At 43.7% G+C, this 144,179-nt stretch overlaps 2 protein-coding genes across 3 annotated transcripts in view; one reads left to right on the top strand and one right to left on the bottom strand.

Annotated features, from left to right (window-relative positions):
• Window positions 1–26,212: 26,212 nt before the first annotated feature.
• Window positions 26,213–80,491, top strand: rflna (refilin A). Of its 2 annotated transcripts, XM_034169639.1 has the most exons (4): window positions 26,213–26,393; window positions 26,471–26,793; window positions 79,007–79,116; window positions 79,211–80,491. In XM_034169639.1, the coding sequence occupies exons 2-4, from the start codon at window positions 26,596–26,598 to the stop codon at window positions 79,542–79,544; spliced, it is 642 nt and encodes a 213-aa protein (XP_034025530.1). In that variant the 5' UTR covers window positions 26,213–26,393; window positions 26,471–26,595; the 3' UTR covers window positions 79,545–80,491. The 2 variants fall into 2 exon arrangements, with proteins under 2 accessions (XP_034025530.1, XP_034025529.1); XM_034169638.1 differs by having other exon boundaries at window positions 26,213–26,793.
• Window positions 80,492–110,486: 29,995 nt separating this feature from the next.
• Window positions 110,487–144,179, bottom strand: part of LOC117509704 (nuclear receptor corepressor 2-like) — a 217,439-nt gene continuing 183,746 nt past the window's right edge. Inside the window, exons 22-35 of the mRNA XM_034169424.1 lie at window positions 141,039–141,254; window positions 140,521–140,769; window positions 137,672–137,824; window positions 137,381–137,581; window positions 137,092–137,272; window positions 136,632–137,011; window positions 132,296–132,435; window positions 129,846–130,018; window positions 129,424–129,558; window positions 117,640–117,782; window positions 117,501–117,554; window positions 116,823–117,011; window positions 116,021–116,200; window positions 110,487–111,104 (exon numbers count right to left, since the gene is read on the bottom strand). Of these exons, the coding sequence (XP_034025315.1) occupies window positions 110,926–111,104; window positions 116,021–116,200; window positions 116,823–117,011; window positions 117,501–117,554; window positions 117,640–117,782; window positions 129,424–129,558; window positions 129,846–130,018; window positions 132,296–132,435; window positions 136,632–137,011; window positions 137,092–137,272; window positions 137,381–137,581; window positions 137,672–137,824; window positions 140,521–140,769; window positions 141,039–141,254 (2,573 nt within the window). The 3' untranslated portion in view covers window positions 110,487–110,925. The remainder of the gene's footprint in view (window positions 111,105–116,020; window positions 116,201–116,822; window positions 117,012–117,500; window positions 117,555–117,639; window positions 117,783–129,423; window positions 129,559–129,845; window positions 130,019–132,295; window positions 132,436–136,631; window positions 137,012–137,091; window positions 137,273–137,380; window positions 137,582–137,671; window positions 137,825–140,520; window positions 140,770–141,038; window positions 141,255–144,179) is intronic.

Genomic DNA, 144,179 nt, shown 5'->3' with positions numbered 1-144,179 from the left:
GTCTGTCTCCCTGATCTGAATTGGGAGCTGGTTCCACAGGAGAGGAGCCTGAAAGCTGAAGGCTCTGCCTCCCATTCTACTCCTACAAACCCTAGGAACTACAAGTAAGCCTGCAGTCTGAGAGCGAAGCGCTCTATTGGGGTGATATGGTACTACGAGGTCCCTAAGATAAGATGGGACCTGATTATTCAAAACCTTATAAGTAAGAAGAAGAATTTTAAATTCTATTCTAGAATTAACAGGAAGCCAATGAAGAGAGGCCAATATGGGTGAGATATGCTCTCTCCTTCTAGTCCCCGTCAGTACTCTAGCTGCAGCATTTTGAATTAACTGAAGGCTTTTTAGGGAACTTTTAGGACAACCTGATAATAATGAATTACAATAGTCCAGCCTAGAGGAAATAAATGCATGAATTAGTTTTTCAGCATCACTCTGAGACAAGACCTTTCTAATTTTAGAGATATTGTGTAAATGCAAAAAAGCAGTCCTACATATTTGTTTAATATGCGCTTTGAATGACATATCCTGATCAAAAATGACTCCAAGATTTCTCACAGTATTACTAGAGGTCAGGGTAATGCCATCCAGCGTAAGGATCTGGTTAGACACCATGTTTCTAAGATTTGTGGGGCCAAGTACAATAACTTCAGTTTTATCTGAGTTTAAAAGCAGGAAATTAGAGGTCATCCATGTCTTTATGTCTGTAAGACAATCCTGCAGTTTAGCTAATTGGTGTGTGTCCTCTGGCTTCATGGATAGATAAAGCTGGGTATCATCTGCGTAACAATGAAAATTTAAGCAATACCGTCTAATAATACTGCCTAAGGGAAGCATGTATAAAGTGAATAAAATTGGTCCTAGCACAGAACCTTGTGGAACTCCATAATTAACTTTAGTCTGTGAAGAAGATTCCCCATTTACATGAACAAATTGTAATCTATTAGACAAATATGATTCAAACCACCGCAGCGCAGTGCCTTTAATACCTATGGCATGCTCTAATCTCTGTAATAAAATTTTATGGTCAACAGTATCAAAAGCAGCACTGAGGTCTAACAGAACAAGCACAGAGATGAGTCCACTGTCCGAGGCCATAAGAAGATCATTTGTAACCTTCACTAATGCTGTTTCTGTACTATGATGAATTCTAAAACCTGACTGAAACTCTTCAAATAGACCATTCCTCTGCAGATGATCAGTTAGCTGTTTTACAACTACCCTTTCAAGAATTTTTGAGAGAAAAGGAAGGTTGGAGATTGGCCTATAATTAACTAAGATAGCTGGGTCAAGTGATGGCTTTTTAAGTAATGGTTTAATTACTGCCACCTTAAAAGCCTGTGGTACATAGCCAACTAACAAAGATAGATTGATCATATTTAAGATCGAAGCATTAAATAATGGTAGGGCTTCCTTGAGCAGCCTGGTAGGAATGGGGTCTAATAAACATGTTGATGGTTTGGATGAAGTAACTAATGAAAATAACTCAGACAGAACAATCGGAGAGAAAGAGTCTAACCAAATACCGGCATCACTGAAAGCAGCCAAAGATAACGATACGTCTTTGGGATGGTTATGAGTAATTTTTTCTCTAATAGTTAAAATTTTGTTAGCAAAGAAAGGTGGGCCGGGCGCTTGACGCCAGAAGCGAGAGCCCGCTCGGGGCTCGCCTCCCCGCCTCACCGGGTAAGTGAAAAAACGATAAGATAAGACGTCCTTCCATCCATCCATCATCTACAGTATCTATCATCCATCCATCCATCCATCCATCCATCTACAGTATCTATCCATCCATCCATCCATCTACAGTATCTATCCATCCATCCATCCATCTACAGCAGGGGTGGGCAATCATGTGCCATAAAGGGCCGAGACACTGCAGGTTTTCCGTGCAACCAGTCACCTCAGCAGGTGATTTCATTGACAACCAGGTGTTTATGTTCAGAGGAGAAGCTCATCAGCAACCCACCTGCTGAGGTGAATGGTTGCATGGAAAACCTGCAGTGTCCCGGCCCTCGATGCCCACCCCTGATCTACAGTATCTATCTACCCATCCATCCATCCATCATGTTCTGCCTTTCCTTTCAGTTACCCCCCCAGCTGTTCTTCACGTCTTTCTCATTTGTCGTTCAGTCAGTGTTCAGTGTCGGCAGTCTCCTCTTACTATACGTCCTATTCACTTCTACTTCCCTTCTTTCAATATGTTCACTAATTACATCCTCCAAGGACGTAATAAAATCATCTGCATTTATTTGTCTGTCTGTCTGTCTGTCTGTCTGTTTGTTAGCAGGATTACATCAAAATTACTGCACAGATTCTCATGTTCTTTTCACCACAGATGGCTATTAGGCCATGGAAGAAACCATTAAATTTGGGAGGTGATCCAAATTTACGTGACAAATGTCCGGTTGCACTTGTTCTCTTTATTATAATAATAATACTAGAAATATTTTTATTTATGAAGCACTTTAAATGAAAAAAATCAAAGTGTTGTTGTTGAACAATAAAGTAAAAACATTTAAAATCATAAAAAGAGTTTTGTACAAGCAAGATTAAAAATAAGATAAAACTAATGAAAAGCAGGTGACGGGCCACACTAAGGGCAGTTCAAAAGCTTCCATGACCGACACAAAATCAAGGACCGAGACGTCGCCCGGTATGGCGGAGCCGGGGCCCCACCCTGGAGCCAGGCCTGGGGTTGGGGCTCGCACACGAGCGCCTGGTGGTCGGGCCTTAGCCCACGGGGCCCGGCCGGGCTCAGCCTGAAAGAGCGATGTGGGCCCGCCCTCCTGTGGGTTAACTACCTGCAGAGGGGGCCATGGGGGTTGGGTGCAGAGAGGACTGGGTGGCAGCGAGGTCTTCAACTCCCACCTCCGGGAGAGCTTCTCCCAGATCCCGGGGGAGGTTGGAGACATTGAGTCCAAGTGGACCATGTTCTCCACCTCCATTGTCGATGCGGCCGCCTGCAGCTGTGGTCGCAAGGTCTCTGGTGCCTGTTGCGGCGGCAATCCCCGAACCCGGTGGTGGACGCCGGAACTAAGGGATGCCGTCAAGCTGAAGAAGGAGTCCTACTTGTCTTTGTTGGTAGGTGGGACCCCGGAGGCAGCTAACAGGTACCGGCAGGCCAAGCGTGCTGCAGCCTGTGCAGTCGCAAAGGCAAAAACTTGGGTCTGGGAGGAGTTCGGAGAAGCCATGGAGCAGGATTATCGGTCAGCCTCAAAGAAATTCTGGCCAATCATCCGACGCCTCAGGAGGTGGAAGCAGCTCTCCGCCAACACTGTCTATAGTGTGGGTGGGGAGCTGCTGACCCTGACTGGGGATGTTGTTGGGCGGTGAAAGGAATACTTCGAGGATCTCCTCAATCCCATCGTCACATCTTCCGAAGAGGAAGCAGAGACTGGGGACACAGAGGTGGACTCGTCCATCACCCAGGCCAAAGTCACCGAGGTGGTCAGAAAGCTCCTTGGTGGCAAGGTTCCTGGGGTGGATGAAATCTGTCCTGAGTACCTTAAGTCTCTGGATGTTGTGGGACTGTCCTGGTTGACACGTCTCTGCAACATCGCGTGGCGGTCGGGGACAGTACCCCTGGATTGGCAGACCGGGGTGGTGGTCCCTCTGTTTAAGAAGGGGGACCGGAGGGTGTGTTCCAACTACAGGGGGATCACACTCCTCAGCCTCCCCGGTAAGGTCTGTTCCAGGGTGCTGGAGAGGAGAATCGACCGATAGTTGAACCTCGGATTCAGGAGGAGCAGTGTGGTTTTCGTTCTTGCCGCGGCACACTGGACCAGCTCTACACCCTCCATCGGGTGCGCGAGGGTTCATGGGAGTTCACCCAACCAGTCCACATGTGCTTTGTGGATCTGGAGAAGGCGTTTGACCGTGTCCCTCGAGGCGCCCTGTGGGGGGTGCTCCGGGAGTACGCGGTGCGGCGTCCTTTGCTAAGGGCTATCCGGTTCCTGTACGACCGCAGCAGGAGCTTGGTTCACATTGCCGGTAGTAAGTCAAGCCTGTTTGCAGTGTACGTTGGCCTCCGCCAGGGCTGCCCTTTGTCACCGGTTCTGTTCATTAGTTTTATGGACAGAATTTCTAGGCACAGCCAGGGTGTAGAGGGGGTCTGGTTTGGGAACCACAGAATCTTGTCTCTGCTGTTTGCGGACGATGTGGTCTTGTTGGCTTCGTCAAACCAGGACCTTCAGCATGCACTGGGGCGGTTTGCAGCCGAATGTGAAGCGTCTGGGATGAAGATCAGCACCTCCAAATCCGAGGCCATGGTTCTCGACCGGAAAAAGGTGCTTTGCCCTGTTCAGGTCAGTAGGGTGTCCTTGCCTCAGGTGGAGGAGTTTAAGTATCTCAGGGTCTTGTTCACAAGTGAGGGACGGATGGAGCGTGAGATTGATAGACGGATCCGTGCAGCATCTGCAGTGATGCGGTCGCTGTATCGGACTGTCGTGGTGAAGAGAGAGCTGAGTACGGGGGCAAAGCTCTCGATTTACCAATCAATCTACGTTCCGACCCTCACCTATGGTCATCAGACTCATGGCTCATGACCGAAAGAACAAGATCGCGACTACAAGTGGCCGAGATGAGTTTCCTCCGCAGGGTGGCTGGGCATTCCCTTAGAGATAGGGTGAGGAGCTCTGTCACTCGAGAGGAGCTTGAAGTCGAGCCGCTGCTCCTCCATGTCAAAAGGAGCCAGCTGAGGTGGCTCGGGCATCTTTTCTGGATGCCCCCTGGATGCCTCGCTGGAGAGGTGTTCCGGGCACATCCCATCGGGAGGAGGCCCTGGGGAAGACCCAGATCACGCTGGAGGGACTACGTCTCTCAGCGGGCTTGGGAACGCCTCGGGCTTCCCCCGGAGGAGCTGGGGGAGGTGTGTGTGGATCGGGAGGTCTCAGCGGCTTTGCTTGAGCTGCTGCCCCCGCGACCCGACCTAGGATAAGCGGAACAAAATGGATGGATGGATCGATGGATAATGAAAAGTAATAGAAAATAAATGTTTTTAAATTAGTCTTAAAACAATCAGTGGAAGTTGCCTTTTGAATCCCAACAGGCAGACTGGAGCACGGTAGGAAAAGGCTCAAAAACCTGCAAACTGCTTTTTAACCCTTGGGACACAGAGCAGGTCCACATACAGCAACCGCAGGGTACGAGGAGGCACATAAGGCTCAACAAGTTCAGCAAGATAACTGCATGCATGTCAGTTTAGAGCCTTATAATCAGTAATAAAACCTTGACATCTGCTTTTAGAGTCACAGAGAGCCAGTGAAGGGAAGTCAGGATGGGCATGATGTGATCGAATCTCCTGTTTTTTGTTAAAACTCTAGCAGTAGTGCTTTGTACCATCTGTAGACATCTCTTACTCTTATGTAGCAATCCAGAAAATAAGACATAACAATAGTCAACTTTGGAAGACACAAAGGTGTGAATCAAAATTTCTGTATTTACCATAGAGAGAGTAGGTGTGATCACTGCAATGTTACGCAAATGAAAATGAGCCGTCTTTACAACCTCTCTAGTGTGCAAACAATAAAAACAATGACAAATCTAAAGCCACACCAAGGTTTATGATTATTTCACTTTTGATGAATCACACAGGCACCAAGTGACAATGTTAATTTTTCAGAGAGATGTCTTGGTCTGGAAGGGCCAACAACGATCATCTCGGTCTTCTGTTCATTCAAAAGCAGGAAATTTGCAGACATCCAGCTTTTTACTGCCACCACACAAAAGACTCTAGTTTTGCAATCTGGGATGTTGCCTACAGAGACCGGCAGATACAACTGGAGGTCATCAGCATAAACAGTAGAGTTCAATACCGTGTCTCTGAATAATCTGGCCCAGAGGTGCAACATACAGGGAGAACAACAAAGGGACCAAAACTGAGCCCTGGGATACCCAAAATTTCATACCTGAGAATTCAGATGTTGTGCCATTATGAGGGCGCCTTCACACATAGCGTTAATTTGGGTGAATTACGGCGCAACAGTTCGAATTTGCGAACCACAAAAACATTGCACCAACGGGCAAGCATGTACAATCCTGCTGTGAAGGTGCATGAACACAGTACGAGCAACTGCAGCATGTGTAACCACATCGCACCGCTACTGTGGAATAAATAAAAAAATTAAAAAACAGCTGGTATGTATGGAAACACATCGCGCCGCAGCTGTGGAAAAAAGAAAAATACATTCCACCCATGGGATTCAAACCTGCACTTTACTGATTGCCAGCCAGAAACCTTTCCACTGCGCTACCATCTCTGGCTGGAAAATGTGTGGGAAAATGCCTGAAATCAACAATGAGATGGACGTATCCCCTCTTACCAAGTATGAACCGTCTGTTCCTCTGTAGATGACCCATGGTCATCTACATAGAGCATGCCATAGGTATTAAAGGCACTGCGCTGCGGTGGTTTGAATCATATTTATCTAATAGATTACAATTTGTTCATGTAAATGGGGAATCTTCTTCACAGACTAAGGTTAAATATGGAGTTCCACAAGGTTCTGTGCTAGGACCAATTTTATTCACTTTATACATGCTTCCCTTAGGCAGTATTATTAGACGGCATTGCTTAAATTTTCATTGTTACGCAGATGATACCCAGCTTTATCTATCCATGAAGCCAGAGGACACACGCCAATTAGCTAAACTGCAGGATTGTCTTACAGACATAAAGACATGGATGACCTCTAATTTCCTGCTTTTAAACTCAGATAAAACTGAAGTTATTGTACTTGGCCCCACAAATCTTAGAAACATGGTGTCTAACCAGATCCTTACTCTGGATGGCATTACCCTGACCTCTAGTAATACTGTGAGAAATCTTGGAGTCATTTTTGATCAGGATGTCATTCAATGCACATATTAAACAAATATGTAGGACTGCTTTTTTGCATTTACGCAATATCTCTAAAATTAGAAAGGTCTTGTCTCAGAGTGATGCTGAAAAACTAATTCATGCATTTATTTCCTCTAGGCTGGACTATTGTAATTCATTATTATCAGGTTGTCCTAAAAGTTCCCTGAAAAGCCTTCAGTTAATTCAAAATGCTGCAGCTAGAGTACTGACAGGGACTAGAAGGGGAGAGCATATTTCACCCATATTGGCCTCTCTTCATTGGCTTCCTGTTAATTCTAGAATAGAATTTAAAATTCTTCTCCTTACTTATAAGGCTTTGAATAATCAGGTCTCATCTTATCTTAGGGACCTCGTAGTACCATATCACCCCAATAGAGTGCTTCGCTCTCAGACTGCAGGCTTACTTGTAGTTCCTAGGGTTTGTAAGAGTAGAATGGGAGGCAGAGCCTTCGACTTTCAGGCTCCTCTCCTCTGGAACCAGCTCCCAATTCGGATCAGGGAGACAGACACCCTATCTACTTGTAAGATTAGGCTTAAAACTTTCCTTTTTGCTAAAGCTTATAGTTACTTATAGTTTTTCCTTCCCACTGTAGCCAAGTGCTTGCTCACAGGGGGTAGTTTTGACCGTTGGGGTTTTTCCGTAATTATTGTATGGCTTTTGCCTTACAATATAAAGCGCCTTGGGGCAACTGTTTGTTGTGATTTGGCGCTATATAAATAAAATTGATTTGATTTGATTTGAGACCAGACTCAAAGGGGTGACCCTCTACTTCGGCCATGATACAAACATAAATTACAGAACAATTCACAGAACAATTCAGGGACAAATATAAAAGAAATTCTGTTGGTGCACAGGACAGGAGGGTCGCCAACACAAACACAACTCCCATCTCTGGATGGAGCTGTACCTTAAAAAGAGAGAAAAAACAGAATCAGGCATCAGAAAGACAAGAAATACTGTATAATTTGTCAGCATTAAACAACAAGAAAAACAGAAGAAATACTAAGGTGACCACCGGCCACTAGCCCTAAACTTCACTAAAAGACCCAGAATTTAGGTAAAGTTGAGGCCGCAGCCTGCTCCAATTACTAATAAATGTATTAAAAGAGTAAAAAGCGTAAAACAAATGTTGTACCAGTATGCTAGCCATATGAAAGTGAAAATAAGTGCGTCTTAAGTCTGGACTTGAAAGTCTCCACAGGATCTGACTGTTTTATTGAAGCAGGGAGATCATTCCACAGAACAGGGGCATGATAAGAGAAAGTTCTGTGACCAGCAGACTTCTTATTCACGCTAGGGACACAAAGTAGTCCTGCACCCTGAGAACGTAAAGCCCGGGCCGGTACGTAAGGTTTAATTAGGTCAGCTAGGTAGGGAGGTGCCAGTCCATGAATAATTTTATAGGTTAGTAGCAGAACCTTAAAATCTGATCTCACTGGGACAGGAAGCCAGTGAAGAGACGCCAAAATGGGTGTAATGTGGTCAAACTTTCTGCATCGTGTCAAAAGTCTGGCTGCAGCATTTTGAACTAATTGGAGAGCTCTAATGCTAGACTGCGGTAAATTAGAACATTGCAGTAGTCCAATCTAGATGAGATGAACGCATGGATCAGGGTCTCAGCATCAGCCAAAGACAGGATGGGACAAATCTTCGCTATATTTCGCAGGTGGAAGAAAGCAGTCCTAGTAATATTTATAATGTGGAGGCCAAAGGACAACAAAGGATTAAAAATTATCCCAAGGTTCCTCACTTTGTCAGTGTGATGTATGACACACGAGCCTAGGCTGAGTGTTAACTGGTCAAATTGATGCCGATGTCTCACTGGACCAAGAACCATCATTTCAGTCTTTTCAGAGTTTAAAAGTAGGAAGTTTCTAGACATCCAGCTTCTCACTGATATAAGGCAATCTTCTAAGGATTTTATGCGAATGAGATTACCAGCAGTTATCGGCATATATAATTGAGTATCATCTGCATAGCAGTGAAAGGTAATCCCAAAACGCCGCAATATGTGCCCAAGGGGTGCTGTATAAAGGGAGAAAAGCAGAGGGCCTAAGACAGACCCCTGAGGAACCCCAAATTTCATGTCACTAAGGTTAGAGGTAGTGTTACTGTACAAAACACAGTGAGAACAACTGGTCAAGTATGATGTCAGCCATGCAAGGGCACTCCCAGTAATCCCAAAATGATTTTCCAGCCTATCAAGTAGAATATGATGATCCACTGTATCAAATGCAGCACTGAGATCTAACAGCACCAGAACCGTAGTGGTGTCTGAATCCATTGTAAGCAGAAGATCATTCACCACTTTAGTGAGAGCCGTCTCTGTGGAATGATATTTTCTAAAAGCAGACTGCAGTGGCTCAAAGAGATTATTCTCAGTAAGATAGTCTACGAGCTGCCGTGACACCACTTTTTCCAGAATTTTAGAGCAAAATGATAGATTTGATATCAGCCGATAGTTTGTCAATACAATAGGGTCAAGATTAGGTTTCGTAAGTAATGGTTTAATCACTGCAGATTTGAAACATTTAGGAACAGATCCAGAAGTTAAAGAAAGATGAATAATTTCCAGCACAGTCGGCCCAAGAGTGGACCACAGGTCCTTAAACAGTTTTGTTGGTATAGGATCAAATAAACAGGCTGTGCTTTTTGTTGATGTTACGAGTTTTGTCAGCATGCCAAGTGAGATACTATCAAATTCTGTAAATCTAGGTAATACCTCAGTAGTGGTGCCCACCTCAATAACAGGGTGTAGTGGCTGGGTTAAGGCATACCGGGATATGTTTAACTTGACGTCATCTGATATCTCTAAAATCAGAAAGGTCTTACTTGTAGTTCCTAGGGTTTGTAAGAGTAGAATGGGAGGCAGAGCCTTCAGCTTTCAGGCTCCTCTCCTGTGGAACCAGCTCCCAATTCAGATCAGGGAGACAGACACCCTCTCTACTTTTAAGATTAGGCTTAAAACTTTCCTTTTTGCTAAAGCTTATAGTTAGGGCTGGATCAGGTGACCCTGAACCATCCCTTAGTTATGCTGCTATAGACGTAGACTGCTGGGGGGTTCCCACGATGCACTGTTTCTTTCTCTTTTTGCTCTGTATGCACCACTCTGCATTTAATCATTAGTGATCGATCTCTGCTCCCCTCCACAGCATGTCTTTTTCCCGGTTTTCTCCCTCAGCCCCAACCAGTCCCAGCAGAAGACTGCCCCTCCCTGAGCCTGGTTCTGCTGGAGGTTTCTTCCTGTTAAAAGGGAGTTTTTCCTTCCCACTGTAGCCAAGTGCTTGCTCACAGGGGGTCGTTTTGACCGTTGGGGTTTTACATAATTATTGTATGGCCTTGCCTTACAATATAAAGCGCCTTGGGGCAACTGTTTGTTGTGATTTGGCGCTATATAAAAAAATTGATTGATTGATTGATTTGGTTATATTCAGTGGTGGGCACAGATAACCAAAAAATTAACTTCGATAACAGATAATCAGATAACTCAAAAGTTATAAACCGATAAACCACCCAAAAATGTATCAGAAGTTACAGATAACCGATAAATTCCAGTATTGTCTCTGGTACACTTGCAACTACTAACAAGCTGATTTTGAGTTTTAACACCACAATCGCTGGAAGCACTAAAGGTGACAAGAGACCCAAACAATGAGTCAGCACTTCTGTCTTTGAGCATCCTGCCCCCTGCTGGAAGCCCCTGTTTACTACATGGCTTCCAGCACAGACGCAAACTGAGAAGAGCTATGAAGCTCAACTCTCTGCTCAATCACAATGCCGTGAGGCGGGGAGAAGGTCTTGGAAAATAAAGCAATGCTGAGTTATGGTTTGGTGTATAAATAAAATGAATACTGATAGAATAACTGTCAAGTCTGTCATTTGTACAAAGTTAAAATATATCTTTTAATGTTGCATAATGCACTAATTCTGAAGTAACAAACACAGACAGATCACAAAGGATTCTGGGTAAAATGTGCCTCCGCTAACACCGATTGGTTTGACTCATACATTATGTAAACCATTACGTTAATGTGAGGTGTGTCATGTGTTGGTGTTTACAGATGTGCTTTTGTAAAACTACATTTTTTTATTTGTAAAAAAAGGCATTTTCAAAAAAAAAGAAAAGCCAAGTTGTAATTAGATAACCGTCTGATATAACCTGTGTCAAAAATAAATAATAGAACACTGTCATGCTCTACTGGTGTCAGATGTTCAGTCCCAGCAGAAGACTGCCCCTCCCTGAGCCTGGTTCTGCTAGAGGTTTCTTCCTGTTAAAAGGGAGTTTTTCCTTCCCACTGTAGCCAAGTGCTTGCTCACAGGGGGTCGTTTTGACCGTTGGGGTTTTACATAATTATTGTATGGCCTTGCCTTACAATATAAAGCGCCTTGGGGCAACTGTTTGTTGTGATTTGGCACTATATAAAAAAATTGATTGATTGATTGATTGATCTATTTTCTTCTCCAAGTAATCTAGGAAATCTTGTGCTGTAAAAGGAGAGCGAACTACAGGTGGTTGTCCATAAATAAGTGTTGCCACCGTGTCGAACAAGAACTTTGAGTTATGCTTGTTTTTGTTGATCAAATCAGAGTAGTAAGTCTGCTTTGTAGCCAATAATGCATGCTTATAGTCTAAGATAGCATCACGCCACGCAAGGTGAAATACTTCTAATTTTGAACGACGCCATTTCCGTTCTAGACCTCTTGCTTTATGCTTGAGGTCACGCAGGTAATCATTGAACCAAGGTGACTGTGATTTGGGGGAGCGTGGTTTCAACACAGGTGGTGCAATCATGTTGAGTGTCCTTTTTGAGCAGTTTAAACTATCCACAAGTCTGTCTACTAGGCGTTAAGGGGTTAAGTTTGCAAAGCATATCCCTCTATGATTTTTATGAACATGTCTACGGGAGCAGGCCACAGTCTTAACTTGTTGAATTTCCCTCCCTGGCAGATAAACTGCACTATCATCATAGTGGATTTTCTGCACTAATTTCCCCACTAAGCTAATGGATTCCACAACCACATTTGTCATAAGCCTTGCAGGGTCTCTAATCACCTGCTCCGTGGCCTGCTGTAGATTCCTAATTACAGGAATGCCTAATGCCAGGGATGTCACCAGGATGGGGAAAATTCATGGCAACCACTGTGGACAACCTTGGAATGCATCCGAAGCCTGTGCCATCCCCCTGCATTGTAACTGCATGAAGTCCTGCACAGGAAATTCAAGAAGTCTGGGCCCGTCTGGGCACTCATCAGAAATTGAAAAAGTATGATATGGAGGATGAGCGGGCCAAATATGTTTGGTTCAGATTCTTCCAAAAGCACCAAGCCCTAAGGGCTTCGACTACTAACAGATGGGCGAAGAAGCTGCTTTGCAACCAGCCTTTCCAGCACTTTGGAGAAAAATGATCGATTGGAAATAGACGTATAATTCTCCAATCACCCAGAATACAAACTAGGCTTCTTTAGCAGGAGCCACTTTACAGCCAGATGGAACCAATGGTGACCGATAAGTTTACAATAATCAACAAGATAGGCCCAAACAATGACCAGAACTCCTCAACCAGCCTGGCAAGTAGTGGATGATGAATCCAGGCTGCACACTGAGTTGCCATCACAATTTGGGAAAACTTCTCCAAAGGACAACTGTTAAAATCTAATAAACTGGTCTTGAATCATGGATCACATTTGCTAAACGAGTATTTGATACATCTGGAGAGATCAGCAGAATGTTCCCTCTCGTGTCCCCACTTCATGATTTAAGAAATCTATCAAGCTCATGCACAGACAGACCGCGCACAGACAGGTCATGCACAGGCAGGTCGTGCACAGACAGGCCACGCACAGACAGGTCGTGCACAGACAGGTTGTGCACAGACAGGTCATGCACAGACAGGTCGTGCACAGACAGGTCGTGCACAGACAGGTCGTGCACAGACAGGTCGTGCACAGACAGGTTGTGCACAGACAGGTCGTGCACAGACAGGCCGTGCACAGACAGGTCGTGCACAGACAGGTTGTGCACAGACAGGTCATGCACAGACAGGTCGTGCACAGACAGGTCGTGCACAGACAGGTCGTGCACAGACAGGTCGTGCACAGACAAGCCGTGCACAGACAAACCGCACACAGACAGGTCGTGCGCAGACAGGTCGTGCACAGACAGGCCGCGCACAGAGAGATCACGCACAGACAGACCGCGCACAGACAGACCACACACAGAGAGGTTACGCACAGACAGACCGCGCACAGACAGGCTGCACACAGACAGGCCACGCACAGAGAGGTCACGCACAGACAGACCGCGCACAGAGAGGTCACGTACAGACAGACCGCGCACAGACAGACCGCACACAGACAGGTCATGCACAGACAGGTCGTGCACAGACAGGCCACGCACAGGCAGGTCGTGCACAGACAGGCCATGCACAGACAGGTCGTGCACAGACAGGCCACGCACAGACAGGTCGTGCACAGACAAGCCGTGCACAGACAAACCGCACACAGACAGGTCGTGCGCAGACAGGTCCTGCACAGACAGGCCGCGCACAGAGAGATCACGCACAGACAGGCCGCGCACAGACAGACCACACACAGAGAGGTCACGCACAGACAGACCGCGCACAGACAGGCTGCACACAGACAGGCCACGCACAGAGAGGTCATGCACAGACAAACCGCACACAGACAGGCTGCACACAGACAGGCCACGCACAGAGAGATCACGCACAGACAGGCCGCGCACAGACAGACCACACACAGAGAGGTCACGCACAGACAGACCGCGACAGACAGGCTGCACACAGACAGGCCACGCACAGAGAGGTCACGCACAGACAGACCGCGCACAGACAGGCTGCACACAGACAGGCCACGCACAGAGAGGTCACGCACAGACAGACCGCGCACAGACAGGCTGCACACAGACAGGCCACGCACAGAGAGATCACGCACAGACAGACCGCACACAGAGAGGTCACGCACAGACAGACCGCACACAGAGAGGTCACGCACAGACAGGCCGCACACAGAGAGGTCACGCACAGACAGACTGCGCACAGACAGGCTGCACACAGATAGGCCACGCACAGACAGGCCACGCACAGACAGGCTGCACACAGACAGGCTGCACACAGACAGACCGCGCACAGAGAGGTCACGCACAGACAGACTGCGCACAGACAGGTCACGCACAGACAGACCACGCACAGAGAGGTCACGCACAGACAGACCGCGCACAGAGAGGTCACGCACAGACAGACCGCGCACAGAGAGGTCACGCACAGACAGACCACGCACAGACAGACCGCACACAGACAGACCGCGCACAGAGAGGTCACGCACAGACAGACCACGCACAGAGAGGTCACGCACAGACAGACCGTGTGCAGACAGGCTGTGCACAGACAGATCATCCTTTAAATGTGAAATCCAGAAACAGTGTGACCCCAGTGTTTGAATGTTTCATAGTGTTTGTTTCAGATCAGTTGGTGACTTATTGAGCTCGAGGTCTGTCTCCAGAACAGGTTTGGAAATATTCTGGAACCGTATCTCCTTCCACTCTGTTCTACATTTCATCAAGAATTTGTCCATCTAGTTGCCATCACGTTGCTTCCCGTAGTTGCTAGGTTGTTAGCTGGGTTGTCACATTGCTTCCCTGTGGTTGCTAGGTTGCTGTAAAAGTGATGATTTAATTATTTAAATATTTTCAAGTCTTGGTTAAAAAGTCATTTGTTTGCTCTGGCTTTTGACTCAAGCTAGCCGATTCCTGATTTGGTTGTGATTATCATTTTAGCCATTTTGTTCCTGCTGTTTTTTTATTATCATTATTATTATTATTTTTTGGGTGTGTCCAGCACTTTGGGCAGTTTTTCTGTATTAAATATGCTATATAAATAAATTTTGACATTGACATTAACATTGGCAATTCTTATATTTATAATAAACTGCCCCTGTCTCAACATTTTTTGGGATGTTATTTCTGACCCTAAATGCAGGAATGGATGAACAAGTTGACCAGAATGGATGCCTCAACCCAGCCACTACACACTGCTATTGAGGCGGGTGCCATTACTGAGGTATTACCTAGATTTACAGAAATTGATAGGACTAGTGCACAAAGGAGGAATTGCATGCCATTTGTGAAAAATCGAAGCTGCCTCTAATGCCTCATACACCTGTCTTTACAACTCTTTGTGCACACCAGCAGCTGAAAGACAGAGAGTGTCTTGTGAGAGCCCATTCGATCCCTCTCACAGCAGGTGTCGGCCACATTCCAGGTGACACACGAACATCCAACACCACTCGCTCGACTCTTTGAAAATGTGTGGGCATTCACGCTGTCAGTACAAAAATAGTGAGCAGGCGACCACTTTCGAGCTGGATGAGCATGAGTGTGGCATTGAAAAGCCACACTCATGCCATGTGGCATGTGGCATGCCAGTGTGACGGCTCCCACCTACACATGTGGCATGCGTGTGTTTTGCGCGCCCCCCCCCCCCCAAAACACATGTGGCATGCCAGGGGGTGCACACTTGCATGAAATGCTGATATGCATGTACAAATGGGGAGTGGCCAGCCATGTCTGAGCGCACAGAGCACAGCGAGCCGCCTCCCAGCTGATCATCCACCACAGACTCACTGACAGCTGCACACGATGTGTCACATTAAAAGCACAGAGACCACCATCAGAACAGGTATATTAATAAGTGCTACAATAACTACATACACAATTACATAATAAATAACTAAAACAAATGATCACATAACACAGAAACAGAAAGTGACACTTTGGTGTGTGCGCTGAACTGACAGGGGGCGTGGGTGGCCGCTGAGAGCAGCAGTTGTTGAGTTCTCTGGTTCTGGATGTCACAGCTAGGAAACACGTACCGCGTTTAGACGTGACATGACCTTACAACTGTCCACTGTGACGTGCGGTGTCTGCTTGCTGTCCTCACATGGAAATACATAACACATATATGGCTTTTGCAATGGGTTGCAGAAAGCGAGCGCACGGCGTGCACATTGACAGACTTTCCCAGGTGAAATGGACCATCAGATCATGTGAACAGGTCATGCACAGACAGGTGCTCTGAATGTCACGTCATCCACATGAGCTCTATTCCACATGACGCGGTGTCTGTCCTGCGGTACGCTCCCCATAGGACACGCGTGTTGGACCGGACACGCGCGCGAGGCCAGCTGGACATGCCGGGCCAGCAGATGTGGACATGATAAGAGAGCACCACTTCATTCATGTCATGTCATGTCATGACTGAACGTTTGTGACCATGAGTCATCTACAGAGGAACAGATGGTTCATACTTGGATTGTCTGCTTGATAAGAGGGATTCAACAAATTGCGGTGTTAGTTTATGGCGTGTGTTTTTTTTCAATACACCATCACCGGTGTGTTGTGCACGCCTGTGCGTCCGTGCGTCCCTCACGACAGCAGGTGGAATGTTTCCACCATTTCATGTTTGGTTTGTGGATTTTCTTCCAGTTTCTGCATCTTTTGTGTTCTGTGTGAAAGGACCCTTCTGTTTGTTCTTCTCAACAAGGGTCAGACAAAAGTCAGACTACCAGAGCAGGAATTTTAGCTGAGGAAGCTTCTGTGATTTGAAGCGAAATGTTCTCGTGTCAAGCAACCCAGTTCAGTTGAAGATTCAAGCTTCTCTAGTATAGTACAAAGAGAATAAAGATAAAGATTGAAAGATTGGCAACTGTTTGTTGTGATTTGGCGCTATATAAAAAAATTGATTGATTGATTGATTGATTGAAAGATTGTGTAACTTTTTCTTTCTCTCAATTTAAAACAAAAGAAAATGGAGATCTTATGGGAATTCATTGCACAGTCGACACTGAAACAGGAAATTCTAAATGCCGACACTGAATCTGGGAAAGCTAAAGTGAGAGGCAGTGTGCACCTTGACAGCACACAAGGTCAGTCAGTGACTACTCAGTGTGTAAATTACAGGAAGGATTTAGCCATGCTAATGGTGCCCAGAAGCAATTACTGAAAAAAAAGTCTGAAGGACCTAAATGAGATGGTGAAATACTGAAGTCCTTCACTCATTCATGTCTGTGACATATACATATTAATAATGGGTATTTATAGAGGGAAACAGTTCACATGGACTCGTGTTTTTATTGCAGTTTTTCCAGTGCTTTGGGCAATCTGTGTTCATGTGGGTCACATCACATCCAATATGTTATTCAGTAAATGTGTTTTGTTCATCATGATTATTTTTGGAACTTAAAAGTCCTTCCATTAAGTAACTGCAACTCTGTGGTGTGCACATGGGGCACACCGAGTGCCTGTCCACTGCTAAAGTCACCACAAGGGAAACGCTGAGTTAAAAAGTGTAGCTGATTATAGTCTATCTTATACTCTGGTGCAGAAAATCTGATGTACTTTCCTCATCAAGAGGCATTTTTACAGGTGCGACATCTGCTCTGGAAAACACGTCTATAAAACACCAAAATAATGTCCAAACTCAGTGACCGTCTGGGTTCTCCTTCTGTGAGGCAGGAACGAAGAAACTTGTCCATCACCCACAAACATACTTATCTTCTGCGTTCCACAGTCTTACAGCTGGTCTGCAAATCAAAAATCAAATCAAATCAATTTTTTTATATAGCACCAAATCACAACAAACAGTTGCCCCAAGGCGCTTTATATTGTAAGGCAAAGCCATACAATAATTACAGAAAAACCCCAACGGTCAAAACGACCCCCTGTGAGCAAGCACTTGGCGACAGTGGGAAGGAAAAACTCCCTTTTAACAGGAAGAAACCTCCAGCAGAACCAGGCTCAGGGAGGGGCAGTCTTCTGCTGGGACTGGTTGGGGCTGAGGGAGAGAACCAGGAAAAAGACATGCTGTGGAGGGGAGCAGAGATCAATCACTAATGATTAAATGCAGAGTGGTGCATACAGAGCAAAAAGAGAAAGAAACACTCAGTGCATCATGGGAACCCCCAGCAGTCTACGTCTATAGCAGCATAACTAAGGGATGGTTCAGGGTCACCTGATCCAGCCCTAACTATAAGCTTTAGCAAAAAGGAAAGTTTTAAGCCTAATCTTAAAAGTAGAGAGGGTGTCTGTCTCCCTGATCTGAATTGGGAGCTGGTTCCACAGGAGAGGAGCCTGAAAGCTGAAGGCTCTGCCTCCCATTCTACTCTTACAAACCCTAGGAACTACAAGTAAGCCTGCAGTCTGAGAGCGAAGCGCTCTATTGGGGTGATATGGTACTATGAGGTCCCTAAGATAAGATGGGACCTGATTATTCAAAACCTTATAAGTAAGAAGAAGAATTTTAAATTCTATTCTAGAATTAACAGGAAGCCAATGAAGAGAGGCCAATATGGGTGAGATATGCTCTCTCCTTCTAGTCCCCGTCAGTACTCTAGCTGCAGCATTTTGAATTAACTGAAGGCTTTTTAGGGAACTTTTAGGACAACCTGATAATAATGAATTACAATAGTCCAGCCTAGAGGAAATAAATGCATGAATTAGTTTTTCAGCATCACTCTGAGACAAGACCTTTCTAATTTTAGAGATATTGCGCAAATGCAAAAAAGCAGTCCTACATATTTGTTTAATATGCGCTTTGAATGACATATCCTGATCAAAAATGACTCCAAGATTTCTCACAGTATTACTGGAGGTCAGGGTAATGCCATCCAGAGTAAGGATCTGGTTACACACCATGTTTCTAAGATTTGTGGGGCCAAGTACAATAACTTCAGTTTTATCTGAGTTTAAAAGCAGGAAATTAGAGGTCATCCATGTCTTTATGTCTGAAAGACATTCCTGCAGTTTAACTAATTGGTGTGTGTCCTCTGGCTTCATGGATAGATAAAGCTGGGTATCATCTGCATAACAATGAAAATTTAAGCAATGCTTTCTAATAATACTGCCTAAGGGAAGCATGTATAAAGTGAATAAAATTGGTCCTAGCACAGAACCTTGTGGAACTCCATAATTAACTTTAGTCTGTGAAGAAGATTCCCCATTTACATGAACAAATTGTAATCTATTAGATAAATATGATTCAAACCACCACAGCGCAGTGCCTTTAATAGCTATGGCATGCTCTAATCTCTGTAATAAAATTTTATGGTCAACAGTATCAAAAGCAGCACTGAGGTCTAACAGAACAAGCACAGAGATGAGTCCACTGTCTGAGGCCATAAGAAGATCATTTGTAACCTTCACTAATGCTGTTTCTGTACTATGATGAATTCTAAAACCTGACTGAAACTCTTCAAATAGACCATTCCTCTGCAGATGATCAGTTAGCTGTTTTACAACTACCCTTTCAAGAATTTTTGAGAGAAAAGGAAGGTTGGAGATTGGCCTATAATTAGCTAAGATAGCTGGGTCAAGTGATGGCTTTTTAAGTAATGGTTTAATTACTGCCACCTTAAAAGCCTGTGGTACATAACCAACTAACAAAGATAGATTGATCATATTTAAGATCGAAGCATTAAATAATGGTAGGGCTTCCTTGAGCAGCCTGGTAGGAATGGGGTCTAATAAACATGTTGATGGTTTGGATGAAGTAACTAATGAAAATAACTCAGACAGAACAATCGGAGAGAAAGAGTCTAACCAAATACCGGCATCACTGAAAGCAGCCAAAGATAACGATACGTCTTTGGGATGGTTATGAGTAATTTTTTCTCTAATAGTTAAAATTTTATTAGCAAAGAAAGTCATGAAGTCATTACTAGTTAAAGTTAAAGGAATACTCAGCTCAATAGAGCTTTGTCAGCCTGGCTACAGTGCTGAAAAGAAACCTGGGGTTGTTCTTATTCACCAGATGGCCATGGTCGCCTCGCCAACGCTGGAGGATGACACAATAATCACACCTGACCTGACTCTGGGAAGAGCAGTAAAACTCGCAGCACTGCGACTTCCAGGCAATAAGAAAGAGGAAGTGAAATCTCAGCAAACACGATAACAGCTGCACTCCCTTAACGGGCACGTCGTTAAGAATCCAGACAACAAACGCCAGCACGTGGCTCTCAGAGCTTTTACGAGGACTCAAAACAGAAACATCACGCATGGTTTCCTGCCAATCTGCGGTAATCACCACGGAGAGCTGGTGGACCATCAAAGAGACAATCAGCCGTTGAAGAGCTGGAGCGGCGCCCACTCAGCATTCCACCTTCTGGCACTCAGTCAGGAATGTGACTTTCTGCGGAGGGAACCTCCAATAAAGGTTCCTTCTTTGGCCTGTGCTCGCTGCTGTGACTCTGCTGTCTGTCCGCTCCCTCCTGATGGATGTTCTCGCTGATATCCACCCAGTCCTGAGCTACGCAAGGCGGCACTGCTACAGGCTCACCAGATGAAAAAATAATCCTTTCATGATCTTATTAGAGAATAAATCTTTTCAGAACTAACACAAGTGCAGAAGAAAGGCAGCTGAGTCACCAAACACATGACGTGGGTGATCTGGATAACTGATCCCGTTTGAAGCAGGTTCTGGGTTTGACTCACTGACTGACGATGGAGATGAGCCACGCCCCCATCTGCTTCCACTGCATTCATTTAAAAAAGAGGGAAAAAACAAATCAAGTGAGTACAGGAGCTCCCATCTGGATGAACTGACATAAATTCAAACCAGGTGCTTTCTGAAGGCTATCGGTCCATGACGTCAGTGTCATCTGACCTCCACATACAAACACTACATCCAGTTCCAAGCATGCAAAGAACATGGCAGTGAGCCGTGTGGCAGCGACCGATTTGAAGGATAACTAAAACAAGGTGACAAATAATTGAAATGCGGTTGATTTTGTCTGGATCTTGGACCCAAAAAGGCTGGACACAAATGTGAGACTCACACAGAGACATAGAGTGAAAATCCAGAATGGATTTACTGATAAACCAAGTACACAGGTAGGCAAGCCACCAACATGAGCAACCGTATCCAAATCATGAGACTAAAGCAGCGTCAAAAACAGGCAAAAGGTTAAATAACACATCAAGGCAAAAACAAGATCAAGAACTGTGAAAAAAGGCTGGAACGGAGACACCAGGAACAACAAACTGGCAAAGACCAGAGGGAAAACAGAGGGTTCAAATAACAGGTGCAATTAGGCAAAATGAGGCACAGGTGTGGGAGAACAACCAGGAAGAGGCCGTGGGAAGCAAAAGGTACAAGACACCTCCTTCACACCCATCACTGTCTGTATGGTGTAGCCCCCACCTACCTTACCGAACTCCTCAACCCACATACGTTATCTAGAACCCGGTCAGGCCTGCTGCACTGCCTGCACCCACCCAGGACTCGGCTCAAGACCATCGGCGACAGGGCCTTTGAGGCTGCTGCTCCCCGTCTGTGGAATGCCCTCCCTGACCACCTCAGGGCTCCACAGACAGTGGATGCTTTTAAAAAGGGGCTAAAAACCTTCCTTTTTCGAAAGGCCTTCCCTGGCTGACTCTTTTGACTCATTCTGTTGTTTAATTTAATTGCCATATTGTTTTGTTTTCTGTTTACTTTTATCACTTTTTTATTGTTTCTGTATTGTTTATTCTTTATTGTTCTTTGTACTGTGCACTTTAAGATTTGCTTCCAATATAAAGTGAGTTATAAATAAAATCTATTATTATTAAGACACACACAGACACAAGACAAGAGCATGCAGTCAGACAAACACAAAGCAGACAAAACCTGAACATGAAGAAAAATCCAAACATGAATACAATGAAAATACAAAATGCAAACAAGAAATGACCACCCACATGACAGATTCACCACATTTTCAGACATACCCAAGAATGGATCCATCAACTTCATAGTCTGAGCATGAAGGAGCAAATAATAATATGAGCGATGCGCTGGTGCCTCTGGCTCCAGCGCAAGCTCACCCATGGTACAGGGAGGCCCAAACAGGAAGTGCCAAGTTTTGAGTCCACAGTGAAACAGGAAATGTCATATGTTGAACACTTCCTGGGAAAAGAAAAAAAAAAAACAGTACAGAAGATTAACGTGTTTATCAGTATGTTGTTTTTGCTTGGTATGTTCACCATCTGTAAGGTTTTTGTGTTAATTAAGGAATAGCCCTGTTGTGTCTGATGATTTGCAGACAGTCATTCTGGTTATACGGCCGCAAATTGAGCTTTACTGGTGACGCGTAAGCAAAGCTGGTAAAAAGGAGTTTTACCAAAAAAAAAACGGCTATTTGCAACTGTCAGACACAACTAACTCATCAGATACAAGGGAGTTATTCCCATTCTAATTCAATTCCATCGTTTGCACGGTTTATTTTTCTGTCGGTAATTCAGCCGGCGAGGCTTACCGTCGAGCCGAGGCAGCGTCGCTCCAACACCGGTCACGGCGCGGAGTAATACATCCAAATGTGAAATGGTCCAAATATTTTGCCACCGTTACACCGATATCATACGGTCTGAAACCTCGCATGATTAACCGATAAGATTCACCGAAAAATGTAATTGGATTAGAATTTCTTTTTCTCTCAATAAAACAAGTAATAATAAAATGAAATAAAAGACAAAGAAGAGATCCCACGCAAATTCAGTGGACAGTCGACACTGAAATGGGGAAGGCTAAAGTGAGAGACAGCGCGCACCTTGACAGCTCATGAGGTCGGTGACTATTTAGTGTTGAAATTCCATGAAGGATTTACAGTGGTCCCCCTCATTAGGAGAGACCACCCCTCATACACGACCACATTTGTACTGCAGCAACTGTCTATCTGTTGATTTCACCTCTTAAGAACGCAGCCAGCAGCCCACTCAAGAGGATGAAAGTCCCCTCAGCCGCGGCCATTCTGTGGAACGCCCCAACCAGGTCTTCCTACAGAAATCGTGTCAAAACTCTCCCGTGAACGTGAACTTGTGAAATTACTCCAGTAAACAAAAGAACAAAGAAAAATGACTCCTGTTGGCAAAACGTCTGCATCCCAGAAAATAAAAACTTAAACATGAGAAGAAAAGGTGAAAGTCATTGGTTTGAATGGGAAAACAGCAGGTTGCTGAAAGTTAGCTGTTGGTTTCAATGTTGGTAAAACGCAGATCAAACAAATGGTAAATTTGTTTTTTTACAATTCTTGCGTTGTGATTTTTAAACATAGACTGAGCGGAAGACATGCTTTGTCTCTGACTGTAGTCAGTCCGTGGTGTTTCCCCCAAACTTCATGCTTGTAGCAATATGTTAATCAAGTACTGTACACATGCTGGGTTTTGTCTCCCCCCGAACAAAGGCCCCCCCTCTGATGTGGCACCTTTTAGTCTGCAGTTGAGGTGGTCTTAATGGAGGGGGACCACTGTACTGAACAAAATTCTGAAAGGCCTAAAAATGAGATGGTGAGGACTCTCCAAGCATGTGAGAGGAAAATAAAGAAAAATGCTTAAAATGACAGGGCCTTAAGAGGCCTGCAGCTGGGGAGCTTCTGGGGGGCAAAGGGTTTTAGCCATGCTAATGCTCCCCAGAACCATTTATTGAAAAAAAAGTTTGAAGGACCTAAATGACATGGTGAGGAGCTTCACTCATTCATGTCTGTGGCATAAACATATTAATAGATTTTATTGATATTATATTATAAATCAAATTTTCAAATCAAATTTATTAATTTATATAGTGCCAAATCAAGACAAATCACCTTCACAAACACCATTTAAAAGGCAGAACAAAATGAAATAAAGATTAAAAACACAATAAAAAATGACTATAAACAGTGACAATATAACATCACTGATTTCCAGTTTTATGACCCTGACAGTACGTAGCATCGTGGGCATAACGGAGAATCAGATGCTCAAATGAATTATATTCATGATCCCCAACAGTTAACAAAGTAAACCTGGATTTATAAATAAAAGCAACACCCCGCCTTTCCTCACACCATGTGACACTAAAAGTGTACGCCGGTGGGCAGGCCTCGTTCAGAGGAAGGACAGCTGTGGGTTTAAACCAGGTCTCACATAATCCGAGCAGACGATGATCCACAATTAAATCATTAACCAGCAGTGACTTTAGAGACAATGAGACCCAAGCTAAGGATCTCTGTGGGATCAGCAGGTTTTAGTGAAGTCATGCAGAGATTCAGCTCCTCAGCAGCCAGTGACACAGCGGGTTTCAGCGGCCGGAGGAGCTCATGTGAAACGCCGTGTCTGCGAGCCCGCAGACAACATCACCAATGTAGAAACTCCACAGCCCGGCGAGAGGCAGCAACAGGAAGCTGCGGCAAAGACAGGCACAGATTGGGCGGAGCCAGTCCGGTCATCCGAGAGGATGACAGGACAGAATCTAATCCAACAGAGAGAGCTGTTAGATTAGATTAGATTAGATTAGATTAGATTAGATTAGATTAGATTAGATTAGATTAGATTAGATTAGCTAGAACTTTACTGATCCCTTGGGAAGACTCCCTCAGGGAAATTGAGGTTCCAGCAGCATTGTATAGAAGCACACAGGGTAAGAAGCACACAGAGTATCCAAAGTGGAAGTAAAAAGAAAAACATTTTGCAAATATAAACATAAATACACAAATATAGTTACCAGACAGACTGATTAATACTGGTTTACTGGCTCCTACTGTTCCTCTCCTTCCTGTCCTCTGTCTTCCTGTTGCTCCTCCTCCCCCTGAATGAGGAGTTGTACAGGCTGATGGTCTGAGGGACAAAGGAGTTTCTCAGTCTGTTGGTCCTGCACTTGGGAAGGAGCAGTCTGAGGCTGAAGAGGCTCCTCTGGTTGCTGATGACGGTGTGCAGAGGCTGACTGACATCATCCATAATGTCCAGCGGTTTGTCCAGTGTTCTCGTCTGTGAACACCGTCATCAGAGAGTCCAGCTTCATGCCAACCACAGAGCCAGTCTGCCTGATCAGTTTGTCCAGCCCCCCCCAGCAGACCATCTTGTGCCATTATATTTAAGTTAACAGCGCTCAAAGACAATTTACAGGTTTAAAAACAAAAATGCAAAATTACACATTCAAAGCAGTTCTAAAAATGTGGGCTTTAAATGGAGCCTTGAAAGTGGACGGATCTGTTTGGGGAGAGAGTTCCAGAGGGAGGGGGCAGCTATGGAGACGGCTCTGCCCACCCCCCAGGTCTGGTGTGTGGTCCCGAGTGGCACTGACAGGAGGTTGGCATCAGGGGAGCAGAGGCGATGGGAAGGAGTGTGATGGTGGGCATGCCGGAGAGGTGGGAGGGGCCTGATTGAGTGGGGCAGGAAGCCAGTGGAGGTTCTTGAGAACAGGTGTGGTCACGTGGGCGGGTGGATGTGGGTGAGCAGACGAGCAGCAGACTTCTGAACGTACAAGAGTTTATTATTGAGGACTTTTGAAGATGTACCGTAGAAGATGGTGTTGCAGTGGTTGAAGCTGGAGGTGACAAAGGGGTGGATCAGGGTTTCTGTGGCAGGAAAGGAGAGTGACGGACGGAGACGAGCGATGTTCTTGAGTGGACAGAAAAGCGGTTCTAGTGATGTGTGTTGCATTGTGAGGGAGCCTCAGCTCAGACGTTTTGGCCATGTGATGCATTTCTCCTGACGTAATCCAGTACCCAGGTGCCTGAGTGCTGAGGACCCCAACACTCAAGGTCAAGGACACGTTTCAGTCAAGCTGTGGCTCACAGATTGTAGCTTTCGAGATGTGGCGGTGGACCAGTTGTGTGCCTGGGTGGCTGCCATCCAGGACCGAAGGTGGTTCCTTGTGTACCTCTGCGGTGACTCTGTGTCAGACGAGCACATGTTCTAAACATGCATCAGTCATGAAAACCCTCTTAAGATATATGTGAATATTTTCCCTTGTAAAAAAAAATCCTGAACACTTCAGTTTTCAAAAGCTTCACAAACTCACTAAACTGTAAGATATTTAACTTTAAAAATAATCAACCAGTTGAGTCCCAATACTGAGCCTGTTTTTAATTGTCCTTTCAAAAGATGAAAAATAAGATCACTAATATTAGATTTTGTAATTACCACTAAACAATAAATTTAGATCATGAAGACGAGATCAACAATGCACAAAGAAACGACCATTTCTGTGTCATGGTGTGGATCCTCTCTTTGACTGGGGAACTTTGCTGCTTTTATTCTTTGATCATCTTATTTGATCAGTGTTTATTGCATTGATCTTGTGATGGGATCAAAGTTCAGGATCAAAGCTGAGGGATCAGAATCAATGAACAAGCGGGGACTAAAGTACTGGGGCATGATTTGGGGCTAAGTCCCTGAGTGCCCTCCCTCCTCTTGAAGGAGTTCCTGGGTCCACGGCGCTGTCAAATGAAGACATGCGCGCCCCTGGCGGCCGCGCATGGAAGTGATCCAGATCATGAGGACTGGACTGGATCCAGGTTGGGGGGACTGGCTGGCAGGATCGTTCGGAGGCAGCTCTCCGCCGGCAGAGCGGCTCTGATCCAGATCGGTACCGGACGCACGGACGCGCCTCGTTGGTCCTGGTTTTGTGTTTTTGGGACCGAACAGTTCGTCTCCGTGGTTTGTCTTTGGATCTTGTCGCGCCTGTGTGGACTCTCCGTGGGGATTAATCGTGGCTGTTCCGCGCGCAGGTACGTTCGAAGGCTGCTGGATTTTTACGCACGCGCTCCGTTTCACGGTTTAACGTCGTTTCCTGTCTTTCTTACAGAAGTCCACCCGGAGACAATTATCCCGGATTGTTTGTTTTCGACCAGCAGCGCGCGCGGACTCGGAGCGCGTGCACTGAAGTGTCACTTCGTGCGTGTGGAGGCTTTGGGCTCGAGCTCCCCAGAGATGGTGGGGCACCTCCACCTCCAGGCGATGGATGAAAGTCTGAAAGCAAAGAGCCGGGACGGGCTGCTCGACAGTCCGGACTCGGGGTTGCCCCCCAGTCCCAGTCCGCCCTTCTGCTCCCTGTCCCCGGGTCTGACCGAGGCGCGCACGGACAGCCAGCACGCGTGGACCAGGAAGGAGAGCAGGGAGGGGAAACTGGTAACGCACCACAGCACGATTAAACTGTAGATAAGGACAAGTCAGTGAGGTGACTGGACCAGGCTTTGGTTTCCAATGTGGGGTCCAGGGACTCGCAGGGGCCCTGGACAGGAGTGTAGGGACTCCTGAGTCAAAGCTTTTCCAACACCATGTGGTTTGTCCTCATAATATCTGGGAAGGTCAGCGGAATGTTTGACAAAACGGGATTTTCCTATCCATACAGACATAATCCATACCTGCTCCAGCCCAACGAAAAGCCAGGCTCGATTAATCCTGGAGCCTTAAACCAGGCTTCACTAATCCTGGAACATGAATCCAGGCTTTACTTATCCTGAGGTCATTTCCCTTCCATCATCAGTCAGTGTGATTGGAAACCAATCAGATGTACCACGAGCTTCAGTGTCATGAAACACTTCTAGTGTGTAAATGCTGTGATGATCCAGTATAATTATTTGACTACAAATAGCTAATTACTAGTTTTACTATTTATCTACTCTTTGTGCAGCACTTTGGTCAGTGGAAGCTGTGATTAAATGTGCTTTACAACTTAAATTTACTTACTGGGAAAATGTGAACCAACTGTTCATGTCACAGGTTGAGGATGAATGAATCCCACAGTTGTAGGTTGATTTTTTGTGTGTGTGTGTGTGTGTGTGTGTGTGTGTGTGTGTGTGTGTGTGTGTGTGTGTGTGTGTGTGTGTGTGTGTGTGTGTGTGTGTGTGTGTGTGTGTGTGTGTGTGACTGCAGTCAAGTCAGATATTCACAGATTGGAAATTAGTGGTTCAATAAATCATTCCATGAAATGTTACAGGGAACGAAACAACACTTGTTTCTAACGCCAGTAAGGTCGCGAACGTGTTTGACCAGAGATGGTTTACAAAGTGCAAAAATGAAAAGGGGTACAGTACACAAATAACGGGGATGCAGAACCCCAACTCCAATGAAGTTGGGACGTTGTGTAAAATGTAAATAAAAACAGAATTCAATGATTTTCAAATCCTCTTCAACCTATATTCAGCTGAATACACCACAAAGACAAGATATTTAATGTTCAAACTGATAAACTTTATTGTTTTTCTGCAAATATTTGCTCATTTTGAAATGGATGTCTGCAACATATTTCAAAAAAGCTGGGACAGTGGTATGTTTCCCACTGTGTTACATCACCTTTCCTTCTAACAACACTCAATAAGTGTTTGGGAACTGAGGACACTAATTGTTGAAGCTTTGTAGGTGGAATTCTTTCTCATTCTTGCTTGTTGTACGACTTCAGTTGTTCAACAGTCCGGGGTCTCCGTTGTCGTATTTTGCGCTTCATAATGCGCCACACATTTTCAATGGGCGACAGGTCTGGACTGCAGGCAGGCCAGTCTAGTACCCGCACTCTTTTACTACGAAGCCACGCTGTTGTAACACGTGCAGAATGTGGCTTGGCATTGTCTTGCTGAAATAAGCAGGGACGTCCCTGAAAAAGACGTTGCTTGGATGGCAGCATGTGTTGCTCCAAAACCTGGATGTACCTTTCAGCATTGATGGTGCCATCACAGATGTGTAAGTTGTCCATGCCATGGGCACTAACACACCCCCATACCATCACAGATGCTGGCTTTTGAACTTTGTGCTGGTAACAATCTGGATGGTCTTTTTCCTCTTTTGTCTGGAGGACACGACATCCATGATTTCCAAAAACAATTTGAAATGTGGACTCATCAGACCACAGCACACTTTTCCATTTTGCGTCTGTCCATTTCAAATGAGCTCGGGCCCAGAGAAGGTGGCGGCATTTCTGGATGTTGTTGATGTTTGGCTTTCACTTTGCATGGCAGAGTTTTAACTTGCACTTGTAGATGTAGTGACGAACTGTGTTAACTGACAATGGTTTTCTGAAGTGTTCCTGAGCCCACGTGGTAAGATCCTTTACACAATGATGTTGGTTTTTAATGTGGCGCCGCCTGAGGGATCAAAGGTCACACGGGCATTCAGTGTTGGTTTTCAGCCTTGCCGCTTACGTGTAAAAAGTTCTCCAGACTCTCTGAATCTTCTGATTATATTATGGACTGTAGATGATGGAATCCCTAAATTCCTTGCAATTGAACGTTGAGAAACATTCTTCTTGAACTGTTGGACTATTTTTTCATGCAGTTGTTCACAAAGTGGTGATCCTCACCCCATCTTTGCTTGTGAACAGCTGAGCCTTTTGGGGATGCTCCTTTTATACCCAATCATGACACAATTAGTGTCCTCAGTTCCCATTGAGTGTTGTTAGAAGGAAAGGTGATGTAACACACCTGCGTTGCAAATGTGATATGTGTTTTAATTATTACAATGTGGGGAAATCCTGCAGTGACACGTGCCTTGTGGCTGCAGGTCGCAGGGGGACATGCTTCTCTTTGTCCGCAGATGTCGCTGCTGTGAGGAAAAAAAAACACACACCATAAAACGCCACAATTTATTGAATTGCTTTTATCAAGCGGACAATACAAGTATGATCCTTCTGCTCCTCTGTAGATGACCCATGATCACAGATGTACAGTCATGAAATGATATGTATGAAGCAGTGTGGTCTTATTTTGTCCACATCTGCTGTCCTGGTGCCTAGTTGCCCCCGGTGTGTAGTGAGCGCCTTGTATGGCAGAAGCCTGACATCGGGGTGAATGTGAGGCATAGATGTGTAAAGTGCTTTGAGCGTCAGATGCAGATGGAAAAGCGCTATATAAATACAGACCATTTATTTACATGATCTTTCCGTCCTTTTCACATGGGACAACCTGCCGGTGTGCACGCTGAGCAGCTGCTCCAGTTCGTGGCAAAAGCAATATATGTTTTTATGTATTTCCACATGAGGACACCAGGCACACACACGCGCCTCACGGCGTAGAGTTGTAAAAGTCATGTCCTTCAAAACACGGTGTTGTGAAAGTGTAGGAACACGGACCCACAACAGGGGCGCAAATGAACGGACAATGAAGGAAGTCAAATAACAACACTTTACTGTTGTGAAAAAACACAACCAACACGGCGAATGTGAAATTTAACAGTCAGTCAATTACAAGGGTGACGTGTGGGCAGGCTCGAAGATAAGAGACGTCCGTCCAAAGCAGAACCGGAACCACACGATTTCCTCCGCCACCGAACCCTGGGAATACTGGAGCCGCCAAGTCCCGAACACCCAGGTGGCCACTGCCTCCGCTTGTCGGATCTGGTACTGCTGGCGAGGAACAAAAACAGTTAGATGTGGGTGCGTGTGCACCCAGCAACACGTATGGTGGGAATGCCACCTCCACCTCTTGTCGAAAAAAGAAACAGAATATCTGCTGTCCAACACACACAAGCAATAGATATTCCTGTTAGTAAGTCAACACAGTCAGCTGAGATTGTTACCTCCTTGGTAGAGCGATATCTCGGCAAAGAGGTGGAGATGTCTTGCTGATATACCGATGCAGATCAGATGAGTGGTGACAGCTGTCATAGGTGATGAGTGTCAGCTGTCACCCCGGCTGCTCCTGTGAGGCGGCAGCGCCCTCTGGTGCCTGGAGCCCGCACTCCAGGCAGGGTGCCCTCTGGTGGTGGTGGGCCAGCAGTACCTCCTCTTCAGCGGCCCACACAACACACGGTACATGTTCTCCAGCTGGGACCCATGGGTCCAGAGAACTCAACAGCAGCAGATGGTCACTCTCTGTTTCCGTGTTCTGTGAACATACGTTGTAGTTATTTGTTGTGTAATCGTGTATGTAGTTATTGCAGTAATTATTTATATACCTGTCCTGGCTGTGGCTCTGTGTTTTTAATTTAACACGTCGTGTGCACTGAGCCATCATTTGCAGCTGTCAGTGAGTAACTGGCTGGACATCAGATGAGGGCGCCTTGCTGATCTGTGTGTGCTCAGGTGTGGCTGCCTGGTCCCCAAGTGATCATGTCTGTACATACATATCAGCATTTCACACAAGTGTGCCGCCCCCACCGCATGTCACATGTGTTGTGGGGGGGGGGGGGGGGGGCAATACACGTGCACACACAGAATGCACACACATGACACGTGTTGAGCGGGTGGGGAGCATGCACAGATGTGTAACGCTAACAGCTGCAGGTTGTGATTAAAACGGCCACCGTTTTTCTCTTTTCTGCAAATTTATGTACTTATGTCTCCATATACATTTCTACATGCTTTACTTTTTCTTGTTCCCCCCTTTTAATAGTATTATATTTAAGTAAATATGGGAGGAGTGGGATACAATTAGTTATACCTAACAGCTAACGTTAGCTTATCTAGCCGGCCTTAGCAACGTTCATCGTAGCTTACAATATAGTTGGTTCCTCTGTGTTTGATCATCTTCTCCTGTGATGTCTTTTCCTTTTTATGTCTTATTACTTATTCTATTATATATATACCTTTTTCTTGAGCCGCTTAGGTGTATAGGGAGAGTTCCCATGGGATAAAAAAGCTTTTTAACCTACCATCCCTGGTTCTCAAGACCAGGCACCTAAGTGGCTCTACTCTACTCTATTCTACTGTCCTATTTTACTCTTCCTTTTTAGATATCCCTTTGTATACTGGCATAGTTCCACCTTAGAATTGGAATATAAGATATACCTTACTGAATTTTCACATGCAATACACATGCACGCCACATGTTGACAGGGAACCCGACACTCAGCCCAGATCTTCCCTCTACGCTAACTTTTGTTGCTGCAGCCGGCCCCATGTGGGCGGTCCTTAGATTGTCGTGAATCAGCGGCTATATGATTGGCTGCAAAGTGAAGTAGGCAGGTATTAGTGGGTGTAGTGGTCACTTCAATTTCAGTTTCAATTTATTTTCATTTCTATAGCGCCAAATCACAACAAGGTTGCCTCAAGGCGCTTCACACAAGTAAGGTCTAACTTTCCCAACCCCCAGAGCAACAGTGGTAAGGAAAAACTCCCTGTGAGGAAGAAACCTCAAGCAGACCAGACTCAAAGGGGTGACCCTCTGCTTGGGCCATGATACAAACACAAATTACAGAACAATTTGGAACAGACACCACACCCATCACTGGATGGAGCCGCACCTCAAACAGAGAGAAAAGAAAAAAAGCATAATCAAGCATCAGAAAGACAACAAATACAGTACAATTTGTCAGCATTAAGCAACAAGAAAAACAGGAAATACTAAGGTGATCGCTGGCCACTAACCCTAAGCTTCACTAAAAGACCCAGAATTTAGGTAAAGTTGAGGTCGCAACTCCAATTACTAATAAATGAATTAAAAGAGTAAAAAGCATAGTAACATACTACGCCAGTATGCTAGCCATACGAAAGGGAAAATAGGGTTAGTGCGTCTAAGTGCGTCTTAAGTCTGGACTTGAAAGTCTCCACAGAATCTGACTGTTTTATTGACGCAGGGAGATCATTCCACAGAACAGGGGCATGATAAGAGAAAGCTCTGTGACCCGCAGACTTCTTATTCACCTTAGGGACACAAAGTAGTCCTGCACCCTGAGAATGCAAAGCCCGGGCCGGTATGTAGGGTTTAATTAGGTTAGCTAGGTAGGAAGGTGCCAGTCCATGAACAGTTTTATAGACTAGTAGCAGAACCTTAAAATCTGATCTCACTGGGACAAGAAGCCAGTGAAGAGACACCAAAATGGGTGTAATGTTGTCAAACTTTCTTCTTCATGTCAAAACTATGGCAACAGCATTTTTAACAAATTGGAGAGCCCTAATGCTAAACTGCAGTAAACCAGAAAATAGAATATTGCAGTAGTCCAATCTAGAAGAGACAAACACATGAATCAGGGTCTCAGCATCAGCCATAGACAGGATGGGACGAATCTTCTCTATATTTTGCAGGTGGAAGAAAGTAGTCCTCGTAATATTTCTAATGCGGAGGTCAAAGGACAATGTAGGATCAAAAATTACCCCAAGGTTCCTCACTTTGTCAGTGTGATGTATGACACACGAGCCGAGGCTGAGCGGTAATTGGTCAAATTGATGCTAATGTCTCACTGGACCAAGAACCATCATTTCAGTCTTATCAGAGTTTAAAAGTAGGAAGTTGCTCGACATCCAGCTTCTCACTGATGCAAGGCAATCTTCTAAGGATTTTATGTGGATGAGATGACCAGTTATCAGCATGTATAACTGAGTATCATCTGCATAGCAGTGAAAGGTAATCCCAAAACGCCACAATATGTGCCAAAGGGGTGCAAAACACAGTGAGAATGATTGGTCAGGTATGATGTCAACCACGCAAAGGCACTCCCAGTTATCCCAAAATGATTCTCCAGCCTATCAAGAAGAATTGATGATCCACGGTATCAAATGCAGCACTGAGATCTAACAGCACCACACTGTAAAAAAAAATAGTTGAGAATACTTCAAATTTGCAGGCAACAGTCTGCACTGATGCACTGATGATGAACTATATACTATAACATATATTTCATCATTGGCACAACATAAAAGTCTTAGTGCTGACTGTTGCCTACAAATCTGAAGTATTCTCAACTATTTTTTTTTTTTTACAGTGCAGAACTGTAGTGGTGTCCGAATCCATTGTAAGCAGAAGATCATTCACCCCTTTAGTGAGAACCGTCTCTGTGGAATGATATTTTCTAAAAGCAGACTGCAGTGGTTCAAAGAGATTATTCTCAGTAAGATAGTCTACGAGCTGCTGTGACATCACTTTTTCCAGAATTTTAGAGCAAAATGATAGATTTGATATCGGCCAACTGTTTTTCAATACACTAGGGTCAAGATTAGGTTTCTTAAGTAATGGTTTAATCACTGCAGATTTGAAACATTTAGGAACAGATCCAGAAGTTAAAGAAAGATTAATCATTTCCAGCACAGTCGGCCCAAGAGTGGACCACAGGTCCTTAAACAGTTTTGTTGGTATAGGATCAAATAAATAGGTTGTGCTTTTTGTTGACATTACGAGTTTCGTCAGCATGTCTAGTGAGATACTATCAAATTCTGTAAATCTAGGTAATACCTCAGTAGTGGTGTCCACCTCAATTGTAGGGTGTAGTGGCTGGGTTAAGGCATGCCGGGATATGTTTAACCTGATGTCTTCTATTTTCTTCTCAAAGTAATCCAGGAAATCTTGTGCTGTAAAAGGAGAGCGAACTACAGGTGGTTGTCCATGAATAAGTGTTGCCACTGTGTCAAACAAGAACTTTGAGTTATGCTTGTTTTTGTTGATCAAATCAGAGTAGTAAGTCCGCTTTGTAGCCAATAATGCATGCTTATTGTCTAAGATAGCATCACGCCACCAAGGTGGAATACTTCTAATTTTGAACGACGCCATTTCCATTCTAGACCTCTGGCCTTATGCTTGAGGTCACGCAGGTAATCACTGAACCAAGGTGACTGTGATTTGGGGGGGGGGGGGGGGGGGTTAACACAGGTGGTGCAATCATGTCGAGTGTAGTTTTGAGCACTGAGTTTAAACTATCCACAAGTCTGTTTACTGACTGGGTATTTGCCAAATGTGAAGCTAAGACATCAGGCAGTCTAGCTTTGAGTTCAGTCTTAGTTGAGGAGTTGATGCATCACCAGAGTAATACATAAGTTTGTTGTTCCACTAAACATGGCAGCGAAACCACAAACTTAATAAGTGAGTGATCAGAGACCACTGATGTAAGAGGCATGATGTCAATATTCGTGACAGCAAAACCACGTATGAGAACCAAATCCAGGGTATTTCCACTAATCTACGTCGAGTCCTGAATGCATTGCTGAAATCCTAATGCATCCACAATTTCCATAAATGATTTGCAGAGGGGATCAGAAGGCTTATTTATATGAATGTTGAAGTCACCAATAATGAGAATGTTATCTACACTAGTTGACAAGTTAGAGATGAATGCACCAAATTCATCTAAGAATTCAAAATATGAGTCAGGAGGCCTATATACAATGACAAAGTAATATGGCTGAACTTTATTCTTCTGACCTTGGCAATGCGTAATATCCTGAGCAGAACGGAGAATCAGATGCTCAAACGAGTTATATTTGTGACCCCCAACAGCTAATAAGCTAAACCTTGATTTATAAATAAGAGCAACACCCCTGCCTTGCTTCGCATCACGAGGGACGTGACTAAATGTATATGCTGGTAGGCAGGCTTCATTTAAGGGGAGGACAGCTGTAGGTTTAAGCCAGGTTTCACATAACCCAATCATATCTAAGTGATGATCAATAATTAGATCATTAATCAACAATGATTTTGAGGATAGTGATTTTATGTTAACGAGACCCAGACTAAGGACCTTAATGGGGTTGACGGTTGAACTGTTTGGGTTTAGGGGTGTTCCAGAGTAGCATATACAAGATGCCTGGAAGTAGGTTTAGCTTTGAGACATTCCACGCGTGTTGTAGGTAGCAGACATGAAATCTTTGATATTGCTGGAACAACCATTGGGCCATCCTCAATTTCAAAATCATCCAATGTAGTAATGGGTATTAAGTGTGGAAAGCATATCCTTCTATGATATTTATGGACACGTCTACAGAAACAGGCCACAGTCTCAACTTGTTGAATTTCCCTCCCTGGCAGATAAACTGCGCTATCACCATAGTGGATTTTCTGCACTAATTTCCCCACTAAGCTAATGGATTCCACACCCACCTTTGTCATAAACCTGTGTGTTGCTAAGTTACACCACACTCATGGGGCACTTAGCAGGGGCGGTCCTGGAGGCGGGCCGACCGGGCAGCCGCCTGGGGCGGCATTGCAGGGAGGGCACGACCGTGCGAAAAAAAAAAAACTCCCCCCCCCCCCCCCCAAAAAAAAAAAAAACGGGGTGGATGGGTTGTCCTGACGGTGGGGTTCGTGGTTACCACGCGCTAAACGTTTGTTCAGAATCATCTTCTTATCACTGGTAACGACGCGGCTTTCCTCTCACTCATTCAGCAGCTTCACAGCACTTTAAACAGTGTGGACGCTGAGCGTCCGCAGACTTCAATAGCGACACAAAGAGTGCAGCGAAACGAGACGAGTCATTGGATAAATGCTGGGCTTTGTCCCGCCCATCGGACGCTCAGCATGTCTGGGGGTCTATGGGGCAGTGGGCGGGCCTCGGCTGGCCCGGACGCTCAGCTTCTGCATGATGATTGGATGATCTGTGTGAGACTGAATCCCTTTTTGATTGACAGCGAAATGAGCGAATCAGCGATCTTTTGGTGTAACCATCCGTAGGAGCATTTTTTAATTTTCATTCTGTTCTGAGTTGAACTGGAGACTTTCCTAATCCTCTTAGCGGCATTTTCTTTGTTAAAAACGACTAGCGACAAATCAAGCTTCTATTTCTGGTGTTTGTTTTTTTTTGTAGCTGCTTGTGTTTGGAGACTGACTTCTATCACTCTTTCTGTCTTCTATCACTCTTTCTGACTTCTATCACTCTTTCTGACTTCTATCGCAGTTTCTGTTCCTACCGAGCAGCGGGTGCTGCTGAGCTACTCCACCACCACACGTTAGTGTGCGCATGCGCGGGGGGGCACACGCAGGAGGTTTCGCCCGGGGAGTAAATCACTCTAGGACCGCCACTGGCACTTAGGCACTTTTCACAGACAGCTCGATTGTGGTTGCCTGCTGTCTACTATTGTGCCAGGAGCGTGAATTAGCCACGCCTTTTCTTAGTGCCTGGTTAGCGGTGTTAGATGTCTGTGGGTGGCACCTGGAATTTGGCCGACACCTGCCAAGAGAGGGGTCAAATGGGCACTTGCAGGGCATTCGCTGTCTTTTGGCCACTTGTGTGTGTGAATGGTTGTGGGGACAGCTGTACGAGGAGTTGGAGGCGGCTCCGATTTTTCAGGAGTGGCATGCAATTCCTCCTTCCTGCGCCAGTCGGTTTTAATCATGTTATGTGTAAAGGGGCCCTTAAGTGACATAGCAGTTTAATCTCCTGTTTTGGGTTTACGGTGGTTGTTCTTCCTCTTTGTGTCACAAACCTTGCTGGTGTGTTTGCACATTGTTGTACTTCAGCCAACAGATACTGAAGTTTGTCAATGTTGGTCCTGCTCTCAAAGTCTGTTTGGGTGTTTGTGATCTGTGTCTCTGATGTCTTGGTGCAGCGGGCAGATGGTCAGGAAGTGCAGCTCGGTCTCCACCTGGTGTTGTGAGCAGTGAGCAGCAAAATTGTAAATCACCTCACACGCGGGCACCATTATACATGTAACAAAATTACATGTCTCACAACGGGGAACCAAAATACATGTAACGAAATTAAATTAATTTCATTATTTGGAATGAATGGCAGCTCACACTGAGGCACCAATTTAATGTCATGAAAGTATTGTTAAATTCCCAAATTGAATTAAATTGGCCTAGACCTCATTTAATGGGTCACCAAAAATAATTAACAATTTTAGGGTTTAATAATTATTTAATATCTAATGTCCTCAGGGCACCATCTATTTAAAGCTTAGGTACTTTAATTTAAACATTCATTAATTTATCAGTCTCAAATTAATCAATCAGTCTCAATTTACTTAATCAGTCTCTGGCCTGAAAGTCTGAATTCTACGATACAACTGACCAAAGGTTTCCTTCTGAACACAAAATGGACCACAGCAAAAATATTTACATTTTATTTACAAGTATACAAGAAATTAACAGTTTACTGGCAGTGATTAAATAAGTTCATTTATGGACACAATTTCCTAACTCATGAGACACTGAAAGAAAGTAAGAGATAAAGCTTAAAGACTTTAGGTAAATAAATGTGATTAGAATTTAGTGATGAAATTTGAAGCCAATTTATTATTAAGAAAATTATTAAACAAACATATGAATATGTTTAAAAAGAAGCCACTTTGCATCCATTGACAACAAAACCCTTTTTCTGGAACCTTTAACTGGGTCATTTAGCTGATCCGTTGAAGAGGTGGTTCGGACAACCCGTCCATCCATCGTTGAAGTAGGCTCTTCGCAGCGTGAGCTCACTTGGGTCAGGGGTTAACTCAGTGGTCTCCCCAGGTGATCCCAAAGGCTTGTGTTGGCTGGCTTTACCGACAGGACGGCTGCTTGCAGTCAGGTTGTCAGCTTGCTGGACCCCAGACGTGGAAGGCGTTTGTTGAAAATGGTTTCTGGTAGCATTTAAAAAATTTGTTGAAGCCAGATTAAAAGTCTTTGTGAATTTAGAAAAAAAGGTAAAAACTTTAAGAGCTTGGAAAATACAAAAAAGGAAAGTCGCTTTTCTGTAAATTCGCTATTATTTTGAAAAGTTCAGCTTGGAAGTTCTCTTAAAAATTTGAAAGACTTCACGAACCTTAAAACGTGCTAAAGTTATCAAAGGATAGCCACGAATGAATGAACACATGAATGCCACGTGGTAGCTTAGCTAGCATGGGGCCTTGTTGACCCAAAAATGAAATTAAGCATTTTAAAGAAAGGAGAGAAGAGAGAGGTTGAAGAAAGGTTGCAGAGCGCTCCAAGAGAGTTTCAAAGAGAGAGAGGAAAACTCTGTTCTAACTTTTTAAAGGGGAATTACGTCATTAAACCCCACCCATTTAGGGTGTGTAATTTCACAGAAAACTCTGTGTGTTAGAAAGGCAGACAAAAATGATTCAATTATTTAAACACATTAACTATTTTGGCATACTGTTTGTTCCTTGACACTCGAATGGATGTACATTATTAATAGTCACTTAAACACATCCTTTGGATAAACAGAATACTTCACCATCAACATACTGATAATGCAGAAAGATCACACTTAAACACACGTCAGTTACAAGGAACACACGTCAATAAAATGGAATGATTATATGCAAAGCATTTTGTTTGATTAATCAATACAAACAGAAGTTTTTATATACGAATAAAAGAATACTGATGCATTTTTTTTTTTTATTTGAAGCAAAGGTCTTTTCCTTTACTTAGACCTAAAGATAACAACTGGTTGTTAAGGCTCAAAGTTTTATGGCCATGTCTTATCATGAGGGGGAGATCCTCTTGCACTGTCTGGAGAGGTTCTGGCCTTGACGTGAGGCCATAAAGGTGGGCTCTTTGGGCCTGGGGAAGTTCAGATTCTAACGTGAAGCAATTATAATGTCATGTAATTTATAGTGACCGAAATTTAACCGATAAACAAGCAAGGGCTCCATTGAAGAACTCTGAGTCACAGGCCTGTTGTGCTGTGGGCCACAGTGTGGGGACCCACGGGGGATGTCTCCAGCTTATCTCCAGATGGCTAAAGAATTTCAGAGTTAGAAGTGAAAACAACAGTCTATCCTCAGTTCAAACCTCAGGTTTTTGTTGAGAAAGCATTAATGTATTTATTTAATTAGGGCGAATCGAGGCCATGTGCTAAAAGTGAGTGCACATGTCTGTCTATGGCGGCCTTTCTCCACAGCCAAGTTGTGCTCACTGAGTCTGTATATGGTCAAGGATTTCCTGAGCTTTGGGTTGGTCTCAGTGCTCAGGTATTCTGCCACTGAGATCTGTCTGTTTAGGGACAAACAGCATTCCAATTTACTCTGGTTTTTGGTTGATTTTTTTCCAGTGCGTCACATAGTTTTCTTTTTGTTTTCTTATAATTTGGTTTAGTGGCTCTGCTTATGTTTGTGTAGAGAGTCCCAGAACCAGCTGGCTGAGGGGGTGTCTCTCTACAGTCTCTCTGTGGATCAGGGCTTTGTTATGGAGCGTACTGGGGTCACTATTTTTAAGGTGCTCATAACATTTAATTGCTCTCTTTTGAACTTTAATAATTAGTGGGTATTGTCCTAATTCTGCTCTGCATGCATTGTTCGGTGTTTTCTGTGGGACGCAGAGGATGGATTTACAGAATTCTGCATGCAGAGTCTCAATTTGGTGTTTGCTCCACTTTGTAAAGTCTTGGTTGGTGAGCGGGCCCAGACCTCACAACCATAAGGAGAAATGGGTTCTACAACCCCAATTCCAATGAAGTTGGGACGTTGTGAAGAATATAAATAAAAACACAATACAATGATTTGCAAATCCCCTTCAACCTATATTCAGTTGAATACACCACAAAGACAAGAGACTTCATGTTCAAACTGATAAACTTTATTGTTTTTGTGTAAATATTTGTTCATTTTGAAATGGATGCCTGCAGCATGTTTCTAAAAAGCTGGGACAGTGGTATGTTTACCACTGTGTTACATCACCTTTCCTTCTAACAACACTCAATAAGCGTATGGGAACTGAGGACACTAATTGTTGAAGCTTTGTAGATGGAATTCTTTCCCATTCTTGCTTGATGTACGACTTCAGTTGTTCAACAGTCCGGGGTCTCCGTTGTCGTATTTTGCGCTTCATAATGCGCCACACATTTTCAATGGGCGACAGGTCTGGACTGCAGGCAGGCCAGTCTAGTACCCGCACTCTTTTACTACGAAGCCACACTGTTGGAACACGTGCAGAATGTGTCTTGGCATTGTCTTGCTGAAATAAGCAGGGACGTCCCTGAAAAAGACGTTGCTTGGATGGCAGCATGTGTTGCTCCAAAACCTGGATGTACCTTTCAGCATTGATGGTGCCATCGCAGATGTGTAAGTTGTCCATGCCATGGGCACTAACACACCCCCATACCATCGCAGATGTGTAAGTTGTCCATGCCATGGGCACTAACACACCCCCATACCATCACAGATGTGTAAGTTGTCCATGCCATGGGCACTAACACACCCCCATACCATCACAGATGCTGGCTTTTGAACTTTGCACTGGTAACAATCTGGATGGTCTTTTTCCTCTTTTATTCGGAGGACATAACATCCATGATTTCCAAAAACAATTTGAAATATGGACTCATCAGACCACAGCACACTTTTCCACTTTGTGTCTGTCCATTTCAAATGAGCTCGGGCCCAGAGAAGGCGGTGGCGTTTCTGGATGTTGTTGATGTATGACTTTCACTTTGCATGGTCGAGTTTTAACTTGCACTTGTAGATGTAGCGACGAACTGTGTTAACTGCCAATGGTTTTCTGAAGTGTTCCTGAGCCCACGCGGTAAGATCCTTTACACAATGATGTCTGTTTTTAATGCAGTGCCACCTGAGGGATCGAAGGTAACGGGCATTCAGTGTTGGTTTTCATCTTTGCCGCTTACGTGTAGAAAGTTCTCCAGATTCGTCTGATTCTTCTGAATCTTCTGATTATATTGAGGGCTGTAGATGATGGCCTCCCTAAATTCTGTTGTGTGGGCCGCCCGAAGAGGAGGTACTGCTGGCCAACACCAGAGGGCGCTCTGCCTGTAGATGGGCTTCAGGCACCAGAGGGCGCAGTTTGCCGCCAGGGACCCTGACAGCTGTCCATCATCTCATCTAGCCATCCATAAAAGCCTGGAGCAGACACCACACCCCTGCCGAGAAATCTTCTGAGGTACTCAGGTAAACTCTCAGCCGTCTTTGTCTGTTTCAGCTAAGCTTATTGTTGCAACGTACTTTGCTGCTAAGCTCGAAAAGCTGTACTTTATATTCTGAGTTTGCAGACGTTTCAGTACACTTGCAGCTGGTCAGGAGGAGTTGGTGTTTCCACTCCTCAGCTGTTAAGTGAAATCAGGATCTGCACGACTGTGATATTGTGAGAAGTGGGAGGTGGTGTTTTTCTCCCTTCACTATCAGAACTCTGCTGACTTTTTGCTGGGTGTGTGCACACACCCACCCTTGACTGTTTCTGCTTCCTGCCAGCAGTACCCGATCTGACAGCTGGAGACGGTGGTCACCTGGTGACTCGGGACTTGGCAGCTCCGGTGTGTTCCAGATCTGTTAGCGGTGGAAATCGTGTGGGTCCCGACTCTTATCTGGACAGGCGTCTCCTATCCTCGAGCCTGCCCACACGACACCAACTATACTAATTGACTGTAGTATTGAATTGTATCTGTATCCGTTGTGCACATTTCACAACATTAAAAGTGTTACTCTTTATTTCCATTGACCGTTCATTTACGCCCCCTGTTGTGGGTCCGTGTCACTACACTTTCACACAACAAATTCCTTGCAATTGAACGTTGAGAAACTTTGTTCCTCAACTGTTGGACAATTTTTTTCACGCAGTTGTTCACAATGTGGTGATCCTCACCCCATCTTTGCTTGTGAACGACTGAGCCTTTTGGGGATGCTCCTTTTATACCCAATCATAACACTCATGTGTTTCCAATTAGGTGTTCTTTGAGCATTCATCAACTTTCCCAGACTTTTGTTGCCCCTGTCCCAGCTTTTTTGAAACGTGTTACAGGCATCCATTTAAAAAAGAGCAAATATTTGCACAAAAACAATAAAGTTTATCAGTTTGAACATTAAATATCTTGTCTTTGTGGTGTATTCAGTTGTATATAGGTTGAAGAGGATTTGAAAATCATTGTATTCTGTTTTTATTTACATTTTACACAACGTCCCAACTTCATTGGAATTGGGGTTGTATGATGCAGTCCAATATTTGGAGCCAGATTTGAATTGGGATGTCGACTTTGATGTTCTTTTTGATGTCATAAAAAGCCCTTCTTGTCTCGTCTCTTAGGTCATTTACACCTTTGTTGAAGTTGTCTGTTGTGCTGATGTTTATTCTGAGGTAGGTGTAGTTTTTTTGTGTGTTCTTGGACCGTCTGATCCTGATTTGTGTGACTCGAGACTGGGTCCATTTTGGAATATCATTTTTGTCTTGGTGAGATTCACTGTCGAAGCCCATGTTTGGCGAAATTGTGTTGAAGGTCAAGTTGTTGTTGTTGTCCTCCTTTGGTTGGAGACAGCAACACCAGGGGCCTGTACTACGAAGCAGGGTTACTGGCTTATCAGGGTAGCTTCGGGAGTAAGTTGATGATGTGTGGAGTAACTTCCCGGTTAACCCGTACTACGAAAGGTGGATAGGTTTTGATCGAGGTATGCTGCCATGGCAAGTTATGCTGTGCACCAAACCTGCTCCGAGCTGGTTATGTTCCAGGATTAGCTTGAGGTTTTCGCTTAACCACTCCCTTTATAAGTACCGTCCATCCACCTTCAATCACTCCGAAGACAATGCTGGCCTACGTGGATGATCCATTTGATATTGGGGCACAAATTGTGAGGGGCTCTCTTCGCAGGGTGAGGGATTTTAAAGACCACAGAATCCGCTGACATACCCGGACGATATTCTCTATGAAAGATATAGATTCTCAGCCGAGTGAATTCGTTATCTTTGTCAGCTGATCGGGCCAGAAGTCTGTAACATCACCCATCATACACTGTAAAAAAGACTGTTGTTTTTACAGGAAAACACTGGCAGCTGTGGTTACCAGGGAATTCCTGTAAAAAAAAATACAGCAGTTAAATGTACAAAAAAAGAGAGCTCTTGTTTGTAGATGTAACAGTTCCTTTAATGTGAGTCAGCCGTGGTTCATTCACTGTAAATCCATATACATTTTATGTCTGTAATGTTATCTACTGTGCTGCTGTATGTTTTACAGGAATTCCCTGGTGACCACAGCTGCCAGCGTTTTCCTGTAAAAAAAAAAAAAAAAAAGTCATTTTTTACAGTGTAGCAATGCCCCGACGATCGAGCAGATAATGTGCCTTGTGCTTAGATATTTTGCCAGTGGACAATTTATGTATTCCATCGGTGATGCTGAACATCTGAGCAAGAATACTGTATGTCGTATGATTCGCAGGGTAGTACTTGCTCTATCTGAACTGTTGGATGCATTTGTCGTTTTCCCTGGCCATTTATCCACAATGCAAATCAAAGAAGGGTTTTATGCAATCGCGGGTAATTACCAATATCAAAATAGGTCTAATTCTTGTCCATTAATTAGGCGAAGTGGGGCTTATCAAGCTATGAATATAAACCTACCGTTCTGAAGGATGTTTTTATATTTCATCTTCACCTGCTGCCAGGTGCGTTTGGCACTGCTATTACATCTGACATATTGACAGGATTAGGAATAGCAATCATACAGTCAAGGTAGCCTATTTAGGAAACATTAAATTAACCTAACATTTATTATGTTATTATTACCTAACATTTATTATGTTAAGTGGCCTATGGCCACTTCTGAATCGTGTTGCATCTGGGCGTAATTAATGAAAGAAGGTCATTTTTAAATACAGACATTCCACAGGTTAATCATCTGTAACAGATTTGGGGAACAATTGAATTGTACGTACGCATTTACACAATCAGCAGTGCGTTGCCAACAGGCCTGTCTTGCTTTATTGGCAGACGATGTGTTCGATTTCCCCCTTAACGTTAATTTAAATTCCTCGTAGCTCCGCATAATAATCGTGCATTCTTCTCCAGTAAAGTAAGGTGACCGCGCCATCATTGAAAAATGGTGACGTGTGCTGCAACCTGCCCCTTTTACAACCCCTGGTAAAAATGATGGAATCACCGGCCTCGGAGGATGTTCATTCAGTTGTTTAATTTTGTAGAAAAAAAAACAGATCACAGACATGACACAAAACTAAAGTCATTTCAAATGGCAACTTTCTGGCTTTAAGAAACACTATAAGAAATCAGGAAAAAAAAATTGTGGCAGTCAGTAACGGTTACTTTTTCAGACCAAGCAGAGGAAAAAAATATGGAATCACTCAGTTCTGAGGAAAAAATGATCAATCAATCAATCAATTTTTTTATATAGCGCCAAATCACAACAAACAGTTGCCCCAAGGCGCTTTATATTGTAAGGCAAGGCCATACAATAATTATGTAAAACCCCAACGGTCAAAACGACCCCCTGTGAGCAAGCACTTGGCTACAGTGGGAAGGAAAAACTCCCTTTTAACAGGAAGAAACCTCCAGCAGAACCAGGCTCAGGGAGGGGCAGTCTTCTGCTGGGACTGGTTGGGGCTGAGGGAGAGAACCAAGAAAAAGACATGCTGTGGAGGGGAGCAGAGATCAATCACTAATGATTAAATGCAGAGTGGTGCATACAGAGCAAAAAGAGAAAGAAACAGTGCATCATGGGAACCCCCAGCAGTCTACGTCTATAGCAGCATAACTAAGGGATGGTTCAGGGTCACCTGATCCAGCCCTAACTATAAGCTTTAGCAAAAAGGAAAGTTTTAAGCCTAATCTTAAAAGTAGAGAGGGTGTCTGTCTCCCTGATCTGAATTGGGAGCTGGTTCCACAGGAGAGGAGCCTGAAAGCTGAAGGCTCTGCCTCCCATTCTACTCTTACAAACCCCTGGGAACTACAAGTAAGCCTGCAGTCTGAGAGCGAAGCGCTCTATTGGGGTGATATGGTACTACGAGGTCCCTAAGATAAGACGGGACCTGATTATTCAAACCTTATAAGTAAGAAGAAGAATTTTAAATTCTATTCTAGAATTAACAGGAAGCCAATGAAGAGAGGCCAATATGGGTGAGATATGCTCTCTCCTTCTAGTCCCCGTCAGTACTCTAGCTGCAGCATTTTGAATTAACTGAAGGCTTTTTAGGGAACTTTTAGGACAACCTGATAATAATGAATTACAATAGTCCAGCCTAGAGGAAATAAATGCATGAATTAGTTTTTCAGCATCACTCTGAGACAAGACCTTTCTGATTTTAGAGATATTGCGTAAATGCAAAAAAGCAGTCCTACATATTTGTTTAATATGCGCTTTGAATGACATATCCTGATCAAAAATGACTCCAAGATTTCTCACAGTATTACTAGAGGTCAGGGTAATGCCATCCAGAGTAAGGATCTGGTTAGACACCATGTTTCTAAGATTTGTGGGGCCAAGTACAATAACTTCAGTTTTATCTGAGTTTAAAGCAGGAAATTAGAGGTCATCCATGTCTTTATGTCTGTAAGACAATCCTGCAGTTTTAGCTAATTGGTGTGTGTCCTCTGGCTTCATGGATAGATAAAGCTGGGTATCATCTGCGTAACAATGAAAATTTAAGCAATACCGTCTAATAATACTGCCTAAGGGAAGCATGTATAAAGTAAATAAAATTGGTCCTAGCACAGAACCTTGTGGAACTCCATAATTAACTTTAGTCTGTGAAGAAGATTCCCCATTTACATGAACAAATTGTAATCTATTAGACAAATATGATTCAAACCACCGCAGCGCAGTGCCTTTAATACCTATGGCATGCTCTAATCTCTGTAATAAAATTTTATGGTCAACAGTATCAAAAGCAGCACTGAGGTCTAACAGATGATGGAATCATGAAAAACAAAAGAATGCTCCAACACATCACTAGTATTTTGTTGCACCACCTCTGGCTTTTATAACAGCTTGCAGTCTCTGAGGCATGGACTTAATGAGTGACAAACAGTACTCTTCATCAATCTGGCTCCACCTTTCTCTGATTGCTGTTGCCAGATCAGCTTTGCAGGTTGGAGCCTTGTCATGGACCATTTTCTTCAACTTCCACCAAAGATTTTCAATTGGATTAAGATCCGGACTATTTGCAGGCCATGACATTGACCCTATGTGTCTTTTTGCAAGGAATGTTTTCACAGTTTTTGCTCTATGGCAAGATGCATTATCATCTTGAAAAATGATTTCAACATCCCCAAACATCCTTTCAATTGATGGGATAAGAAAAGTGTCAACGTAAACTTGTGCATTTATTGATGATGTAATGACAGCCATCTCCCCAGTGCCTTTACCTGACATGCAGCCCCATATCATCAATGACATGTTCTCTTCAGGCAGTCATCTTTATAAATCTCATTGGAACGGCACCAAACAAAAGTTACAGCATCATCACCTTGCCCAATGCAGATTCGAGATTCATCACTGAATATGACTTTCATCCAGTCATCCACAGTCCACGATTGCTTTTCCTTAGCCCATTGTAACCTTGTTTTTTTCTGTTTAGGTGTTAATGATGGCTTTTGTTTAGCTTTTCTGTATGTAAATCCCATTTCCTTTAGGCGGTTTCTTACAGTTCTTACAGACGTTGACTCCAGTTTCCTCCCACTTGTTCCTCAGTTGTTTTGTTGTGCATTTTCGATTTTTGAGACATATTGCTTTAAGTTTTCTGTCTTGACACTTTGATGTCTTCTTTGGTCTACCAGTATGTTTGCCTTTAACAACCTTCCCATGTTGTTTGTATTTGGTCCAGAGTTTAGACACAGCAGACTGTGAACAACCAACATCTTTTGCAACATTGCGTGATGATTTACTCTCTTTTAAGAGTTTGATAATCCTCTCCTTTGTTTCAATTGACATCTCTCGTGTTGGAGCCATGATTCATGTCAGTCCACTTGGTGCAACAGCTCTCCAAGGTGTGATCACTCCTTTTTAGACGCAGACTAACGAGCAGATCTGATTTGATGCAGGTGTTAGTTTTGGGGATGAAAATTTACAGGGTGATTCCATAATTTATTCCTCAGAATTGAGTGATTCCATTTCCATTTCGGCATGTGGGTGGAGATGATAAACTGTTCATAATCAAATTAAACAAAAAATTTAAAACATTTGTTTTACTATCCTTGACATTGGAAAAAAAAGTGATGAGGAAGTGTGGCTTTTTTAATTTTTGTTTTTAATTTTATGTTTGTTTTTTGTTTTTTTTGTCTTAGAAACATTTCAAATCTCAAAATGACACATTGCACCTGCGAGGGACTGAAAATATCAGCTATTTTTAAAATAAAGCTTGTGTCCTTCTTGAATACAGCTAATGTGCTGTGCATAAGTAGTGTAACATTATTATTAAATATTAAAACAATTCACACAAGGAGTAAATATATAGTCTTACCCGTTCATTTCAGTGAGATCATTTTCACAGACTGATGAAAACGTTAACGTATCCATATAAAGCCTGATTTTGGAAAACGATGCCTGAAAATAATTTAATTTCTTGTCCTGGTTGAAGAAAAGTCCCTTTGTCACACCGGCAGTTTGGTGCCAGGTTACAGCGCCGGCACAGGTGTAATCCGTTAGTTGCGTCTGTGGCTGATGGTTCAAATCTTTGCTGTGAACGGAGGGTCGTCTTCCTTCACCGGGCCTCTCTGTGCTGCAAGTTGAAAGACTCACAGCACCTCATCTGCTGCACGTGATGAAATTATCCCATGATCCACAAAAAAATAAATAAAGTGAAAATATTCAGTTTTGCTTCTGTGTGGATTCGACACCGTGCACACTCGCTCATCTATATAAGTGTTCCACCTGCCAATCAAACAGGTCTTGCCAGCCGGAATTATGTATAATACACGTATAATACCGTGCAGCACCGACCTGAACCACTCAGTGGAAACGGGGCTGTCAGGAGACTGTAAAAATCCATAAATTTTCCACATCACTGTTTAAGAGACAGTGTTCATAGAGTGGTGAAAAAAGTGCCAGTCCACTCAACCTGACGCACGTGATCCTTAAGAAACTGAAACCAGCTGACTCTACCTGCAACAGGGTTTTCATAAAAGCTTGTAGGAAACTCATCCAGTCAGCATAACTCCAGAAGTCAGGGCTGTGAAAACTGCAGATCCGCAAAATTCCGTGGATTTCATCATGGGGGGAGGGGTGGTGGTGGTGTTAGTGTTTTACTCTGTAATTGTGATCATCACTGAGTTTTTAAAATGTCTATCGCAAAGTGTTTCTCTTTTTTTTACCGACATTGTGCAAGTTTTATAAGACCGTGGACACTGATCTGTGTTACAGATACAAATCAGTGTCCTCGGATCCGCAGAGTTTCGAGGAGAAAAATCCCTCACTCAAAGCCTAGCTGTTGCGACAGTTGTCATAAAGCGGGACTGGTTGGTTGCTGCGGCAACGCTGTGTAGCTCCTCCGCGAAGCTTAAGCTAAACGTAGCATGTGGACATCGCAAACCTTTAGAGCTCTAAAGTTTTTAAAAGAAGAGTTGTGCAGCACGTTTGTGTCACGGAGTGACGTCGGACAGAGAGAAGATGACGAGAAAGATGGTTTGTTTGAAAAAGTCTGATAAGGACAAGAATCTGTGGAATTTTCATCAACACACCTGAAAGATAAAAGAAACCGGAAAAGTGAACTGTGCCATCAGGAAACACGGTAAGAATTTTTCTCTCTGGAAAATAAACATTGTGCTGTTTAAAGAGGATTCTCGACAAGATTGTGACTTTTTTCATTAATCTAGACTTTCTTTCGTTGGGGAAAAAAGACTGGCTTGTAAGAATGTAAATGAGTTTTTAATAATGTAGACTTTTTTCATGGGAAAAAGACACTGTGGCTTTGAGTGGATTTACAGGAATTTACACAAGAATGTGTGACTTTTTACTATAAGGTATGTTATTGATATTTTACCCTGATTTTTAAAATATTCTCCAATCTTTAGCTGTGGTTTTTGAAATGCTTTAAGTCTTTTCAGTCTTCATGAATTTCATGTAGTTTAATTGTTCTGAGTTAATGCATGATTTGGTTTACAGTTAAAAGGAAAATCATTCCAGGTCCTACTTCCACGTCATATTCTGTTATTTCAACATCATCATTGACGGTTCAAATGAAAGGATGAATACAGGGTCATTTAAATATGCACTAATTTTGAGATTTTTTTTTGTTTTGTTTTGTTTTTTTGTTCCAGAAGATGCAGAAAATGTATCATTACATACAAAATTATTTATATAATTTGGTTTCTGGGGCCCCATGGGTGTAAGACCCCGGTTCCTGGGGGCCTACGCCCCCCAGACCCCCTGCAAATTTTCCTCGGATTTCACAATTTTCATTTCACAGGCCTGAAATGAAGCACTTAGACAGAAATAGGTCTGATCGTTAACCATACAAAAGGGGCTGTTAAGATAATGGTTCTCATGCTGATGTCACTTCCTCCTTCTTCTCCAATATCCTGACTCCCCCGGAAGTTCCTGGTTTTTAGTAGCGTGCAGTTCCAAATCTGAATATTATCTCTAAGCACACACCGGGAAAGCATTCATTTCAAACAGTTGTTTAATTATAGTCTTAAATACTAAAAAAAAAATAACCATTAGATATCATGTCACCTACACTTAAATGTGGCCAGTTGGAATTTGGGATCTGTGGATTTGATTGTTTCATTTAGGATGCTCGGTGGTGGAGGGGACAGTTTGATCAAAGTCATGGCTCCAACATCATTGCTGGAGTGGCGGTTTTGTTTTCTCCTCATTTTAACTTCACTGTACTATCCACCACTGAGATTGTGCAGGGTCGGGTTCTATTGGTCAGGGCTCAGATCGGGGGAGTGACTGAAGTGTTTACAAATATCTATGCACATAATGAGGGCTCGGAGCGAGTGGGGTTATTCAAACGGGTGAGTGACATTTTAGTTCAACAGGATCCTGGTGACTGTTTGGTGTTGGGGGATGACTTTAACCCTCTGGAGTCGAATGACGCACCCTCACATAAAAAGTCATGTGACCTAATTAACCGGACGTAACACTCAATGCTGCACTCTGAGGCAGCCTTTAAATGTGTGTTGAATGTGGAGACTTCAACCTTTATAGCACTTTTTAAATTTTGTTAATAGGCCTCGTATAACGTGACTTATGAGTATTTTTTGCGCCATGCGTTTTCATGAATATTATTGTCGTTTGTTGCTGCGCGTTTATGTGCACACATGCAGCCAAAAGGATTGTTTCCTTCTCTACTGCAGCAGCAACAGCAGTGGGAAGAAATATGACTCCTTCCTCATTGATTGGCTGGCTCATGAACTTTCCACCAGTCAGAATTTACTAATGCCACGTGTTCACTTACCCCACGTGTGTTTGATCAAATCAAATCAAATCAATTTTATTTATATAGCGCCAAATCACAACAAACAGTTTCCCCAAGGTGCTTTATATTGTAAGGCAAAGCCATACAATAATTACAGAAAAACCCCAACGGTCAAAACGACCCCCTGTGAGCAAGCACTTGGCAACAGTGGGAAGGAAAAACAAACTTTTAACAGGAAGAAACCTCCAGCAGAACCAGGCTCAGGGAGGGGCAGTCTTCTGCTGGGACTGGTTGGGGCTGAGGGAGAGAACCAGGAAAAAGACATGCTGTGGAGGGGAGCAGAGATCGATCACTAATGATTAAATGCAGAGTGGTGCATACAGAGCAAAAAGAGAAAGAAACAGTGCATCATGGGAACCCCCCAGCAGTCTAAGTCTATAGCAGCATAACTAAGGGGTGGTTCAGGGTCACCTGATCCAGCCCTAATGATAAGCTTTAGCAAAAAGGAAAGTTTTAAGCCTAATCTTAAAAATAGAGAGGGTGTCTGTCTCCCTGATCTGAATTGGGAGCTGGTTCCACAGGAGAGGAGCCTGAAAGCTGAAGGCTCTGCCTCCCATTCTACTCTTACAAACCCTAGGAACTACAAGTAAGCCTGCAGTCTGAGAGCGAAGCGCTCTATTGGGGTGATATGGTACTACGAGGTCCCTAAGATAAGATGGGACCTGATTATTCAAAACCTTATAAGTAAGAAGAAGAATTTTAAATTCTATTCTAGAATTAACAGGAAGCCAATGAAGAGAGGCCAATATGGGTGAGATATGCTCTCTCCTTCTAGTCCCCGTCAGTACTCTAGCTGCAGCATTTTGAATTAACTGAAGGCTTTTCAGGGAACTTTTAGGACAACCTGATAATAATGAATTACAATAGTCCAGCCTAGAGGAAATAAATGCATGAATTAGTTTTTCAGCATCACTCTGAGACAAGACCTTTCTAATTTTAGAGATATTGTGCAAATGTAAAAAAGCAGTCCTACATATTTGTTTAATATTTAAAATTGCTTCAAAAAACAGGGCATTAGGGAAAAAATATAACTGGATAGACATTGAAATGGAAGATCTGTACTGTAATTTTTTTGGACTTCTGATGTACATGTTGTTGGTGTCACTGCCAAGTCTCAAGGACTACTGGAAACAACATAATATTTTGTCTGTGCCCTTTCCAGTGAAAGTAAAGTCCAGAGACAGATTTAGATCGATATTCATCCACCTAAATGATCCAGATGAGGATGTAGGAAATGAGAGAAAAAAAAGGAACAGCAGGTCATGACAAACTGTTTCAAGTCAGGCCTCATACATGTGGCACATACAGGGAGAACAGACGAGGATGCCCCAGAGGGAGGGCAAATGCTCTCACAAAAAAATCTGAAAGAGGATCTATAAGATGGATAAGAGAGGGGCCTCTGGTGTCTGTAAAGTGGATGGACACAAGAGGTGTCTGTGTGCTCCACCATCCATCATGTGTTTTCGGGTGAGACAGTGTGGAGAAGGGTGAAGGATGGGCTCTGGACGGTGCCAGCGGTGGACAACAAGAGGAGTGACACACCATGGAAGTGTCAGGCCTGTGATGTGCCCCTCTGTGTTGTGTTGGACAGGAATTGTTTTTTTGAGTGGCACAAATAATTTGTGCTGCATCTTATTTTGACACCTGATAGTTTTGTAAATAGTTTAGCATTAGCATTTCCTGCACTAGATGTTTTAGATTTACGTTCTAAATCTTATTGTGATATCTGTTTTGTAAATAATTGTACAAAAACGCCTGAAGCATTTCCTGCATTTATATAAATAGCTGGATTTAACTTTGTTTTTTTGCTATATTTTTGTACATATGTTTTTGAAATTTACAATTTATATTTACATGTTAAGTTATGAAAATGGTTTGTTAAACAAGTTTGTCATTTTCACAGTAAAAAAAAAAAACTTTTTCTACTTGGATTTTATGTTTTTTGTGTGATTTTAGGTTCACTGTGTTAATACAGTCGGTCAGAATGAATGACAAACTGTAAAGTCACACAGGTGAGGTTGTGCTGAAAAAGTGACACCAAACAAGAACAGGTAAACACTTTTTAAAGGTAAATTATGAAGGTAAAACCAAAAGTAGTCAAAAACAGCCAAAAACAGACTCCAGAGGGTTAACGTGCACTGTGGATATGTCCCTGGATCGGGTTGGTGAGGAGCCACATTTGTAGTCGGTTTCTTCTCTGGCTGGTTTTTTTACATGAGGTGGATTTGTTGGACACATGGAGGGTCACACACCCACAGGACAGACAGGGTTCAGGTTTCAGATGGGGTGGTGTCTGCAGCCAGGCTTGACCGGATTTATATGTCACACTCATTCAGGAACAGATGACGCAGGAGTTTCATTCAGCCAGTTGGTTTTTCAGATCATCAACTCATCACCACAGAAATATTCCACGCACACTCAGAGGTTCAACACTTACTGGAAATTCAACACCAAACCTTTGAACGACAGGGTGTTTTGTGATTTATTTGATTCTTCTTGGGGTTTCCAGAGGGGAAGGAAGGGGACATTTGGGACAGTGAGTCAGTGGTGGGAGGCTGACAAAACTCAGACTCAGGTTTTGTGTCAGCAATACACTTCCTACCCTACAGCTAGGGTCAAGGTAGCCATGGCAACACTCGAGAAGGACATTATGGACATTCAGGCCAACCTACAGCTGGGGCTCCTGACCAGCGTGGTCTGCTGCAGGGGAAGAGGGTGGAGCTGGGTGCCCTGTTACAGGAGAGGGTGAAAGGGGCAAAGGTGAGGGCTCGCTTTGCGAACATCAAGGACATGGATGCACCCAGTTCCTTCTTCTTCAACCTGAAGAAGAGGACCTCTCATCAGAAGCAGATGGTCTGTCTTTGCCTTCCTGGCGGACGGCTGACTAATGATTCAGCAGAGATGCGGAGACATGCTATGGACTTCTACTCTGCTCTCTACGGTGCTGTAGACTGTGAGGGGGCCTGTGCAGCAGACCTTCTGAGAGATCTTCCCTGGCTGGTGGCTTCGGAGTGAGTAGCTTTGGACTCCTACATTATGCTGGATGAACTGACGGTGGTTGTGCAGCAGATGGCATCTGGGAAAGTTCCAGGGATTGATGGACTGCCAGTGGATTTTTATGTACAGTTCTGGGGCTTTCTCGTGCTGATCTTCTGGAGGTGTTGCTGGAGAGCATTGCAGCAGGATCCTCGCCCAATTCTTGTCGCCCTGCTGTTCTGTCCTTTCTGCCAAAGAAAGGGGATCTTACTTTGTTGAATAACTGGAGACCAGTTGCACTTTTTTTTTTTTTACAGAGCACCATCAATGCTGAAAGGTACATCCAGGTTTTGGAGCAACACATGCTGCCATCCAAGCAACGTCTTTTTCAGGGACGTCCCTGCTTATTTCAGCAAGACAATGCCAAGACACATTCTGCGCGTGTTACAACAGCGTGGCTTCATAGTAAAAGGATGCGGGTACTAGACTGGCCTGCCTGCAGTCCAGACCTGTCGCCCATTGAAAAAATACGGCAACGGAGACCCCGGACTGTTGAACAACTGATACCGTTGGTACTGTTGCTGTTCCTGTTGTTCCTGTTGTTGCTGTTCCTGTTGTTGTTACCGTTACTGTTGTTGTTCCTGTTGTTGTTGTTACTGTTGTTGTGTTCCACACAGGAAAGATCCTGCACTACCGTTTTGGGCCGCAGGTTATCTGATACCTCTTGGGTCTAATTGAAGACGTGTGTAAATTTGCTTCACATTTCTCAATAAAGCTTCATTAGAGCTGCAGAAGAATCAACTTGGTGTGTCAGTGTAACGATGTTCAATTCAAATGTGTCATTCAGCCCTTAAAGCAGCATTAAGTCAAAAAAGGCAAACGTGAATCTGTTATGCTCCACAACACTCAGCCATTCTAAATACTCCATCTACTTTCTGCTGAAATAACTAACACCTGGAAAACACTTCCACCTGCTGGACAGGTCAGGAATGTGCATCATATTGAAAAAGAAGTTTTGTATTCTGTGTGTGTGTGTGTGTGTGTGTGTGTGTGTGTGTGTGTGTGTGTGTGTGTGTGTGTGTGTGTGCCGACAACAACCCCCTGCCACCTCAACGTGAACTTGAGAACCCGTTGCCAACACTCACTTTATACCCTTTCTTGATTTCTATGAACGTAAATAATTGTTTTATAAAAAAAATTAAATAAAAACATCTTTATTGACCTCATATTTAACTTTTGACAGCACTATAATGCTAAAATCATTTCTAACCTACATTGTTTATAAATGTAACAATTAAATTGTAACATTTAAATTCTAAGCCTTTTAGTTGTTGAAATTATTATTATTAGTAGTAGTAGTAGTAGTAGTAGTATTATAAGTAGTATTAGTAGCAGTATTGGTATGAAAAAATGTCTTCAAAAGTGTACCTTTAATCTGGGGCTGTTGTGGGGATCCTCAGTTCAAATCACAGCCTGACTGGAAAATCACTAAGGGCCCTTGGGCAAGGTCCTTAATCCCCTAGTTGCTCCCGGTGTGTAGTGAGCGTCTTGTATGGCAGCACCCTCACATCGGGGTGAATGTGAGGCATTATTGTAAAGCACTTTGACCGTCTGATACAGATGGAAAAGTGCTATATAAATGCAGTCCATTTACCATTTATTTATAGATTAGAGTAACGCGTTACCAAGTAACATATTATTTGCATCACTGTCCCCAACTGCTGAAGACCTGCACGACTGAACTGGGAGAACCGCTACAACGTATCTTCAACCTTAGCCTGCAGCAGGGAGAGTGCCCACCCTCTGGAAGAGTTCATGCATCGTCCCAGTTCCTACGAAGATCCGGCCCAGTGAGCTGAATGACTTCCAACCAGTGGCATTCACGTCACACCTGATGAAGACATTGGAGCTTCTTCAGCTTCCTCAAACCCCAGGTGCAACACATCCAGGACTGTCTGCAGTTTGCATATTGTGCAGATGTTGTTGTGGAGGATGCTATCCTCTACCTGCTACACTAAGGCCACTCACACCTGGATAAGGGTAACGGCACAGTGAAGATTCTCTTCCTGGACTTCTTGAGTGTCTTCAATACCATCCGGCCCCTTGTGCTCCAGAACAAAGTGAACAAGATGAAAGTGGACCCCTGCCTGGTTACTTGGATCTCCAGCTACTTCACTGACAGCCCGAAGTATGTCAGGCTGAGGGACACCACATCTGACACTGTGATCAGCAGCACCGGAGCACCCCAGGGCACGGTGCTGGCTCCTCTTCTCTTCACCCTGTACACCTATGACTTCTGCTACAACTCTGAGCTGTGTCACATTCAGCAGTTCATAGATGACAGTCACTGTTGGATGCATCTTGGATGACAGAGAGGAGGAGTACAGGAGCCTAGTGAGGTACTGCTGCCTGGTGCCACACAAACCACCTACAGCTCAACACCTCAAAGACAAAGGAGCTGGTCATTGACTTTGGGAAGTTCAGACAAAGACCACGACCAATTCTGCTCAAGGGGGCTGAGGTGGAGGCTGTGGTTTCCTACAAGTACCTCGGGCTGTGGCTGGACAGCAAACTGGACTGGACAACCCACACCAACCACCTGGACAGGAAGGGACAGAGCAGGCTAGACTTTCTGAGGAGGCTGCGGTCATTTACCATCTGCAGGAAACTCCTGTGGATGTTCTATCAGTCTGTAGTAGCCAGCGTCCTCTTTTACACCGTAGTGTGCTGGGAGAGGGGCAGCACATCCAAGAAGGACACATCCAGGCTGGACAAAGTGATCAGGCGGGCTGGCTCTGTGGTTGGCATGAAGGTGGATTCTCTCATGACAGTGGTAGAGAAGAGAACACTGGACAAATTGCTGGACATTATGAACGATGCCAGTCAGCCTCTGCACACCGTCATCAGTAACCAGAGGAACCTCTTCAGCCTCAGACTGCTCCTTCCCAAGTGCAGGACCAACAGACTGAAAAACTCCTCACTCAGGGGGAGGAGGAGTAACAGGAAGGAGAGGAACAGTAGTAGCCAGTAAACCAGTACTGATCACTTTCTGTGGAATTTATATTGTGTATTTTATATTTATATTTGCAAACTGTTTTTCTTTTTTACTTTCAATTTTGATACTCTGTGTGCTTCTTACCCTTTGTGCTGATATACAATGCTGCTAGAATCTCAATTTCCCAGAGAGAGGCTTACCAAGAGATCAATAAAGTTCTATCAAATCTAATCTATTATATTAAATAATGATAGTAATAATGATGAGGAGAAGAATGACAGTGAAATACAGTGACTCAGGTGGTGGACGGGGTCAGTGTGTTAGAGAGTTATCGTGGGTAGAAGCTGTTCCCAGGCCTAGTGGTCCTGGACATTAGACTCCTGCAGCATCTGCCTGATGGCAGGAGGGTGAAGAGGAGTGTTGGGGGTGTGTACTGTCCCTGATCAGGTTGTGTGTTCCTATGGTAGGATTCTGGTTGGTAAATCTCCTGCAGTGAGGGGAAGGCTGCCCCAGATGTGTACTGTGAGGTCTGAATCACACGCTGGAGAGCCTTCCTGTCTTGGACTGTGCAGTTACTGTACCAGACTGTGGTAGCAGTGGTGAGGACACTCTTAATCATACATCTTTAGAGGTTGCTGAGAATTTTGGCTGACATACCAAATTTTCTCAGTCTTCTCAGGAAGTCCAGTCTCTGTTGGGACTTCTTGACTAAATGTCGGGTGTTGTAAGACCAGGTGAGATCATCACTGATCTTGAGTGCCAAATTTGAAGGTTTTCACCCTCTCCACCTCTGTCTCATCAATGTATAGTGGTGTGTGCAGCTCCCCACTCCTACTTGGATCTCTTCTGTATGCTGTCTCGTCCCCACGAGTGATTAGACCAATAACTGTAGTTTCATCTGCAAATTTAATGATGCTGGTGTTGGTTCTGGGAGGCTAAACAGCAGTGTGTAGACCAGGGGGCTCAGCACACAGCCCTGGGGTGTCCCCATGCTCACAGTTCTTATGTTGGATGTGCGGTTGTGAAGTTTAACTACCTGGGGTTTACGTGTTAGAAAATTCAGCACCCAGTTACAGAGGGAGGGTGTCAGTCCAAGGGGGAGGAGCTTATCTGTGAGTTTGCGTGGGGATGACTGTGGTGAATGCTGAGGTGTAGTTGATGAACAACATTCTGACATACGAGGGCTGTCCGTAAAGTAACGGTCCTTTTTATTTTTTTCAAAAACTATATGGATTTCATTCATATGTTTTTTACGTCAGACATGCTTGAACCCTCGTGCACATGCGTGAGTTTTTCCACGCCTGTCGGTGACGTCATTCGCCTGTGAGCACTCCTTGTGGGAGGAGTCGTCCAGCCCCTCGTCGGAATTCCTTTGTCTGAGAAGTTGCTGAGAGACTGGCGCTTTGTTTGATCAAAATTTTTTCTAAACTGTGAGACACATCGAAGTGGACATGGTTCGAAAAATTAAGCTGGTTTTCAGTGAAAATTTTAACAGCTGATGAGAGATTTTGAGGTGATTCTGTCACTTAAGGACTTTTCACGGTGCGAGACGTCGCTCAGCGCTCTCAGGCGCCGTTCATCAGCCTGTTTCAAGCTGAAAACCTCCACATTTCAGGCTCTATTGATCCAGGACATCGTGAGAGAACAGAGAAGTTTCAGAAGAAGTCGGTTTCAGCATTTTATCCGGATATTCCACGTTAAAGGAGATTTTTTTAATGAAAGACGTGCGGACGGGTCCGCGCGTCGGGACGCAGCCGACGCGGCGGCACAGGAAAAACACCTCCGTGTTGATAACCATTTGTTAAAATCCAGTTGGCTTTTGATGGCTTTCAGTGGAGTGAGTATATGAGAAATTGTTTATCAGCTGGAGATGTTCCAACTTGTCCTCAAGGCTTCCAACAGAGGTGTTTTTCCTGTGGCGGAGCGTCGCGGCGGCTGTGAGCCGACGCTGCAATCCGCCCGCACGTCTTTCATTAAAAAAATCTCCTTAACAGTGGAATATCCGGATAAAATGCTGAAACCGACTTCTTCTGAAACTTCTCTGTTCTCTCACGACGTCCTGGATCAACAGAGCCTGAAATGTGGAGGTTTTAAGCTTGAAACAGGCTGATGACGCTGCCTGGGAGCGCTGCGCGACGTCTCGCACCGTGAAAAGTCCTTAAAGCGACAGAATCACCTCAAAATCTCTCATCAGCTGTTAAAATTTTCACTGAAAACCAGCTTAATTTTTCGAACCATGTCCACTTCGATGTGTCTCACAGGTTTAGAAAAAATTTTGATCAAACAAGCGCCAGTCTCTCAGCAACTTCTCAGACAAAGGAATTCCGACGAGGGGCTGGACGACTCCTCCCACAAGGGGTGCTCACAGGCGAATGACGTCACCGACAGGCGTGGAAAAACTCACGCATGCGCACGAGGGTTCAAGCATGTCTGACGTAAAAAGATATGAATGAAATCCATATAGTTTTTGAAAAAATAAAAAGGACCTATACTTTACGGACAGACCTCGTATGTGTCCCTGTCCTCTTAGTGTGTGAGGGCTGTGTGGATAGCAGTGTTAACTGCGTCATCTGTGGATCGCTTCTGGTGATATGCAAACTGTAGGTGGTCTACAGTGTCTGGGATGGTCGTTTTAATGTTGGTTATGACTATCCTTTCAAAGCACTTGATTATTTAGGGGGAATTACTACAGGCAGATTCATGGTTGTGCGATGGGGTCTCCGGTATCCCCCATTGTGGCCAATCTGTACATGGAGCAAGTGGTGAAGACAGCCTTGACATCTTTCATGGGCATCCCTCCCAGTCACTGGTTCAGATATATCGATGACACATGGGTTAAAATCAAGCAACAGGAAGTTGAGGACTTGACAGAACACATCAACTCGGTGGACGCCAATATCAAGTTCACACGTGAGGATGCCAGAAACAACCATTTAGCCTTCTTGGACTGTGATGTTACAATTGGAGAGAACAGGCGGCTCCAGACAGAGGTTTACAGAAAACCAACTCACACTGACCAATATCTGCTCTTTGGCTCAAACCACCCCCTTGAACACAAGCTCGGGGTGATCAGGACGCTTCAACACAGAGCCCTACAGGTGCCCACAACTGCAGAGGGAAGGGCTAAAGAACAACTTGTCCGGAAAGCCCTCACAGTATGTGGGTACCCATGATGGACCATGGACAAAGTGCAGAAGTCCCAGAGAACAAAGAGACCAGATAGACAGGAGACGGAGACAAGAAGAAGAGGAGTGTCTCTCCCTTATTTAGCAGGAGTAGGGGAAAAACTACAGAGGATCTTCAGACAGCACAAAACCCAGTTTACTTTAAACCGGTTAACACCTTGAGACAGAAATTAGTTCAGCCTAAGGACAGGATCCCTAGTTACAAACAGAGCAATGTAGTGTATTCTATCAGATGTCAGGAAAACTGTAACGAACACTACATAGGTGAACGAAGCAACCTTTACACAAAGGCTATACCAGCACCGCAGAGAGGGCGCCAGTGGACCTCAGTCTGCAGTTCATCTCCACCTTAAAGACACTAACCACACGTTTGAGGACAAGGAAGTTAAAATATTAGCCAGAGAGAAGAAATGGTTTGAGAGAGGGGTCAAGGAGGCATTCTTTGTGAAACGTTTTGAAACCCAGCCTTAACCGGGGAGGGGGTCTGAGACACACTTTATCCCCTGTTTACAATGGGGTACTCAGGTCAAAGCAGTTTCAGTCTTTTGTTCATGGTAATGAGTCATTCACGTCATCAGCAGAGTCGTCATGGGAGCCATCAGGAGAGGGACAGCTGCCCTGTCCTTAGGAGGGTGCTAACTAGAGCACAATAGGTGCTAATTAGAGCTATTGTTTAGTCACCAGCCTATAGCAGTCTGCCTCTCGGTAGGAGGGGTCTGGTTAGGTTTAAAACTCCAGCTTTTGTGACTTCTTGATTATTATTCTCTACAAGAGTCAAGACAGAAGTCAGACCACCAGAGCAAGAATTTTAGCTGAGGAAGCTTCTGCGATTTGAAGCGAAACGTCCTCGTGTCAAGCAACCCAGTCCAGTCGAAGATTCAAGCTTCTCTACTATGGAAACCACCTGGACAACTGAGAGCCTACACAGAAACATTGCGACCAACTGTGGGCATGAGGCCCTGGCACTGGTACGTAAGCTGGAAAAGACTGCTAAAAAGATAGCTAACTTTAGAAACCACTTAAGATTTAACCTGAGATGCAAACAAAACAATGCTATTCCCAAATGCATGAAGCAAAAGGCACTAGAAGCAGGTCACACAGCAGAAAAGATCCAGCACAGTTACCTTAGGAGGATGTTGGGTCTTAGAATTAAAGGCTTCATTTTAAAATATTAGACCTCCAAAATAATCTTGATAGTACAAAATGTTAGAAACTTTAGTGGAGGAAGAGGCCCATAATAAGATCACAAAGTTCATAGTTAAAATTCAAATGGCTGAGCATTTAAAAAGTAAGGAGTGGCAAATCAGGAAGTTTCACAACCTTTTAGTGCAGAAAAGGCGTATTTTCAGTGGGAGTAGTTTTAAAGATACACCCAGACAAATTAGTGACAACAGGGAAAATTGGGTAAAGAATCTCTTCAACAGGGTTCTTACACAGACAGAAAAAGATGTGCTCACTAAAGGACTAAATTTCTCAGTGACCCCTAAACATATACCAACAGTAGATTACATCACTGCAGTAGAGTCAGCCATTAAACATAACAGTTTGTCAGAGTCAGAAACTGGGGACCTCCGACTAAGAGTCTGAACAGTGCTAAGCCTCCTCCGTCCAACATCACAGGAGAAGAACGGAAAGATTTGTCAGCACTGAAAAAGGACCAAAGCATCCTTATCCTGCCAGTGGATAAAGGCAGATGCACAGTGATCCTGAACACATCGGACTACGAGGCCAAGATCAACAACTTGCTCATTGACTCCAATGCATATGAACGTCTGAAGAGAGACCCCATGATCGGCTATAAGAAGAGAATCATTAGCTACCTCCAAAACCTGGAGAAAAAGGGACTCATCAACAGGCAGACATACTACAGACTGTACCGTGGGGACGCCACTCCGTGCATCTATGGACTGCCCAAAATCCACAAACAGGACGTGCCACTCAGGCCTATTGTATGTAGCACAGATTCCATCACGTACAATTTGGCCAAGCACCTCAAGTGGATCTTGGCTCCTCTAGTGGGTAACTCAGAACACCATGTGGAGAACACACAAGATTTTGTGAACAAGATCAAGGACCTGCAGCTGGAGGCAGTTGAAACAATCATGTCATTTGATGTGACTTCGTTGTTCACCTGCATCCTCACCACTGAGGCCGTCTCAGCTGTGAGGCAGAGACTGCTGGAGGATGTGTCTCTACTTGAAAGGACCAAACTCACACCAGACCACATCTGCCAACTCTTGGAGATCTGTCTTAACACCACATATTTCCTGTTTAGGGGGAATTACTACAGGCAGATTCATGGTTGTGGGATGGGGTCTCCAGTATCCCCCATTGTGGCCAATCTGTACATGGGAGCAAGTGGAGAAGACAGCCTTGATGTCTTTCACGGGCATCTCTCTGTCCGGGCTCGTGATGGACTGACACAGGAAACAGGTGGAGACCAATGCAGACTCTCAGACATGGCTGGTTGTGATGAATAAATAGCTTTATCTTGGAACCAGACAGTAGATTCTTTACACGAGTAATCAGATAATGAGGCAGAGGTATCAGAGAGGGTACAGGCAGGGACATGGTCAAAAATACGAGCTGAGGTCATACCAACGGCGCCGAGGAGTATCACAGGCAAAAACAAAGGCAGAGTCAAAAATACAAGCTGAGTTCAGGATTAAGGCAAGGCGGAGGTCGGAGCAACAAGCAAGGTCAAAACACAGAATCAAACAGGACATGAACTGAAGGCGAGAGAGTGAACAAAGTCAACAATCAGGCAGTGAGCTGTGGAACTGTGGGGGTTTTAAAGAGGAGCAAACTAAGGTTGATGTGAAGCAGGTGTGTGGAAAGAGGTGTGGTGAAGTGAACAAAGAGGAGAGAAGAAAGGCAAGAGTGTGCAAGAGGGCAAAACAAAGCAGTGCAAAACAAGAGAAGAGAGTGACAGAAAAACTAATTGTGAGAAACATGTGTTCAAAAAATTAATGTGAACAAAAACAAAAGGGGCAAACTTAAGAACTACCGTAACAAATCAAAAAGGGGAAAACCAGAAAACTAATGAGTAAAACTAAAACTAGAATGGAACTGTAACTGAACGGTACAGAAAAGTGAATACAATAAAATGGCCAAACAAAACTATCGGTTAAACTGCAAATAAACAAAACCCAGTGAACACAGAATAATGCAATGAATAAAACAAGATAACTGCTAAACAAAAAATGCAATGAATAACAAATGGAACATAATCTGATGAGCAACACCAAAGATAAATAATAACAAAAACCTATGACTAAACATTATACAACAAATGTGATAAACAGAACTAAACTAACTAAAAAAAAAAAAAAACCCAGAGTGAGCAAATACAAACTACACAATAAATGATAAACAAAGAATGAAACCAGTGATGAAAGTGTAACAAGAAAAAGCAACAAATAATTGAATAACTGCAAACTAAATGATGAGGTGCTGAATGAAACCAGTAACTAAATAATAAACAAAGCAAACAATAAACAGAACCAAACTGAGACTAACTTGTTAAAGTATGAACTAATGAAAAGTAGAACTAGAAAATCACAAAGGAAATCCACCAAGGGCTAAGACCTAAACCCCGAGCCGGGGCCGAGCATGACAGAACCCCCCCCTCAAGGCAGCCAACACTGAGGGCTGCCAAAACAACCCTGCACACACCCGACAATGGGAGGGAAGGAGGGGGACCGGAGGTGGGTACCAAGGCCATGGGAAGTAGGCAGTAACCCCCAAAAAATGCTCATAAGGCAGATGACTGAACGGTGGAGGACCCCTAACAAAAACAAGGAGGGCAGGAGACACGGACCTAAAGGGCAACAAAAATCAGTAAGCTCACCCGATGGGTGACAATACGGCCGTCTGTGGGTCAGATGATCGCCAAGGAACCGGTCCGGAGCGCCATTGTAGCCCACGGGAGGGTCAGGAGGTCTATCCGAAGGAGTGACAGGAATAGAGACAGGGGCTGGATCAGGGACGAGACAGGACGTGGTTGAAGGACAAAACTTTATCATACTCTTGTGAGGACTCAGGGAGGCAATAAGATCACGAAGGGAGCTTTTAGAAGAAAAGTACCATAAAATAATGAAGAACATAAAGTAAAATAACCACCAAAAGGAAAAGCTACAAGGATTGTGGAGGCTCAGGGTATGGGAAGTGAGTCTACCAGAGGAAACAGAAGGCATTAAGTATGACAACCAATTAAATGTACGCGGTGGATTATCAACCAAGGAAAGTTCTACCATGGGCTTTAAGGAAACATTGGACACAAATGGACCTGGAGGGAAGATTTTTGTGAAACCACGAACGTGTGGTGCCCCAGGCGGCAAAACTGCCCAGAACCACCCAACACATGACATGCTAGGCACTAACTGGGTAATAGACAGATGCAGGTACCAGACTAAACTGAGAACCGAGGTTCCAACCAATCTTCCCAACAGAAACAACCTGTAGGACATAGCAAGCCTGAAATAGGATCTTATGGCATGGAGCAGCTGGCTCCACTTAGCAGGAAAACATACCAGTTTCCAAAAATAAAACACTTTGTGGAGTTGCACAAAAAATGAGCAGATTTTGACACAAATGACAGGCATCCCAATAGTTAGCAACTTAGAAAAATAGGGCTGCAAGGCCCTTGTAGTGTTTGGAAATAAGTCAAAATACAGTCTCTTTAACGAACATGGAATATGGAGGAGTAGGAACAGAAAATAAAATGTAAAAAAACTCACAGTTCTGTTGATTATGGCTGTTATTGTTGGGAAGAACTTAGTAGAGTGGGTGAGTGGCAGATCCAATGAGAAGGCTGTCTGCATGGAGTGATCCAATGAAGTCTCTGTTGGCAGGGCAGAGAACTGAGGCACGGTGTTCACTGGGACTGTCTCAGCTGGTTTGGCAGACAGTTGTGGAAGAACGAGCCCAGCGACAGAGCCTGCAGGCTCCGCAGCAGGCGGAGGCGAAGGGCGTGTTGTTGCAAATTGTGGACAGTCATCTACGGCATCGGAATCTGCTGATGTCATGGCCTGCTGAGGAGCAGTGTAAATGCCTGCAGGTCGTGGTGATGCAGCACCCGAATCACCTGGCCTTGCTGTGGACAGAGGTGTAGAGCGTGCGGCTGCAGAGCATGGAAAAGCTGGCAAAGTGTCAGAATCAGCCAGCTTTGCGGCCGGCAGAGGTGCAGCGCGTGCTTCGGCCATCTCGACTGCAGGACGTGGCAGTGTGCGTGCCATAACCACTGTGGTCGGCGCTGTTTCCTGGTGTGCTGATGACGTAGCAGGAGGTGGGATGAGCTGTGACGTCATCAGGTGTTCTGCTTGTTTCAGCGACATGAGCTCAGCAGACGTCTTGGATGAAGCAGCCGTGCTCATTGGAGGTGTACTCATTCCTGATGACTCGGCGAGGCTTGGGAGAGGCGTAACCAGCACCGAGGGGTCGGGCAACCTGCGAGCTTCAGTTCCTGTGGGCGTGGACATCACGGTGGCTGTGAGATGGCACGGAGGCGCACAGAGCTTTCGGGGGGCTGGCACTGGAGCCTGACGTGATTGAACCGGTTCTGTAGAAGCATCCGGCCGTGGATCCGATTCCCCGGACTGGATTTGCTCCATCAGCTTTTTTGTGATCAATATCCGAGGAGCAGGATTTGGAGGTGTACAGAAAGTGGGAGGAGCACACAGCCGTGGAGGCCCCACCGCTTCAGCGGATAGCGTGATGGTGTGAGGAGAGTCAAGACTTGCAATGATGTCTGCTTCAAACAGGAAGTCCATTGGGTCCTCGACACAGGGAGGCAGCTGACCTTGCTTAAACAGAGTTTTAATGTGCGTTAACTCGGGGAAAGCAACGACCATTTCAGGTGCAGCGAGGATAAGTTGATCAAGTGTAGAAAAAATGCGCTGCTTGCTCCGCTTGCCTGGACTGTCCATGAACTCAACAAATAAGTCCTGAATTTTAAACAAAAACTCTGCCTTGTTCTGGAGTGATGATTCCTCCGTTTCAGATGAAGACTCATCCTCCAGGTCTTCCCACTCAGAGTCATCATCTGGTGGCGAGCGAGAGGTTTGCAGATATTGCTCAGGGTGCTTCAACCAGTCAGGCAGCCTCTCTGCAGCAAATAAATTGTCCAGCTCTTCAAGGTCAGGGAAAAGGCTGTAAAGCCATGTGTTTGCTTCCACGACTTCCCAAGACTGATCAAGGTAGTCAAATTTCTCTCTCGGGGGAGTGGACGTGGCGGAAACTGGTAAAAAAGAAGCAGATGTCGGCAAATACCTCTTTAATTGCTGACATGTTCAGTTCTGGATCTGAGTCCGCGGTCCCCTGGTACTGGCCTGATTGTTCTGTCCGGGCTCGTGATGGACTGACACAGGAAACAGGTGGAGACCAATGCAGACTCTCAGACATGGCTGGTTGTGATGAATAAATAGCTTTGTCTTGGAACCAGGCAGTAGATTCTTTACACGAGTAATCAGATAATGAGGCAGAGGTATCAGAGAGGGTACAGGCAGGGACGTGGTCAAAAATACGAGCTGAGGTCATACCAACGGCATCGAGGAGTATCACAGGCAAAAACAAAGGCAGAGTCAAAAATACAAGCTGAGTTCAGGATTAAGGCAAGGCGGAGGTCGGAGCAAACAAGCAAGGTCAAAACACAGAATCAAACAGGACATGAACTGAAGGCGAGAGAGTGAACAAAGTCAACAATCAGGCAGTGAGCTGTGGAACTGTGGGGGTTTTAAAGAGGAGCAAACTAATCAGGTTGATGTGAAGCAGGTGTGTGGAAAGAGGTGTGGTGAAGTGAACAAAGAGGAGAGAAGAAAGGCAAGAGTGTTCAAGAGGGCAAAACAAAGCAGTGCAAAACAAGAGAAGAGAGTGACAGAAAAACTAATTGTGAGAAACATGACGTGTTCAAAAAATTAATGTGAACAAAAACAAAAGGGGCAAACTTAAGAACTACCGTAACAAATCAAAAAGGGGAAAACCAGAAAACTAATAAGTAAAACTAAAACTAGAATGGAACTGTAACTGAACGGTACAAAAAAGTGAATACAATAAAATGGCCAAACAAAACTATCGGTTAAACTGCAAATAAACAAACCCAGTGAACACAGAATAATGCAATGAATAAAACAAGATAACTGCTAAACAGAAAATGCAATGAATAACAAATGGAACATAATCTGATGAGCAACACCAAAGATAAATAATAACAAAAACCTATGACTAAACATTATACAACAAATGTGATAAACAGAACTAAACTAACTAAAAAAAAAAAAAACCCAGAGTGAGCAAATACGAACTACACAATAAATGATAAACAAAGAATGAAACCAGTGACGAAAGTGTAACAAGAAAAAGCAACAAATAATTGAATAACTGCAAACTAAATGATGAGGTGCTGAATGAAACCAGTAACTAAATAATAAACAAAGCAAAACAATAAACAGCACCAAACTGAGACTAACTTGTTAAAGTATGAACTAATGAAAAGTAGAACCAGAAAATCACAAAGGAAATCCACCAAGGGCTAAGACCTAAACCCCGAGCTGGGGCCGAGCATGACACTCTCCCAGTCACTGGTTCAGATATGTTGATGACACATGGGTTAAAATCAAGCAACAGGAAGTTGAGGACTTTACAGAACACATCAACTCGGTGGACGCCAATATCAAGTTCACACGTGAGGATGCCAGAAACAACCATTTAGCCTTCTTGGACTGTGACGTTACGATTAGAGAGAACAAGCAGTTCCAGACAGGGGTTTACAGAAAACCCACTCACACTGACCAATATCTGCTCTTTGGCTCAAACCACCCCATTGAACACAAGCTCGGGGTGATCAGGACGCTTCAACACAGAGCCCTACAGGTGCCCACAACTGCAGAGGGAAGGGCTAAAGAACAACAACTTGTCCGGAAAGCCCTCACAGTATGTGGGTACCCACGATGGTCCCTGGACAAAGTGCAGAAGTCCCAGAGAAGAAAAATACCAGATAGACAGGAGACGGAGACAAGAAGAAGAGGAGTGTCTCTCCCTTATTTAGCAGGAGTAGGGGAAAAACTACAGAGGATCTTCAGACAGCACAAAATCCCAGTTTACTTTAAACCGGTTAACACCTTGAGACAGAAATTAGTTCACCCTAAGGACAGGATCCCTAGTTACAAACAGAGCAATGTAGTGTATTCTATCAGATGTCAGGAAAACTGTAATGAACACTACATAGGTGAGACGAAGCAACTTTTACAGAAAAGGCTATACCAGCACCGCAGAGAGGGCGCCAGTGGACCTCAGTCTGCAGTTCATCTCCACCTTAAAGACACTAACCACACGTTTGAGGACAAGGAAGTTAAAATATTAGCCAGAGAGAATAAATGGTTTGAGAGAGGGGTCAAGGAGGCATTCTTTGTGAAACATTTGAAACCCAGCCTTAACCGGGGAGGGGGTCTGAGACACGCTTTGTCCCCTGTTTACAATGGGGTACTCAGATCAAAGCAGTTTCAGTCTTTTGTTCATGGTAATGAGTCATTCACGTCATCAGGAGAGTCGTCAAGGGAGCCATCAGGGGAGGGACAGCTGCCCTGTCATTAGGAGGGTGCTAACTAGAGCACAATAGGTGCTAATTAGAGCTATTGTTTAGTCACCAGCCTATAGCAGTCTGCCTCTCGGTAGGAGGGGTCTGGTTAGGTTTACAATTCCAGCTTTTGTGACTTCTTGATTATTCTTCTCTACAAGAGTCAAGACAGAAGTCAGACCACCAGAGCAAGAATTTTAGCTGAGGAAGCTTCTGCGATTTGAAGCGAAACGTCCTCGCATCAAGCAACCCAGTCCAGTCGAAGATTCAAGCTTCTCTACCACTTCATTATGATTGGAGTGAGTGCTGTGGGACGATAGTCATTTGAGCAGGTAACAGTGATTCTCTTGGGGACGGGCTCTATGGTGGTGGACCTAAAACAGGTGAGTACAGAGGACATGTTATCTGGACCAGGTGCTGTCTGTGGATTTATTTTGCTCAGAACCCTGCGCACGTCTACTGATGTCACTGTGAATGATGAGTCCTGTCTGCTCTTCTTGCCCAACGTCCTTCCCTGCTGATCAGTATTTTGGGCCTCAAAGCGAATGTTGAACTCGTTCAGTTCGTCTGGCAGTGTGGCTTGGCTGGATGTGACTGCGCTGCTCCCTAACAATATGATAGACATTGAGGGATATCAATGCTTCAGAAAGGACAGAAACTCTGGGAAGGGGGGAGGGGTGTTAATTTACATCAAAGATAAATTTAAATGTAACCTAATTGAATTAAACACTCCCCTTGAATATCTAGCTTTAAACATATGAGATCTATCCAAAAGTAACAGACCTTTTACTTTTTTCAAAAACCATATGGATTTGAATCACGTGTGATTGCATCAGCCAAGCTTGAACCTTCGTGCACATGCGTGAGTTTTTTCATGCCTGTCGGTTGCGTCATTCGCCTGTGAGCAGGCTTTGTGTGAGCATTTGGTCCACCCCTCTCGTCGGATTTTTATTGCGAATAAAATGTCTGAATGATTTGGAGCTTTGCTGCATCAAATTTTTCCAGAAACTGTGAGAGACCTCAAGGTGGACACCGTTCGGAAAATTCAGATGGCTTTCAGGAACGATTTTATGGGGATTACACAGATTGAGGAGTGCTCCAGCCGGTTTAAAGACCGCCCACAGTGTCTGAGAATGAGGTGCACTCCGAGCGCCAATTGACAGGCTGAAACCCCGCTGAAACAACCAGATCATTTCCAAAGTGAAGGCCTTGTTTTTCCGGGACGTCGTGTGACTACCACAGAAATGGCAAGAGAGCTGGACATCAGCACTTTTGCGGCATATTCCACTGTTACAGGAGATTTTGTAATGAAAGACGTGCAGAGGATTTCGCGCATCTGCACGGAGCCGCTCATGGTGCGCAACAAAAAACACCTCCGTGTTAGAAGTCTCACAGGACATGTTGGGGCATGTCCAGCTGTTACACAATTTCTCGGATACTCACTCGACTGAAAAGCCATTGAAAGCCGTCTGAATCTTTTGAATGGTTTCCAACACGGAGTTGTTTTTTTTTTTTTTTGCGCGCCATGAGCAGATCCGTGCCGACGCGCAAAATCCTCCGCACGTCTTTCATTACAAAATCTCCTGTAACAGTGGAATGTGCCACAAAAGTGCTATGTCCAGCTCTCTTGCCATTTCTGTGGTAGTCACACGACGTCCCGGATGAACACAGCGTTCAGTTTAGAAATGATTTGGACGTTCCAGCCTGTCGATGGCTGCTCGGTGCACCGCGTGCCCTCCACCACTGTGGGCCATCTTTAAAAAGGTTTTAACACAACTTAATCTGTGTGGCGCCGACAGAATCTTCACCAAAAGCCATCTGAATCTTTCAAATGGTTTCCAACTGGCTGTCTCTAACAGTTTCTGAAAAAAAAATTCATGGAGCAAAGTGGCAGTCGCTCTGCCATTTCCCTGACAATGAAAATCCGACGAGGGGGTGGACCAGTGCTCACACAAAGCCTGCCCACAGGCGAATGACACAACCGACAGGCGCGAAAAAACTCACGCATGCGCACGAGGGTTCAAGGTTGGCTGATGCAATCACACGATTTAAATCCATATAGTTTTTGAAAAAAAAAAAAAAGGTTCGTTACTTTTTAGACAGACCTCGTAATTTTGTCACCTACTATGAATTTTAATGTCGTTCTTTACAGTCCACCTTCCCATAAGGTGTCCTTTTATGATGAACTAAGTTGTGCAGTAAAGCAACTTGAGCTACATAGAGAAACAATATGGTATGGGGATTTTAACATCAATTGGGCTGACAAAGTGTGCAAACAAAAACTTAAAACAATTATGACAAAATTTAATTATCACCAAATGATTAAAGGACCTACCAGGATTACCCGGCAGACAAAGACCCTTATTGACTTGGCATTTACAAACAAACCTGAGTGTATTGTTAAGACTTATAATTTAATTACAGGGTTATCTGACCACAATCTGACTTTGACTATGAGGAAGCTGACTAAAAAGAGATTCCAATATTTTGGTAAGTTATACAATCATGAAAATGGCACTAAATCATTTATCCCAAAATCCAAAACCTTACAGTTTGAAAGGGAACTAAGATTTTTTGATTAGGCACAAGTTTTGGCCGTGGAAGATGTGGATAAATGTTGCAATTCTATCACTGCAGCTATCACACAATTAGTTGATAAATTTACCATTCAAAAAAAGTGTAAACAAAATGAAAACAAGACTTTCATGGCTTAATAATGATATAAGGAAACTTATGAAGAAGCGAGATTTGGCTTTGAAGAAATCATTACAGTCTAAACTTAATACAGATCATTTTATTTTTAAAAGCTTAAGAAAGAAAGTAGTTCAAGAACTTAGAAAAAGCACAAGCTTCATATTATACAAACCTTATAGGTAATGCAAAGGGCAACAATAATTCCCTTGGGAAGCACTTAAATAATTTGACTAATAAAAACTAAATTCAAAGGCATTAGGGAACTAATTATACGAGGTCTGTCAATAAAGTAACGGTCCTTTTTATTTTTTCAAAAACGATATGGATTTCATTCATATGTTTTTACGTCAGACATGCTTGAACCCTCGTGCGCATGCGTGAGTTTTTCCACGCCTGTCGGTGACGTCATTCGCCTGTGAGCACTCCTTGTGGGAGGAGTCGTCCAGCCCCTCGTCGGAATTCCTTTGTCTGAGAAGTTGCTGAGAGACTGGCGCTTTGTTTGATCAAAATTTTTTCTAAACCTGTGAGGCACATCGAAGTGGACACGGTTTGAAAAATTAAACTGGTTTTCGGTGAAAATTTTAACGGCTGATGAGAGATTTTGAGGTGATACTGTCGCTTTAAGGACTTCCCACGGAGCGACGCTCCGCCACAGGAAAAACACTTCTGTTGGAAGCCTTAAGGACAAGTTGGAACATGTCCTGCCTGTTAAACAATTTCTCATATACTCACTCCACTGAAAGCCATCAAAAGCCGCCTGGATTTTACAAATGGTTATCAACACGGAGGTGTTTTTCCTGTGCCGCCGCACCGCGCCGGCTGCGTCCCGACGCGCGGACCCGTCCACACGTCTTTCATTAAAAAAATCTCCTTTAACAGTGGAATATCCGGATAAAATGCTGAAACCGACTTCTTCTGAAACTTCTCTGTTCTCTCACGATGTCCTGGATCAACAGAGCCTGAAATGTGGAGGTTTTCAGCTTGAACAGGCTGACGACGGCGGCTGAGAGCGCTGCACGACGTCTCGCACCGTGAAAAGTCCTTAAAGCGACAGAATCACCTCAAAATCTCTCATCAGCCGTTAAAATTTTCACTGAAAACCAGCTTAATTTTTCGAACCGTGTCCACTTCGATGTGTCTCACAGGTTTAAAAAAATTTTGATCAAACAAAGCGCCAGTCTCTCAGCAACTTCTCAGACAAAGGAATTCCGACGAGGGGCTGGACGACTCCTCCCACAAGGAGTGCTCACAGGCGAATGACGTCACCGACAGGCGTGGAAAAACTCACGCATGCGCACGAGGGTTCAAGCATGTCTGACGTAAAAACATATGAATGAAATCCATATAGTTTTTGAAAAAAATAAAAAGGACCTATACTTTATTGACAGACCTTGTAAATGGCCAAAGTATTAATGACAGTACCATTATGGCTAATGAATTTAATACTTACTTTGTACAATCAATAGTAGAATTAACAAAACATTTTGAGGGATCTAAATGTGAGAGTGAACCACTTCAGCCTGCCTCCTTTTGTATTAAAGAGATAAGTGTGACTGAAGTCAGCCAGATCATTCAAAAACTGTCTCATTCTAGAGCAGGAGTAGGCAACCTGTTCCAGAAAGAGCCATGAGGGTGCAGGTTTTCTTTGCAGCCACTGACTCCACCAGGTGATTTCACAGTGAAATCCTGGTTTCTGGAACAGGTTGCCTACCCCTGTTCTAGAGTAAAGGATATTTTTAATATGAACTGTTGCTTCCTTAAACGCTACGCTAACTTGTTAGTTAAACCCTTGACACACCTTGTTAATTTGTCCATTAGTAAAGGTACATTTCCCTCAGGGTGGAAGAAAGCTGTTATTGTTCCAATCTTTAAATCAGGAAGCCAGGACTCTATACACAACTACCGGCCGATATCAATTTTACCTGTACTGTCTAAGATTATTGAAAAAGTTGTGGCGGCTCAGCTGACCGATCACTTGGTGGCTAATCAGCTCCTCCACCCGCAGCAGTTTGGCTTTAGATCAGGTTATTCCACTGAGATTGCAAACTGCTGCTTCATAGAAAATATACTCGTAAAGAAGTCCTTGGATAGGGGTGAGGTGGTAGGAGCTGTGTTTCTCGATCTTAAAAAAGCTTTTGAAACAGTCAGCCATAGCCTTCTTTTAGCCAAAATGCCTTTATTTAACATCTCCCCTGAGGCAGTGCGGCGGTTTCTTCAGGATTGGGAACAGTGTGTGAAAGTGGCCCAGGAAAAGTCGTCTCTCATAAACATCTCGATGGGCATACCTCAGGGCTCCATACTGGGACCATTGCTGTTTGGTCTCGTCATAAATGATCTGTCTTTGATTTGTTGTGGTGTCCATTGTCAGCTTTATGCGGAAGATGCTGTTTTTCATGCTCCTGCAAAGACACCAGCGCAAGCTGCAGCAGTTTTATCTGCATGCATGGCTAAGGTTAGTCTGTGGCTCACTAAAACAGTTGCCATGTGTTTTTCCATCAAAACACAAAATTTAGAACAGAATTTTAAAATACTTTTGCAAAATAATAAAATACAATGGGTAAATGAAACTAAATATTTAGGTTTAGTTTTTGACTCACAACTAAAATTTGATGGACACATAAAGAAGATATCAAAAACAATACAAAGAAACCTAAGTTGTTTTAAAATGATCAGACATTACATTCCAAACCAGGTGGCCCTGCTGTACATGCATGGAATGATATTTTCACATATGTGGTATGTTGGTGTGCGGTCTACCTTTAAGGTAAATGGTTGGAGGTGATAACATGGCCTTGAAAGCCAGAGTGCACACATTGCGCGTCATACACACACCACCTGGAGTGGGTTCCAGGTGGCAGCACGCTTGTGTGTGACGCTGTTTGGGCAGGTGCTACATTAAACGCTGCACATTCTGGGACAGAGGGCTGGTCTGTGGGGATTCCTTCATGGTTGAGTGTGTGAGGTCAGACACGCGCTGTGGGTCCAGGGCTCTCTACTGTGGTAAGTCCGTTCATTGTCGCGTTGGCTTTGGGCATTGGTTGTGGCTGATGTTAAATTCTGCTTTAGAGTGTGGGTCACGGGACCTTGTGGTTAAGTCCGTCACGGCTCTCTCTACCCCTCCTCCTCCTGCTGTCTGCGGTCGCCTCCACCGGCATTTAAGATCTCAACCACACGGGTTGAGTTGATGTAGTTATTGTTTGTTTTTATTATCCTCATGTCTCTTATTCAGGCACGAGGAACTGCGGCGCACAGGCTCGAGTAACCACCTCCTATCAAGGAGCCGTTGCTTTGTCCACATTTCGTTGGCTGCCAATGGCTGTGTACATTGCTTTGCAGAGGGTGCCCTCTGCTGGTGCTGTTGGCGCACTACACAGGATTGATTTCACCTGCTGTGATTAGTGTGGTGGGGTGAGGGGTTTATTCATCCTCTGTCGAGTTTTGCCTAATTTTATGCATGTTTGGTTGCTTTTTTTTTTTGTTGTTTCGTTGTTTATGTTTTGGTTTGCAGTGTTTTTTTTGTATTTAATTTGTATTGTCTGAGCTGGACCCTTGTTCACCCAACATTAATCTGGTTGAAGGTGAACAATTTAACTCTGTTAAATGCAATATAAGATCTGGTCGAAAATTCAATTTCAATTTAATTTCATTTATATAGCACCAAATCACAACAGAGTTGCCTCAAGGTGCTTCACACAAGTAAGGTCTAACGTTACTAACCCCCAGAGCAACAGTGGTAAGAAAAAACTCCCCCTGAGGAAAAAACCTCAAGCAGACCAGACTCAAAGGGGTGACCCTCTGCTTGGACCATGATACAAACATAAATTACAGAAAAAATTCACAGAACAATTCACGGACGAATATACAAGAAATGCTGTTGGTGCACAGGACATTAGGATCGCCAACACAAATACAACTCCCATCTCTGGATGGAGCTGCACCTTAAACAGAGAAAAAACAGAATCAGGCATCAGAAAGACAAAAAAAATACTGTATAATTTGCCAGCATTAAACAACAAGGTCAGCCTCGCCGGCCTCCTGCAGAGCATCACAGCGGAGCTCTGAAAGCAGAGGTCGGTCTTGAAGTCCTGAGCGATTTCTCTCACCAGGTGCTGGAAGGGCAGCTTGTGGATCAGCAGCTCGGTGGATTTCTGGTAGCGGTGAATCTCTCTCAGTGCCACAGTGCCGGGTCTGTAACGGCGAGGCTTCTTCACACCGCCGGTAGCCGGAGCGCTCTTCCGGGCGGCTTTGGATTTGGATTTATGGGCGGTCTGCTTGGTTCTGTCCATATTAAAGCTTCCTTCAGATGCTGAGCCTGGTCTCTCTGTGTGTCACTTAGAAAGCTTGTAACACTTCACTGCAGCCTGTAAAATGAGCAACCTGCGGCGATGCGGCAATGCTGTGCTGTGTTCACGGTCTTGTGTGGATTTGGGACACATCAGTTTTTTAGGTATATGTGTTAAACTTTACAATCTTGCATATTTTCCAGTTTTTAAACATCAAAAATGACCAAGAGTGGTCTAGAATTACTTGTAATACAACCCCTGGCAAAAATGATGGAATCACCGGCCTCGGAGGATGTTCATTCAGTTGTTTAATTTTGTAGAAAAAAAGCAGATCACAGACATGACACAAAACTAAAGTCATTTCAAATGGCAACTTTCTGGCTTTAAGAAACACTATAAGAAATCAGGAAAAAAAAATTGTGGCAGTCAGTAACGGTTACTTTTTTAGACCAAGCAGAGGGAAAAAATATGGAATCACTCAATTCTGAGGAAAAAATTTTGGAATCATGAAAAACAAAAAAACGCTCCAACACATCACTAGTATTTTGTTGCACCACCTCTGGCTTTTATAACAGCTTGCAGTCTCTGAGGCATGGACTTAATGAGTGACAAACAGTACTCTTCATCAATCTGGCTCCAACTTTATCTGATTGCTGTTGCCAGATCAGCTTTGCAGGTTGGAGCCTTGTCATGGACCATTTTCTTCAACTTCCACCAAAGATTTTCAATTGGATTAAGATCCGGACTATTTGCAGGCCATGACATTGACCCTATGTGTCTTTTTGCAAGGAATGTTTTCACAGTTTTTGCTCTATGGCAAGATGCATTATCATCTTGAAAAATGATTTCATCATCCCCAAACATCCTTTCAATTGATGGGATAAGAAAAGTGTCCAAAATATCAACGTAAACTTGTGCATTTATTGATGATGTAATGACAGCCATCTCCCCAGTGCCTTTACCTGACATGCAGCCCCATATCATCAATGACTGTGGAAATTTACATGTTCTCTTCAGGCAGTCATCTTTATAAATCTCATTGGAACGGCACCAAACAAAAGTTACAGCATCATCACCTTGCCCAATGCAGATTCGAGATTCATCACTGAATATGACTTTCATCCAGTCATCCACAGTCCACGATTGCTTTTCCTTAGCCCATTGTAACCTTGTTTTTTTCTGTTTAGGTGTTAATGATGGCTTTCGTTTAGCTTTTCTGTATGTAAATCCCATTTCCTTTAGGTGGTTTCTTACAGTTCGGTCACAGACGTTGACTCCAGTTTCCTCCCATTCGTTCCTCATTTGTTTTGTTGTGCATTTTTGATTTTTGAGACATATTGCTTTGAGTTTTCTGTCTTGACGCTTTGATGTCTTCCTTGGTCTACCAGTATGTTTGCCTTTAACAACCTTCCCATGTTGTTTGTATTTGGTCCAGAGTTTAGACACAGCTGACTGTGAACAACCAACATCTTTTGCAACATTGCGTGATGATTTACTCTCTTTTAAGAGTTTGATAATCCTCTCCTTTGTTTTAATTGACATCTCTCGTGTTGGAGCCATGATTCATGTCGGTCCACTTGGTGCAACAGCTCTCCAAGGTGTGATCACTCCTTCTTAGATGCAGACTAATGAGCAGATCTGATTTGATGCAGGTGTTAGTTTTGGGGATGAAAATGTACAGGGTGATTCCATAATTTATTCCTCAGAATTGAGTGATTCCATATTTTTTTCCCTCTGCTTGGTCTAAAAAGTAACCGTTACTGACTGCCACAATTTTTTCCTGATTTCTTGTAGTGTTTCTTAAAGCCAGAAAGTTGCCATTTGAAATGACTTTAGTTTTGTGTCATGTCTGTGATCTGCTATTTTTCTACAAAATTAAACAACTGAATGAACATCCTCTGAGGCCGGTCATTCCATAATTATTGCCAGGGGTTGTAGACATCTTTAGCATCACTTTATTTACAGGTATCAGGACAACACAGTGGAAAGTGTTAAGTCATTATCTGTCAAAGTTCCCACGTTTCCTGAAAGCAACATCATGTGAGGACTGATTGCTCTCCTGTCACTCACAATTCCACGCCCCTCTCAATCGAAGCCATGCCCTCCCACGCCAGAACGGGGCCAAAAGTTTGAAACTGAAAAAATAAGATCTGAAAGTGGAAAAAAGAAATATGAATGAAAATAAATTTGATCAAAAAAATTACAGAGCTGAATCATAAATTTATTTAAACTGAAAAATGTGAGGTTTCTTAGAAAAGTATCTGACCTTTTTATTTTTTCAAAAACCATATGGATTTGAATCACGTGTGATTGCATCAGCCAAGCTTGAACCTTCGTGCGCATGCGTGAGTTTTTTCACGCCTGTCGGTTGCGTCATTCACCTGTCAGCAGCCTTTGTGTGAGCAGTGGTCCACCCCTCTCGTCGGATTTATATTGCGAATAAAATGTCTGAACGATTTGGAGCTTTGCTGCATCAAATTTTTCCAGAAACTGTGAGAGACCTCCAGGTGGACACCATTCAGAAAATTAATATGGCTATCAGGGACGATTTTATGGGGATTACACAGATTAAGGAGTGTTACAGCCGGTTTAAAGACTGTCCACAACTGCTGAGAGTGCGGTGCGCTCCAAGCGCCGATCGACAGGCTGAAACAACCAGATCATTTCCAACGTGAAGACTTTGTTGATCCGGGACGTCGTCTGACTTCCACAGAAATGGCAGAAGGCGTGGACATCAGCACTTTTTTGGCACATTCCACTGTTACAGGAGTTTTTTTCATGGAAAGAGAAGCGGAGGGATGCGCCACGGAGCCGTTCATGGTGCGGGACAAAAGCACCTCCATGTTGGTCTCACAGGACGGCTTTGAGATGGCTTTCAGATGGCTTTCGCTGGCTTTTCAGTTGTGTGACTATCCGAGAAATTGTGAATGAGCTGGACATTCCGGAACATGTCCTGTGAGGCTTCCTCACAGCGTTGCTTTGCGCCATGCGGCTCCGTTCCAACGCGCAAATTCCTCCGCACGTCTGTCTCAATGTGCCAAAAAAGTGCTGATGTCCATGTCTTCTGCAATTCCTGTGCTAGTCAGACGACGTCTCGGATCAACACAGCGTTCAGTTTGGAAATGAACGGCACATTCCACTGTTACAGGAGTTTTTGTCATGGAAAGAGGAGCGGAGGAATTCCGTACGTCGCGGCGGAGCCGCATGGCGCAAAGCAACGCCGTGATGAAGCCTCACAGGACATGTTCTGGCATGTCCAGCTCATTCACAATTTCTCGGATAGTCACACGACTGAAAACCCACTGAAAGCTGTCTGAAAGCCGTCCTGTGAGACCAACACGGAGGTGCTTTTGTCCCACGCCATGAGCGGCATGGTGGCGCATCCCTCCGCTTCTCTTTCCATGACAAAAACTCCTGTAACAGTGGAATGTGCCGAAAAAGTGCTGATGTCCACGCCTTCTGCCTTTTTGTATAAGTCAGGTGACGTCCCGGATCAACAAAGCCTTCACATTGGAAATGATCTCAGACACAAAATAATGAGGATAAAATCTATATCGGATTCTTGATCGGGATGCAACGTCCGATTTTGATCAAGTCTGAAACCATGTGATTGGGCCCGATTTCTGATCACGTGATCGGATCGGGACATCCCTATATATATATATTTGAATTTTAGTCCAGAGTATTGAAGACTGCAACAACCCTTTAAATGTAACCAGCACAACCGCAACAAAGTCTAAAACAAGCAGTTTCAAGTGACATACGTCACAGACGTGTTTCTCAAGCTGAACTCAGCAGAAGGTTGGAGACTTTCCACACACAGTCACAGAACTGTGTCAATGATTTTCTTTTTGTTGCTCGGCTCCTGGAGCAGAGGGGACGTGGTGGATATTTCCTGACTGCTGGGTTTTTTTTCTCTCTCCCCAGTTGCCGTACTTGCTGCTGAACGCCACAGGAACAGACGTCCGGACGCGCATGCACCCCGTGTTCTTTGGAGAAAGCATCGAGGTCAATCCCAAACCAGAGCAAGAGATCAAGTGAGTGACAGTGTGTCAGTACTTTTTTCTGGGACACTGCCACCTAGTGGTCAGGTCCAGGCAGCACATGGTTCTGACATATTTTCTTCTGCAGATGTAATTCTGAGGTCAAGTACGACTCTGACAGGCATTACCGGGACCGGGTCTACTGTGTGTCGCGTCCCACGGCCACGTCCTACAGTGAGACGGTGGTGGCGGTGCAGAACTGCACCTGGAGGAGCTACAGGAGCGAGGTGCACCTGGAGCCACGCCAGAGGCCCCTCAGCTACCAGAGCACCACCATCATCTACCCCAAACACACCAAGAACATTTACCGCACCACGCTCAAGTACAACGCCACGGGCGCACGCCGCTGGTTTGTGTCCACGGTGCAGCTGGAGTCCAATGAAGACCCGAGTCCCTGCATCATCTTCACCGAGGACCTGTAGGCTGGCCGCAGACTGTCCCCACGTGCACAGGGTTTGGACAACATGGCAATTAAAGAGACGACTGGAAAACCTTTTCTGTTGGTTTGAACTGACCATGGCGGAAACTTTGCAACCTTCAGTGAGCTTTAACCTCTGTTTAGACTTCCTCCTGATGCAGGCTTTCCACAGCAGGTCGCTCCTTTAGCGGTTTCAGGTGGCGCGTATTCATTTACAAGCTGACAAATGGGTGACCTTTGAAGTCCTTCAAGTTGGATTGTTGCCATGGTGGCGCGTGTTTTGGGTTTCAGACCCGTTCAATGCTAAGCTTTGTTGTGCTCATGTTCTACATCCTGACAGCAGCTGTGGATCCTCGCGGTCAACAGCGGCAGCATTTTCAAATAATTGGACCAAAGCTAGCTTAATGATGAGTGGTGGCGCTGTTGATCAGGTCATGACATCAAACTGGACTGCAAGTCGCCAAGTGGGGTGGAGCTTTCCAGGAAGGAGGGCTGACGTGGCAGGAAACCCGGCTGCACTTCAGCTGACCTGCTTGAACCGCTGCCATGTTTGTTGTTTTAAAAGCAAGACTAAAACTTTGCTGGCGTGACATTTTTCATGTCATACTACTGTCAGACAGCAGGTGGAGCAGTGGAGCCACATCGTCCTGTTGAAGACGCATGTTTTTTTTTATAACTAGTTTTTGTGTTGGTCTTAAATACAGATTTTGATCATTGGGGGAAAAGCAGTTTCACAAATTCAGACTAAACCTAAAAGTTTCTGACGGCTCACTTTTATTTCTACTACAAGTGAGATTGTAATTTTGCGATGCTTTGTCAGTAAAACGTGCACACTAACCTGGGTGAATGTACGCGAAGCGCACAGAAGGAATGAAAAAAAAAAAAGATCTGACAGTGTTTAAATTGTCCAAATACACTCAACAAAAATATAAATGCAACACTTTTGGTTTTGCTCCCATTTTGTATGAGATGAACTCAAAGATCTAAAACTTTTTCCACATACACAATATCACCATTTCCCTCAAATATTGTTCACAAACCAGTTTAAATCTGTGATAGTGAGCACTTCTCCTTTGCTGAGATAATCCATCCCACCTCACAGGTGTGCCATTCGCATAGAGTTGATCAGGTTGTCACACCTGAACACCTCTCCAACGTGGCAAACACCAGCGAATGTGAGAATTTGCCCACTCAAGTCGGTTACGATGAACTGGAGTCAGGTCGAGACCCCGATGAGGACGGCGAGCATGCAGATGAGCTTCCCTGAGATGGTTTCTGACAGTTTGTGCAGAAATTCTTTGGTTATGCAAACCGATTGTTCCAGCAGCTGTCCGAGTGGCTGGTCTCAGACGATCTTGGAGGTGAACATGCTGGATGTGGAGGTCCTGGGCTGGTGTGGTTACACGTGGTCTGCGGTTGTGAGGCTGGTTGGATGTAATGCCAAATTCTCTGAAACGCCTTTGGAGACGGCTTATGGTAGAGAAATGAACATTCAATACACGAGCAACAGCTCTGGTTGACATTCCTGCTGTCAGCATGCCAATTGCACGCTCCCTCAAATCTTGCGACATCTGTGGCATTGTGCTGTGTGATAAAACTGCACCTTTCAGAGTGGCCTTTTATTGTGGGCAGTCTAAGGCACAACTGTGCACTAATCATGGTGTCTAATCAGCATCTTGATATGGCACACCTGTGAGGTGGGATGGATTATCTCAGCAAAGGAGAAGTGCTCACTATCACAGATTTAGACTGGTTTGTGAACAATATTTGAGGGAAATGGTGATATTGTGTATGTGGAAAAAGATTTAGATCTTTGAGTTCATCTCATACAAAATGGGAGCAAAACCAAAAGTGTTGCGTTTATTTTTTGTTGAGTGTAATTTGAGGAATTCACAGTCTGGTGAAGTAGGGACTTGAAGGTTAAAGCAGAGAACAGAGATAAGGGAGAGTGGAGGAGATGTGACCGCCCACGTCGGAGTCCCAAGCTTCAAAGTTTGGGTTTTTAAGTGGCTGAAGGAAACTGAGATGAAACAGTAAAATCACTGTGGTGCAGTGATCTGGTTTCATCTGGTCTGAAGAGGGTGTGTGTGTGTCAGGGTTGGGGGGGGGGATACAGATGAGTGGGTCCACCCTGAGTGTCGACCTTTAAAGCGGGAACAGGAAGAAGAAACCCTGAGATGAGAAGGACGAGGAGCCCCGATGGACAGCATGACCCAGAAGGAGGATTGAGCGCTCCGAGATGGTTCCAGATGAAAGCAGAAGATTCCTGTTGCAGGTTTGGGAGATTTTCGATGGTGTGTGAGAAGTCGCCAGCAGGAGGAGAGGAAGTCGTCACGTTGACCATGTTGGTGCTTTGAGAGGCGTTTTGTCTCCTCACACCTGATGTTGTAAAAATGTAACTTTTTTCCTCTTTCTCTTGTATATGTGGCATCAAAGCACTTCCTGGTTTTCTTTATATTTTTGTACATCAAATGTTGTTCCAGTTCTGATCAAACAGAAAATTATTTAAAACAATGTTTTTCCTAATCAAATAAAAATTCCCAAACACACCTTCTGCTGGACAGACGGGGACAGACGGGTGGGTCAGCACCACCCAGGGGGGGTTTGGTGGGGCAATTACTCCTCCAAGTACAGGGACATGAAAAAACTCAAAACCACCTGCCAATCCAACCTCAGTGCAGCAGGACTGACACAAAGGTATGGTGGCCATCCAGGGTGGTAGCTGTAGCCATGGAGGAGTCAGTGAAGAAAATAAAGGCTTCAATCATGTTAAAAATGTAAATCACATTATTTGTCTGATCAGAAAGATTCCAAAAAGGTATAGTTTGGACTGAATGTTCTGGAGTTCTGATGTAAAAACAGCAAAAATGGTAACAAAGGTCAGCTTCAGTTAGTAATGGTGACAAAAGTTAAAGTTGCTCCATTTTTGGTAAAAAGTGGTACAAGTTATTGGTTGAGCTAATATGATTAATAAGTGGAACAGTTTTGACTGCTGAATGTTTGTTCTGCAGAGTAAAGGTCAAACGAGGCCGTTGACGTGACACACAGTGGGGAAAATAAGTATTTGACCCCCTGTCAGTTTTGCAGGTTTTCCCACCTACAAAGAATGTAGAGGTCTGTAATTTTTATCGTAGGTACACTTCAACTGTGAGAGACAGAATCTAAAACAAACCCAGAAAATCACATTGTATGATTTTTAAATAATTAATGTGCATTTTATTCAATCAATCAATCAATCAATAAATTTTATTTATATAGCGCCAAATCACAACAAACAGTTGCCCCAAGGTGCTTTATATTGTAAGGCAAGGCCATACAATAATTATGTAAAACCCCAACGGTCAAAACGACCCCCTGTGAGCAAGCACTTGGCTACAGTGGGAAGGAAAAACTCCCTTTTAACAGGAAGAAACCTCCAGCAGAACCAGGCTCAGGGAGGGGCAGTCTTCTGCTGGGACTGGTTGGGGCTGAGGGAGAGAACCAGGAAAAAGACATGCTGTGGAGGGGAGCAGAGATCGATCACTAATGATTAAATGCAGAGTGGTGCATACAGAGCAAAAAGAGAAAGAAACAGTGCATCATGGGAACCCCCCAGCAGTCTATGTCTATAGCAGCATAACTAAGGGATGGTTCAGGGTCACCTGATCCAGCCCTAACTATAAGCTTTAGCAAAAAGGAAAGTTTTAAGCCTAATCTTAAAAGTAGAGAGGGTGTCTGTCTCCCTGATCTGAATTGGGAGCTGGTTCCACAGGAGAGGAGCCTGAAAGCTGAAGGCTCTGCCTCCCATTCTACTCTTACAAACCCTAGGAACTACAAGTAAGCCTGCAGTCTGAGAGCGAAGCGCTCTATTGGGGTGATATGGTACTACGAGGTCCCTAAGATAAGATGGGACCTGATTATTCAAAACCTTATAAGTAAGAAGAAGAATTTTAAATTCTATTCTAGAATTAACAGGAAGCCAATGAAGAGAGGCCAATATGGGTGAGATATGCTCTCTCCTTCCAGTCCCCGTCAGTACTCTAGCTGCAGCATTTTGAATTAACTGAAGGCTTTTTAGGGAACTTTTAGGACAACCTGATAATAATGAATTACAATAGTCCAGCCTAGAGGAAATAAATGCATGAATTAGTTTTTCAGCATCACTCTGAGACAAGACCTTTCTAATTTTAGAGATATTGCGTAAATGCAAAAAAGCAGTCCTACATATTTGTTTAATATGCGCTTTGAATGACATATCCTGATCAAAAATGACTCCAAGATTTCTCACAGTATTACTAGAGGTCAGGGTAATGCCATCCAGAGTAAGGATCTGGTTAGACACCATGTTTCTAAGATTTGTGGGGCCAAGTACAATAACTTCAGTTTTATCTGAGTTTAAAAGCAGGAAATTAGAGGTCATCCATGTCTTTATGTCTGTAAGACAATCCTGCAGTTTAGCTAATTGGTGTGTGTCCTCTGGCTTCATGGATAGATAAAGCTGGGTATCATCTGCGTAACAATGAAAATTTAAGCAATACCGTCTAATAATACTGCCTAAGGGAAGCATGTATAAAGTGAATAAAATTGGTCCTAGCACAGAACCTTGTGGAACTCCATAATTAACTTTAGTCTGTGAAGAAGATTCCCCATTTACATGAACAAATTGTAATCTATTAGACAAATATGATTCAAACCACCGCAGCGCAGTGCCTTTAATACCTATCGCATGCTCTAATCTCTGTAATAAAATTTTATGGTCAACAGTATCAAAAGCAGCACTGAGGTCTAACAGAACAAGCACAGAGATGAGTCCACTGTCCGAGGCCATAAGAAGATCATTTGTAACCTTCACTAATGCTGTTTCTGTACTATGATGAATTCTAAAACCTGACTGAAACTCTTCAAATAGACCATTCCTCTGCAGATGATCAGTTAGCTGTTTTACAACTACCCTTTCAAGAATTTTTGAGAGAAAAGGAAGGTTGGAGATTGGCCTATAATTAGCTAAGATAGCTGGGTCAAGTGATGGCTTTTTAAGTAATGGTTTAATTACTGCCACCTTAAAAGCCTGTGGTACATAGCCAACTAACAAAGATAGATTGATCATATTTAAGATCGAAGCATTAAATAATGGTAGGGCTTCCTTGAGCAGCCTGGTAGGAATGGGGTCTAATAAACATGTTGATGGTTTGGATGAAGTAACTAATGAAAATAACTCAGACAGAACAATCTGAGAGAAAGAGTCTAACCAAATACCGGCATCACTGAAAGCAGCCAAAGATAACGATACGTCTTTGGGATGTTATGAGTAATTTTTTTCTCTAATAGTTAAAATTTTGTTAGCAAAGAAAGTCATGAAGTCATTACTAGTTAAAGTTAATGGAGTACTCAGTTCAATAGAGCTCTGACTCTTTGTCAGCCTGGCTACAGTGCTGAAAAGAAACCTGGGGTTGTTCTTATTTTCTTCAATTAGTGATGAGTAGAAAGATGTCCTAGCTTTACGGAGGGCTTTTTTATAGAGCAACAGACTCTTTTTCCAGGCTAAGTGAAGATCTTCTAAATCAGTGAGACGCCATTTCCTCTCCAACTTACGGGTTATCTGCTTTAAGCTACGAGTTTGTGAGTTATACCACGGAGTCAGGCACTTCTGATTTAAAGCTCTCTTTTTAGAGGAGCTACAGCATCCAAAGTTGTCTTCAATGAGGATGTAAAACTATTGACGAGATACTCTATCTCCCTTACAGAGTTTAGGTAGCTACTCTGCACTGTGTTGGTATATGGCATTAGAGAACATAAAGAAGGAATCATATCCTTAAACCTAGTTACAGCGCTTTCTGAAAGACTTCTAGTGTAATGAAACTTATTCCCCACTGCTGGGTAGTCCATCAGAGTAAATGTAAATGTTATTAAGAAATGATCAGACAGAAGGGAGTTTTCAGGGAATACTGTTAAGTCTTCTATTTCCATACCATAAGTCAGAACAAGAGCTAAGATATGATTAAAGTGGTGGGTGGACTCATTTACATTTTGAGCAAAGCCAATAGAGTCTAATAATAGATTAAATGCAGTGTTGAGGCTGTCATTCTCAGCATCTGTGTGGATGTTAAAATCGCCCACTATAATTATCTTATCTGAGCTAAGCACTAAGTCAGACAAAAGGTCTGAAAATTCACAGAGAAACTCACAGTAACGACCAGGTGGACGATAGATAATAACAAATAAAACTGGTTTTTGGGACTTCCAATTTGGATGGACAAGACTAAGAGACAAGCTTTCAAATGAATTAAAGCTCTGTCTGGGTTTTTGATTAATTAATAAGCTGGAATGGAAGATTGCTGCTAATCCTCCGCCCCGGCCCGTGCTACGAGCATTCTGACAGTTAGTGTGACTCGGGGGTGTTGACTCATTTAACCTAACATATTCATCCTGCTGTAACCAGGTTTCTGTTAGGCAGAATAAATCAATATGTTGATCAATTATTATATCATTTACCAACAGGGACTTAGAAGAGAGAGACCTAATGTTTAATAGACCACATTTAACTGTTTTAGTCTGTGGTGCAGTTGAAGGTGCTATATTATTTTTTCCTTTTGAATTTTTATGCTTAAATAGATTTTTGATGGTTATTGGTAGTCTGGGAGCAGATACCGTCTCTACGGGGATGGGGTAATGAGGGGATGGCAGAGGGAGAGAAGCTGCAGAGAGGTGTGTAAGACTACAACTCTGCTTCCTGGTCCCAACCCTGGATAGTCACGGTTTGGAGGATTTAAGAAAATTGGCCAGATTTCTAGAAATGAGAGCTGTTCCATCCAAAGTGGGATGGATGCCGTCTCTCCTAACAAGACCAGGTTTTCCCCAGAAGCTTTGCCAATTATCTATGAAGCCCACCTCATTTTTTGGACACCACTCAGACAGCCAGCAATTCAAGGAGAACATGCGGCTAAACATGTCACTCCCGGTCTGATTGGGGAGGGGCCCAGAGAAAACTACAGAGTCCGACATTGTTTTTGCAAAGTTACACACCGATTTAATGTTAATTTTAGTGACCTCCGATTGGCGTAACCGGGTGTCATTACTGCCGACGTGAATTACAATCTTACCAAATTTACGCTTAGCCTTAGCCAGCAGTTTCAAATTTCCTTCAATGTCGCCTGCTCTGGCCCCCGGAAGACAATTGACTATGGTTGCTGGTGTCGCTAACTTCACATTTCTCAAAACAGAGTCACCAATAACCAGAGTTTGATCCTCGGCGGGTGTGTCGTCGAGTGGGGAAAAACGATTAGAGATGTGAACGGGTTGGCGGTGTACACGGGGCTTCTGTTTAGGGCTACGCTTCCTCCTCACAGTCACCCAGTCAGCCTGCTTTCCCGGCTGCTCGGGATCTGCCAGAGGGGAACTAACGGCGGCTAAGCTACCTTGGTCCGCACCGACTACAGGGGCCTGGCTAGCTGTAGAATTTTCCACGGTGCGGAGCCGAGTCTCCAATTCGCCCAGCCTGGCCTCCAAAGCTACGAATAAGCTACACTTATTACAAGTACCGTTACTGTTAAAGGAGGCCGAGGAATAAACATTTCACACCCAGAGCAGAAAAGTGCGGGAGAGACAGGAGAAGCCGCCATGCTAAATCGGCTAAGAGCTAGTAGCTACGCTAAGCTAGCGGATTCCTAAAAACACGCAAAGTGAATAATGTGTAAATAATTTAGAGGTGATTCAGCAGAAGGAGTGCTTTAGTTAAGGCACGTAAAGATTACACTGGGAAACAAATCGTAATCTAGATAACTAGATCAATCTAACTGCGCAGATTAAACAGCTAACAGATACAGAAAAACACTGCTGTGCTCCCGAACAGGAAGTGATACAATACTGCAGTGAGAGCCAACCACCAGTAGAGGCAAGCAAGAGGATCCAACAAGAGGCAGTGATGATGGTATTATTGCATGAAATAAGTATTTGAACACCTACCAACCAGCAAGAATTCTGTCTCACACAGACCTGTTAATTTGTCTTTAAGAAGCCCTCTTATTCTGCACTCTTTACCTGTATTAATTGCACCTGTTTGAACTTGTTACCTGTATAAAAGACACCTGTTCAAAAAAAAAAAAAAGGATTCAAAAGAATTTTATTGTCATATGCACAGAAGAACATGTTCCCTGCACAATGAAATGTGTCTACTGCATTTAACCCATCCTAATTGCCAGTAGGAGCAGAAGTCACCATTAGGCGCCCGGGGACCATCTCCAGATGTACATCCCTGCCTTGGTCACTAGCAGGGCTGAGCAAACAAAGACTGACCCATAACAAACGACACACAACACACAACACATAGGCGGGCCCGGTACATAAACACATATTAAAAAAGCACACATGAGGGAAAAAGGAGAAAAAAAACCCTCATAGCCGCTGCGTTACACAGCAGCAATGAGGAAAAAAAACCCCATCAGCACAGAAAAACAATCACACAGACAAACAAAGACGCAGGACGAGAAACGAGATTTGAAGGTCCAGTTTATCAGAACACTCCGGAGGCAGCCTATTAGGCGCCGTCAACGGCCTTGTCCGACAATTGTAGTTGAGGTCAGGGGTTGTAGTTCCGGTTAAGGGTTGTAGTTCCGGTTAGTTTCCCTCTGGCAGATCCCGAGCAGCCGGGAAAGCAGGCCGACTGGGTGACTGTGAGGAGGAAGCGTAGCCCTAAACAGAAGCCCCGTGTACACCGCCAACCCGTTCACATTTCTAACCGTTTTTCCCCACTCGGCGACACACCCGCCGAGGATCAAACTCTGGTTATTGGCGACTCTGTTTTGAGAAATGTGAAGTTAGCGACACCAGCAAACATAGTCAATTGTCTTCCGGGGGCCAGAGCAGGCGACATTGAAGGAAATTTGAAACTGCTGGCTAAGGCTAAGCGTAAATTTGGTAAGATTGTAATTCACGTCGGCAGTAATGACACCCGGTTACGCCAATCGGAGGTCACTAAAATTAACATTGAATCGGTGTGTAACTTTGCAAAAACAATGTCGGACTCTTTAGTTTTCTCTGGGCCCCTCCCCAATCGGACCGGGAGTGACATGTTTAGCCGCATGTTCTCCTTGAATTGCTGGCTGTCTGAGTGGTGTCCAAAAAATGAGGTGGGCTTCATAGATAATTGGCAAAGCTTCTGGGGAAAACCTGGTCTTGTTAGGAGAGACGGCATCCATCCCACTTTGGATCGAGCAGCTCTCATTTCTAGAAATCTGGCCAATTTTCTTAAATCCTCCAAACCGTGACTATCCAGGGTTGGGACCAGGAAGCAGAGTTGTAGTCTTACACACCTCTCTGCAGCTTCTCTCCCCCTGCCATCCCCTCATTACCCCATCCCCGTAGAGACGGTGCCTGCTCCCAGACTACCAATAACCAGCAAAAATCTATTTAAGCATAAAAATTCAAAAAGAAAAAATAATATAGCACCTTCAACTGCACCACAGACTAAAACAGTTAAATGTGGTCTATTAAACATTAGGTCTCCCTCTTCTAAGTCCCTGTTAGTAAATGATATAATAATTGATCAACATATTGATTTATTCTGCCTAACAGAAACCTGGTTACAGCAGGATGAATATGTTAGTTTAAATGAGTCAACACCCCCGAGTCACACTAACTGCCAGAACGCTCGTAGCACGGGCCGAGGCGGAGGATTAGCAGCAATCTTCCATTCCAGCTTATTAATTAATCAAAAACCCAGACAGAGCTTTAATTCATTTGAAAGCTTGACTCTTAGTCTTGTCCATCCAAATTGGAAGTCCCAAAAACCAGTTTTATTTGTTATTATCTATCGTCCACCTGGTCGTTACTGTGAGTTTCTCTGTGAATTTTCAGACCTTTTGTCTGACTTAGTGCTTAGCTCAGATAAGATAATTATAGTGGGCGATTTTAACATCCACACAGATGCTGAGAATGACAGCCTCAACACTGCATTTAATCTATTATTAGACTCAGTTGGCTTTGCTCAAAATGTAAATGAGTCCACCCACCACTTTAATCATATCTTAGATCTTGTTATGGTATGGAAATTGAAGACTTAACAGTATTCCCTGAAAACTCCCTTCTGTCTGATCATTTCTTAATAACATTTACATTTACTCTGATGAACTACCCAGCAGTGGGGAATAAGTTTCATTACACTAGAAGTCTTTCAGAAAGCGCTGTAACTAGGTTTAAGGATATGATTCCTTCTTTATGTTCTCTAATGCCATATACCAACACAGTGCAGAGTAGCTACCTAAACTCTGTAAGTGAGATAGAGTATCTCGTCAATAGTTTTACATCCTCATTGAAGACAACTTTGGATGCTGTAGCTCCTCTGAAAAAGAGAGCTTTAAATCAGAAGTGCCTGACTCCGTGGTATAACTTACAAACTCGCAGCTTAAAGCAGATAACCCGTAAGTTGGAGAGGAAATGGCGTCTCACTAATTTAGAAGATCTTCACTTAGCCTGGAAAAAGAGCTCTATAAAAAAGTCCTCCGTAAAGCTAGGACATCTTACTACTCATCACTAATTGAAGAAAATAAGAACAACCCCAGGTTTCTTTTCAGCACTGTAGCCAGGCTGACAAAGAGTCAGAGCTCTATTGAGCCGAGTATTCCTTTACCTTTAACTAGTAATGACTTCATGACTTTCTTTGCTAATAAAATTTTAACTATTAGAGAAACAATTACTCATAACCATCCCAAAGACGTATCGTTATCTTTGGCTGCTTTCAGTGATGCCGGTATTTGGTTAGACTCTTTCTCTCAGATTGTTCTGTCTGAGTTATTTTCATTAGTTACTTCATCCAAACCATCAACATGTCTATTGGACCCCATTCCTACCAGGCTGCTCAAGGAAGCCCTACCATTATTTAATGCTTCGATCTTAAATATGATCAATCGCTATGTACCACAGGCTTTTAAAGTGGCAGTAATTAAACCATTACTTAAAAAGCCATCACTTGACCCAGCTATCTTAGCTAATTATAGGCCAATCTCCAACCTTCCTTTTCTATCAAAAATTCTTGAAAGGGTAGTTGTAAAACAGCTAACTGATCATCTGCAGAGGAATGGTCTATTTGAAGAGTTTCAGTCAGGTTTTAGAATTCATCATAGTACAGAAACAGCATTAGTGAAGGTTACAAATGATCTTCTTATGGCCTCAGACAGTGGACTCATCTCTGTGCTTGTTCTGTTAGACCTCAGTGCTGCTTTTGATACTGTTGACCATAAAATTTTATTACAGAGATTAGAGCATACCATAGGTATTAAAGGCACTGCGCTGCGGTGGTTTGAATCATATTTATCTAATAGATTACAATTTGTTCATGTAAATGGGGAATCTTCTTCACAGACTAAGGTTAATTATGGAGTTCCACAAGGTTCTGTGCTAGGACCAATTTTATTCACTTTATACATGCTTCCCTTAGGCAGTATTATTAGACGGCATTGCTTAAATTTTCATTGTTACGCAGATGATACCCAGCTTTATCTATCCATGAAGCCAGAGGACACACACCAATTAGCTAAACTGCAGGATTGTCTTACAGACATAAGGACATGGATGACCTCTAATTTCCTGCTTTTAAACTCAGATAAAACTGAAGTTATTGTACTTGGCCCCACAAATCTTAGAAACATGGTGTCTAACCAGATCCTTACTCTGGATGGCATTACCCTGACCTCTAGTAATACTGTGAGAAATCTTGGAGTCATTTTTGATCAGGATATGTCATTCAAAGCGCATATTAAACAAATATGTAAGACTGCTTTTTTGCATTTACGCAATATCTCTAAAATCAGAAAGGTCTTGTCTCAGAGTGATGCTGAAAAACTAATTCATGCATTTATTTCCTCTAGGCTGGACTATTGTAATTCATTATTATCAGGTTGTCCTAAAAGTTCCATGAAAAGCCTTCAGTTAATTCAAAATGCTGCAGCTAGAGTACTGACGGGGACTAGAAGGAGAGAGCATATCTCACCCATATTGGCCTCTCTTCATTGGCTTCCTGTTAATTCTAGAATAGAATTTAAAATTCTTCTTCTTACTCATAAGATTTGAATAATCAGGTCCCTTCTTATCTTAGGGACCTCATAGTACCATATCACCCCAATAGAGCGCTTCGCTCTCAGACTGCAGGCTTACTTGTAGTTCCTAGGGTTTGTAAGAGTAGAATGGGAGGCAGAGCCTTCAGCTTTCAGGCTCCTCTCCTGTGGAACCAGCTCCCAATTCGGATCAGGGAGACAGACACCCTCTCTACTTTTAAGATTAGGCTTAAAACTTTCCTTTTTGCTAAAGCTTATAGTTAGGACTGGATCAGGTGACCCTGAACCATCCCTTAGTTATGCTGCTATAGACTTAGACTGCTGGGGGGTTCCCATGATGCACTGTTTCTTTCTCTTTTTGCTCTGTATGCACCACTCTGCATTTAATCATTAGTGATCGATCTCTGCTCCCCTCCACAGCATGTCTTTTTCCTGGTTCTCTCCCTCAGCCCCAACCAGTCCCAGCAGAAGACTGCCCCTCCCTGAGCCTGGTTCTGCTGGAGGTTTCTTCCTGTTAAAAGGGAGTTTTTCCTTCCCACTGTCGCCAAGTGCTTGCTCACAGGGGGTCGATTTGACCTTTGGGGTTTTTACGTAATTATTGTATGGCCTTGCCTTACAATATAAAGTGCCTTGGAGCAACTGTTTGTTGTGATTTGGCGCTATATAAATAAAATTGAAATTTAAATTGAATTGAAGGGTTGTAGTTCCGGTTAGGGGTTGTAGTTCCGGTTAAGGGTTGTAGTCCAGGTTAAGGGTTGTAGTCCAGGTTAAGGGTTATAGTCCAGGTTCGGGGTTGTAGTTCAGGTTCGGGGTTGTAGTTCAGGTTCGGGGTTGTAGTTCAGGTTAAGGGTTGTAGTTCAGGTTAAGGGTTGTAGTTCAGGTTAAGGGTTGTAGTTCAGGTTAGGGGTTGTAGTTCCGGTTAGGGATTGTAGTTCAGGTTAGGGATTGTAGTTATGGCTGTGTGAGGACTGTAGCTTTTGCTGCTGAACCAATCAATGGGCAGCAGTGGGTTTGTGGTTAGTCCATTATTTTGGTACCTCAGGCTTCACTGTGAGACAGAGAATACACCGCCGTGTCTTGTGTCCCATTTTGAAAAGTTCTAAGATATACGTAGCACAGCCTCGTTCTGCTTCTCGTTAGGGGTTGTAGATCAGGTTAGGGGTTGTAGATCAGGTTAAGGGTTATAGTCCAGGTTAAGGGTTGTAGTTCCGGTTAGAGGTTGTAGTTCCGGTTAAGGGTTGTAGTCCAGGTAAGGGGTTGTAGTCCAGGTTAGGGGTTGTAGTTCCGGTTAGGGGTTGTAGTTCCGGTTCAGGGTTGTAGTTCCGGTTCAGGGTTGTAGTTCCGGTTCGGGGTTGTAGTTCCGGTTCGGGATTGTAGTTCCGGTTAGGGATTGTAGTTCCGGTTAGGGATTGTAGTTCAGGTTAGGGATTGTAGTTATGGCTGTGTGAGGACTGTAGCTTTTGCTGCTGAACCAATCAATGGGCAGCAGTGGGTTTGTGGTTAGTCCATTATTTTGGTACCTCAGGCTTCACTGTGAGACGGAGAATACACCGCCGTGTCTTGTGTCCCATTTTGAAAAGTTCTAAGATATACGTAGCACAGCCTCGTTCTGCTTCTCGTTAGGGGTTGTAGATCAGGTTAGGGGTTGTATTTCAGGTTAAGGGTTGTAGGAAGGTTAGGGGTTGTAGTTCAGGTTAAGGGTTGTAGTTCAGGTTAGGGGTTGTACTTATGGTTAGGGGTTGTACTTATGGTTAGGGGTTGTAGTTCAGGTTAGCGGTTGTAGTTCAGGATAAGGGTTGTACTTATGGTTAGGGGTTGTAGTTCAGGTCAAGGATTGTAGTTGAGGTCAGGGGTTGTAATTCAGTTTAAGGGTTGCAGTTATGGTTAGGGGTTGTAGCTGAGGTCAAGGGTTGAAGTTGAGGTCAAGGGTTGTAGTTGAGGTTAAGGGTTGTAGTTCAGGTTAGGGGTTGTAGTTCAGGTTAAGGGTTGTAGTTATGGTTAAGGGTTGTAGTTCAGGTTAAGGGTTGTAGTTATGGTTAGGGGTTTGTAGTTCATGTTAAGGGTTGTAGTTCATGTTAGGGGTTGTAGTTCAGGTTAAGGGTTGTAGTTCAGGTTAAGGGTTGTAGTTCAGGTTAGGGGTTGTACTTATGGTTAGGGGTTGTAGTTCAGGTTAGCGGTTGTAGTTCAGGATAAGGGTTGTACTTATGGTTAGGGGTTCTAGTTCAGGTCAAGGATTGTAGTTGAGGTCAGGGGTTGTAATTCAGTTTAAGGGTTGCAGTTATGGTTAGGGGTTGCAGTTATGGTTAGGGGTTGTAGCTGAGGTCAAGGGTTGTAGTTGAGGTTAAGGGTTGTACTTCAGGTTAGGGGTTGTAGTTCAGGTTAAGGGTTGTAGTTATGGTTAGGGGTTTGTATTTCATGTTAAGGGTTGTAGTTCATGTTAGGGGTTGTAGTTCAGGTTCGGGGTTGTAGTTCAGGTTCGGGGTTGTAGTTCAGGTTAAGGGTTGTAGTTCAGGTTAAGGGTTGTACTTATGGTTAGGGGTTGTAGTTCAGGTTAGCGGTTGTAGTTCAGGATAAGGGTTGTACTTATGGTTAGGGGTTTGTAGTTCATGTTAAGGGTTGTAGCTGAGGTCAAGGGTTGTAGCTAAGGTCAAGGGTTGAAGTTGAGGTCAAGGGTTGTAGTTCAGGTTAGGGGTTGTAGTTCAGGTTAAGGGTTGTAGTTATGGTTAGGGGTTTGTAGTTCATGTTAAGGGTTGTAGTTCATGTTAGGGGTTGTAGTTCAGGTTAAGGGTTGCAGTTCAGGTTAAGGGTTGTAGTTCAGGTTAAGGGTTGTAGTTCAGGTTAAGGGTTGTACTTATGGTTAGGGGTTGTAGTTCAGGTTAAGGGTTGTACTTATGGTTAGGGGTTGTAGTTCAGGTTAGCGGTTGTAGTTCAGGATAAGGGTTGTACTTATGGTTAGGGGTTTGTAGTTCATGTTAAGGGTTGTAGTTCATGTTAGGGGTTGTAGTTGAGGTCAAGGGTTGAAGTTGAGGTCAAGGGTTGTAGTTATGGTTAGGGGTTCGTAGTTCATGTTAAGGGTTGTAGTTCATGTTAGGGGTTGTAGTTCAGGTTAAAGGTTGCAGTTCAGGTTAAGAGTTGCAGTTCAGGTTAAGGGTTGTAGTTCAGGTTAGGGGTTGTAGTTCAGGTTAAGGGTTGTAGTTCAGGTTAAGGGTTGTACTTATGGTTAGGGGTTGTAGTTCAGGTCAAGGATTGTAGTTGAGGTCAGGGGTTGTAATTCAGTTTAAGGGTTGCAGTTATGGTTAGGGGTTGCAGTTATGGTTAGGGGTTGTAGCTGAGGTCAAGGGTTGAAGTTGAGGTCAAGGGTTGTAGTTGAGGTCAAGGGTTGTAGTTCAGGTTAAGGGTTGTAGTTCAGGTTAAGGGTTGTAGTTCAGGTTCGGGGATGTAGTTCAGGTTAAGGGGTGTAGTTCAGGTTCGGGGGTGTAGTTCAGGTTAAGGGGTGTAGTTCAGGTTAAGGGTTGTAGTTCAGGTTAGAGTTTGTAGTTCAGGTTAAGGGTTGTAATTCAGGTTAAGGGTTGTACTTATGGCTAGGGGTTGTAGTTCAGGTTAGGGGTTGTAGTTCAGGTCAAGGATTGTAGTTGAGGTCAGGGGGTGTAATTCAGTTTAAGGGTTGCAGTTATGGTTAGGGGTTGTAGTTCAGGTCAAGGGTTGTAGTTCATACCAAGGATTGTAGTTGAGGTCAGGGGTTGTAATTCAGGTTAAGGGTTGTAGTTATGGTTAGGGGTTGCAGTTCATGTTAAGGGTTGTAGCTGAGGTCAGGGGTTGTAATTCAGTTTAAGGGTTGCAGTTATGGTTAGGGGTTGCAGTTATGGTTAGGGGTTGTAGTTCAGGTCAAGGGTTGTAGTTGAGGTCAGGGGTTGCAGTTCATGTTAAGGGTTGTACTTATGGTTAGGGGTTGCAGTTCATGTTAAGGGTTGTAGTTCAGCTTAGGGGTTGTAGTTCCGGTTAAGGGTTGTAGTTCCGGTTAGTGGTTGTAGTCCAGGTTAAGGGTTGTAGTCCCGGTTAGGGGTTGTAGTTCAGGTTAGGGGTTGTAGTTCCGGATAGGGGTTGTAGTTCTGATTAGGGGTTGCAGTTCTGGTTAGGGGTTGCAGTTCAGGTTAGGGGTTGCAGTTCAGGTTAGGGGTTGTAGTTCAGGTTAGGGGTTGTAGTTCAGGTTAAGGGTTGTAGTTCAGGTTAAGGTTTGTAGTTCAGGTTAGGGGTTGTAGTTATGGTTAGGGGTTGCAGTTCAGGTTAGGGGTTGTAGTTCAGGTTAAGGGTTGTAGTTCAGGTTAGGAGTTGTAGTTCAGGTTAGGAGTTGTAGTTCAGGTTAAGGGTTGTAGTTATGGTTAGGGGTTTGTAGTTCATGTTAGGGGCTGTAGTTCAGCTTAGGGGTTGTAGCTCAGGTTAAGGGTTGTATTTCAGGTTTGGGGTTGTAGTTATGGTTAAGGCTTGTAGTTCTGGTTAAGGGTTGTAGTTCAGGTTAAGGGTTGTAGTTCCGGTTAAGGGATGTAGTTCAGGTTAGAGTTTGTAGTTCAGGTTAAGGGTTGTACTTATGGTTAGGGGTTGTAGTTCATGTCAGCGGTTGTAGTTCAGGTTAAGGTTTGTACTTATGGTTAGGGGTTGTAGTTCAGGTTAGGGGTTGTAGTTCAGGTCAAGGATTGTAGTCCCGGTTAGGGGTTGTAGTTCAGGTTAAGGGTTGTAGTTCAGGTTAGCCGTTGTAGTTCAGGTTAAGGGTTGTACTTATGGTTAGCTGTTGTAGTTCAGGTTAAGGGTTGTACTTATGGTTAGGGGTTGTAGTTCAGGTTAAGGGTTGTACTTATGGTTAGGGGTTGTAGTTCATGTCAAGGATTGTAGTTGAGGTCAGGGGTTGTAATTCAGTTTAAGGGTTGCAGTTATGGTTAGGGGTTGCAGTTCAGGTTAGGGGTTGTAGTTCAGGTCAAGGGTTGTAGTTCATGTCAAGGATTGTAGTTGAGGTCAGAGGTTGTAATTCAGGTTAAGGGTTGTAGTTCAGGTTAAGGGTTGTACTTATGGTTAGGGGTTGTAGTTCATGTCAAAGATTGTAGTTGAGGTCAGGGGTTGTAATTCAGTTTAAGGGTTGCAGTTATGGTTAGGGGTTGCAGTTCAGGTTAGGGGTTGTAGTTCAGGTCAAGGGTTGTAGTTCATGTCAAGGATTGTAGTTGAGGTCAGAGGTTGTAATTCAGGTTAAGGGTTGTAGTTCAGGTTAGGGGTTGCAGTTATGGTTAGGGGTTGTAGTTCATGCCAAGGATTGTAGTTGAGGTCAGGGGTTGTAATTCAGGTTAAGGGTTGTAGTTATGGTTAGGGGTTGCAGTTCATGTTAAGGGTTGTAGTTCAGGTTAGCGGTTTTAGTTCAGGTTAGCGGTTGTAGTTCAGGTTAAGGCTTGTACTTATGGTTAGGGGTTGTAGTTCAGGTTAGGGGTTGTAGTTCAGGTCAAGGATTGTAGTTGAGGTCAGGGGTTGTAGTTCAGGTTAAGGGGACGTAGTTCAGGTTAGGGGTTGTAATTCAGGTTAAGGGGACGTAGTTCAGGTTAGGGGTTGTAGTTCAGGTTAGGAGTTGTAGTTCAGGTTAGGGGTTGTAGTTCAGGTTAGGGGTTGCAGTTCAGGTTAGGGGTTGCAGTTATGGTTAGGGGTTGCAGTTCAGGTTAAGGATTGTAGTTCAGGTTAAGAGTTATTGTTCAGGTTAGGGGTTGTAGTTCAGGTTAAGGGTTGTAGTTCAGGTTAGGGGTTGTAGTTCAGGTTAGGGGTTGTAGTTCAGGTCAAGGATTGTAGTTGAGGTTAGGGGTTGTAGTTCAGGTTAAGGGTTGTAGTTCAGGTTAAGGGTTGTACTTATGGTTAGGGGTTGTAGTTCAGGTTAGCGGTTGTACTTATGGTTAGGGGTTGTAGTTCAGGTCAAGGGTTGTAGTTCATGCCAAGGATTGTAGTTGAGGTCAGGGGTTGTAATTCAGGTTAAGGGTTGTAGTTATGGTTAGGGGTTGTAGTTCATGTTAAGGGTTGTAGTTCAGCTTAGGGGTTGTAGTTCAGGTTAAGGGTTGTAGTTCCGGTTAGGGGTTGTAGTTCCGGTTAGGGGTTGTACTTATGGTTAGCGGTTGTAGTTCAGGTTAGCGGTTGTAGTTCAGGTCAAGTATTGTAGTTGAGGTCAGGGGTTGTAATTCAGTTTAAGGGTTGCAGTTATGGTTAGGGGTTGTAGTTCCGGTTAGGGATTGTAGTTCAGGTTAGGGGTTGTAGTTATGGCTGTGTGAGGACTGTAGCTTTTGCTGCTGAACCAATCAATGGGCAGCAGTGGGTTTGTGGTTAGTCCATTATTTTGGTACCTCAGGCTTCACTGTGAGACGGAGAATACACCGCCGTGTCTTGTGTCCCATTTTGAAAAGTTCTACATTCTGATGCCTCCTGCAGTACGCTGACCAGGGTTCCAGCCACAGTGGGCAGTGCGAGGTGATACCGTCTGGTACAAGAAATTTCTGCCCGGCTCTTGGGTTCAAATTGGCTGTGCCGCCCAGTACAGATTTTCTGAAAAATGAACTGAAATGTTGCTGAAAATGTACCAATTTGATCATATTTAAAGCTTATAGAGTCAGAGTTTAGCTTTATGTTACAATTTTAAACAAATAATTAATGAAAAAAATTCATATATTTATATAGTTATTATCAGCTGCAAACATCAGAGAGAGTGAGCAAGAAAAAGAGAGAGAGAGGGTGAGGGAGAGAGAGAGGGGGAGAGGGAGAGAGAGGGGGAGAGGGAGAGAGAGGGAGCGAGAGAGAGAGAGAGAAAGGGGGAGAGGGAGAGAGCGATGGAGAGGGAGCGACAGAGAGGGAGAGGGACAGAGAGAGAGAGAGGGAGCGAGAGAGAGAGAGAGAAAGGGGGAGAGGGAGAGAGCGATGGAGAGGGAGCGACAGAGAGGGAGAGGGACAGAGAGCGACAGAGAGGGAGAGTGAGAGAGAGAGAGGGGGAGAGAGCGACAGAGGGAGAGAGAGCGACGGAGAGGGAGAGGGAGCGAAAGAGAGGGAGAGGGAGCGAAAGAGAGGGGGAGAGAGAGAGCGACAGAGAGGGAGAGAGAGCGACAGAGAGGGAGCGACAGAGAGGGAGAGAGAGCGACGGAGAGAGAGAGAGAGAGGGAGCGAGAGAGAGAGAGAGAGAGAGAGAGAGAGAGAGAGAGAGGAAGCGAGAGAGAGAGGGAGAGGGAGAGGGAGGGAGAGAGAGAGGGAGAGAGAGAGGGAGAGGAAGAGAGAGGGAGAGAGAGAGAGAGGGAGAGAGAGGGAGAGGGAGAGAGAGAGAGAGGGAGCGAGAGAGAGAGGGAGAGAGAGAGAGAGTGAGGAGTGGGCTTCACTCATTTTCACATGAAAAGTTAATAGTTTTCATTGGAAGTGTTTCCAGCTGTGGGAGTTTGGAGTGAGGGGGTTCCTTCTCAGGACCATCCAATCTCTGTCCTCACAAAGCGAGAGCAGTGTTCAGAGTCGTTTCTGGTGGAGGTTGGCCTCCACCAGGGCTGCACCGTGTCACCAATCCTGTTTGTGATATTCATAGACAGGATATCGAGGTGTAGTCGGGGGGAGGAGGGTTTCTGGTTTGGTGGACTCAGGGTCTCATCGCTGCTTTTTGCAGATGATGTGGTCCTGTTGGCTTCATCAGCCTGTGACCTCCAACACTCACTGGATCAGTTCGCAGCCGAGTGTGAAGCGGCTGGGATGAGGACCAGCACCTCTAAATCTGAGGTCTTGGTTCTCAGCAGGAAACCGACGGATTGTCTACTACAGGTCGGGAATGAGGTCTTACCCCAAATGAAGGAGTTCAAGTACCTTGGGTTCTTGTTCACGTGTGAGGGGACAATAGAGCGTGATATCTGCCAGAGAATCGGCGCAGCAGGGGCGGTGCTGCATTCACTCTAACGTACTGTTGTGACGAAAAGGGAGCTGAGCCAAAAGGTGAAGCTCCACACTGGCCTGGGAACACCTCAGCATCCACCAGTCAAAGTTGTTTAATTTGGACCAGGAAAGGGAAATTTGGGGTCCCCTGCAGCAGGGTTAGCGGTTGAAGATGAGTGAGTGATGAGCGTGATTCTTCATTGACCTCTACCTGGCCACCTGCTGAAAATCACAGCCATCGTCTGTTTCTTCAGGAGAGTAAGGGTGATTCTTTAACTACGGGCACTATTGGCCTTGTAAATGTAATTTCCACCACACCATTGCCTTACAATATAAAGTGCCTTGGGGCAACAGTTTGTTGTGATTTGGCGCTATATACATGTGCTCTGATGTCACTGTTTATCTCCATAGAAACTACCCAAACAATCTTTCATACAAACTGTTTAAAGGGACATTACAGTGTTGTGGTGGAAATTACGGCAATAGTGTGGGACAACTACATTTTGTTTAAAAAAATCACAACAGTTGTATGACATTGAATACCCCAATTATGTTTTGATTATTTTACTGATATTTTATTCAGGGATATTTTAAAACATTAGAAAAAACGTTTCTTTACCATTCATTTTTATCATTGAAGATCAAAAGTCTGGGTGTGGGACAAGCACAAAACGGCAATATTTGCATATAATGATGCTGAAAAAAGGTGAAAAAGTCATCATAGACTACTAGAACAAATTTCTTAACACACTTTCATTGTAAAGATAACTATAAAAGTGTGTAATTTCCCTTTTTCTGTTTTTCATACAATATGATCAAAGCACATAATAAGTGCCCGTAGTCTAAGAATCACCCATAAATGTCTGAGGAGTATTTGTGCTGAATGTGGTGCTTGTAAATGGACTGCATTTATAAAGCGCTTTTCCATCTGCATCAGACGCTCAAAGCGCTTTACAATAATGCCTCACATTCACCCTGATGTCAGGGTGCTGCCATACAAGGCGCCCACTACACACCGGGAGCAACTTGGAGATTAAAGATCTTGCCCAAGGGCCCTTAGTGATTTTCCAGTCAGGCTAGGATTTGAACCGAGGATCTTCTGGTCTCAAGCCTAACGCTTTGTCACTATCTGAAGGATTCCTCTGTAAATATTCTGTTGTCTGCTGCACAATGGTTCCGTGGTCCTTCTAATGGCCCAGTCACATGGCATACGATGATTCATGAATGAAGGGGAAAAAGTAAAAACGTCATAATTTGTTGAGAAAAGGTGGCCGAACGAGCTTTATCACCGAACAGCCTGCGAAGCAAGAGCGCAAAAGGGATGAAAGAGGAACTAAACAAAACTGAAGCTTATGTTGATCTTGACACTTTAAACAAAATGCGCCTGGAACCACTGCTGGCGCAGTGTGTCTGCATCTCTTGAGTTCCAGGACTCGGCGCTGGGATGGAGCTCATAGCACCCGAGTCCTGGAGGAACTGCAAACAGAAGCTGTGGAGATCTGTGTGCACGTCCGTGGACCACCCGCTCTGGTTCCTCATCCAGAACAAAAGAGGGATCATCTCCATCATCAGAATCCTCACTGACACGCTGCGCGCTCCATCTGGATCCAATTAAAAACAACAAAAAAAACTGGTGTGTCGTGGTGGCTGCTATTTCATTGTATTACATTATTAGCCATATATATTGATTTATAACAAAAAAGTGTCAAAAGGGGGAATAAATATAAGTGTAAAGAATATATAAGAGCAGTAAATTGATCAGTCCATGTGAACACGCATTGACTCCCCATGTGTGGTTATTTCCACCAGCTGCAGCTGATCCACAACGTGAATTCTTCCTTCCAGAACAGCTCTTATAATCATCCGAATTATCTACCTGTTGCCACATGTACATAAGGGCTGGACTGTCATTCCTACACTCATTATGACTCTTGTCATCCACAGTTGTCATTTCTTTCTGGTGGTTGGCTCTCACTGCGGTATTGTATCACTTCCTGTTCCGGAGCACAGCGGTGTTTTTCTGTATCTGTTAGCTGTTTAATCTGCGCAGTTAGATTGATCTAGTTATCTAGATTACGATTTGTTTCACAGTGTAATCTTTACGTGCCTTAACTAAAGCACTCCCTCTGCTGAATCACCTCTAAATTATTTACACATTATTCACTTTGCGCGTTTTTAGGAATCCGCTAGCTTAGCGTAGCTACTAGCTCTTAGCCGATTTAGCATGGCGGCTTCTCCTGTCTCTCCCGCACTTTTCTGCTCTGGGTGTGAAATGTTTAGTTATTCCTCGGCCTCCTTTAGCAGTAACGGTACTTGTAATAAGTGTAACTTATTCGTAGCTTTGGAGGCCAGGCTGGGCGAATTGGAGACTCGGCTCCACACCGTGGAAAATTCTACAGCTAGCCAGGCCCCTGTAGTCGGTGCGGACCAAGGTAGCTTAGCCGCCGTTAGTTACCCCCTGGCAGATCCCGAGCAGCCAGGAAAGCAGGCTGACTGGGTGACTGTGAGGAGGAAGCGTAGCCCTAAACAGAAGCCCCGTGTACACCGCCAACCCGTTCACATCTCTAACCGTTTTTCCCCACTCGACGACACACCCGCCGAGAATCAAACTCTGGTTATTGGCGACGCTGTTTTGCGAAATGTGAAGTTAGCGACACCAGCAACCATAGTCAATTGTCTTCCGGGGGCCAGAGCAGGCGACATTGAAGGAAATTTGAAACTGCTGGCTAAGGCTAAGCGTAAATTTGGTAAGATTGTAATTCACGTCGGCAGTAATGACACCCGGTTACGCCAATCGGAGGTCACTAAAATTAACATTAAATCGGTGTGTAACTTTGCAAAAACAATGTCGGACTCTGTAGTTTTCTCTGGGCCCCTCCGCAATCAGACCGGGAGTGACATGTTTAGCCGCATGTTCTCCTTGAATTGCTGGCTGTCTGAGTGGTGTCCAAAAAATGAGGTGGGCTTCATAGATAATTGGCAAAGCTTCTGGGGAAAACCTGGTCTTGTTAGGAGAGACGGCATCCATCCCACTTTGGATGGAGCAGCTCTCATTTCTAGAAATCTGGCCAATTTTCTTAAATCCTCCAAACCGTGACTATCCAGGGTTGGGACCAGGAAGCAGAGTTGTAGTCTTACACACCTCTCTGCAGCTTCTCTCCCCCTGCCATCCCCTCATTACCCCATCCCCGTAGAGACGGTGCCTGCTCCCAGACCACCAATAACCAGCAAAAATCTATTTAAGCATAAAAATTCAAAAAGAAAACATAATATAGCACCTTCAACTGCACCACAGACTAAAACAGTTAAATGTGGTCTATTAAACATTAGGTCTCTCTCTTCTAAGTCCCTGTTGGTAAATGATATAATAATTGATCAACATATTGATTTATTCTGCCTACAGAAACCTGGTTACAGCAGGATGAATATGTTAGTTTAAATGAGTCAACACCCCCGAGTCACACTAACTGTCAGAATGCTCGTAGCACGGGCCGGGGCGGAGGATTAGCAGCAATCTTCCATTCCAGCTTATTAATTAATCAAAAACCCAGACAGAGCTTTAATTCATTTGAAAGCTTGACTCTTAGTCTTGTCCATCCAAATTGGAAGTCCCAAAAAACAGTTTTATTTGTTATTATCTATCGTCCACCTGGTCGTTACTGTGAGTTTCTCTGTGAATTTTCAGACCTTTTGTCTGACTTAGTGCTTAGCTCAGATAAGATAATTATAGTGGGCGATTTTAACATCCACACAGATGCTGAGAATGACAGCCTCAACACTGCATTTAATCTATTATTAGACTCTATTGGCTTTGCTCAAAAAGTAAATGAGTCCACCCACCACTTTAATCATATCTTAGATCTTGTTCTGACTTATGGTATGGAAATAGAAGACTTAACAGTATTCCCTGAAAACTCCCTTCTGTCTGATCATTTCTTAATAACATTTACATTTACTCTGATGGACTACCCAGCAGTGGGGAATAAGTTTCATTACACTAGAAGTCTTTCAGAAAACGCTGTAACTAGGTTTAAGGATATGATTCCTTCTTTATGTTCTCTAATGCCATATACCAACACAGTGCAGAGTAGCTACCTAAACTCTGTAAGTGAGATAGAGTATCTCGTCAATAGTTTTACATCCTCATTGAAGACAACTTTGGATGCTGTAGCTCCTCTAAAAAAGAGAGCTTTAAATCAGAAGTGCCTGACTCCGTGGTATAACTCACAAACTCGTAGCTTAAAGCAGATAACCCGTAAGTTGGAGAGGAAATGGCGTCTCACTAATTTAGAAGATCTTCACTTAGCCTGGAAAAAGAGTCTGTTGCTCTATAAAAAAGCCCTCCGTAAAGCTAGGACATCTTTCTACTCATCACTAATTGAAGAAAATAAGAACAACCCCAGGTTTCTTTTCAGCACTGTAGCCAGGCTGACAAAGAGTCAGAGCTCTATTGAACTGAGTATTCCATTAACTTTAACTAGTAATGACTTCATGACTTTCTTTGCTAACAAAATTTTAACTATTAGAGAAAAAATTACTCATAACCATCCCAAAGACGTATCGTTATCTTTGGCTGCTTTCAGTGATGCCGGTATTTGGTTAGACTCTTTCTCTCCGATTGTTCTGTCTGAGTTATTTTCATTAGTTACTTCATCCAAACCATCAACATGTTTATTAGACCCCATTCCTACCAGGCTGCTCAAGGAAGCCCTACCATTATTTAATGCTTCGATCTTAAATATGATCAATCTATCTTTGTTAGTTGGCTATGTACCACAGGCTTTTAAGGTGGCAGTAATTAAACCATTACTTAAAAAGCCATCACTTGACCCAGCTATCTTAGCTAATTATAGGCCAATCTCCAACCTTCCTTTTCTCTCAAAAATTCTTGAAAGGGTAGTTGTAAAACAGCTAACTGATCATCTGCAGAGGAATGGTCTATTTGAAGAGTTTCAGTCAGGTTTTAGAATTCATCATAGTACAGAAACAGCATTAGTGAAGATTACAAATGATCTTCTTATGGCCTCGGACAGTGGACTCATCTCTGTGCTTGTTCTGTTAGACCTCAGTGCTGCTTTTGATACTGTTGACCATAAAATTTTATTACAGAGATTAGAGCATGCCATAGGTATTAAAGGCACTGCGCTGCGGTGGTTTGAATCATATTTGTCTAATAGATTACAATTTGTTCATGTAAATGGGGAATCTTCTTCACAGACTAAAGTTAATTATGGAGTTCCACAAGGTTCTGTGCTAGGACCAATTTTATTCACTTTATACATGCTTCCCTTAGGCAGTATTATTAGACGGTATTGCTTAAATTTTCATTGTTACGCAGATAATACCCAGCTTTATCTATCCATGAAGCCAGAGGACACACACCAATTAGCTAAACTGCAGGATTGTCTTACAGACATAAAGACATGGATGACCTCTAATTTCTTACTCCTTACTGTGGATGGCATTACCCTGACCTCTAGTAATACTGTGAGAAATCTTGGAGTCATTTTTGATCAGGATATGTCATTCAAAGCGCATATTAAACAAATATGTAGGACTGCTTTTTTGCATTTACGCAATATCTCTAAAATCAGAAAGGTCTTGTCTCAGAGTGATGCTGAAAAACTAATTCATTCATTTATTTCCTCTAGGCTGGACTATTGTAATTCATTATTATCAGGTTGTCCTAAAAGTTCCCTAAAAAGCCTTCAGTTAATTCAAAATGCTGCAGCTAGAGTACTGACGGGGACTAGAAGGAGAGAGCATATCTCACCCATATTGGCCTCTCTTCATTGGCTTCCTGTTAATTCTAGAATAGAATTTAATTCTTCTTCTTACTTATAAGGTTTTGAATAATCAGGTCCCATCTTATCTTAGGGACCTCATAGTACCATATCACCCCAATAGAGCGCTTCGCTCTCAGACTGCAGGCTTACTTGTAGTTCCTAGGGTTTGTAAGAGTAGAATGGAAGGCAGAGCCTTCAGCTTTCAGGCTCCTCTCCTGTGGAACCAGCTCCCAATTCAGATCAGGGAGACAGACACCCTCTCTACTTTTAAGATTAGGCTTAAAACTTTCCTTTTTGCTAAAGCTTATAGTTAGGGCTGGATCAGGTGACCCTGAACCATCCCTTAGTTATGCTGCTATAGACGTAGACTGCTGGGGGGTTCCCATGATGCACTGTTTCTTTCTCTTTTTGCTCTGTATGCACCACTCTGCATTTAATCATTAGTGATTGATCTCTGCTCCCCTCCACAGCATGTCTTTTTCCTGGTTCTCTCCCTCAGCCCCAACCAGTCCCAGCAGAAGACTGCCCCTCCCTGAGCCTGGTTCTGCTGGAGGTTTCTTCCTGTTAAAAGGGAGTTTTTCCTTCCCACTGTAGCCAAGTGCTTGCTCACAGGGGGTCGTTTTGACCGTTGGGGTTTTACATAATTATTGTATGGCCTTGCCTTACAATATAAAGCGCCTTGGGGCAACTGTTTGTTGTGATTTGGCGCTATATAAAAAAATTGATTGATTGATTGATTTGGTTATATTCAGTGATGGGCACAGATAACCAAAAAATTAACTTCGATAACAGATAATCAGATAACTCAAAAGTTATAAACCAATAAACCACCCAAAAATGTATCAGAAGTTACAGATAACCGATAAATTCCAGTATTGTCTCTGGTACACTTGCAACTACTAACAAGCTGATTTTGAGTTTTAACACCACAATCGCTGGAAGCACTAAAGGTGACAAGAGACCCAAACAATGAGTCAGCACTTCTGTCTTTGAGCATCCTGCCCCCTGCTGGAAGCCCCTGTTTACTACATGGCTTCCAGCACAGACGCAAACTGAGAAGAGCTATGAAGCTCAACTCTCTGCTCAATCACAATGCCGTGAGGCGGGGAGAAGGTCTTGGAAAATAAAGCAATGCTGAGTTATGGTTTGGTGTATAAATAAAATGAATACTGATAGAATAACTGTCAAGTCTGTCATTTGTACAAAGTTAAAATATATCTTTTAATGTTGCATAATGCACTAATTCTGAAGTAACAAACAGACAGATCACAAAGGATTCTGGGTAAAATGTGCCTCCGCTAACACTGATTGGTTTGACTCATACATTATGTAAACCATCACGTTAATGTGAGGTGTGTCGTGTGTTGGTGTTTACAGATGTGCTTTTGTAAAACTTTACATTTTTTTATTTGTAAAAAAAGGCATTTTCAAAAAAAAAAAAAAAAGAAAAAAAGAAAAGAAAAGCCAAGTTGTAATTAGATAACCGTCTGATATAACCTGTGTCAAAAATAAATAATAGAACACTGTCATGATCTACTGGTGTCAGATGTTCAGTGCTTAAGATGGCTTTACACTGTGCGAGTTTTGGCCCTTTTTCATCTGAGTTTTCATTCGCGCGAGAATTTTTTGGATCGCACTGAGTTTCAGGTTAATCATGCGTCCTGCATCGTTTAGTATACATGGAGTAACGAGCTGCGTTTAACATCTCACGACCACCTCCTGATCACCGATCGCATGGTCGAATGAAAATCAAAAACTGTTTGATATTATTCTGGTCGGCCGTTGTGAGGGTATCCTGCTGATGAAGAGCTACAAGCATCCAGCCTCTCGCACTGTGCCTGTGCAAACACCGCAGAGCTGTCTTGTAATTTTTGTTTTGTTTTTAAACTTTGATATCTCCCATCGAGAGTTTTTGTAATTTAAGTTGGAAAAATAAGCTTCTGTTTACGTTTTGCTTCTGGAAACACGAGTCCGACGTGTGGTTTTTGAACGTATGTGTGTGAGAACATAAATCGTGCACTCTGAACTTTTACACCGTGCGGTTCTGTTGTACAGTTTGAGCTGGAACCAAGTACAGTGATTAAAAATATCATAGTGTCTGCCCAGCTTCAGGACTAATACTGCCATGAACACTACTGGCCAGTAGATAGCAGTAGAGACCATGAAAACCTGCCAAAACAAAATTCCAGATAATCCGTGTCTCCTACATTTAAGATGCGTGGAATTTAATAAACGCAGACACAATAACATCTATAAACCCAGAGAATATATTCATTAGAGTTTTAGGCACTAGAGTTCAATGCTGTTGTCCGTGGAGCCTGAACAGAGTGTCCGAAATGCATTTGTCCTGTTGTGAACACACTGAGATTTCCCTATGCTACCCATAATGCACTGGGCACAGCATGTGCTCACTAAAACCTTAAAAATTTGCGCATTACTTTAAAACTAAAACATATATCTGATGTTTTCACTTTATAAAACTTCAGATGTGACAGTAATTTTAAATAACTTGTCCGAAATTAGTTTGGTTAAAATTTGAACCATAAGTTAAAAATGTATGCCTCTGGATGACTTGGGTGATATTGCCAGCGTATAAGTATTGGGTTAAAAGAAATGAGGTTTTTTTGTGACCAGTTCTCCTTTGCCTGCAAAGGATAGAGCGGTTTCTCCTAGAAGCAGCTCTCCTCTGTTTGCAGAGGGTAGAACTATACATCTGCCATGAAACTTAACAGGTAGGTACTCAACTGATTTTAAAAATGTTTGTAGCTGTTTAGCACGTTAACGGTCTAAAAATTATCAGACGAAAATTTATTGGAAGATAATTAGTCAGATAATGGTTTTTAAAGTTATCTAAAAAGATAATCCGATAATGAAAACATTATCTTCGATAATTATCGGAACTGTGCCCACCACTGGTTATATTTAATAAAAAATAATTAGTGCACACAGGAGCTGCTGCTGCCACTGCATTCAAGTACTGTTGGAAATTACACAACTTTTTTGTTGTTTCAAATTCAGCAGTTGTTTGTGGCAAAATAATTATTTCTATCCACACAAAAGATTAATTCTGGCCTATATAAGGTGCCTGAGCCCAGTGAAGCTACCCAGATTAAAAAAAAAAAAAAAAAAAATTCCAAGCAAACAGGCTGTTTGCCCTGTAATTTCTGATGGGACATGAACGCAGCAGCAGTAGGAGCAGCAGGAGCAGCAGCAGCACTCACAAACCGGCTTCTGTACTGTATGAAAATATTCAGCTGGAAGAACAAAGTAAAACTAAACAATAACGTTACAAAAACTAAGCAAACAATACGAAAAACCATCAAGAATGACACCAAAACTAAATATGGACTAAGTTTTTGCTGCCCTTCGTTCAAATTTTTCAAGTTTAAAAATCCTGACGAAGCGCCAGCTTCAGGAAGGAAGCTGAGCGAAGGTTTAGCGATGCCAACGAAAATCAACAAAAGTCCAGATTTCTTTCGTTTGGGCTTTGTTGCCCTTCGTTATGTGCCATGTGCCCGGGCCATAAGAAGAACAAAGACAGGGTGCAGGTCATCATCTGCTACTTGTTGGATGCTCCTCCAAGAACATGTTGGTTCTGTTAACTTTGATATGGCTGGAATCTTATCCAGTGTTATAAATGGGATGGCTCCTGATCATCTCAAAAATGATCAGGAGCCATCAGAAATGATCCATAATCAGCATAACTATAATACCAGGTCAAGAGGTTGTTCTGGTGTTGTGCCAAGTTCATGCTTTTGGAAAACCATCTTTTCTGTCTGCAGGAGTTTGGGCTTGGAATAATCTACCAGAGATGCGTTTGTCTCTCATCTGTTGTCCTGACGTGTTTGTATTAAGTTCTTTAGTTGTTAATCGGTTGTATTTTATTGTTGTATTTAATAGTTACAGATACATAATACTGTTAATTTGAATGGTTTATGATATTTATACTTTGTTGCTTGCAGTTATTAAGACAACCACATTGAAAATGTGTTTTATACTTTGTTATCCTTTGTGTTATTTATATGTTGTATAAATCTACCCCCCCCCCCCCCCACACACACACACACACTATGGTTTGATGAGGCAGAGCATCAGCGCCCTCTAGTAACCAGCCACATGATTTTACTGCAGGAGTTGGAACAGCAGCTCTGCAGGTTCATAATTCACAATCTTGCTGGTCAAAGGTGAGGCGTTGGAGCCCCCTGGTGGTAGTTGCTGGTGGTCACAGCGCTCTCTGGTGGTTCTGCTGAATGTATCACCGTGTGATGCAATGACATCTTCTGGCAGCAGATGACAAACAATGACATCAGGACCCGCTGTGGCAATAAGCTTTTTATTTAAACATTAAGGCAGTGTCTTCTGGGTGTCCTCTGCACACTGCTGTCCACAGGGGGCGCCGGTGGCCGCGTACAGATTAACAGTGTGAAGGGTTTTTGTTGTTGTGATACCGACCGTGAAGCACGCCACATAAATATTTACATCTCTTCAGTTTATATACAATCCTCACTATGATACAGTGGATTATAAAAAAGTTTATGCACAATATGACTGACAAAGTACGGTTTACATCAGGCCCCGCCCCCTGACAGCTGAGTGACACGTCTGCAGCTCAGAATGACGGCATTAACATCCCCCCCCCCCCCCCCAAAACAAAAAAAACAACAAAAAAAAACAAAAGTACAGAGCTGAGTGTGTGCACATTAAAATGAAGAGGGCTAAAAGGAGGCGTGGCTCCATCTGATTAGATATGGCTTCACCTGTTTCCCGGCACATTCTTAATCAGCGGGTAATCAGATGTTACACTCATTAACCAGTGCCAGTGCTGGTGGAGGGGGAGGAGGTAGTCCTTTAACAGTCACAAACCGCCATACGCCCGCCGCCACACAGCGGGGACGTCTCAGCATTTACAGAAGCGCAGTGGACACGAGAGACAAACCCGCCACAGTGGAGACTTCAGAGTCAGGTTGTTACAGCGGCCGCGTGGGTCAGCGCACACCGAAAGACAAGAACCTGCTGTGTGGGAACGCTGGCACGGAGGCAGCAGGGAAAATTGTGTGCCCGCCGCGGCGCTGAAATAAATGGCACTTTACAGGAGCAGGAATTGTTTCTGCACAAAACCCAGACAGGGAGCCGAGGGGCGCTCCTCCTTTAGGCAACCAAAGGTCAGAGGTCAGATGGGGTGTGGGCTGGAGGACGATGGTATGTTTTTCAAACACTGGCCAGGCGGGCATTCCCTCGCTGGGACCGTCACGTGGGGTCCGTGTCGTGACAACAAGCACTTAATATTCAAAAACTCATCCAGGCGGCGCTCTCGTCACAACGCTGACAAAGTGTTGCTATGACAACACAAGTGCTCCAGGAACAAGCCCACCCCAAAACATGACATCAGCATGTTTACCCTGTAAACCAAAGACACCCCGCCCACAAGCCAGCACGGGCGCCCGAGATCGCCACAAAACAGATCCTTGCCAAAAGTTCATCTGGAAAAGTTCTCAGCACCTCAGCTGGTGGGTCTCTCATTGTGGTGTCACAGCGCCCCCTCCTGGAGATCACTGTGAACACCAGAGCTGAGTCAGATCAGTCAACAGTCAGGCTCAGCGCGTTACGGAGAGGACACGGACACGGCGAGCAGCGGGACAGTGGGTGGATCCTCGCCGTGTCACTCGCTGTCAGACAGCGTCTCATACTGAGAACACAACAGAGGCTTCGGCTCCTCCTCCCAGGACCGACCCTGTCCGGGCCCCGGGCCCCCCGGCTGGCCAGAGGAGGGGGACGGAACCGACACCACCCCGCTAGGAAAACGCATGGTCAGCGGGTTACACGGGAAGGGGGTTGAACCTGCAAACACCAGAAAAAGAAGAAGAGTTATAACTACATAGAAGAACAACGTGTCAAAGCTTCATGCGACTGCTTCAGATCGAAACCCGCCGAAGACCCAGAAACAACCCAGAACTGAACCTGAGCCAATGAGCAAACAAACTTAAAGTGGTCCAGAACACATTTACCGCACACGTCATCGTAACCGGATCTGTGTGTGCGTGCGAGTGAGTGTATATTTGTGTGTGTGTGACTGTGTGTATTTGTGAGTGTGACTGTGTGTATTTGTGTGTGTGACTGTGTGTATTTGTGTGTGTGACTGTGTATATTTGTGTGACTGTGTATTTGTGTGTGTGATTGTGTATAGTTGTGTGTGTGTGTGAGACTGTGTGTATTTGTGTGTGTGTGTGTATATATTTGTGTGTGTGAGTGTATATATTTGTGTGAGTGTATATTTGAGTATGTGTGACTGTGTATATTTGTGTGTGTGTGTGTGACTGTGTATATTTGTGTGTGTGTGTGTGTGACTGTGTATATTTGTGTGTGTGTGACTGTGTATATTTGTGACTGTGTGACTGTGTATATGTGTGACTGTGTATATTTGTGACTGTGTGCATTTGTGTGTGTGAGAGTGTATATTTGTGACTGTGTGTATTTGTGTGTGAGAGTGTATATGTGTGACTGTGTGTATTTGTGTGTGTGACTGTGTGCATTTGTGTGTGTGAGTGTGTATATTTGTGTGTGACTGTGTGTATTTGTGTGTGAGTGTGTGTATTTGTGTGTGTGAGTGTGTATTTGTGTGTGAGTGTATATTTGTGTGTGTGTGTGACTGTGTGTATTTGTGTGTGTGTATATTTGTGTGTGTGTGTGACTGTGTGTATTTGTGTGTGTGTATATTTGTGTGTGTGTGTGACTGTGTGTATTTGTGTGTGTGTATATTTGTGTGTGTGTGTGACTGTGTGTATTTGTGTGTGTGTGTGACTGTATATTTGTGTGTGTGTGTGACTGTGTGTATTTGTGTGTGTGTGTGTGTATTTGTGTGTGTGTGGCTGTGTGTATTTGTGTGTGTGACTGTGTGTATTTGTGTGTGTGTGGCTGTGTGTATTTGTGTGTGTGTGACTGTGTATTTGTGTGTGTGTGGCTGTGTGTATTTGTGTGTGTGACTGTGTGTATTTGTGTGTGTGACTGTGTGTATTTGTGTGTGTGTATTTGTGTGTGTGACTGTGTATTTCTGTGTGTGACTGTGTATTTATGTGTGAGACTGTGTATTTGTGTGTGTGTGGCTGTGTGTATTTGTGTGTGTGTGGCAGTGTGTATTTGTGTGTGTGTGGCTGTGTGTATTTGTGTGTGTGACTGTGTGTATTTGTGTGTGTGACTGTGTGTATTTGTGTGTGAGACTGTGTGTATTTATGTGTGTGACTGTGTGTATTTGTGTGTGAGACTGTGTGTATTTATGTGTGTGACTGTGTGTATTTGTGTGTGTGTGGCTGTGTGTATTTGTGTGTGTGTGACTGTGTGTATTTGTGTGTGTGTGGCTGTGTGTATTTGTGTGTGTGTGGCTGTGTGTATTTGTGTGTGTGACTGTGTGTATTTGTGTGTGAGACTGTGTGTATTTGTGTGTGTGACTGTGTGTATTTGTGTGTGTGACTGTGTGTATTTGTGTGTGTGAGACTGTGTGTATTTATGTGTGTGACTGTGTGTATTTGTGTGTGTGTGGCTGTGTGTATTTGTGTGTGTGTGGCTGTGTGTATTTGTGTGTGTGTGGCTGTGTGTATTTGTGTGTGTGACTGTGTGTATTTGTGTGTGTGACTGTGTATTTGTGTGTGAGACTGTGTATTTATGTGTGTGACTGTGTGTATTTGTGTGTGTGTGTGTGTGTGTGTATTTGTGTGTGTGTGGCTGTGTGTATTTGTGTGTGTGACTGTGTGTATTTGTGTGTGTGTGGCTGTGTGTGTGTGACTGTGACTGTGTGTGTGTGTGTGTGACTGTGTGTATTTGTGTGTGTGACTGTGTGTATTTGTGTGTGTGTATTTGTGTGTGTGACTGTGTATTTCTGTGTGTGACTGTGTATTTATGTGTGAGACTGTGTGTATTTGTGTGTGTGTGGCTGTGTGTATTTGTGTGTGTGACTGTGTGTATTTGTGTGTGTGACTGTGTGTATTTGTGTGTGAGACTGTGTGTATTTATGTGTGTGACTGTGTGTATTTGTGTGTGTGAGACTCTGTGTATTTGGGCAAAGACGACGAAGAAGAGGAGGAGAATGTTTCCACAAACAGCGAGAAGAAGAAAACTAGAAGGGTGGAAATGAGACTGCACCGTATTGAAGGGAGGATGGATGGGGTCATGTATTGTGAGATTTTGGCAAACAACCTCCTTCCCTCAGTAAGAGCATTGAAGATGGGTCATGGCTGGGTCTTCCAACATGACAGTGACCCCAAACACACATCCAGGGAAACTAAGGAGGGGCTCCGTAAGAAGCATTTCAAGGTCCTGGAGTAGCCTGGCCACTCTCCAGACCTGAACTCAATAGAAAATCTTTGGAGGGAGCTGAAACTCCAAACCTGAAAGATCTGGACAAGATCTGTATGGAGGAGTGGACCAAAATCCCTGCTGCAGTGTGTGAAAACTTGGTGAAAAACTACAGGAAACATTTGACCTCTGTAATGGGGTCAAATACTTATTTTAATGAAAAAAATGCAAATTAATTATTTAAAATCATACAATGTGATTTACTGGATTTTTTTTATTTTTTTTTTAGATTCTGTCTCTCACAGTTGAAGTGAACCTACGATAAAAATTACAGACCTCTACATTCTTTGTAGGTGGGAAAACCTGCAAAACTGACAGGGGGTCAAATACTTATTTTCTCCACTGTATTTACAAAACAAATAAGACACTACACGAATTATTTTTATTGTCATATGTTTTTCACCTGCAACTGCTGCAACAGAGCAGAACAAAGAAGTGAAAGCCCTGTTTTCTGCACATTTCTGCAGAAACCCACACCAAAAACTACCATAATACAACCCCTGGCAAAAATTATGGAATCACCTGCCTCGGAGGATGTTCACTCAGTTGTTTAATTTTGTAGAAAAAAAGCAGATCACAGACATGACACAAAACTAAAGTCATTTCAAATGGCAACTTTCTGGCTTTAAGAAACACTATAAGAAATCAAGAAAAAAAGATTGTGGCAGTCAGTAACGGTTACTTTTTTAGACCAAGCAGAGGAAAAAAATATGGAATCACTCAATTCTGAGGAAAAAATTATGGAATCACCCTGTAAATTTTCATCCCCCAAATTAACACCTGCATCATATCAGATCTGCTCGTTAGTCTGCATCTACAAAGGAGTGAACACACCTTGGAGAGCTGTTGCACCAAGTGGACTGACATGAATCATGGCTCCAACACGAGAGATGTCAATTGAAACAAAGGAGAGGATTATGAAACTCTTAAAAGAGAGTAAATCATCATGAAATGTTGCAAAAGATGTTGGTTGTTCATAGTCAGCTGTGTCTAAACTCTGGACCAAATACAAACAACATGGGAAGGTTGTTAAAGGCAAACATACTGGTAGACCAAGGAAGACATCAAAGCGTCAAGACAGAAAACTTAAAGCAATATGTCTCAAAAATCGAAAAATGTACAACAAAACAAATGAGGAACGAATGGGAGGAAACTGGAGTCAACGTCTGTGACCGAACTGTAAGAAACCGCCTAAAGGAAATGGGATTTACATACAGAAAAGCTAAACGAAACGCATCATTAACACCTAAACAGAAAAAAAAACAAGGTTACAATGGGCTAAGGAAAAGCAATTATGGACTGTGGATGACTGGATGAAAGTCATATTCAGTGATGAATCTTGAATCTGCATTGGGCAAGGTGATGATGCTGGAACTTTTGTTTGGTGCCGTTCCAATGAGATTTATAAAGATGACTGCCTGAAGAGAACATGTAAATTTCCACAGTCATTGATGATATGGGGCTGCATGTCAGGTAAAGGCACTGGGGAGATGGCTGTCATTACATCATCAATAAATGCACAAGTTTATGTTGATATTTTGGACAATTGAAAGGATGTTTGGGGATGATGAAATCATTTTTCAAGATGATAATGCATCTTGCCATAGAGCAAAAACTGCAAAAACATTCCTTGCAAAAAGACACATAGGGTCAATGTCAATGAGCAGATCTGATTTGATGCAGGTGTTAATTTGGGGGATGAAAATTTACAGGGTGATTCCATAATTTTTTCCTCAGAATTGAGTGATTCCATATTTTTTTCCTCTGCTTGGTCTAAAAAAGTAACCGTTACTGACTGCCACAATCTTTTTTTCTTGATTTCTTATAGTGTTTCTTAAAGCCAGAAAGTTGCCATTTGAAATGACTTTAGTTTTGTGTCATGTCTGTGATCTGCTTTTTTTCTACAAAATTAAACAACTGAATGAACAACCTCCGAGGCCGGTGATTCCATAATTTTTGCCAGGGGTTGTATTCAGGAAAAAGTATGGTGAAACTATTAATCATGATTCAAGTTATACTAACCCTATCAACACAATTTAAAAACAGGTATATAGTGTGAAGTCCGCAACTTTAAGACACATTCAAATGGAGACTCAGGCTGTGGTGCAATGGATGGTACATCCACTGAATTCAGTCATGTGACTGACAAATCTCTGCATCAGACAAATCCAGAGGGTTAACAATGAACTTGTGATTTAAGTGAGCAAAAAAATGAATGAATAAAAAATACAGTGACTTATGCTCTGGAAAATGTGGTAATCAGCAGTTTATGACTGAAGTCTGTGAATGTAGTAAACATGTCTAACAGCAAGAGACGCATGAGTCGGCGGCGTGTTTAAACCTTTGACAGTAAAGGTGGTGCCGTGGGCCCCTGTAGTGACCGCTGGAGCAAAAACCAGTCTACAAACCTGTAGATGAAGGCCGGTCCTCCCAGACACGGTTGGTGAGGGGGGTTCGCCTGTTACAGTCGCCCTCTGAGTGGACCGAGGACACAGAGGATGGCCTCTCCCCGCCTGACAGGCCGGGGCCTGGTGACTTAGTTTTTCGGCCATTGGAGCGCCCGCCGCTCTTTGAAGACTTCCCCCCGCCTGCACACAAAACAAACAGAAGTATTTGAAGGATTTCTATGTAACCCTGGACTGTCACATGGCTTTGTATCCCAGGTCAAAAGTCAGATCTTGGAGTGTGCACCAGAGCTGTGCGTGGCCTCATGACATACATTCGATGATCTTTACCCCAAACGTTCTAAAAGAGTTATGGAGCCAAACAAACTGTGTGAAAGTAATTAAGTTCACTTTAGCTTCAGGAAGCAGATACCAGACTGAAAGCTGAGGTGTGGGCGTGGCTATAGTGTAACCAATGAGTGGACCTCCAGCAGCAGAAGTTCAGGTTTGCTCTTCAGGTTAAAGATCAACCACTTAAGGTTGTACGATGAGGCGTTAGATGATACAAATTTATCACGAGTGTCCTCGCTGGGGTTGTTTTTTTATACGTAGTACAAACAAAAAAAAAAGAAAAGGCCATTTTTAAATGTTGTAAAGAGCAGTAAAGTTTTATTAAAAACTTGGTTATTAAAAAACTGATCAGTCGCATTCTGTGGGTGGAGAAGACAACAGCAGGTCGGCACGGTTACAACACCAGACATCTCTGACGGCCCCTCCCTGAAGGATGGAGGATGCTGGACGAGGACACACAGAGAAAACACAACACCTTGTGAGAAGGAGTCCTCAATCCGCCCCTCAGCAGCTGGCACGCTGGAACCAGCGGTGTTCCCAGACGGGGAGCGGTCCTCAGGCAGGTCGCTGTAGTTGCCCATTAAGGCCTTCCTGATGATAGCCTCCAGGCCGATGGAGTTCCCAGGAGTCTCTGGGGCAGGTTGGCTGCGGGCACTCACAGGCCCTGTGAACGGGTTAAATGGGTCAGTTAGCCACAAGAATGAGGTAGAAGAAACAAACGACACAGTACAGCTTTATACTGTAAGGAAATAGTTTTATTTCCGTAAAAAATGCTTTTGTTTTTTAAATAAGACTTTACAACTGCAGTTTTTAGGGGTTTTTTTTATGCTAATTTCATGATAATTTCAGGTGTGATGTGCATTCCTGCAGCCTTTTTCAAAAGCAGATCACATTCATATTACATGCTGCAGGTGAGTGGTGATATGTGCAGGCAGAGTGCACGTGAGACAGGAAGCTGCTCCTGTCAGACTCGTTTGACTTCAGGTCTGGGACTTGCTGGTCTGAACACAAAGGCTTTCTTTTGATGGATGACATATATGTGGAACACGGCTCATTTCTGGGTCTCGCGAGTGCACGGGGTACTGTTATTTAGAGATTGTGGGTGCTGTCACTTAATGGTGCTTTAATACCCAACGAGGTGGACACAGATTACCTGCAGTTGTAGAAGCTGGCATGTTGAAGATCTCGGTTCCTGGCTGACCAGCATCTGAAAGTGCAAAAGAGGGGACATGTTTTGTTTGGTGCCCATGCCTGCAGAGATGTGCTGGTACTCGTGCAGAGTTCAGGCTCACTGAAATCACTGTCAGTGCCAACGACGGTCATCTTCTTGATCATCTCCTGTTTCTTGAACTTGACGATGGCTGAGGTGTTCTCAGTGAGCTTGCTGAAGAAGGCTGGAGGCTGGGAGGCACTGGGAGGGGAATGGGAGCCCATTCTGTCCAAGGAAAGATGGAGACACATGGGTCAGGGATGAAAGTGGTGAAAAACAAAAAAAGCTGAAACACAGAATTACCCCCCACAATAAACTGCAGTGAGTGTAGCATCCATTTAGTGAGAAAAAACCCAACTTTCCTTATTTAAATTCATTCCAGTAGTATTCTCTAGACTCTATTGGCTTTGCTCAAAAAGTAAATGAGTCCACCCACCACTTTAATCATATCTTAGATCTTGTTCTGACTTATGGTATGGAAATAGAAGACTTAACAGTATTCCCTGAAAACTCCCTTCTGTCTGATCATTTTTTAATAACATTTACATTTACTCTGATGGACTACCCAGCAGTAGGGAATAAGTTTCATTACACTAGAAGTCTTTCAGAAAGCGCTGTAACTAGGTTTAAGGATATGATTCCTTCTTTATGTTCTCTAATGCCATATACCAACACAGTGCAGAGTAGCTACCTAAACTCTGTAAGTGAGATAGAGTATCTCGTCAATAGTTTTACATCCTCATTGAAGACAACTTTGGATGCTGTAGCTCCTCTGAAAAAGAGAGCTTTAAATCAGAAGTGTCTGACTCCATGGTATAACTCTCAAACTCGTAGCTTAAAGCAGATAACCCGTAAGTTGGAGAGGAAATGGCGTCTCACTAATTTAGAAGATCTTCACTTAGCCTGGAAAAAGAGTCTGTTGCTCTATAAAAAAGCCCTCCGTAAAGCTAGGACATCTTTCTACTCATCACTAATTGAAGAAAATAAGAACAACCCCAGGTTTCTTTTCAGCACTGTAGCCAGGCTGACAAAGAGTCAGAGCTCTATTGAGCTGAGTATTCCATTATCTTTAACTAGTAATGAGTTCATGACTTTCTTTGCTAACAAAATTTTAACTATTAGAGAAAAAATTACTCATAACCATCCCAAAGACGTATCGTTATCTTTGGCTGCTTTCAGTGATGCCGGTATTTGGTTAGACTCTTTCTCTCCGATTGTTCTGTCCGAGTTATTTTCATTAGTTACTTCATCCAAACCATCAACATGTTTATTAGACCCCATTCCTACCAGGCTGCTCAAGGAAGCCCTACCATTATTTAATGCTTTGATCTTAAATATGATCAATCTATCTTTGTTAGTTGGCTATGTACCACAGGCTTTTAAGGTGGCAGTAATTAAACCATTACTTAAAAAGCCATCACTTGACCCAGCTATCTTAGCTAATTATAGGCCAATCTCCAACCTTCCTTTTCTCTCAAAAATTCTTGAAAGGGTAGTTGTAAAACAGCTAACTGATCATCTGCAGAGGAATGGTCTATTTGAAGAGTTTCAGTCAGGTTTTAGAATTCATCATAGTACAGAAACAGCATTAGTGAAGGTTACAAATGATCTTCTTATGGCCTCGGACAGTGGACTCATCTCTGTGCTTGTTCTGTTAGACCTCAGTGCTGCTTTTGATACTGTTGACCATAAAATTTTATTACAGAGATTAGAGCATGCCATAGGTATTAAAGGCACTGCGCTGCGGTGGTTTGAATCATATTTGTCTAATAGATTACAATTTGTTCATGTAAATGGGGAATCTTCTTCACAGACTAAAGTTAATTATGGAGTTCCACAAGGTTCTGTGCTAGGACCAATTTTATTCACTTTATATATGCTTCCCTTAGGCAGTATTATTAGACGGTATTGCTTAAATTTTCATTGTTACGCAGATGATACCCAGCTTTATCTATCCATGAAGCCAGAGGACACACACCAATTAGCTAAACTGCAGGATTGTCTTACAGACATAAAGACATGGATGACCTCTAATTTCCTGCTTTTAAACTCAGATAAAACTGAAGTTATTGTTCTTGGCCCCACAAATCTTAGAAACATGGTGTCTAACCAGATCCTTACTCTGGATGGCATTACCCTGACCTCTAGTAATACTGTGAGAAATCTTGGAGTCATTTTTGATCAGGATATGTCATTCAAAGCGCATATTAAACAAATATGTAGGACTGCTTTTTTGCATTTACGCAATATCTCTAAAATCAGAAAGGTCTTGTCTCAGAGTGATGCTGAAAAACTAATTCATGCATTTATTTCCTCTAGGCTGGACTATTGTAATTCATTATTATCAGGTTGTCCTAAAAGTTCCCTGAAAAGCCTTCAGTTAATTCAAAATGCTGCAGCTAGAGTACTGACAGGGACTAGAAGGAGAGAGCATATCTCACCCATATTGGCCTCTCTTCATTGGCTTCCTGTTAATTCTAGAATAGAATTTAAAATTCTTCTTCTTACTTATAAGGTTTTGAATAATCAGGTCCCATCTTATCTTAGGGACCTCGTAGTACCATATCACCCCAATAGAGCGCTTCGCTCTCAGACTGCTGGCTTACTTGTAGTTCCTAGGGTTTGTAAGAGTAGAATGGGAGGCAGAGCCTTCAGCTTTCAGGCTCCTCTCCTGTGGAACCAGCTCCCAATTCAGATCAGGGAGACAGACACCCTCTCTACTTTTAAGATTAGGCTTAAAACTTTCCTTTTTGCTAAAGCTTATAGTTAGGGCTGGATCAGGTGACCCTGAACCATCCCTTAGTTATGCTGCTATAGACGTAGACTGCTGGGGGGTTCCCATGATGCACTGTTTCTTTCTCTTTTTGCTCTGTATGCACCACTCTGCATTTAATCATTAGTGATCGATCTCTGCTCCCCTCCACAGCATGTCTTTTTCCTGGTTCTCTCCCTCAGCCCCAACCAGTCCCAGCAGAAGACTGCCCCTCCCTGAGCCTGGTTCTGCTGGAGGTTTCTTCCTGTTAAAAGGGAGTTTTTCCTTCCCACTGTAGCCAAGTGCTTGCTCACAGGGGGTCGTTTTGACCGTTGGGGTTTTACATCATTATTGTATGGCCTTGCCTTACAATATAAAGCGCCTTGGGGCAACTGTTTGTTGTGATTTGGCGCTATATAAAAAAAAAAATTGATTGATTGATTGATTCTGCTCTTACTAGGATGCAGCAGTTTTCTAGTTTCTGGAGGAAATCACTGAAGAAATTAACACATTGAAAATATGGTTTGACCGAAACAAACTGTCATTAAACTTAAATAAAACAAAACTAATGTTATTTGGGAAGTGCAGAAGGAATGAGCAAGTACGAATACATAAAGATGGGGTGAAGATTGAAAGGGTTGATGAAAATAAATTCCCTGGGGCAATAACAGATGAGAAAATCAGTTGGAAACCACACATCAACTTTATACAACCCAAATTACAAAAAATAACCTTTTACCAAAAACATATAGAAACTGTTCAGAGATGGAGAGGAGGGATATCAATTAAGAGGGGAAAAGAACTTCATAATTAATCAAATCCACACAAACAAGATTCTGCATTTCATTTTGTGGGGTGAGGAGTTAAAAAAGCGTCCAAACATTCAAAAGTTTATAACTAAATATAAAGAATGTATTTTCACAGGTTACAGGGATGAAGTGAGCTGTGAGAGTCCCTACGTGTTCACAGGAAACCGTTATTTTTTATATTTATTTATGTTCACTGTTAGTTGGTTTCATCTTTTTCTTGTAGCATTATTAGTTATTATTATGATTATTACTGTTGTTGCTATTATTGTTATCAATATATAAATAAAAATAAATGAAAAAATATTACAATTTGTAATACATTTGACTCTTTTACGACAACAAACGCTGAGCCACTAATTATTATACAGAAAATACATGCACACAAACGTCCTGAGATGCAAACAGCTTAATGCTAACGTTAACATTGAAAATGCCATAGGCATGCTAAAGCGTTAGCATGTGTCCCATTTTAAGTTATAAAATACATCTATCAACTGTTTCAGAAGACCATAACAGGTCGGTTTAACATAAAAAAAGGTAAATATTACTCACAGACATATGCTCTTTAGGGTTTTAGCGGGGAAAATGAAGAGAAAGCAAAATAAAAAGCAACAGCTCTGCTTCAAGGGCCCCCAAGCTGCCCAAAGCCTGCCTGATCGAAAAGCACTAAATTCTGGAGGTGGGCGCATTGATTCTAATATCGATAATATCGATACCAATGCTGGTATTGATACTGAACGATCCTCGTGTAAAAAGACTGATTCTCAAGCTTTTTTCTCTCCTGCATGCACTGACTGCTGCGCATGCAGATTCATCAAAGTCTGCTCTCTGTCTGTAAGAGCAGTGCTGCGCTGTCACACACAACACGGAGCAGCGCACCCTTGTATTGTGGTTTGTCGTCTACCTCAGGAAATTTTGTTTTAAGTTGTGTTGGGTGATATTTTTTTAAACAAAAATGTTGATTGTGATAAAGTATTTTGTTGTCACGTACAATCAATCAATCAATCAATTTTTTATATAGCGCCAAATCACAACAAACAGTTGCCCCAAGGCGCTTTATATTGTAAGGCAAGGCCATACAATAATTATGTAAAACCCCAACGGTCAAAACGACCCCCTGTGAGCAAGCACTTGGCTACAGTGGGAAGGAAAAACTCCCTCTTAACAGGAAGAAACCTCCAGCAGAACCAGGCTCAGGGAGGGGCAGTCTTCTGCTGAGACTGGTTGGGGCTGAGGGAAAGAACCAGGAAAAAGACATGCCGAGAAGGGGGGCAGAGATCGATCACTAATGATTAAATGCAGAGTGGTGCATACAGAGCAAAAAGAGAAAGAAACAGTGCATCATGGGAACCCCCCAGCAGTCTAAGTCTATAGCAGCATAACTAAGGGATGGTTCAGGGTCACCTGATCCAGCCCTAACTATAAGCTTTAGCAAAAAGGAAAGTTTTAAGCCTAATCTTAAAAGTAGAGAGGGTGTCTGTCTCCCTGATCTGAATTGGGAGCTGGTTCCACAGGAGAGGAGCCTGAAAGCTGAAGGCTCTGCCTCCCATTCTACTCTTACAAACCCTAGGAACTACAAGTAAGCCTGCAGTCTGAGAGAGAAGCGCTCTATTGGGGTGATATGGTACTATGAGGTCCCTAAGATAAGATGGGACCTGATTATTCAAAACCTTATAAGTAAGAAGAAGAATTTTAAATTCTATTCTAGAATTAACAGGAAGCCAATGAAGAGAGGCCAATATGGGTGAGATATGCTCTCTCCTTCTAGTCCCCGTCAGTACTCTAGCTGCAGCATTTTGAATTAACTGAAGGCTTTTTAGGGAACTTTTAGGACAACCTGATAATAATGAATTACAATAGTCCAGCCTAGAGGAAATAAATGCATGAATTAGTTTTTCAGCATCACTCTGAGACAAGACCTTTCTAATTTTAGAGATATTGCGTAAATGCAAAAAAGCAGTCCTACATATTTGTTTAATATGCGCTTTGAATGACATCCTGATCAAAAATGACTCCAAGATTTCTCACAGTATTACTAGAGGCCAGGGTAATGCCATCCACAGTAAGGATTTGGTTAGACACCATGTTTCTAAGATTTGTGGGGCCAAGTACAATAACTTCAGTTTTATCTGAGTTTAAAAGCAGGAAATTAGAGGTCATCCATGTCTTTATGTCTGTAAGACAATCCTGCAGTTTAGCTAATTGGTGTGTGTCCTCTGGCTTCATGGATAGATAAAGCTGGGTATCATCTGCGTAACAATGAAAATTTAAGCAATACCGTCTAATAATACTGCCTAAGGGAAGCATGTTTAAAGTGAATAAAATTGGTCCTAGCACAGAACCTTGTGGAACTCCATAATTAACTTTAGTCTGTGAAGAAGATTCCCCATTTACATGAACAAATTGTAATCTATTAGACAAATATGATTCAAACCAACGCAGCGCAGTGCCTTTAATACCTATGACATGCTCTAATCTCTGTAATAAAATTTTATGGTCAACAGTATCAAAAGCAGCACTGAGGTCTAACAGAACAAGCACAGAGATGAGTCCACTGTCCGAGGCCATAAGAAGATCATTTGTAACCTTCACTAATGCTGTTTCTGTACTATGATGAATTCTAAAACCTGACTGAAACTCTTCAAATAGACCATTCCTCTGCAGATGATCAGTTAGCTGTTTTACAACTACCCTTTCAAGAATTTTTGAGAGAAAAGGAAGGTTGGAGATTGGCCTATAATTAGCTAAGATAGCTGGGTCAAGTGATGGCTTTTTAAGTAATGGTTTAATTACTGCCACCTTAAAAGCCTGTGGTACATAGCCAACTAACAAAGATAGATTGATCATATTTAAGATCGAAGCATTAAATAATGGTAGGGCTTCCTTGAGCAGCCTGGTAGGAATGGGGTCTAATAAACATGTTGATGGTTTGGATGAAGTAACTAATGAAAATAACTCACACAGAACAATCGGAGAGAAAGAGTCTAACCAAATACCGGCATCACTGAAAGCAGCCAAAGATAACGATACGTCTTTGGGATGGTTATGAGTAATTTTTTCTCTAATAGTTAAAATTTTGTTAGCAAAGAAAGTCATGAAGTCATTACTAGTTAAAGTTAATGGAATACTCAGCTCAATAGAGCTCTGACTCTGTCAGCCTGGCTACAGTGCTGAAAAGAAACCTGGGGTTGTTCTTATTTTCTTCAATTAGTGATGAGTAGAAAGATGTCCTAGCTTTACGGAGGGCTTTTTTTTATAGAGCAACAGACTCTTTTTCCAGGCTAAGTGAAGATCTTCTAAATTAGTGAGACGCCATTTCCTCTCCAACTTACAGGTTATCTGCTTTAAGCTACGAGTTTGAGTTATACCACAGAGTCAGGCACTTCTGATTTAAAGCTCTCTTTTTTAGAGGAGCTACAGCATCCAAAGTTGTCTTCAATGAGGATGTAAAACTATTGACGAGATACTCTATCTCACTTAAAGAGTTTAGGTAGCTACTCTGCACTGTTGGTATATGGCATTAGAGAACATAAAGAAGGAATCATATCCTTAAACCTAGTTACAGCGCTTTCTGAAAGACTTCTAGTGTAATGAAACTTATTCCCCACTGCTGGGTAGTCCATCAGAGTAAATGTAAATGTTATTAAGAAGTGATCAGACAGAAGGGAGTTTTCAGGGAATACTGTTAAGTCTTCTATTTCCATACCATAAGTCAGAACAAGATCTAAGATCTGATTAAAGTGGTGGGTGGACTCATTTACTTTTTGAGCAAAGCCAATAGAGTCTAATAATAGATTAAATGCAGTGTTGAGGCTGTCATTCTCAGCATCTGTGTGGATGTTAAAATCGCCCACTATAATTATCTTATCTGAGCTAAGCACTAAGTCAGACAAAAGGTCTGAAAATTCACAGAGAAACTCACAGTAACGTACAATGTTTGGCGAAATTCTATCCTCGGTCTTTTGGATCCTTTGGATCTATGAAGCTTAAATATGAAAAAGTATCTATCGATATCGGCGATACTGGGCCTGTATTTACTTGGTATAGGATCAATACCAAAATTCCCAGTATCACCCACCTCTACTAAATTCAGCACTTAACTGCTTCCTAATGAACAACACTGATCTAAAAAAAAGACCTAAGCAACTAGCAAAAAGCGGAAATATGAGAAAAAGCAGACATATCTTAAATACGAGGTCTGTCCGAAATCGTGCGGTTGCATCAGCCAAGCTTGAACCTTCGTGCACATGCGTGAGTTTTTTCATGCCTGTGGGTTGCGTCATTCGCCTGAGACTTCCAACACCTCCGTGTTGGAAGTCTCACAGGACATGTTGTGGCATGCTCAGCTGTTACACAATTTCTTGGATACTCACTCGACTGAAAAGCCACCGAAAGCTGTCTGAATCATCCAAATGGTTTCCAACACGGAGCTGTTTGTTGTGCGCCATGAGCGGCTCCGTCCCGACGCGCAAATTCCTCCACGTCTTTCATTACAAAATCTCCTGTAAAAAGTGCTGATGTCCACATTTTCTGCAATTTCTCTGGTAGTCACATGATGTGCCAGATCAACACAGCCTTCACTTTGGAAATGATCTGGTTGCTTCAGCCTGTCGATGGCCGCTCAGAGTGCGGCGCGCCCTCAGCCGCTGTGGGCCGTCTTTAATACGGTTGTAATGGTCCTTAATCTGTGTGACGCCGACAGAATCCTCACCAAAAGCCATCTGCATTTTCCCAATGGTTTCCACCTGGCTGTCTCACACAGTTTCTGAAAAAATTTTCATGGAGCAAAGCGGCAGTCGCTCAGTCATTTTCCTGACAATGAAAATCCGACGAGGGGGCTGGACCAGTGCTCACTCAAAGCCTGCCCACAGGCGAATGATGCAACCAACAGGCGTGAAAAAACTCACGCATGCGCACGAAGGTTCAAGCTTGTCTGATGCAATCACACATGATTCAAATCATATACTTTTTGAAAAAAATAAAAAGGTCCGTTACTTTTTGGACAGACCTCGTATCTTGTCTTTGTGGTGTATTCAATTGAATATAGGTTGAAGAGGATTTGCAAATGATTGTATTCTGTTTTATTTACATTTTTCACAACGTCCCATCTTCATTGGAATTGTATAATGTTCATTTGTAATTGTCATCATGTGGATTCTCTATGCTGTTTTTACTGCAGTGACTCTCTGGCGTGCAAGGGATTATGGGATATCCCAATAGGGCACTGGAAGAATGTCTTCTAAACAACGAGGACCTTTCCATGTGAGGAGCATCAGTTTTTTTTCCGGATTATTCCGGACTCCAAATTATGAAAGTTCTCTCTGGTGCTGGAAGTGAATGTGTGGGACAGGGGGTTTCGGGATGAGTTCTTTCCTCCTCTGGTGTCTGGTGAACGTGTGGGACGGGGGTTCCGGGATGAGTTCTTTCTTCCTCTGGTGTCTGGTGAACGTGTGGGACAGGGGGTTCCGGGATGAGTTCATTCCTGCTCTGGTGTCTGGTGAACGTGTGGGACAGGGGGTTCCGGGATGAGTTCATTCCTGCTCTGGTGTCTGGTGAACGTGTGGGACAGGGGGTTCCGGGATGAGTTCATTCCTGCTCTGGTGTCTGGTGAACGTGTGGGACAGGGGGTTCCGGGATGAGTTCATTCCTGCTCTGGTGTCTGGTGAACTTGTGGGACAGGGGGTTCCGGGATGAGTTCATTCCTGCTCTGGTGTCTGGTGAACGTGTGGGACAGGGGGTTCCGGGATGAGTTCATTCCTGCTCTGGTGTCTGGTGAACTTGTGGGACAGGGGGTTCCGGGATGAGTTCATTCCTCCTCTGGTGTCTGGTGAACGTGTGGGACAGGGGGTTCCGGGATGAGTTCATTCCTCCTCTGGTGTCTGGTGAACGTGTGGGACAGGGGGTTCCGGGATGAGTTCATTCCTCCTCTGGTGTCTGGTGAACGTGTGGGACAGGGGGTTCTGGGATGAGTTCATTCCTCCTCTGGTGTCTGGTGAACGTGTGGGACAGGGGGTTCCGGGATGAGTTCTTTCTTCCTCTGGTGTCTGGTGAACGTGTGGGACAGGGGGTTCCGGGATGAGTTCATTCCTGCTCTGGTGTCTGGTGAACTTGTGGGACAGGGGGTTCCAGGATGAGTTCATTCCTGCTCTGGTGTCTGGTGAACTTGTGGGACAGGGGGTTCCGGGATGAGTTCTTTCCTCCTCTGGTGTCTGGTGAACTTGTAGGACAGGGGGTTCCGGGATGAGTTCATTCCTGCTCTGGTGTTTGGTGAACGTGTGGGACAGGGGGTTCCGGGATGAGTTCATTCCTCCTCTGGTGTCTCGTGAACTTGTGGCTGCTTTATTCTATCAGCTGCTTCCATTAGGGGGCACCACAACAAATCAATTGTCTCTATCTCACCCTGTCCTCTGTGTCTTCCTCTGTCTCACCAACCACCTGCATGTCCTCCCTCAGCACAACCACAAACCTCCTCTTTGGTCTCCCTCTTCTCCTCCTGCCTGGTGGCTCCATCCTCAGCATCCTTCTCCCTATATACCCTGGGTCCCTCCTCTGCACATGTCCAAACCATCTCAGTTTCACCTGTCCAACTTTGTCTCCAAACCGTCCCACCTGAGCTGTCCCTCTGATATGTTCATTCCTAAACCTGTCCATTCTTGTCACTCCCACACACAGTGCCACTGTCTCTAGACCATACAACATAGCTGGTCTCACTATTGTCTTGTAAACTTTCCCCTTCACTTTTGCTGATATTCTTCGGTCACAAATCACTCCTGCCACCTTTCTCCACCCACTCCACCCTGCCTGCACTCTCTTCTTCACCTCTCTACCACACTCTCCATTACTTTGAACAGTTGACCCCAAATATTTAAACTCATCTACTTTCGCCACTTCTACTCCTTGTAACTGCACTATTCCACTGGGCTCCCTCTCATTCACACACATGGACTCAGTCTTGCTCCTACTGATTTTCATTCCCCTGCTCTCCAGAGCATATCTCCAGGTTTGACTCAACCTGCTCTCCATGGAGACTCCTGTCTGATCTCATCTGTCAACTTGTGCTGGCTGTGACTGGAGAAACTGTGCATAGTGCATGTTTTGAATTTTGCATCCCCAGTTATACAGATGATGAAGTGGCATAGAGGAGGATTTTCTTAAAAAGAAGACCTGAAAGTTCAGCTACAATTTGCCATAAGGTACATCTGAGATGGAAGCCTAGATTTGATGTTTTGGTGAGAGAAAATCTCAAAATGCTCCTTCTCGTCGTAGTCTCTCTTAAGGGGCATTTACACAAGCGTGCCTTTGCTTCACGCTGGAGAGTAAACCCTTCATTAACGGGTGCAGACAGGATGCCAGAGGGGCGCCAGTTCATGCTATTGCGCACAGAGAATTTTGAAATGTTCAAAAAATCTTTCATGCACAAAATGTCACATTATGTGGCGCGATCTAATCTCCAACACGACGTGCAGCTCGTCAAGTGGAGTAAACAAGTGAACAGAGCGCGTGGTGACATCAGTGGAACGCATCAGAGCGCAGCTCGACTGAAAGATTATAACAAGACATTAAATCTGTTATAAACATACTTTAACAGCTGCACACAAAAAGGAAAGAACACACAACTGTTTTACCAAGCCATGACAATGTAAACAACACAAATAAATACCTTTTAAGACGGCTCAAAATGCTTTCTGTAGCTTGTTAGGTGCGTGCACATGAACAGATCCGGCTGCAGCCTCCTCTGTGATTCAGGAAGTGATTACAGCCATTTTCACGGCTAATTTGCAGACAAAGATGATTAATCCACCACAAAATAATTGTTTTATATCTGCAGCATCCAGCGCAGAGCGTGTGGCAGCCGGTAGGACAAAGAGCGGCGTCCAGCTGGGAACACAGCGGGTGGGATCATCACGACACAGGTCATGCTCGTGTAAATGAGCCTTTAGGAACCACTTGTTTTAAACAAAGTGATTCCAGCGGTACCCAAGGATCCGCCAAAGACACCTAGTACCAAAGACAACTTGTTGTCACCTTAGGTCACTGGTTAGTGTCCAAGTCTCTCAACCAAACAGCAAAACAAGAAGCAGCAGGAACCCAAAGACTTGAACCTTCGTTTGCCTGCGAAGATTTCATCATTCACAAAACCACTGTTGACCTCATGACTCCATAAGATCTTCCCAGGTGCCTCTTTATCTCAAAGGTCTTGAGATTACTCACTCAGCTTCTGAAGTGCTACTGTCAGCGCACCCACTGATTCCTCAAAGATCAAGTGAGGGTCACATGTGAGCTGAGCTCTTTCCTGAGAACTTACCCCTGTTCTCCTTGCTCGGTGGTGTAGGGGACCCCGCCCTGCACTTCAGGTTCAGACATGGTTCCAACAGGAGACACTGGTTCAATACCATCATTTGAAATACTGATGGGCGACATCTTGGGCTGAGTAGGAGATCTGGGAAAAAAGAAATCACACACATCATAAAGAAGATACAACAGGCTTTTCAGGACAAGGCAGCGGTTTGCTATGAAGATACAGGATCTGAATTCACAAAACTGAACATTTTTGTCCTTCACTGGGGGTCATATGACTGCATGAGGCCTATATAATGACTTGCGTTATCAGTCACTCTGAGGGAGTGCACATCTTCGATTAGCTTTGAGGATGAACATCAGCAAAGTACTCTGAAGGTTACAACAGCAGAGCCGATATCTGACAGTGTCGATGCTTGACATTCCCACCGGTCCCGGATGCGCTCTCCTCCTGAGCCCTCCGGGTAGCGAGACCCTTGTGCAGACTCCTGTGACGTGGGTGGGGGCTGAGAGGCACTGGGTGGACGTGTGAGGTCCAGGACAGGAGAGCCATGGTAGGCCTGCTGCTGGTTCTGCCTGGTGTAGTCTTTAGTAATTACTTCCTGTTTAATTAAGACACAACAGTGGTGGTCATGCAGACGTTTAAATGACAGAACCAGACATGCAGTGAATTCCACCGAGGGCCTGACTTACTACAATCCCAGACAGCGAGCACTAAACTGGGCGCACATTCTGGGATTTTGAACATTTTGACAGAGCTGGTGATAATGTGATGCAGGTAGCAGTACGTAAATAAGATTTTGTGAGGCTTAATGACTTTAAACACAAGATAAAATTCAACCAGCCCCTTGAAGCTATAAGCAACAATAAACACACAAATATCAACTGAAAATGTCACTGATTGAACATTTATCCAATCAAAAACGAATGTGCCTTGAAAACTGTCTGCCATTTCATCAGCGGTGCGAGGTGTGGGGCACAAGCCCGGATTCAGCTCCACTGTGTTGGAAAGTGCCTCCAAAAAAAATTCTAAAGGCAACCTTGGTTTTACTGATTTAAGTTATCCTGCTGTAAACAAACTCCGTGTCCATTTCTTATGTCTGGATGCTGCAGTGAGCTAGAATATCCTGAACAACAGATCAATTATTTTGATGATTACTGGCTGTAGGCTGAAGGAGATCATTTTCAAATGTGTGCTCCTGTGAGAGGTGCTTCTCATGTCACGTACTGAGTGCAGTGTTATATATTCTCTTCACATTCACATTAACTGGACATGACAGAAAGAGAATCAGAGATCTGTGCCTGTCTTATTTGTAGGTGGAGCTGTTCACAGCACAGGTGCTGACCTGCTGCTTCAGCCCCTGTGCACGGCACTGTGCAAACTGAGAAAAAAAAGAGAGAAAAACAATCCTGAAGGAAATGTAATGCTGGTGAAGGGTGAACTGTAAAGACATGATAAATGTCACATTGAATTTTCTCTGGCTGTGACTGTTCAGTTTTTTCAATAAAAACAGGCCACATAATGCTTAATCTCAGTTTTCTGTGTCAAAGATGACTAGCATGTTGCCCCTGGGGATCCATGTATTTTTAATGTATTTACAATTATATGCACTTACACTCACTTTCTTTCAAAAGTCACTTACATTCGACTGCCCCCTGCTGGAAAGGCATGTGAGTCCAAAATGTAATTAGCAACATTAGCTAATATTCGTAGTTTCTCTAAAACTATAAGTCCTATCAGTGTTCCGTTTTGTTGGGGTTCATCCTTGACCCAAAATACAGAAACACACCAAACAGCACATGTCAGCTGTGCTCTTTGTCACTGATCAAAGCTGCATGCACGCACGCACAGCTGCTGTAAGCAGGTGGTTTTAATTTGACAAACAAAGATGATGGCTGAAGACATTAAAACCACTACACACTTCAATGTACCAACATGAAACTTAAGTCGCTCATGGTAACAGCAACATGAGACTTAACTAAATGGACAAAACCAATTAACCTACAAAAACACAATAAATCAATAACACTAACAACACTGTTAAACTAACAAACCATAATAACATTTAAAACCCCGAACTCCTATGCTGCATTGCAGCATAGCATCCATTGTTTACTGGTTAGCTAAAATTAATTTCACCAAAAATATAAGTCCTATGAACTTTGTTTTTGCAGAGTTCATCCATGACCCAAAATACATAAGCATATCAAACAGCAAATGTCAGCTCTCCCCGGTTTTTGCATGATTGAAAACACACACACACACACACACACACACACACACACACACACACACACACACACACACACACACACACACACACACACACACACACACCCACACACACACACACACACACACACACACACACACACACACACACACACAGAGAGAGAGAGAGAGAGAGAGAGAGAAGGAGAGAGAGAGACAGAGAGAGAGAGACACATCACTTGGCTATCATAATATAGATTACTGAATTAAAACAAAGAACTGCATAGCCTAAACAGCTCATGAGGAATGACTCTGCTTTCAAATGTGCAAAATACAGACAATCATAAACCCTTTAAATTTCTTCCTGGCTTGATAAATCACACTGCATGTACTACATTAGCCTGTTGCATGTTCTCTGCCCAGTATTTTACACACTTTGATAGAGACACCCCAAATTACACATTCATTAAGGCAAGTGTAGTAAAAGGACAAAATGTGTTACTTTGCTCATTTGGAAGGCGGAATCCTCATAGCGCACAGTGACGAGATCAGGTTACACATTTGTTTGTGGGTGACACTGCATTTGCACGTTTTTATACACGCAGATCTTCAGCAAATCAGGCCCTGAGGGTACAAAAGTAGAAGTGAGTGTTGCTGAGGGACATACACTGATGTGTTGAGCCAAGGTGACAACCCTCTGACTGCCTTTAACACAGGGAGACGGTGGCTGTTGTCCTGGAGACAGACACTCTTCAGGCGGAGGCCCATAGATGGCGTGTGGCTCCATGGATCCAATCTTCTGTTGAGCTGAGACAAAAATCACACCCACACAAGCAGAAACTATCAGACAGCATCAAAAACAAAACCGCGCTGATGAACAAGTGATGTGTTGAAATGATGTATTTGAGGCATTGGATTCTAAAATTGTTTCTTGATCTTAGGAAGGCATTTGATACCATGGATCACAGTCTCTTGTTGGAAACTCTTTACAAACATGGTGTCTCCACACACGCTGCCTCGTTGTTTGCACATTACTTGGCAAGCAGGATGCAGTACATTCAGATGGCTTGCGCCTTCCTTGAGGTCACAAAAGGTGTTCCTCAAGGCTCAGTTTTGGGACCTATTTTGTTCACAATTTATATTACTGCTCTGTGTGCAAAGCCATTAATTACCGTCTACCACCTTCACGCAGATGACACTGTTAATTTATTGTTGTTCAAACTCAGTGACTCAGCCATTTGAGTTCTCATAGTCCGCATTTGACGTAGTGCAGATCTGTCTGGAGAAACTGAAACTGGTCTTAAATGCAGAAAAATCCAAAATGTTTTTCTCAAAGTCACCCATTTCCTTGGAGACCATACCATTAATGAAAGCTGCCCGAGGTAATGTTCTCGAGCTCGTCAGCAGTTACAAGTATTTGTAATTAACTACTGACAGGGGGCTTTCTTTTAAAGTTCATCTTAAACACTTGATCTCCAAATTAAGGGTGAAGCTCGGCTTTCTTTACAGAAACAAGTCATGTTTCTCCCTCGGAGTTTGGAAGATCTTGATAACTGCTACCTTCTTGCCTGTACTAGACTGCGGTGATGTCGTGTATATGTGAGCTTGATCCAGTTCTCTACAGTCCTTGACCCTGCTGTATCATTGTGCCCTGAGATTTATCACTGGTTGTAGCCGCCTCACCCACCACTGTGAGTTGTACACTAATGCTGGCATGCCCTCTTTGAATGTAAGGCGATATACACATTGGATGACTCTGATTTACAAAACTCTTATCAGGTTGGTTCTGACTATTTATCCAGTTTACTTCAGAGATCTGAAAGCCGTTATGCTTTACATTCAAATGACATGTTGCGCTTTTGTGTACCTCGTGTTTGACCTGAATTGGAAAGAAAGTTTTTAGTTTTTCTGCTTCCTCTGATTAGAATGCCCTCCAACCTGAACTGAAACTGTTAAACTGATTTATTTGAACACTTTCTGCTCTATTTTAAGAAACATTTCATTTCAAGCTCAATTTTTGGAACCTAATAATTACTTAAACAACTGCAAATTATACAGAACATAATGCTCATATGGCCAAGGGTATTATAGCACTGTGTTATTTTATACATTCTAATGGTTATCTTTTTGGATTGCCCCGGAGTTCGCTGATTTCACCGTGCGGTGTTCCTCAGAGGTTAGCTGGCTTCGATCAGCTGTCCCATATGCCGGCTACTGTCCCAGCCACCCGCAGTGAGTCAGCATCTGCAGACAGAGCTCCGTGTTGGAAAATCTCCGCCCTGTTGCTCGTAGTTCCAAGAAAAACTACACGCCGCTGCATTTTGCTCTCATCAATGCAAGGTCTGTTGCTAACAAATCTTTTATCTTAAACAACTTCTTCACTACACGTGAGTTGGATTTCCTTTTGTTGACGGAAACGTGGATTAAACCCGGTGACATCAGCATGTTCACTGAACTCTTCCCCCCTCGCTGCTCTTTCCTCAGTGCACCGAGAGCTACTGGAAGAGGCGGCGGAGTTGCTGCAGTCTTTAGGGACAAATTTACATGTAAATCTGTGCATGTGAATAACTATTCCTGTTTTGAAGTACAGTTATTCACAAAGGAGCTTGACTGCCCTGTCCTATGTGCTGTTATCTACTGTCCACCTAAATTTAATAAAGACTTTATTCAGGAGTTTTCTGAGTTGTTGGCTGAGGTGGCCCCTAAATATGATCAACTCCTTATTTGTGGAGATTTTAATATCCACGTTTGCTGTCCATCTGACAAGCTGGCTGTTGATTTTATATGTCTTTTGGAGTCATTTGACTTGACTCAGTCTGTGGATAAACCTTCACATAGAGATGGACATCGTTTGGATTTAATTATTTCCCAAGGGCTCTCTGTGTCACTGGTTGAAATTTCTGAAATCCCCATTTCAGATCATCTGACTATTATTTTTAATGTTCTTGCACCTCCACCTGCAAGTAAGCCTCCTGTCCCGGGTTCCTGTCGGTGCATTATTACCTCTTCTACAGCTGGAGAGTTTACTGCTGCTTTTGTGGAGTCTAGCTTTTCTGCTTCTAATGGAGATACTTATCCTGAATGCCCAGAGAGTCTTCTGTCATCCTTCTATGCTGTGTGCACTGGGATTCTGGACATCATCGCTCCTCTTCAGCACAGATCCACCAGGACTAAGGCTGATCCTAGGCTAAATGACACAACCCGAGCCCTAAGTCAGCGCCGCAGACAGGCTGAGCGTCGTTGGAAAAAAGACAGATTGCACGTATCACTGGAGATACTGAGAGATAGTCTCGCCCAGTACCAGAGGGCTGTGAAAGAGGCTAAATCTGAATTTCTCTCTAAAATTTTTTTACAAGTGGACACTGCCCTCGTGTTTTGTTTAACATAATTGATTGACTGATTTTCTTATTAAAATGTACATTGCATAACAATAACAAATACTGTATACAAGCAACATTAAAATAAAAAGAACATATGAATTTGTGACTAGATGAAAATAAATAAATAAATTAATAAAAACGGTGCCTAAATGGCACACTATTTAAAAAATGTAATAATATATAAAAGAGATAGATTCTTCAGCATTGAGATTATCAAATAGAAATTGTCTGACTAGGCGTTTAAAAAGAGACCTGCTCCTTTGGCTCTGTACATGACTAGGTAATTGATTCCATAACAAAACACTTGTATAGTTAAACGAAGATTTACCATGAGACTTAACATTGGGTACTTGGTAGGACATGGTACTGAATCTTGTACCGATTGAGTGGAGAGTACATGTTCGCTCAAAAGAACGGGCCAAATAAGATGGAGCATTTCCATAAAAGATGTTGTGCATTTGGTTTAGTTTCAGTTGGCGAACACGCAACTCCACTGGTAACATACCAACTTGTTCGAATTCATGAATACCGATATGTTTTATGGCCGGGGCATTTAAAAGATACCGAATCACTTGTTCTGGGTACACTGCAACCGAGTTCGATATTTCTTTGTTAGTCTAGTGTACCAAGAGGTGCTGGCATAGTCAAAATGACATTGAACTCGGTTGTGAACCCACACATCTCTCCTCTGGCTGATGCCACCATTTCCACATGCGAGGACTTTCTGCACTTTTTTGTTGATAAAGTGAACTGTGTAAGAGCGCTGAGCAGCTGCAGCATTAGCCAAAGCCAGCCTGAGACGGCTTTGCATTCCGCCATGTTTGATCACTTTGAACTGATCTCCCTTATGTCCCTCACTGATATTGTTAACAAAATGAGACCTACAAATTGCCCTTTGGATGTCTTTCCAACTAGATTGTTGAAAGAGGTGCTCACCACCGTTGGGCCATCCCTCTTGGTTTTAATGAACACTTGTCTTAGCTCAGGGTGTGTCCCAAACTCTTTTAAACATGCAATAGTGAGACCACTTCTTAAAAAGCCAAATCTGGATAAAAATGTTCTGTCCAATTTTAGACCTGTTTCTAATCTGCCTTTTATCTCAAACGTCCTTGAGAAAATTGTTTTTACACAGTTGCAATTGTTTTTAGAAAGTAACTCTGTTTTTGAGAAGTTTCAGTCTGGCTTCAGATCAAGACACAGCACTGAGTCTGCACTTTTAAAAGTACACAATGACATTGCTCTGTCCATTGATACCAAGTGCCCTGTTATTTTAGTAATGTTGGATTTCACAGCGGCATTCGATACGGTCGACCATTCTATTCTTTTATCACGACTTGACCAGTGTGTTGGTATTCGTGGTACAGCACTGAAATGGTTTCCTGTGCCGTGTTGCCTGGAGAACCGTGACCTGTACAGCAGTGAAAGACATATAAATAATCCGTTTAGTTAGTGTGCTAAAGGTCATATACTGACAGGTAAAGGTCGTGGCGATGAGGTGACCCTGGGATCCAGAGCCTCTCACCCTGACGACTGCCCACCCCCCGTACCCCACCCTTAAAACGTACGAACGTAATGCATAATAACTGTGTTCAGGAAGTTGGCCGTCCTCACCGTCAGTCTTACCGAGTGCTCGGAGCTCTTGTTCCTGCACGGTCATTGGTTTGTTTGGAGTCTTTTCCCGATTAGGCGGCCCGCTCTCGCTGCGGCTGAGAGGGTTATCCACCTGGGGAGGCAGCAGGTGAGGCGGTCGACCAGAAGCTGAGGGATAGGAGCTCGGATAGATTCCTCCTGGACTTGGGCTGGACTGCTTGGGGTCGGGTTTGGTGGACAGCCCCTGCTGGTCCTGTATATGCTTGGGCAGGCCTCCCCTGTTCTTGTTGTCACGACTCAGCTCTTTGGCTCCACTACAATCCACAGCAGAAGGGTAGCCCTCAGGGGGCGCACCTGTTCTTTGGAGGTGGCCCGGGTAGCCTTGGTACCGAGCTGACGCTAAAGGCAAAGACCTGGCAGGACAATGGACATGCTGATGAGGATCTGACTTCTTGGAAGATTTCAGAGCTTGGACTCATGAAGCAGAGTTTACCGTAACACTGAAGAGCCAGCGTGCTCGCTGACAGAGAGACCTTTGACCCCGGTGTTGTGGAGGACACTGGGCCTCTGCTGCACACTCTCCTGGGTGCGAGGGGACACCGGAGAGTGCTGATGGCTAAACGGGTGGGAGGAGGTTCTGGAGCTGCTGGAGCTTGCAGAGCTGTGCTCTGTACCTACAAGACACGAGACTCAAAATCACCTGAAGGCATCATGCACTTCCTGAACCTTCCTTCATACATTCCTCATCTGACGTTTCTATATTTTACTTTTCTGCTACATACCTGGCCGCCAGATCGGTGCGTGCTCCACATTTCCGTGAGAACCGCCTTTCTCTCGGTCTCTTTCCCGTTCCCGCTCTCTCTCTCGTTCTCGCTCACGGTCCCGCTCTCGTTCTCTTTCTCGCTCTCGTTCCCGCTCACGGTCTCGCTCCCGCTCTGATGATGAGGATGTGCCTTGAATCTTGTTGAGGTGCGAGGAACCAACTGTGTGTAAAACATGTATGTGTAGGTGCGCATGTAATGTAACAGTGCAGGTTTGAGCTGAGCAGGCTAGCTAGCGTGAAGGTGCGGTACCAGGCGAGATGGGGGACGTGGTGTAAGGCCTGCCCGGGAAGGTGGTGTTCGCTCCAGGGATGTAGGTGATGCGGTCCATGGGGGAACCGGCTGTCCCTGCAGAGGGAGGGACCAGGACAGGTAAATGTGGCACCTGAGACAGATCGATGATCCCTGGAGAAACAAAGAAGAAAAGACACATAGTATTTGTGGCACTGCATTAGTGGTGGCGGTAAGGGGAATAATGTGCTAATGTCCTCTCCAGTGCAACGATCTGCTTTCTTCTTGTCCTTAAATACGCACGTCTGATGCTTTGTCAAAAAGCATGAATTAAGGAATATATTTGGGCAAAAAATGCTCACAGCTTTGGACAAACCAATCAAAAGCCTCCAAGAACAGAGACGCCAGCAGGGCTGGACAGAGACGGAACTGGACCGACCTCTGCAGCGTGCTGCAAGTCAAAGTGTGTGACCTCCAACACACATGCATCAGGATCCATTCATACATGCCGGGACAGGTTCTATCCTGGACCGACACCATGAACGCAGCACCCGGTCATTCTCAGCGAGCGGCAGATCAGAGACAAGTGCAACTCCAGAGCAGAGCACTTTAAGATTTAAGATTGTGTCCGAGTTTAGAACGGCCAATAAAAGACCATTTAAGAAGAAACCCAGAGATGGAAGGTCAACAATGGAAACCAGATGTATAGATCATAGTGGTTTATAGATATACAGTAGCTTTAAGTTTTAAAAGAACGCACTGGCACTGAAAAGCTCCCAAAAATAAACTTCCTTTACATTCTGAAATGTTAACCTAAAAGCGTCCTGACCCAGGTTTGTATTGAAGCACTGTCATTGGATCCAGTCCATCTAACCCCCGCCAGCAGCAGACACACAGCGCCACCGAGCCCGTTACAAACGCTAACGCTTGATGCAAATTAGTGTGAGATTTCAAACAAGGACGCTGCCTATGATGGATTCAAATCTGCACACAGTGATGTTTAATGAGCTGCTGTCATTTCTGAAAAAAGAAGTAAATGAAACTTAAAACAGACAAAATACTGAAGGCAGTCTGGCACAGAGTTCAGAGAATCTCAGGAACAGGGATGGGTATTGATAAGATTTTATCAATATTGATGCCATTATCGATTCCCTTATCAATACCTTCTTGTGAATTTTCTGTGTACTAAAAGTAGACTTTACATGTTTTCTATGTCAACATTATTTTATTGAGTCTTAAAGTAAATAAATATGAAATTGGTCACTGGATCCTTAAACTCTGGACATAAATAAAAATAAAGTCTGTAGTTTTTGTCAAAAGCATTTCCTTTCAGAGATTAATGGCATGAATGTAACTCCATAGACTCTGAGCTCTTACAGCAGGTTGAGCTGCACGTCAGGATGTAATTCATTAAAAAAAAACAAAAAAAACGAAGGACGTAGTTTGTTGTCTGTATTACAACAAGGTGTCATTTGATTTAAAACAGAGATTCGCTTTGAAATCATTCATTTCAAATGACCTCTGTCCAACTTTAGTGTTTGGTGCTGTGCATTAAGTCCCACACAGCAGGAACGGAGGACGATTCTCGTTTCTTGCCCACAACAAGACAAGAGTCCCAGTCAGTGACTTTAATCTGTACAAAAGTGACTCACGATTGCAGATCTTTAAATGACTTTGAGAGGGGTTAATGAAGAGATTACAGACCTGCTACTTCTGAAAAAAAGTGAAGCAGAGAACCAACAAAGCAGTGAGTCAAAGTGCTGCTTCACTGGTTGAAGCTTCAAGCAGACACGCTCTGCAGAAAACTGCAGGAGTTTTCAGTGCAGACAGAGAAAAACAAAGTGATCAACTTTGGGATTTAACAGATTTGTGACATTTGGTGTGTGTGGAGTGTGTTGTTAATGTGTTGTTAGTGTATCGTGGAGTGTATTTAGTATGTGGTGTAGTGTGGCTAGTGTGTAGTAGTGTTGCTTTTTTTGTTGTTTTATGCGTCAAAATAATGAGCCATTTTATGGCTGTGGAACAGGCGCTTCAACTTTTTTTGAGCTGGATGGAGATGAAGTGCAGAGTCAGAACCTGAACCAGACAGTGAAGATTCTGATGATGAAGTGGTTGATCCCTCTACTGTTTTGAATGAGCAACGAGAGCAGGTGGACCCACTGACGTGCACTTCACGAAGGTCTGCAGACAGGACCAGACGGCGCATCTGTGCACAATTTCTCCAATCACAGCCACAGAAGCCTGTAATTTCTTCTGGGTTGTCTGGGTGTCTTGGTGGCTTTCCTCACTCTTCTCCTTCTTGCACAGTCACTCAGTTTTTGAGAACTGTCTGCTTCACACAGATTTACCACAGAGTCTCATACTGTTTGTATTTCTACATAACTGATGTAAATAAAGTCCAACACATATTCAGTGGCAGCTTCACCATCAGAGAGCCTCGTCCACAACCACAACAAAAGACTCCAAGCTGTCAGTGACGTTAAAGGGGGCAACACACGGTATGAAGAACAGGGGGATGTAAACTTTTGATCAGGATCATGTCATGATTTAAAAAGAGGAAACACAGCTGAATGACAATAAATGGCTTCACCCAACCACTAACCATGAGAAAAAAAAAAAAAAAAAAAAAAACAAACTGTTTTTGTTATCACTCATATTCTCTGAAAAATGGAACAAACAAAAAAATAATAAACTGCCCACAACCGTGTAAGTGAGACGACCAGCGAGTTATCGCGACCGTTTCGCTTCAACACACTCCGCTGTGGTGTTGTGCAGAGCAAAATGACAAAAACTACGTCTGTGTCCAAACACTTGAGGACGTGCCAGCCCCATGTGAAGGACTTTAGTGGCAGGCCTAGCTTTAGTCTCACCTCGCGGGGCTGCAGAGTAGGGCAGCGGCAGAGGCTGGTCTCGCGGAGCAAGGCCTCTGAGGAGGTCTGAGCGCTGGGCGGCCATGGCAGCGGCTGCAGGCCACTGATGCATCTGCTGAGAGGTGATGTAATCATTGAGCAGCGTCTGCCGGTTCTCCAGGGCCGCGGTGTCAGGAAAGCCCCGGATGAGGTAGGGATAAGGGTGGGGGTACGCTGGGTTAGGCGCAAGGTGCCGGGGCAGGTAGTACGCTGCGGAGAGAGAGAGAGAGAGAGAGAGAGAGAGAGAGAGAGAGAGAGAGAGAGAGAGAGAGAACATGTTAGTCATATGTGCTCAGGGAGCACTCAGGAAGGCAACCACGCAGGCAGACCACCAGCCCATCCCCAGCCACCTACACTGTATCTGTGGCAACCAGGTGGGGTGAGGGCGTGTCTTGGACTTCCTGCAGTTGGTGGATCATGCAGAGAAAACCACCAAAAAGACATGAATGTCACTGAGTGAGTATTTCATAGAACTGTACCTGGATCGATGGGAATGCCGCGAGGCAGCGCCGCTGGATCGAACGCAAGGGGGATCTGACCACGGTACACGTCTGCTCCCAGGCCCTGCAGCAGCCGCTCATAAGAGGCCAGAGACGGCTGCTGCTCTGCCACACCAGAGAGTGGTGATTTTGTGGAACTCATCTCCCTGGGAGTGGGCGTGGCTTTACGTTCCTGAGGCGGATTCTTGGTCGAACCTGAAACAGAAGAAATTCAACAAATCATAAATACGATGGTGTGTCATGTGTCGATGTTCATGACATCACAACGCTCAATATTTCAGGACCTGACAAAACTAATGAAAAAACATGTAAACATCATAATTTGGAGAAAAAAAAAAAAACCCAGAGCATGAAAGACGCAGCGCCGATCCGGGTTTAACACGGGGCGCCGATCCGGGTTTAACACGGGGCGCCGATCCGGGTTTAACACGGGGCGCCGATCCGGGTTTAAGAAGGTTTACGACGCAGCGCTGATCCAGGCTAAAGATGCAGCACTGATCCAGGTTTAACACGCAGCGCTGATCCAGGTTAAAGACGCAGCGCTGATCCAGGTTAAAGACGCAGCGCTGATCCAGGTTAAAGAAGGTTTAAGACGCAGCGTTAATCCAGGTTTAACACACAGCGCTGATCCAGGTTTAACACACAGCGCTGGCCTAGGTTAAAGAAGGTTTAAGACGCAGAGTTAATCCAGGTTTATCACATAGCGCTGATCCAGGTTTAACACACAGTGCTGATCCAGGTTAAAGACGCAGCGCTGATCCAGGTTAAAGAAGGTTTAAGACGCAGCGTTAATCCAGGTTTAACACACAGCGCTGATCCAGGTTTAACACACAGCGCTGGCCTAGGTTAAAGACGCAGCGCTGATCCGGGTTTAACACGCAGCGCTGATCCAGGTTTAAGGAGGTTTGTTTTTAGGAATCCGCTAGCTTAGCGCAGCTACTAGCTCTTAGCCGGTTTAGCATGGCACCTTCTCCTGTCCCTCACGCACTTTTCTGCACTGGGTGTGAAATGTTTAGTTATTCCTCGGACTCCTTTAGCAGTAATGGTACGTAAGTAAATAAGGTAAATAAGTGTAACTTATTCGTAGCTTTGGAGGCCAGGCTGGGCGAACTGGAGACTCGGCTCAGCATCGTGGAAAATTCTACAGCTAGCCAGGCCCCTGTAGTTGGTGCGGACCAAGGTAGCTTAGCCGCCGTTAGCTGCCCCCCAGCAGATCCCGAGCAGCCGGGAAAGCAGGCCGACTGGGTGACTGTGAGGAGGAAGCATAGTTCTAAACAGAAGCCCCCTGTACACCACCAACCCGTTCACATCTCTAACCGTTTTTCCCCACTCGACGACACACCCGCCGAGGAACAAACTCTGGTTATTGGTGACACTGTTTTGAGAAATGTGAAGTTAGCGACACCAGCAACCATAGTCAATTGTTTTCCGGGGGCCAGAGCAGGCGACATTGAAGGAAATTTGAAACTGCTGGCTAAGGCTAAGCGTAAATTTGGTAAGATTGTAATTCACGTTGGCAGTAATGACACCCGGTTACGCCAATCGGAGGTCACTAAAATTAACATTGAATCGGAGTGTAACTTTGCAAAAACAATGTCGGACTCTGTAGTTTTCTCTGGGCCCCTCCCCAATTGGACTGGGAGTGACGTTTAGCCGCATGTTTTCCTTGAATTGCTGGCTGTCTGAGTGGTGTCCAAAAAATGAGGTGGGCTTCACAGATAATTGGCAAAGCTTCTGGGGAAAACCTGGTCTTGTTAGGAGAGACGGCATCCATCCCACTTTAGATGGAGCAGCTCTCATTTCTAGAAATTTGGCCAATTTTCTTAAATCCTCCAAACCGTGACTATCCAGGGTTGGGACCAGGAAGCAGAGTTGTAGTCTTACACACCTCTCTGCAGCTTCTCTCCCCATGCCATCCCCTCATTACCCCATCCCCGTAGAGACGGTGCCTGCTCCCAGACCACCAATAACCAGCAAAAATCTATTTAAGCATAAAAATTCAAAAAGAAAAAAATAATATAGCACCTTCAACTGCACCACAGACTAAAACAGTTAAATGTGGTCTATTAAACATTAGGTCTCGCTCTTCTAAGTCCCTGTTAGTAAATGATATAATAATTGATCAACATATTGATTTATTCTGCCTTACAGAAACCTGATTACAGCAGGATGAATATGTTAGTTTAAATGAGTCAACACCCCCGAGTCACACTAACTGCCAGAATGCTCGTAGCACGGGCCGGGGCGGAGGATTAGCAGCAATCTTCCATTCCAGCTTATTAATTAATCAAAAACCAAGACAGAGCTTTAATTCATTTGAAAGCTTGACTCTTAGTCTTGTCCATCGAAATTGGAAGTCCCAAAAACCAGTTTTATTTGTTATTATCTATCGTCCACCTGGTCGTTACTGTGAGTTTCTCTGTGAATTTTCAGACCTTTTGTCTGACTTAGTGCTTAGCTCAGATAAGATAATTATAGTGGGCGATTTTAACATCCACACAGATGCTGAGAATGATGGCCTCAACACTGCATTTAATCTATTATTAGACTAATTGGCTTTGCTCAAAATGTAAATGAGTCCACCCACCACTTAAACCATACTTTAGATCTTGTTCTGACTTATGGTATGGAAATTGAAGACTTAACAGTATTCCCTGACAGTGTAGAGTAGCTACCTAAACTCTGTGAGTGAGATAGATTATCTCGTCAATAGTTTTACATCCTCATTGAGCACAACGTTGGATGCTGTAGCTCCTCTGAAAAAGAGAGCCTTAAATCAGAAGTGCCTGACTCCGTGGTATAACTCACAAACTCGCAGCTTAAAGCAGATAACCCGTAAGTTGGAGAGGAAATGGCGTCTCACTAATTTAGAAGATCTTCACTTAGCCTGGAAAAAGAGTCTGTTGCTCTATAAAAAAGCCCTCCGTAAAGCTAGGACATCTTACTACTCATCACTAATTGAAGAAAATAAGAACAACCCCAGGTTTCTTTTCAGCACTGTAGCCAGGCTGACAAAGAGTCAGAGCTCTACTGAGCCAAGTATTCCTTTAACTTTAACTAGTAATGACTTCATGACTTTCTTTGCTAATAAAATTTTAACTATTAGAGAAAAAATTACTC

This window comes from Thalassophryne amazonica, chromosome 5, assembly GCF_902500255.1.
Source record: "Thalassophryne amazonica chromosome 5, fThaAma1.1, whole genome shotgun sequence".
Classification (NCBI taxonomy): domain Eukaryota; kingdom Metazoa; phylum Chordata; class Actinopteri; order Batrachoidiformes; family Batrachoididae; genus Thalassophryne; species Thalassophryne amazonica.
This window is presented reverse-complemented; position numbering and strand designations above follow the sequence as displayed.

What these genes read in the sequence shown, in the direction of transcription:
- rflna (XM_034169639.1), top strand. Translation starts at nt 26,596, where the DNA reads ATGGTGGGGCACCTCCACCTCCAGGCGATGGATGAAAGTCTGAAAGCA. An exon ending in AGAGCAGGGAGGGGAAACTG is followed by an intron (nt 26,794 to 79,006) that starts GTAACGCACCAC and finishes CTCTCTCCCCAG; the next exon opens with TTGCCGTACTTGCTGCTGAA. An exon ending in AAACCAGAGCAAGAGATCAA is followed by an intron (nt 79,117 to 79,210) that starts GTGAGTGACAGT and finishes TTTCTTCTGCAG; the next exon opens with ATGTAATTCTGAGGTCAAGT.